Source organism: Phaseolus vulgaris, chromosome 10 (assembly GCF_000499845.2).
Source record: "Phaseolus vulgaris cultivar G19833 chromosome 10, P. vulgaris v2.0, whole genome shotgun sequence".
NCBI classification, from domain to species: domain Eukaryota; kingdom Viridiplantae; phylum Streptophyta; class Magnoliopsida; order Fabales; family Fabaceae; genus Phaseolus; species Phaseolus vulgaris.
In genome coordinates, this window is record NC_023750.2 from 23,222,035 (window position 1) to 23,366,213 (window position 144,179).

General features: G+C 36.6%; 5 protein-coding genes across 6 annotated transcripts in view; 1 reads left to right on the forward strand and 4 right to left on the reverse strand.

Moving 5' to 3' along the window:
• LOC137817166 (uncharacterized) overlaps positions 1-1,356 on the reverse strand; it is a 3,051-nt gene extending 1,695 nt beyond the window's left edge. The window contains exon 1 of the mRNA XM_068620418.1: positions 1-1,356. This exon is cut by the window's left edge and continues 1,695 nt beyond it. Coding sequence (XP_068476519.1) covers positions 1-1,356 — 1,356 coding nt within the window.
• A 47,219-nt stretch (positions 1,357-48,575) lies between these two features.
• LOC137819676 (exocyst complex component SEC6) lies at positions 48,576-86,479 on the reverse strand. 2 transcript variants are annotated; one of them, XM_068623595.1, is made up of 27 exons: positions 86,150-86,383; positions 85,906-86,039; positions 83,902-83,940; positions 76,657-76,773; positions 75,375-75,463; positions 75,153-75,243; positions 74,665-74,754; positions 74,453-74,532; positions 72,913-73,005; positions 71,453-71,479; positions 71,148-71,255; positions 66,609-66,747; positions 66,455-66,499; positions 65,370-65,425; positions 63,173-63,281; positions 60,018-60,158; positions 59,731-59,910; positions 59,401-59,484; positions 59,217-59,303; positions 53,473-53,517; positions 51,800-51,878; positions 51,066-51,135; positions 50,068-50,155; positions 49,864-49,953; positions 49,623-49,739; positions 49,366-49,428; positions 48,576-48,945 (listed from the first exon to the last, which is right to left on the reverse strand). In XM_068623595.1, exons 4-27 carry the CDS (start codon positions 76,735-76,737, stop codon positions 48,814-48,816), a joined length of 2,184 nt encoding a protein of 727 aa, XP_068479696.1. In that variant the 5' UTR covers positions 76,738-76,773; positions 83,902-83,940; positions 85,906-86,039; positions 86,150-86,383; the 3' UTR covers positions 48,576-48,813. The 2 variants fall into 2 exon arrangements, with proteins under 2 accessions (XP_068479696.1, XP_068479695.1); XM_068623594.1 differs by lacking the exon at positions 76,657-76,773 and having other exon boundaries at positions 86,150-86,479.
• A 14,456-nt stretch (positions 86,480-100,935) lies between these two features.
• LOC137817173 (MDIS1-interacting receptor like kinase 2-like) lies at positions 100,936-103,741 on the reverse strand. The gene is made up of 2 exons (XM_068620424.1): positions 101,875-103,741; positions 100,936-101,319 (listed from the first exon to the last, which is right to left on the reverse strand). The coding sequence occupies exons 1-2, from the start codon at positions 103,739-103,741 to the stop codon at positions 100,943-100,945; spliced, it is 2,244 nt and encodes a 747-aa protein (XP_068476525.1). The 3' UTR covers positions 100,936-100,942.
• Positions 103,742-105,561: 1,820 nt separating this feature from the next.
• On the reverse strand, positions 105,562-107,862 carry LOC137819216 (small ribosomal subunit protein uS15-like). Its single transcript, XM_068622995.1, has 5 exons — positions 107,657-107,862; positions 107,447-107,519; positions 106,631-106,769; positions 106,362-106,548; positions 105,562-105,770 (listed from the first exon to the last, which is right to left on the reverse strand). The coding sequence occupies exons 1-5, from the start codon at positions 107,677-107,679 to the stop codon at positions 105,737-105,739; spliced, it is 456 nt and encodes a 151-aa protein (XP_068479096.1). The 5' UTR covers positions 107,680-107,862; the 3' UTR covers positions 105,562-105,736.
• A 34,468-nt stretch (positions 107,863-142,330) lies between these two features.
• On the forward strand, positions 142,331-143,728 carry LOC137817185 (uncharacterized). The gene has a single exon (XM_068620433.1). The coding sequence runs from the start codon at positions 142,331-142,333 to the stop codon at positions 143,726-143,728; it is 1,398 nt and encodes a 465-aa protein (XP_068476534.1).
• Positions 143,729-144,179: the final 451 nt, after the last annotated feature.

Consider the following 144,179-nt stretch of genomic DNA (forward strand, 5'->3'; position numbering starts at 1 on the left):
TGCCTCCATTGGAACCACATCACACAAGACATTGTCATTATATTGTCCTATGGATAGGTTCACCTCCACTTGTTTACTCACTGTCATCTCTCCATCTTCACTAAGCCATTGAAGCTTGTATGGACTTGGGTGCGGTTTTGTCTCCAAATTCAATTTGGTAACTAGTCTTGAGCTAGCTACATTGGTGCAACTTCCTCCATCAACTATGAGTGAACATATTTTCCTTTGAATGGAACATCTAGTATGGAAAATATTTTCCCTTTGGGTTTGGTCCAAAGCTTGCATTTTGCTTCCTAAAAGCCTTCGAATCATCAACAAATCACCCTCCAATGCATCCAACTCCACCTCTATATCCTCCTTCTCTTCTTCACTTGAAGGTTCATTGTCTATTTGTGTCTTTGATAAACTGATCATATTCTTTTTTGTTGGACATACTGAAGCATAATGTCCTCTTCCCAAGCATTTGAAACATTTTACCTCACTTGTTTGCCTTTTAGGTGGTGAGTTACTATATCTATGAGGTGACTTCCCACTTGAAGATGTGACTGAACTTGAGGGAACTCCTTTATCCTTCATCGCCTTATCCTTCCAATTCAAATTTTTTTTATTGTTAGAACTCCTCATGATTCCCTTCCTCTTGAGTTGTTGTTCTACTTGGTTAGCCTTGTGCAACAACTCTTTCATGTCAACATACTCTTGCAGCTTCACAACATCCCTAATATCACAATTCAATCCATTCAAAAATCTTGCCATGATTGCTTCATTTTCTTCATTCTTTCCTGCTCTAATCATGGTCACCTCCATCTCTTTAAAATACTCTTCCACACTTTTATTTCCTTGAGTCATTCTCTGGAGTTTGAGTTGCAACTCCCTATTGTAGCTTGCTGGAATATATCTCTTCCTCATAATCCTTTTCATTTCTGTCCAAGTGTTCACCATGGGTTCCTCATATCTAATTCTCTCCCTTTGGTATTTATTCCACCAAGTTAAGGCATAATGTGAAAATTCAGCTGTTGCCAACTTCATCTTCTGCTCCTCATTATACTCATTGCAAGAAAACACATGCTCCACTTTAATTTCCCACTCCAAGTAAGCATCAGGATCACTTTTCCCATTGAATGTGGGAATATTTAATTTTTTTCCATCAATTCTCATAGTTCTTTGTTCTCCATCATTTTCTCTTCTCCTCCTCCTATCTCCTCCTCTATTTTCTGGATTTACTTGTTGTGCTTGCTCCATTTGATCCAACCTCTCATGGAGTCCATCACTTTGTTGTTTCATTATCCTTTCCAAGTGTTGTGTTAAGGCTTGCATCTGTAGTTGAGACAGTCCACTATCTGATGGTTCCCCTGCCATGCTCAAGTAAACAGATTACAAATAACAATAAGTTTGGGCCTCACACCACTTTCTCACGTGTTTACACTCAACACTCGTGTTTCACACAATAAGGCTTTTTTTCTAATGATCACACTGCTTTTTACCACTCTTTCTCTACTTAAGGTTCTTACAAGAATCAAGCAATCAATAATCCAGAATCACTTTCAAAAGTAGCAATCAGAATCAATTAAAAATAATAGTAAAGAACAAAATAGTGAAGAACAATTTCACTATTAAAAAACAAGCAAGACAATTAAAAAAACACCAAGCAAAAACAATATATAGAGAAAATAAAATATGTAGACAGGACACTTTTAGAACTTTTAACAAACACCAAGTATGCACTGAATAAGAACTATTTTTTTTTTCTGTTTTCCTCTTGTTTTTTTTTTTCTATTTCTGTTTTCCTTTTCTTCTTCCTTTTTTTTTCTTCTCTTCTTTTCTTTTTTTTCTATTTCTTCTTTTTTTTCTTTATGTTTCTGCTTTTTTTTTTAAAAAAAATAACAAAATAAAAAAATGAACAGTACCGTGAACAGTGTCATGAAAAGTACCGTGAACAGTGTCGTGAACAGTAATGAGGGGGGAAAAAAATTTCAGGATGCACAATTATATTATGACTCAAACCTTTGCTCTGAATACCAACTGATATGAATCCAAATAGACATGACAATAAATTTGGGAATTTAGGGTTACGGAACGGAATAAATTCAAAACAGTAACAATAAAAACCTGGATAAAGGAAGGCGCCACAAACAAAGTTTGATAAGCCTAAGGATGATCGCCACAAGAATTAGTGGATTCTTGATAAGATCGCAAGATACAGGGAAAAACCCTAGCAGAGAAACACTCTCTAAAATTATCAAAATATTCGTTCCCCTATTCTGAGTTCCAACCGTGTATAAATTAAAAAATGTCTTTTCTTGTTTGTAAGTGTACCGCCCTGGTGGTCGGGTGCGATGACGTGGCATCCTGCTACAGTATAGGCGTGTTGACAAGGCGCCAGGTTGGCAGTTGGGAAGGAAGTCGGGAGGCACGTGTAGTCGCTGATTGTTAAGTTGGCGTGTTCTGATCTTCAGCTTACCAGAATAGGCGATCGCCAGGTTGGGGATGAAGTCGCCAGACGCAGACTCAGGCGACCAGGCAGTCGGAGATCGCCAGAACAAGCACATCGCCGAAGATGAAGGAGAAGCAGATTATGAAGGCGGCCGGCGAGACCACAGGGAAGGTATATGAAGACCCTAACTCGCCAGTTTCAGTAGAGATCGCACTCCTGAGTTAGCTATGCACTGGGCAGTACCATGCATAGGTAACTTAGCCAAAATGAGAGTAGAAGCAGCGCCAAGTCAGTGAGCCTCCAGATGATGGCACGTGTACAGTTGGATACGAGCCACGTGTCCAAGTCTGTAACTGCCAGGAGAGAGAAAACCACCAGGTATATAAGAGTTCCTAACAGATTTTCTAAGGTACGCACGTTCAGTTCATACACTTTACGCTTGCGAGTGACAGAGCTGTTTGTGAGAGAGATTTGCACGGTTCCAGTTCTTAGTATTTGGTGATACCGTCACTGACTTGAGCGTCGGAGTGCGATCGGCCGCAGCGGCGCCGTATCGTTTCTTTGCAGGTTCTTGAGATAGATCCCGAGGAGGAACGGAGGTGAGGAGCGGCGCGCACGTCGATCCTTTGACGAGGCATTCTCCAGCGCTCCGGTCAACAGGCAGGATCATCAGGCGCCCACCGTGGGGTCCATGTAAAACGTGCTCCCATCCACAGCGTGAGTTCGTGGAAGTTTTCGAGGTTTTCTGCGCGGTTGTGTGCTGGTGCAACCGTCGTGTACAGTTTCTTTGAGTTTCGTTTGGTGAGTTCGTGTTTTGTGCCGTTTATTTGTCTTTCAATCGGTGGAGTGAGGTTTTTGGTTGCTTGCGCGCAATCTGTCTGGTGGAAGTTCGAGTTCTTCGGTGGTTTTTTGCGAAGGTTTGCAGTGTTCTTGAGTTCTTGCGCAGTTTCTTGAGTTTTCTCCGATCGCTGATTCGATCGTGGTTGAGGTGTTATTTGCTGTATTTCTGTGGTTCGCTGAAGTTAATGAGAAAGATGAGAAGCAATCGTTCCAGTCCCGTGGCTCCCGTCGCAGCTGAAGGCGACGCCGCCATGACCATGGCGCAAATGGCAGAAATGATGCGCTCGTTGCAGGCCACTGTAGAAGCCTCGCGCGTCGAGCAGGCAAGGATACACGAAGACCTGGTCGCCTCTCGCGCCAGGAACGAGGAGCTCAGCAAGGTAGCTGAGGAGCTGCGTCGAGCTCTTCAGGAGCAGCAGGTTCGTTCTTCTGCTGAAGAGGTGGCACCGTCGACGCCGCCACGTGTTTTCCCAATGCCTTTCATTCAGGCGATTACCGACACGCCAATTCCCACGAGCGTGGTTCCGGTTAAAGCTGTTTTTACTGGCGTGGAGGATCCAGAGGCTCATCTGACCACGTTCCACACACAGATGATGCTGTCAGGAGGGTCGGACGCCATCTACTGTAAGATGTTCGTGAGCACGCTCCAGGGAACGGCGATGGAGTGGTTTGTGAGCCTGCCTAATGGCCACATAACTAATTTTCAACAATTCTCGAAAATCTTTGTCGAGCAGTATATTGTGAACAAGGCACCGCCCAGGGTGTCCTATGATCTGTTTGATATAAGGCAGTACCATGGGGAGTCCCTCAGAGACTACCTCAATCGCTTCGGAGCGCAGATGGTCAGATTGCCGGCCAAGGATGAAGAAATGCTGGTCTATGCCTTCAAGAAGGGCGTGCAGCCAGGGCCATTCTGCGAAGCCTTGATCAGGGCTCATCCAGCGACGTTTGCTGAAGTCAGGCGACTTGCGGTGGCTCACATCGCCGACGAGAGTGAAGTCGCCGAGAAGAGAGGCAGCGTGGCTCCCGCCAGGCCACGCGCCCAGACCAGGATCCAGCCACAGAGGGTGCTGGAAACGGCAGCGGCGGCCAGAAAAGACCAAAGGACTCGCTATCCTTACGATAGGAGAAATAAGGGAAGAAGCCAAGCGCGTCAACCGCCAGCACGCCAACAACCAGCACGCCGGGAATACAATCGCCCGCCTAAGCACAAATTCGTCATGGGACTAGCGGACCTGATCGCTATCCCTAACATATCTGCTAGGTTGAAGGCGCCCGAGAAGGTGGGCGACAAGGTGCTGGGGTCAAAGCCGGACGTTTGGTGCGAGTTTCACCAGTGCTTTGGCCACAACCTGGACTCGTGTTTGTCTTTAGGATACCAGCTCGACGATCTGGTTAAGAGCGGGTTCCTAAACGACTATCTGCTGGACAGAAGGACCGGAGGAGCGTCGAGTTCCCAGCCGCCAGGTGGAGAAGCCCAGCAACACGAGATGCCTATCCATGGGGAGATCCACACCATTGCAGGGGGTTTCTCAGGTGGTGGATGCACCGCATCGCAGAGGAAAAAGTACGCGCGATCGGTGATGTCAGTGGACATGTTTGAAGATCACTCGCCGGAAGTGGACATTACGTTCACCAAGCAGGATCTTCGGGACGTTGTGCCTCATGAAAACGATCCCATTGTTATTTCGTTGATCACGGCGGGGAGGAAGGTCCACCGAGTTCTGGTGGACCAAGGAAGTTCGGCAGACGTGATGTTCTGGCCGACTTTCACGCAGCTGGAATTGCCCCTTGACCAGCTAAGGCCCTATGGAGGGTGCTTGTATGGGTTCGCTGGCGACCAGGTGGAGGTCAGGGGGTACATTGAGCTGAGAACCACGTTTACCGATGAGGCTGGGTCGAGGACGGAGAAAATCAAGTACCTCATCGTAAACGCCCCTTCAGCATATAACATCCTGCTGGGAAGGCCCACTCTTAACAGGATAGTCGCAATTCCATCGACTCGGCACATGAAGGTGAAGCTGCCGTCCATGGAAGGGGTGGTGATCACGATAAAGTCTGATCAGAAGGAAGCGAAAAAGTGCTATGAAAATAGCCTGAAAAATAAAAGATCAGTGAGCTATGTTACAACCACCCCACCTCCCGGTGTGAAGCCCAGACCGCTGGTAATGGAGGAGGCCGCCGGAAGGGACGTAGAGATGGTAGATGCTGAGCTGGGGGAGAGGAATGCTGGCCTGGAAGAAGAAGAGGCGCGGAATCGCCCGGAGGAAGCAAGGGAACTCGGAATCGCTAAGGCGGTGATCGCCAGAGAATCGAGGCCCAAACCCGTCGAGCAGTGGCTCGAGAAGGAGATCGGGGGGAAAGTTTTCAAGCTTGGAAGATCTCTGGAGGTCGATCTCCAGGACCAGATCGCCAAGGTGATTGAACGGCATCTGGACGCGTTTGCCTGGTCCGCTTCGGACATGCCCGGGATCGATCTCGACTTCTTGTGCCATCATCTGGCGATGGACAACATGGTGAGACCGGTGCGGCAAAGAAGGAGGAAATTTAATGAAGAGAGGAGGCAGGCGATCAAGGACGAGACCCAGAAACTCCTCGCTGCAGGCCACATCAGGGAAGTCCAGTACCCTGAGTGGTTGGCAAATGTCGTGCTGGTGAAGAAGAGCAACGGGAAATGGCGCATGTGCGTCGATTTCACCGATCTGAATAAGGCTTGCCCAAAGGATTCGTATCCTTTACCAAGCATTGATGCCCTAGTTGATAGTGCTGCAGGGTGCAAGCTGCTGAGTTTCCTAGATGCCTTCTCGGGCTATAATCAGATCAAGATGCATCCCATGGATGAAGAGAAAACAGCCTTCATGACGGAGAGGTCGTGCTACTGCTATAAGGTGATGCCGTTTGGGCTGAAGAACGCGGGGGCCACGTACCAGAGGCTGATGGACCGAGTACTTGCACCAATGCTGGGAAGGAACGTGCAAGCTTACGTCGATGACATGGTCGTGACCTCGCAGGAGAAAAGCAAGCACGTTGCAGACTTGGAAGAATTGTTCACGACGATCGCCAAGTTCAAGTTGAAGCTCAACCCGGAGAAATGCATTTTCGGCGTGGAGGCTGGAAAATTTTTGGGTTTTCTCTTGACTGAAAGAGGAATAGAAGCCAACCCGGACAAGTGTGCCGCCATTTTGGCGATGAGAAGCCCGGCTACAGTGAAAGAAGTCCAGCAGCTGACAGGTCGGATGGCAGCCCTATCTCGCTTCGTGTCAGCGAGCGGAGAAAAGGGACATCCCTATTTCCAATGTCTGCGGCGCAATAACAAGTTCGCTTGGACGAAAGAATGCGAGGAAGCTTTCGTCAAGCTGAAGGAATATCTGGCGAGCCCGCCGGTTCTGTGCAAACCACTGGCGGGAATCCCTCTCAGGTTGTATTTTGCTGTGACTGAGAGGGCGGTGAGTGCGGTGCTCGCCCAGGACCAAGATCAGGCTCAGAAGCCTATCTATTTTGTGAGCAAGGTGTTGCAGGGCCCAGAAACGAGATATCAGGCCCTGGAGAAGGCTGCGCTGGCTGTGGTGTTTTCGGCGAGGAGGTTGCGCCACTACTTCCACAGCTTCACAATACTGGTGATGACTGACCTACCCATCCAGAAGGTCTTAAAGAAACCTGACGTTGCAGGAAGAATGGTGAAGTGGGCAGTGGAGTTGTCAGAATTCGACATTAAATATGAGCCCCGAGGCCCGATCAAGGGGCAAATCTTTGCAGATTTCGTAGTCGAGCTCTCATCGGAGGCGACGCGGGTGGAAGGAGATGACTTCCGTTGGGTACTCTCGGTGGATGGATCATCGAACCAGCAGGGTAGCGGTGCTGGAGTAATATTGGAAGGACCCAACGGCGTGCTGATCGAACAATCGTTGAGATTCGCCTTCAAAGCCAGCAACAATCAAGCAGAGTATGAGGCGCTGATCGCCGGGATTCTGCTGGCCAAGGAAATGGGAGCCAGGGTGCTGATGGCTAAGAGTGACTCGCTGCTAGTCACAGGGCAAGTAACAGGCGAGTTCCAGGCTAAAGATCCACAAATGGCGGCTTACTTGGCGTATGTGCAGGAGTTGAAGAGTTCCTTTGCCTCTTTTGAAGTGGTCCATGTGCCCCGAGAACAGAATGCCCGAGCTGACTTGCTTGCTAAGCTCGCCAGTTCAGGCAAGGGGGGTAGGCAGAGGACGGTGATTCAAGAAACTCTAAAGACGCCGAGGGCATTTGTAGCAGATCACCTGGTCCTTCAGATAAGCAAGTCGACGGAGAGAGCAGCGAGAAGCCATAAGTCTTTGACGCAAGAAACTCTAAGATCGCCGAGAGTTAGAGCAGGTCGAGGAGAGAAGGTGGACGTGATGCAGGTCTGCGCCACCCATGAGCCAGACACTTGGATAACACAGTACAAGCGGTGCTTGGCAGATGGTCTCCTCCCGCTGGATCCAACAGAAGCTAGGAAGGTAAAGAAAAATTCCAGCAAATATACACTGATTGATGGCGATCTGTACAGGTTTGGGTTCACTCACCCACTCCTGGAATGTATACACGGCGAGAAGTGCACGAGAATTATGGCAGAGCTCCACGAAGGAATATGTGGAAGTCACGTCGGGGGTCGAGCTCTGGCCGCGAGGACTCTCCGTGCAGGCTGCTATTGGCCATCCATGAGAGAAGATTGCAAGAAGTATGCCCAATGCTGTAAACAGTGCCAGCAGCACGCCGATTGGCATAAGGCACCTCCCGAGGAGTTGAAGTCGATCTATAGCCCTTGGCCGTTTCATACTTGGGGGATCGACATCCTGGGACCTTTTCCACTGGCGATCAGGCAGATGAAGTACTTGGTAGTGGCGATTGAGTACTTCACCAAGTGGATTGAAGCAGAACCAGTGGCCCAGATCACTGCACACAAGATCGAAGGCTTTGTATGGAAGAACATCGTGTGCCGGTTTGGAGTGCCTAAGCGCCTGGTGTCAGATAATGGGACTCAGTTTGCAAGCCACCTGTTGAAAAAGCTTTGTGAAGGGGTTGGAATTCAGCAAGTATTTGCATCCGTCGAGCACCCTCAGACGAATGGCCAGGTGGAATCAGCTAATCGGGTGTTGCTGAGAGGTTTGAAGAGAAGGCTCGAGAAAGCCAAGGGAAGTTGGGCTGAGGAGGTACCCCGTATAGTTTGGGCGTACCACACCACCGAGCAGTCAGGAACCCATGAGACCCCGTTTAGCTTGGTCTATGGGTGTGATGCCATGATTCCAGTCAAGATCCATGAGAGCTCGCCGAGATTCCAGAACTTTGTAGAGGAAGACTCGAACGAAGAGAGAAGGCTGAACCTGGATCTGCTGGACGAAGTCAGGGAGGAGGCAAGGCTGAAGGCTGAGGCGGTGAAGAGAAGGGTCGAGCGAAGGTACAACTCAAAGGTGATGCCAAGGCAGTTTAGAGAAGGCGATCTGGTGATGAGGAAGGCCCACCAGTACGAGATGGAGAATAAACTATCACCCAAGTGGACTGGACCGTTCAGAATAACCGAGGCACTCGGGAACGGAGCCTATCGCCTGGAGACACTGGAAGGGGGGGCGATCCCTCGTACCTGGAACGCCACACACCTGAAGTTGTACTATAGTTAAGAGCTTTGTAAGTAAAGACGAACACAAATATCACATTACAATGTCTCTGTTAAAACAGTTTCAAGGGGGCACTCTTTTTTCCCTAAGGAGGGTTTTTAATGAGGCCACCCAATAAAAGAAGAGTTTTCGAAGTATAAGGTGTTTTCAGATTGCATGTGTTATTTCCAAAAGTAAAGTTTCGAAGAAAGACCTTGTCATTCGTACATGATTTAAGGCACGAAAAGATATGTCGCGTGTTTTCTAAAGTTTTAAAGTCCTCATCGTTTTTCGGCGATTAGAGGCACCAGTTAAGTTTTAAAGTCCTCATCGTTTTTCGGCGATTAGAGGCACCAGTTAAGTTTCTAAGTCCTCATCGTTTATCGGCGATCGGAGGCACCAGATGAAAGACCTCCTCGCCGTCGAGCGAGTGCAGGCGAGAAAGGGGAAAAGTCCTTCGTGTTTCTGGGAGCGAGAAGATGTAACTCCCGGGGCAACGTAGAGGCAAGTTAAAGACCTCCTCGCCGTCGTGCGGGCGCAGGCGAGAAAGGTCCTCAGTGCATCCAGGGGGGAGGAGATGTACACCCTGGGCAAGTTGAGGCACCGGATAAAGTCCTTATCGCCGTTGTGCGAACTAAGGCCCATCAAAGACCTCCTCGCCGTCGAGCGAGTGCAGGCGTGAGAAAGAAAAGGTCCTCAGTGCATCCAGGGGGGAGGAGATGTACACCCTGGGCAAGTTGAGGCACCAGACAAAGTCCTTCTCGCCGTTGAGCGAGTTCAGGCGAGTTAAAAGACCTTCTCGCTTGTGTGCGAGTATAGGCAAGATAAAATCCTTCTCGTCTTGAACGAGTTCAGGTATGGCGAAGAGGGTGGAAGAAGCTTGAAAGGTGGCTAAGGTAGGTTCGAAGAGAACGCCTAGCCAGCCAGTCTCTAGCTCTGAAGTTCAGGGAGGTAAAGGAAGATCCCAAAGGGCATTTCTGCCTCACATAAAGAAATGACTGCCAAAGCATGAGGCTGGAAAAAGCTGGTGTTACCAAGAGGTTTTGGCGATCGGGAAAAGTTCAAACGACAGTGAGAAGGTTGAAAGACTTGTTTGATAAAGCGGGTCAAGTGGGACGTTGTTTGAACCGATAATTGGGTTACAGTTCGTTGCTTGGATACTTCTCTTATGATCAGGTTAGTGCCTCGAGGGTACAAGTTGTTTAAAGCGATCGTTGCTTAAGTTTGAATCGGCTCGAAGCAGTTACGCCAAAGGTCATGTTTGCAAAATCGCTAAGTTAAACGCAGCAGAGTTAGACATACAAAGAAGGTAAAAGCGCTCAAAAGAAGTCAGAAGAAAGAATATCCAAGTTTCGCTATTGAAATGAGTAACTGTTCAAAACACATGTGCAAGAGTTTTTACAAGGTAAATACAGGTGAATTTATAAAGAAGCAGATGGGGTGGAAATGGTTGAGCCTTCGGCGGGAACGACCTTTCCATCTACTACTTCATTGTTTAATGACACCATGCTGAGGTCGAGATCAGGGAATAGGCATGCGAATTGCTCCCGAGCGGCTTCGAATCCAGCAGTCAGAATCTGAGCAGAATTTAGCTTAAGTTCTTCAAATTGTCCTTGAAGCTCTTCAACCTGTTTCTTGAGCTCCTCGTTCTGCTGTCCCAGCTCTTCAGCTTGTTTCTTGAGCTCCTTGTTCTGCTGCCCCTGCTCTTCAATCTGTTTTTGGAGTTGTTTGTTAGTCTCTTGAGCATGGAGAAGGTCGTCAGTAACCTTCTTGGATTCTGTTCGAGCTTGGGTCAACTCGGCAGCCGTCTTCTCTTTTTCCTTGTTCGCCTCGGTGAGATCAGCCATGGCGTCATCCCTTGCTTTTTCTACTTGCCCAAGCAGCTTCTCGCGGTCGATTGACCTTTGCTCCAGTTTTTTGTACCTTATCGGCATTAGCTTGAATGTGAGCCTCCAGGTCGCTCGCCTTGGTGCGCAGAGGCACGATTCTGCTTTCAAGTTCAACTTTTTCTTGGGCAAGTTCATGGACTTTGCAGCGAAGGTCAGCAGCTTCCTTGCGCGCAAGCCTAAGCTCGGTGCTTAGGGCATCCTCTACTCGGGAATGTTCCATTTCCGCGAGCGTCAGGCTGAATGCCACCTTCTCTACCTCAACCTTCATTGTGCTGTTTTCGGTCTTGAGGTGGTAGACATCGTCTTGGAGCCGCCTGGTGGAGCTCTCCACAGCCCTCGTTATGATCGATGGGATATCCTCTGCTATGGTTTTGAGTTTGGCGGTCAGAGGTTCCCACATCCTTGTAACCTCGAGGGAAAGGTTCGCGGCTTGGAGAGGCGCCAGGGGGGCTTGTTGAGGGTTCTCGTCGCCACCTTCCTTAGCAACATTTTCAGTGGTTGTTTCCTGGCGTGGCGACGCAATCGGGGACTCGGTGATTAGGATTGGAGAGGTGTGAGCGACCTCATCCCCGATTGGAACGATTCCTGCAGCTGAAGTGTTGGAAGGAGGGCCCCCTCCTGCTGATATATGTGGTGTGGAGGCGCTCGGGGGGTCCTCCAAGAAATTTGGCTCTGGGGCCTCAGTTGCAGGTGGCGCAGTGGCCAATGGAACTGCTTGGACTGGTGGTGAAGGGGCTTGTGGTGCTGGTGATGAGGGAGGAGGAGCGGGTGTTGATGGTGGTGTTGAAGCTGGAAGAGGGGGCGGGGCAGGTGGAGAAGATGGTGCCACCCTCTTCCTTTTCGTGACAAGGCCATCCTCTGTGACCTCGTCGTCCTTTTCCTCATCCTCTTGGACAACTTGGGGGGCTTTTCGCTTTGGCCTCTTAAGGACCAGTTTCTTTCGTTGGGTGGGCTCCTTAGGCGGTGACCGCCCATGGATGATGGCCTTCTCGACCGCCGAGTTGGGAACCGTCTGGGAACCGGTCGCCAACCCGTGGTTGCGGGCGAGCGCCTTTAAGTCGGCGAGCATGTTCTTACCCATCATGGTGTCTGCATGAAATGGAGATGCATAAGTTAGCTCAAAGGAGAAAGGGGTAAGTGTACAAGACAATGAGACAGCAAAAACAGGTATATGCAGAAAAGATAAAACCAAAGTCTTGTGTGTGTCACACAAGACGCCCAGAAACAATATCAGAAGCAATGTCAAGACAAAAGTGTAGCGTCCTAACCTATTTGGAATTCCAACTGGTCCTCAAAGAACTCGAAGGAAATCAGGGTGGGGGTCAAGAACGTTATGTGGGCATCTGCCACCCTCTTCCAGAACAGGCAAAGGTCTCGATCCAGAGCTCCCATGCTATCAGGACTTCTGGGCCTCCTGAAGCAGCTCTTGGACTCCTTTTTCCCCTTGTCCACCCAGTACAAGGGGAAACCGTCGAGAAGGGAAGTGTCTTTGTCATTCGCGCGAACCTGGATGAACTTCCCCTTCCAATCCTTGTACGACTGCTGGAAGATGGTGAAAATGGATCTCCCAGCAATGGCATTCAGGCTGACCCACAGGCGATCTCCTGGGTGTTTGGCCTCAAACAGGAATAAAAACACGTCCACTGACGCGGGCAACCCCAGGTGGGCGCACGTTATCTCGAAAGCTCGAACAAACGCCCAGCTGTTGGGGTGAAGCTGGGCGGCAGCGATGTTGAGCTCGGTTAAGAGTTCCCTCTCAAATCGAGTAAGAGGGAACCTGAGTTTGACCTTCTTGAAGAAAGTGGTGTAGACGAAACAGAAGGGCCCGTCGGCGCTCACTTTATCATCGGCGCACACTGGCAGAGAGGCGGGGCAAGGCAGCACCATCATTCTCTCATCGTGCTCCTTGTGGAACGATTGGTGGGCCTCGTCCCCGTTGGTCAATCGTAGAACCGCTCCCGCAGTGTTCACCGACGAGGTTTCCTTTAAGAGGGTTGGGTTAGCCCATGGGTATAATGTCTTGAAGTCTGGCGGTGGGATGGGGGCTCCTCCAGCGTTTGGTGGAGTCGCCTGGGCCAGAGCGGTTTGGGAAGACGCAGGCCTCACAGCCTGCGAAGAGGGAGCACCACGAACTTGCGTTGAGTCGTGTGCTTGTGAAGGAGGGTTTCGCGCTGATGGAGGGGGGTTCGGGGTGATCTTCGTGCGAGTCATGATAGCAACTGCAAACGAAGAAGGAAGAAAAAAAATAATCAGGAGGGTTACAAAGGTTGACTCGATCATGAAAGGAAGGTGAAAGACGAACGAATGTGAGTTCGTTGCGACGATCGACAAAGCCCTAAGTTACGCAGAAGGTGAAATGGAAAAACAGCCCACAGCGTATGCACCAGGCAGTTACAGGATGATGCAAATCGGTGAAAATGCAAGGAAACCCAGCAGATGAAGGAAAGTAGTTACCTTTCGATGATCGGGAGAACGTTGAAGGGAGGTGGTGATCTAGAGCGTCGAGGAACGTCGAGAGTTTTCGCAGAAGGAAATGAGAGCGTATGCAAGTGTGAAGAAAGTGATGGAACAGTAGGAGCGTAAGGGGTTTAAGGGTTTTTCGAAATAAGTTTGGAAGCGCTAACGGCAGATGAAGAGAGCCGTTGATGAAGCCACGTGTCGAGCGATCGCTGAAGGGTTTGGTGGAGCGTCAGAGCAGCAGAAAGTACTATCGCTTGGAATTCTGCGTCCATGCCACGTAGACCGGTGTTGACGAAGGCTTTTTCAGTCTTTTCGCTAGACAAGTCTTCGCTTAAGACTGGGGGGCTTGTGTACCGCCCTGGTGGTCGGGTGCGATGACGTGGCATCCTGCTACAGTATAGGCGTGTTGACAAGGCGCCAGGTTGGCAGTTGGGAAGGAAGTCGGGAGGCACGTGTAGTCGCCGATTGTTAAGTTGGCGTGTTCTGATCTTCAGCTTACCAGAATAGGCGATCGCCAGGTTGGGGATGAAGTCGCCAGACGCAGACTCAGGCGACCAGGCAGTCGGAGATCGCCAGAACAAGCACATCGCCGAAGATGAAGGAGAAGCAGATTATGAAGGCGGCCGGCGAGACCACAGGGAAGGTATATGAAGACCCTAACTCGCCAGTTTCAGTAGAGATCGCACTCCTGAGTTAGCTATGCACTGGGCAGTACCATGCATAGGTAACTTAGCCAAAATGAGAGTAGAAGCAGCGCCAAGTCAGTGAGCCTCCAGATGATGGCACGTGTACAGTTGGATACGAGCCACGTGTCCAAGTCTGTAACTGCCAGGAGAGAGAAAACCACCAGGTATATAAGAGTTCCTAACAGATTTTCTAAGGTACGCACGTTCAGTTCATACACTTTACGCTTGCGAGTGACAGAGCTGTTTGTGAGAGAGATTTGCACGGTTCCAGTTCTTAGTATTTGGTGATACCGTCACTGACTTGAACGTCGGAGTGCGATCGGCCGCAGCGGCGCCGTATCGTTTCTTTGCAGGTTCTTGAGATAGATCCCGAGGAGGAACGGAGGTGAGGAGCGGCGCGCACGTCGATCCTTTGACGAGGCATTCTCCAGCGCTCCGGTCAACAGGCAGGATCAGTAAGAAAATAAGACAATACTACAATCCTTATATTACAAGAATGATCATTTGTCCCAGTGGTTAGGTTGATACTCTGTACTTGGTCTTGAGTTCAAATCCTAACTCCAAATAAAATAATATTATTTTATTTTAATATTCTAATCTTGTTGTCCGTGGCCCTTGGGCTTGGATGTCCGCATCATTCCCTCCTTCTTGAGAAAGACCTTGGAGGATGTCCGCATCACTTTGATTGGCTGAAAAGCCAAAAGCTAGACAATGTGAGGAAACTTCTCAAGGACCAGCTGCTGAGAAGGGAAACATATACCATGACTGCTGTAGCTGGCCTGAAATATGTTGGTCTAAGGATCAACAAGGGAAATCTTGGAGTAGTGGATGATTTTAACAAAGTCCAATACTACAAGAGTTGCTTGAAGAATCAACAAGCCCAAGTGAGAACTTGTTCGGTTGGAGGCTTGAAGTTGGATGAAAGGGTGCTTCCTTTTATTGTAACTTGGATTCTTACTCCAAGGGGGAGCAACCATTCTGTCTTAACAGAAGAAGACCTTGTATACATCTACTGCACCATGAAGAAGATCAAGATCAACTGGATCCATATCATCAAAGAGCACATGCAAAAATCCATGAGGTTAAGTGACTATCACTATCCCTATGCTATTTTAATCTCTTAATTCTTGCTCTATTTTGAAGTGAATCTTGAAGATGAGACCTCTGAGTTGGTTAAGTCAACACAAGAAATGAACAATGGCTCTCTAAGCAAGATGGGATTCACCAAAATAAATGGAAAATGGGTAAGCAAATATGGTGATCATGGTGGTTCATCAAGTGCTGCAGCTGCTGATTTTGATGAAGAAGATCAAGCTGCTGACATGGATATTCACCATGAAGAACAACCTGCAACCAATTTTGGTGTTGGAACCAGTGCAGGAGATCAAGGGGATAAAATGCCTTCTATGTCTTCTTTTGAAAGATACATGGTGAATAGGCTTGATGGCTTCCAAGAATCAAAGAAATCTCCATGATTTGTGTGTAAGCAACTTCCAGAGTATAGACAACAGATTCAACAGCATGGATACTCGGTTTATGACCTTGGATGAACATTGAAGTTGTTCAGAATCAGATCTTTGAATTTCAGTATGGCAAGGATGATTAAAGGAAAAACAACCGGTTGAATGCTCGAAACAACCGATTGTTTTTGCTCTGTATCAGTTTAAGTGCTTTTGTTTTTTAATTTTTGTATAATCTGGAACAATTGCCTCTTTATCTCTTCTTATTATCTATTTGTGAAGACAAATAGGGTGAGATTTTATGCTGTGTTGTTTTTTATTTTCTGTAAACTCTATGTTTTGTTTAAGTGAACTTTAATTCTGCTGATATGTTGGTATTCTAACTGTTGATATGTTGTTTTTGTTGTACTGCTCTAACCTTCTATTAGAGATACTGGGCTTTGCTTAAAAATTTGTTTTGCAGGAACTGCTTCAGATTCAATCAAGTCCAACACAAGCAACCAGGGATTTGTCTTCATCAAATAGGGGGAGATTGTTGAATCAAGTGTGTTCAAGCTTTGAAGAATCTAAATCCTTTGAGTTTGATGGAAGGCTGGATGTGCTTGTTGTTGCTGAGGTGCTTTAGAATAGGATCTAGGGTAGATATTCTATGTAAATCCACTCTTGATTGAATCCAAAGCTTAAGCATTTTTAAACCTTTTGAATTGAAAGTGTTTTTCAAACTAAATGAAAAACAACCTGTTGTTTTGTCGAAACAACCGATTGTTTTACTCTTAGGTGTTTTGAGAAAGGTTGAAAATTGTTTTTAGTGGTTGACTTGTTGTCAAACCAAAATAACCGATTGATTCACACATTCAACTGATTGTTTGTTTTCAAATCATAATAGAAAATTGTCTTGTGTATTGACTGAGCTTTAAATGATTTTGTAACTGAATGCGCTCCTGTTTTAAATGCTTTGACCATTCTTTGAAAACTATAAAGAGTTTGTTCATCTTTTGTAACAAACAAGAACTGAGATTTAATCAATAGAAAAACATGTTTGAGTTTTTCACTGATTTTGCTTTCAAGAGTTAAAGATTGCTTTGAGCTTGCTTTGATCAAGAGAGAGTGGAATAGGATTTCATTTGTATTGATTTCAGATCATTCTGTAACAAGTGTAATCCTTCTGTACTTTGTGTAAACTCTGGTGTGATTGGCCAAGAAGTGTTGTGTGCTCTTGAGGTTGTCAAGATCAACATTCTTGGTGTTGTATGTGCTGAGCCAAAGGAAGTGTGTTTCTTGAGGGGATCAAGGTCATTTCTTTGGTGGTGTGTGTAAGTAATCTAGGTTTGGTTACTTAGTGGATTCCCCAGTGGTTTCGGGGAAGACTGGATGTAGCTCTTGGTTTAAGAGTGAACCAGTATAAACTGTGTGTGCAATCTCTCTCTCCCTTATGTTGGGTTTAATAGTGCCAAAGTTCAAGAGGGGGGGTGAATTGACCTTTTAAAACCTTCTCGCAGAAACAGTGTTTATCACAGTTTACAGAAAATAAATCGATTTATTTGAATTTGAACAGATTTATTTTGGCACTGTTGTGTTTGAAAAACGTTTATACAGTCAAGTAAATCACAAGATTATGCAGATCAATATTCCAGATACACACACACTGATATAATGATGAAGAACAGTGAATCACATAACAGCAAGCTTCAATTTTAAGCAATTGATTAAGGTTCAATTAATAGCTTTGAAAATTACTTGAGTAACCTATCACAATCAATTTGTTCCAGTGGCTTTTAACAAATTTTGTATGTTCTTATCATAATCAAACAACTTTTCCAAAAATTAAGAACAGTATGAACCGAGCCCAGAAAGAACAAATTTATTATTGATTGAACAGATTTATTTCTTTGTTGTTTTAACAGTTATGCAGAAATTTAAGTGCAGAGATTAAGAGAGAATGAACACAAGGCAGTTATACTGGTTCACTCAACTGAGCTACATCCTGTCTTCACTTAAACCAAGGTGAAATTCACTAAATCACAATACAAACAAACACAATTCCCACTGTTCTTGAAACCTACAAGAACTTAGGTACTCTTGTTGAAAAAAACCTATTTCAGCTCACACACACTCTGATGGCATTTCATGTGTTCTTCTTGAATCAAAGTAGTAAAAGGGATGCGGAAGCAATGGGTGAGTGAAACAAAGCCCTCCTAGGAGTTGTGTTGGCTTTGAAGGTGCATGAGGAGTGTGATGTTTGAGTGGTTCGGCCAGCTCAAGGGAGAAAGGTGAAAGGATTGAAGTTTATAGCCTAGATTTCTAGGAGAAGTAAAGCTAGTGCACAAAATGGGTAGCATAACAATACTCAATTAAACTTGAAAAATACAATGAGATAGCCTTCCTATTTATAGGCCATCTTGGACGTAAAAGGTAAGCTACTTTCTAATGAAAAGAAAACAAAAATTAAATGTAAAACCTAAGCCATGTGCCATGTTCAATGACCGGCCACACAAACCTAGTTTCTAGAATGTTTCCTTCACAAAGTGCTTTCTACACTATCCTATCTACTAAGTACCCCTAATGGGCCTTTATGCAACAAAGCCTTCTCTTCCCAAACCGTATCTTGGCTCATGTGTGTGTGAAGCTAGACGGGCTAGGACTCTTCATAGATGCTCCTTATGTAGCCATGGCTAGACGCTCCCTTGTGAAGCTAGACGCTCCATTTGGAAGACTAGACGCTCCTTTGAGAGGCTAGACGCTCCTTTGTGAAACTAGACGGTCTTAGTCTTTTGGCTTTCATAGTGTGGTGAGCTTGGGCCCTCTTCCACCATCCCCTCCCTCTTGAAAAGGATTTGTCCTCAAATCCAATGCTTTTGCTTAGGGGAATGGTTGTGGCTAGATGGTGTCCATCATCTCCTCCTTCATTTGAGAAGATCTATCCTCAGATCTTCAGGCTTGATCTCGGATAGCAACATCTTGTTTCTTCAAAGCTTGTCCTCCTGGATCAAACGTCCACCTATAGAAATAATCAAATAAAGCATAGGTGTTAGTTTGCAAATTAATTTTACTAGGTTGCCATTGTTGTTTGTCTTTTGGTGTTGGCAACCTTGGACAAGATTTCTCTTTTAAGGGTTGTGTGTGGCCTCTAATCATCTTTTGTATTTTAAAATGGTCATTTGTGGTTACCTTCTCTTGAGGCATAAATCCTATAGGAGATGGTAACAACTTAAAAGAAGAAGGGTGATTGAGCACACACATAACTTTAAAAGTAGAAGTAGTTTTGTGAACTACTTGATGGTATGTTTGCTCATCTCTAAAATTGTGTGTGCACTTCATGATTATTCTAGGCATAATAGAAAGAGCTATATTTTCAAAAATATTTTGACCATGCGTTTGAGGATGATAAGCATTTAAAGTGTGCAACTTAGTTGCAAGTTTTCCAAAGGAAATCCTCAAATCATGGTTTGCGAAAGTTGGAGCTCTATTCAATACTATGCTTGAAAATAAAACCATGAAGATGTATCACTTCTCTAGAGAAGAGTTTATCCATAACCATGAAGATTGAATTAAAACCTTTTGTTGTCCTAGGGAGTTTTAAAATGAAATTTGTATCTTTCCAAGGATCATTTGCAAAAGGTGAAGGAGTATAGAGTTCATGAGACTTTACTTTAGGTGTAGTTTGAAAACATGAGTTGTACTTAAAGTAATGTCTTTGAACCTCTTTTCTCATGGGTGACAAAAGTTTTCCTTTTAAAAGCTCTAGCGTTTGATCAACTTTCTTTTGTCCCATGAGTTCTCCTTCTTGATCTATGCAAGCTTCTTGTAAGGACTTTTCTTTTGTGCTCATGCTTGCAAGTGTTCCTTTACAAAAGGAAAGGCTAGGTTGTTCAACAAGAAGCATGTTTGTAAAGGTATTTTCAATATGCTTGACTTGTTGAATGACCTTGTGGGAAGGAACACTATTCTCCCACGCCTTTTGTTTCCCAAAATTTTTTTCTTTTTCTATTTTTTCTTCATCCCTTTTGTGTTTCATTTGTATTTGGTCTTTTACCACTTGGGAATGTGATAAAGGGCTAAGTACAAATCTTTTGTGCTTGTGGATGAAAGAAATCTCGTTAGTTAGACCATTGTGCGAGGTTTTCTTATCAAATTGCCATGGTCTACCTAATAAGATGTGGCAAGCTTCCATAGGTACTACATCACATAAAACATTGTCTTTGTAGTTACCTATAGAAAACTCGATTTCCACTTGTTTGTCTACACGTAGTTCTCCATCCTCATTGATCCATTGTAAATTGTACGGTTTTGGATGAGGAACTACTTGTAGTTTTAATTTTTCAATCAATCTAGTGCTACAGCAATTGCAGCATGACCCACCATCCACAATAAGAGAGCATATATTTTCTAAAATATTGCATCTAGTATGAAAAATGTTCTCTCGTTGTGTCTCGGTGGATGCACTAGGTTGATTGTGGAGGATTCTTTGAATCATCAATAAGTCCCCCTCCAAAGGATTTATCCTTTCTCCTTCCCCTTTTTCTTGAGTACTAGGTTCATCCTCACCACTTGTGTACTCATCTTTTCCTTTTAAAAACAAAACCCTTTGGTTTGGACATTGTGCTTGCACATGCCCTCTTCCAAAACATTTAAAACACTTGGTGTCCCTAGCACGGATGTATGGGGTGGAGGCATCTTTCACTAAGGGTTTGGTAGTTTCTTTGGATTCGTCTCTAGGTGTACTACCCTCCCTTTTAAAGTCTTTCTTGGGATAAGAGTTGGAGTAAGAACCCACCCTTAGATTTGAAGTTTTGCGCAAATTTTGTTGTTCAACTTTAATGCAAAGTTGAACCAAATCATTCAAGTCTTAGTAGGGTAATAGTTCTACTCGATCCCTTATCTCAAGGTTGAGCCCACTTAGAAACCTAGATATGGTGGTGGTTTCTTCCTCTCTAATGGATGCTCTCATCATGTAGAGCTCCATTTTCTGCCTATACTCTTCCACACTTAAGTTCTTTTGTTGGAGTCTTTGGAGCTTGTCCATCAACTCCCTATGGTAGTAGGAAGGTATGTGGCGACGTCTTAGGGCTCCCCTAAGGTCATTCCAATATTCTATGGAAGGCTCCCTATGAAGACGTCGGTCTATCTCTAGAGAGGTCCACCAATACATGGCATTGCTTTGGAAACTAAGGGTTGCTAAGGGTACCTTCCTCTCTTCACTCACCCTATGGCAAGCAAAGAGTTGCTCTACTTTCATCTCCCAATCTAGGTAGGCCTCTACGTCTTCCTTACCATAGAAATGGGGTAGGTCTACCCTTACTTCCTTTGGGCTCTCTTGCTCCCTTTGTCTAGTTCTTCTAAGGGGTGGTTGATAGTAATCATTAATTCTAAGGCTTCCCTCCCCTAGAGTTGCAATACTTTGTGATGCATGAGTATTTGTTTTTTTTATTTTTGAGATTTTTGGGATTTCTCTTCTTGAGCTCTAGCCAACTCATTAATTTTGTTTTCATTCTCCAATTGTCTAAAGGAAATTAATTGTACCGCTTGGGATACCTCTTTTAAAAGGGTTTTCAAAGATTTTACTTCACTTTCCATAGACTTTGGAGAATAAGGAGAAGAAGACATGGCTAGAACTTTGTGTAGTTAGATGTTTTACTTTGAGAAAGTTTAGGAAAGCTAGAGAAGGTAGTTTTCCAGGTAAGGGAGGTGAGTCACAATGGACTACTTAAGTACCAAGCCTTTTCCTTGCCAAAAACTTTCCTCCAATGACTTCACACAAAATTTTCTCTTAGTAAAACACTTAGAACACAAGAAGTTGAGAAATCAAAAAGCAAGAAAACTATGTAAGCTAGATATGCAGCAAAGCTAGTCGGTATAGCACAAAATTAAACAATACTAAGCATGCAAAACGTTTCTACCAAAACAAAAGAATAACAAGTTCAAACAAGCAACAAATTCTAAGCAAGATTACTATGCTATTCGGCCCTAGGTGAGGCTTCTTGGACACTTTGAGCCCTTGAAGACACACTCACCGTCTAAAACGTAATTTAAAAGAGGTAATTAACAATAAACCAAGTTGTAAAGGAGATAAGAAAACCCCCTTTGTTGTTCCTCTTTTTGGCTAGTGCACTTTCTTTGTTGTCTTGATTGTTGATCTTCTAGGTGTTTGTAGTGTTTGTTTCAAGAAAGCTTGTTTCGCCTTAGCTTTGACTCCTCCTTAGAAAGTTGGCTTTAATTCTCCAATTTCCAGCACCTATTCACAAGGGCTTAACCTTAAACCAAGTCAATTTCCATGCACATAAGCACCAAGAGAGAATTAAATTCCAGCACCCAAAATGAGAGGTCAAGAAACAAAAGCAAGAAACAAATTTAATTGAAAGAAAACAGTACCACCAAAAGGATGTATAATATGACAACTTAGAAAGAGATTCAAGAAATTAAAGCAAACAATTAAAGGTACTCAATAAAAGTTGGCACACAAAAAGAATTCCTAAAGAAAAGCACTAGATTAGATGACCAAATAAAAAAAAAAACAGCACCACTGAAAAATGTTGTGGGCCAGAAAACGTGATTGTTCCCCAATTTATGCTGAGCTGTAATTGTAAAATTTGTTTCTGAAATTTGGATGCAAGAAAATTCAGGATCTTATCTAAATTTTGGCTTTGGAATCACCTAAAACGCATGCACCATTTTTTTTAAATAATTTTTGCAAATTTGGTGTGCAGTTAGGCCAGCTGGAACGCTCAAGATTCGCACTCTGATTTTGTGAGATTTATCATTTTTTTCTGTTGCTTCTTTTGACCTCATTCTTTTTTTGTCCTTTCTATAACACCTTAAACTTGCACTTTCCAGAAATTCAGAATTTTCCTATGGGTGGAAAAATTTTTGTAAACAAAACAGCCCAGAACAGAGAGGTGTTACAGGGGAAATCTGGAAAACTGGAAGAACACAGCAAGATAACCAAAATTAACACAATGGAAATGTGAGAATGGAAATTGTGTATGAACTAAGACACAATTATGAACTCAAACTAAAAATAAAAAGCACCAAAGGATCAAAATAACAGCAGATTAAAGCAATATAAAGAGACCCAAAACAAGAAACAATCAAGCCAAAAAAAATAGGACTACTAAGAATTGATGACAATATGGATGAACATGACTTGACAAAACATGTATAGATTCAGAAAATTAAAGACTCAAAGCATAATATGAAGCAAAAATAATGAAAGCAATAAAGACTCAAAGCCTAAAACAAAATAGCAACACAAAGGTGTATGGAATCCTATCACAAATTGCACAAGAACTTGTTCAAGATCAAATGAACAAGAGTGCTTAGGTTGGATCTTCCACAAAGCACACCAAGAACAATTTAAAATATAAAAACAGCAAGACAAGTAAGGAATTGAAATGACAAAGATGAAATAAAGAAGAACTGAAATTAAAAGACCAAGCTACTCATCTTGAAGAACCAAAAGCTCATGATACCAAATGATGGCATTTCATGTGTTCTTCTTGAATCAAAGTAGTAAAAGGGATGCAGAAGCAATGGGTGAGTGAAACAAAGCCCTCCTAGGAGTTGTGTTGGCTTTGAAGGTGCATGAGGAGTGTGATGTTTGAGTGGTTCGGCCAGCTCAAGGGAGAAAGGTGAAAGGATTGAAGTTTATAGCCTAGATTTCTAGGAGAAGTAAAGCTAGTGCACAAAATGGGCAGCATAACAATACTCAATTAAACTTGAAAAATACAATGAGATAGCCTTCCTATTTATAGGCCATCTTGGACGTAAAAGGTAAGCTACTTTCTAATGAAAAGAAAACAAAAATTAAATGTAAAACCTAAGCCATGTGCCATGTGCAATGACCGGCCACACAAACCTAGTTTCTAGAATGTTTCCTTCACAAAGTGCTTTCTACACTATCCTATCTACTAAGTACCCCTAATGGGCCTTTATGCAACAAAGCCTTCTCTTCCCAAACCGTATCTTGGCTCATGTGTGTGTGAAGCTAGACGGGCTAGGACTCTTCATAGATGCTCCTTATGTAGCCATGGCTAGACGCTCCCTTGTGAAGCTAGACGCTCCATTTGGAAGACTAGACGCTCCTTTGAGAGGCTAGACGCTCCTTTGTGAAACTAGACGGTCTTAGTCTTTTGGCTTTCATAGTGTGGTGAGCTTGGGCCCTCTTCCATCACACTCTTCAAGAAAACCTATCAAGAAGAGTGTTCAACCAAACTATTACAAGAAATGAAAAGTCAAACGACTACACCTGATTGAGGATACAAAGATCTGCCTTAAACCAGTAGGCAAGATTGCTAGAACAGTAGCAGCACCTCACACCAAGCTTTTGGAACCAAACCAAGAACAAGCACTTTGTGATTTTCGAAATCTTTGAAGAACAAATGCTAATTCTTTGTAAACTCTTAATTCTCTGCTTTAAAACTTGTTTTTACAAATGTATGAACGATGTTTAAACTCAGAAACAAGTTTTCATTTTATAGAAAACCAACTTATAACAGACTTTTGAAAAACAGTTCAAGTTGTTATAAAATGAACAGATTTATTTTCAAAAACAGTTAGAGAATTTGTTATGTGAGGAGACTTAGTCAGCCATTCTGGTGCAGGGACAAAACTAAAAACCGTTTAAGATAGCCATGACACCAGAGTCAAAAAGTATCTATTCATTTACAGATGAACAGATTTATTTTTCAAAACGAAAACAGAGAAAGTTTAACTATTTAAAACTCAGTCGTTTTGAAAGGTAGAAGACTTAGTCAAAATACTTGATGCAAAAAATCTAATTTTCACAAGACTTAGCCAAGGCACAAGTTTAAAAATGAATCTGTTTATTTAGAAAAGAACAGATTTATTTTTATGCAGTAAACGTGTTTTTTGTAAAACATGTGAAAAATAGTTTAAGAAATCTTATGCTTGTTCTTATCACATGGCCAGGGTAGGAGGTGAGTTACTCAGCAAAAAGCTCACTCTTAAACAACCTCAAAACACTACCTAAGACACACTTAAAGCAAAAGGAAATATACATGAATTGTACATAAAAGTCTTCATCAAACATATATCTTGAAGGGGCAGCAGCCATCTTCAACAATCTCCCCCTGTTTGATGAAGACAAATCCCCATAGCTCTATTGCTTTAAGAACCTGCACTGCACCAAAATTAAACCAGAAAAACAGAAGCATTGCATAACAAGTGAAATGGTTTAAAGGTGCAGATTTTAACTCCCTGTTTTAGCTAGCTTCACCTAGCATGGTGAGCTATTTTTCTCCCCCTTTGGATTCATCAAACAGCATGTAATCATAGGGAAAAAAACCAGAAGCATAACCATAATAGTCCAAAAGATAAATTCATCCTTACAAACTTTTAAACTAATAAAGAAAGCATGAAAAACAAGAGACTACTGATCCTTGTAGTATAACTCTGCAAGTTGTGCCTGTACCCCTTCAATCTGATCATCAAGGTGCTGAAACCTTGCTTGAGTAGTCTCAAAGTAAGCCCTTTGTTCTGCAGTCATTACATCAAGGCGATACAACACTTGCCTTTCAAACATGGACATTGGTTCTCCTCGGTATTCTGGAGCTTGATAGGCAACTATGGCATTTGCAGCAACTTCCTCATGCATAGATTGGGTAGCAGGTGAGTCATCCTCCATAGGAACAGCTTCATCCTCATCCTCATCCTCATCCTCATTGTGGAGGTTTGATGCTTCATGTTCTGTTTGAGGGTCTTTTCCTTTAAGAACCACCCACTTGTCCTCAATTTTGTGAAACCCCATTTTGGTGAGAGTTGAATTATCAATCTCACTTACATCCTTGATAGGGTCGTTTCTCTCATTTGTAACATCAACACCAAAGTAATCAATCAATTTGGAAACAAGAATAGCATAGGGAAAGCGGTAATCAGCCAACCTTTTTTATTTGAGCATGTGTTCATTGATAATGAAAACCCAATTTACCTTAATCTGGTTCATGATGCAATATAGAAGAATTAGATCCTCTTCATGTAAAACAGCATGGTTTGTACCTCTTGGGATAAGTTGCCATGCTATGATGTAGGCAACAAGGCGTGGAGTGAGGTTCAAATGCCCTGCATGGAACCTGCTTATACTTTCTGTAGGATTCCTCATACAACTTTTATAGTATTGCAGCTTGTTGAATTCTTGAATTCCACTAGTGTTTCCCTTTCCTACTTTCAGTCCAGCATACTTTATTCCAGCCACAGAATTCCACACCTCACTTGTGATCTTCATCTTGATTCCTTTCACATAAGAGACAACATTCTTTCCATCCAATGTGAGGTTAGTGTAAAACACCTTAACCAAGTCAGGATATACATTACCCATTAATTCCAGCAGCTTTTTCAGTTTCTGGTGCTTCAACACAGCCCTTGTTTCTTCCAATTTTTCAGATTTCAGCCAGTTGAAATCCAGCACCTTGGGTATATTAATCTGCTTTCTGCTTGTCTCGTGAATGTAGGCATTGATTGTTTCTTCATTTCCAGTGAACCAACCTTCTAGCACACCTTGAAAGGTGGTTTGCTTGCCCTTATTTTTCTGTTTCTTGGAAGAAGAAGCCATGGTTGAACCAGAATTTTTCTCTTGTTTCAAATGGTGAAAACAGAAAATGGGTAGCCAATGTGGGTAGCAGATATTCACACAGGTTTATGTAGAAATGAATAGGTTGATATGGCAGTTATGAGTGGATATGCATGAAGATTTTATGCTCTGAATTTGTGCAGAGAATCTTTGAAAATATGCAACAAATATTTAGGGTCACGATGCGTAGAACTCATACCTTCATTGAGCACCCAAACCATCAAATCGGTTACATAACCATGACCAAAACCGTCAAAGGTACAGAGGTTAATGCCCACTAGGTCAGTCAAGCAGTCAAAGATCAGAATTTCTCTTTCCTAGTCATCAATGCATATCAGTACAGAAAATAAACACATTCAATTACGAATAAACAGATTTAATTTTTCACTGCTAGGCACAATTGACATTTATAACTCCCAATTCATTAAGCAGAAAATTAAACCTATCTTTAGCTAATGGTTTTGTGAACAAATCAGCAAGTTGTAAATCAGTACCAATGAACTTAATCTCACATGTTCCATTAGATATGTGTTCCCTTAGAAAATGATGCCTAATTTCAATGTGTTTGGTTCTTGAATGCATGACAGGATTTTTGGTTAAGTTGATAGCACTTGTATTATCACACAGCAGAGGTATATGGTTAAGTAAGATACCAAAATCATTCAATTGCTGTCTTAGCCATATGGTTTGAGCACAGCAACTCCCTGCTGCAATGTATTCTGCTTCAGCCGTGGAGAGAGCTACACAAGCTTGATCCAAGCAAATGACAGGTTCCACTTGTGCTCTTCCTATCAATTTTGCACCCTGCAAAATCTGAATCAGAATATCCAGTTAAGCTTAATGAGATGTTACCTGGATACCACAAGCCAACTTCTTTAGTTCCTTGCAAATACTTCAAAATCCTTTTGGCAGCATTGTAGTGTGATTCTTTAGGAGCAGATTGAAACCTTGCACACATGCACACTGCAAACATTATGTCAGGCCTGCTGGCAGTGAGATACAGTAGTGATCCTATGAGTCCTCTGTATTTGGTTTCATCAACAGCAATTTCAGCTTCATCATGATCCATGTGACAGCTTGTTGAGAAGGGTGTGCTGATTGGTTTACACTTGTCCATTTCAAATTTCTTCAGCAGATCCTTGCAATACTTAGCTTGATTTAAGAAAATGCCATCCTTGAGTTGTTTGACCTGCAAGCCTAGAAAATAGTTCAACTCACCCATCATTGACATTTCAAACTCACTCTTCATGACTTTCACGAAAGCTTCACACAATTCTCCATTGTTTGATCCAAAAATGATGTCATCCACATATACTTGTACTAGAATTGAGTCATCTCCTTTCTTCTTAATGAACAAGGTCTTATCTGATGTGCCTCTGTCATAGCCTTGAGAGGTGAGAAAATCACTTAGCCTCTCATACCATTGCCTAGGAGCTTGCTTGAGTCCATAGAGAGCCGTTTTGAGTTTGAACACGTATTCTGGATGCTGATGGTCTTCAAAACCTGGTGGTTGTGAAACAAATACCTCTTCATTTATATAACCATTCAAGAAGGCACTCTTCACATCCATTTGAAATAGCTTGAACCCTTTGATGCAGGAGAAGGCAAGTAGCAATCTAACAGCTTCTAACCGAGCCACTGGTGCATATGTCTCATCATAGTCTATCCCTTCTTCTTGATTGTACCCTTTAGCTACTAGTCTAGCCTTGTTTCTGGTGATCACTCCATGCTCATCCATCTTGTTTCTAAATACCCATTTTGTCCCAATTATATTCATCTCAGGTATTCTAGGAACAAGAGTCCAGACCTCATTAAGAGCAAATTGATTCAGTTCCTCTTGCATGGCTAAAATCCAGTTGCTGTCCTTGAGAGCTTCGTTCAGATTCTTGGGTTCAACTTGAGATACAAAGGCCATTGCTTCACAGAAATTGTTCAAGGATTTTCTAGTTGACACTCCTTTCTCAATGTTCCCAATGACATTATCAAGGGTTAAGTCTCTTGGGGTTTTCCACTCTTTTGGCAAACCTGCAGCTGTAGTAGATTCTTGTATAGCATGTGTATCAGCAGTATCAAAATGAATCGATTCATTTTGATTTAAAACAGATTTAAATTCATTACTGTCAAGGTCATCAGCAGCAGTTTTAGATATGATATGATCAGTTTCATAAAAAACAACATGCATTGATTCTTCTACTGTGAGCAACCTTTTATTGAAGACTCTATATGCATGACCATTCAAAGCATAACCAATGTGCACACCTTCATCAGATTTAGCATCAAACTTACCAAGATTTTCTTTGCCATTATTCAATACAAAGCATTTACACCCAAATACCCTAAGGTGGCTCACACTAGGTTTTCTGCCCTTATACAATTCATATGGGGTTTTCTTAAGAATTGGTCTTATTAAGGTCCTATTTAACACATAAGCTGCAGTATAGACTGCATCAGCCCAAAAATACTTAGGAAGCTTAGATTCATTTAACATAGTTCTAGCTAGTTCCTCTAATGATCTGTTTTTCCTTTCAACTACACCATTTTGTTGGGGTGTCCTAGGGGCTGAAAAGGTGTGTGATATCCCATGCTTCTCACAGAACCTCTCAAATCTAGCATTTTGAAACTCTCCCCCATGATCACTTCGAATTGATTTAATGCAGCAACCATTTTCATTTTGCAGAATCTTTGCTAATTTCTTAAAGGCAATGTAAGCATCATGTTTATGTGCAAGAAATAAAGTCCATGTAAATCTAGAGTAATCATCCACAACAACTAAGGCATACAAATTTCCAGCCAAGCTAGCAACTCTAGATGGTCCAAATAAGTCCATATGTAACACATCCAATGGATTTTTTGTAGAGACAATATCCTTTAACTTGAAAGAGGATTTGATTTGTTTACCTTTCACACAAGCATCACAAAGCCTGTTGTCCTGAAATTTAATGTTAGGTAAACCAGAAACTAAATCTTTAGATTTCAGTTTATTCAAGTGATTTGTGTGTATGTGAGCTAACCTCCTGTGCCACAGCCAAGACTCATCACTTCTAGACAGCAAACACTCATTTGAAGAGTTAGTTTCCATGATATTCAGCAGATATATGTTATTCACTCTCTTACCAGTAAACAGTACCTTACTAGATGAATTACTTGAGATTGTGCAGCCTTTTGACTCAAAGTTCACCTTGTATCCTTTGTCACAAAGCTGACTTATGCTGAGAAGACTATGCTTGAGTCCTTCTACATAAAGCACATTCTCAATGGTTGTTGAGTTCCCTGTTCCAACAGTGCCTCTGCCCAAATTCCTCCCTCGGTTATTATCACCATAGGTTACATGTCCTTCTGCTTTGAGCTTCAAGCTAGTAAATTTTGTAAGATCTCCAGTCATATGCTTGGAGCAACCACTATCCAAGTACCATTGATTCTTCTTATTGTTCATCTGCAAAACAGAGTAAAAATGATACAAATGGTACCCTTTTCAGTATAGGGTCTAGCACAGATTAAAACATTCTCTTTGGTAGCCATTTTGCTAAGTTCTTAGGAACAAGATGCTTTCTAGCAATGCAAGACCTAGATGTATGACCAGATTTCATGCAGTAAAAACAGGTTACATGAGATGCCTTTTTTCCACTGTTAAAAGCTGAAAAACTTGATTTTGCTGGAACAAAAAAACTTGAAAGCTTTTTGACATTGGTTACATTTCCAGGGGTATAACCAAGACCATTCTTATTGAAAACAGCATTCTGTGAGCCAAGGAGAGACTCAAGGTTTTCTCTTCCCTTGGTGAAATTGGAAAGGGTTTTCAGCAAATACTCCACTTGTTTTTCCAATTTTTTGCAGTTTTCACAGGTTTTAATAGAGGCATGCAAGCATGTTAGTTCAAGGCTTACCAAATCTGTCTTGGCTTTATGCAATTCTTCCTCAAGTGTTTTTACTTTAGGTGCAAGCATAATATTTACCTTTTGCAGCTTATTGCATATTACAGCTAGCCTATTTGCTTCATCATGTGTTTCCTTGAAAGCAGCAAGCAAATGATCATAGTTATCAGAATCCACAGAGAAATCACTTACCGAATCAGAGATTGACTCCTCATCCTTCATCATGAAGCACAGATTGTTTTCCTCATTCTCAGTTGAAGAGCTGCTGGTTGAAGATACTTCATTTTCTTCCCATGAGATGTAAGCTCTTCTTCCCTTGTTCCTTTCAATTCTCTTGCTGGCAGATTTGTCCTTTCCTTGATTATCTGGACAATCTGTTTTGATGTGCCCTGTTTTGCCACAACCAAAGCAAGTATATTTAGAGGAATTTGAATCATTGGGTTTAGTATACCTTATTTTCTGCTGGTTCCTATCTCTGCTTTTCTTCCTCAGGAATTTGCTGAATCTTTTTGTAAGAAGACTGATTGTGTCATCATCTTCAGCATCTTCTTTTTCCTCCTTGATCTCACTCTGTTCAGTTGCTTTCAGTGCAAGACCTTTGGGTTTTCTCTCTGTTGTTTCCTGCTCTTTGAGTCTCTTGAGCTCTAGCTCATGCTCAATTAGCTTTCCAAAGAGTGCAGCAGTTCCCAGCTTTGACAGATCACGGCTTTCAGATATGGCAGTCACCTTTGGTTGCCAGCTTCTGTCGAGGCACTTCAATATCTTTATGTTGAGTTCCTCTCTGTCAAATTCTTTTTCCCAAACCAGTGAGGTGATTCGCAATATGAGTGAACCTTTTCTGCACATCAGCAATGCTCTCCTCGGGTTGCATTCTAAACAGTTCATATTCTTGGATGAGAGAATGTTTTCTTGACCTCTTCACATCTTCAGTACCCTCATGAGTGACTTCTAAGACTTCCCACATCTCCTTAGCTGACTTACATTGGGATATCCTGAAGAACTCATCCATTGTTAATGCAGAGGTTATGATGTTCTTGGACACAAGATCATGTTGAGCCTTCCTCCTTTCGGTCTCATTCCATTCAGATCTTGGCTTTACCACTTCTTCATCCTTGACAACCTGCATTGGCACATAAGGTCCATGGACCACACCTTCCCAAATTAATGCATCAATAGATTCCATGAAAATTCTCATTCTAACTTTCCAAAATGCATAATTCATTCCATTGAACATAGGTGGTCTATTAACAGCAGATCCTTCAGCAAAAAGCACATTAAACTCATACATTATTACAAACAAACTTGATTAAAATACAAGTCCTAGCTCTTGATACCAATTGTTGGGTTTAATAGTGCCAAAGTTCAAGAGGGGGGGTGAATTGACCTTTTAAAACCTTCTCGCAGAAACAGTGTTTATCACAATTTACAGAAAATAAATCGATTTATTTGAATTTGAACAGATTTATTTTGGCACTGTTGTGTTTGAAAAACGTTTATACAGTCAAGTTAATCACAAGATTATGCAGATCAATTTTCCAGATACACACACACTGATATAATGATGAAGAACAGTGAATCACATAACAGCAAGCTTCAATTTTAAGCAATTGATTAAGGTTCAATTAATAACTTTGACAATTACTTGAGTAACCTATCACAATCAATCTGTTCCAGTGGCTTTTAACAAATTTTATATGTTCTTATCAGAATCAAACAACTTTTCCAAAAATTAAGAACAGTATGAACCGAGCCCAGAAAGAACAGATTTATTATTGATTGAACAGATTTATTTCTTTGCTGTTTTAACAGTTATGCAGAAATTTAAGTGCAGAGATTAAGAGAGAATGAACACAAGGCGGTTATACTGGTTCACTCAACTAAGCTACATCCAGTCTTCACCTAAACCAAGGTGAAATTCACTAAATCACAATACAAACAAACATAATTCCCACTGTTCTTGAAACCTACAAGAACTTAGGTACTCTTGCTGAAAAAAACCTATTTCAGCTCACACACACTCTTCAAGAAAACCTATCAAGAAGAGTGTTCAACCAAACTATTACAAGAAATGAAAACTCAAACGACTACACCTGATTGAGGATACAAAGATCTGCCTTAAACCAGTAGGCAAGATTTCTAGAACAGTAGCAGCACCTCACACCAAGCTTTTGGAACCAAACCAAGAACAAGCACTTTGTGATTTTCGAAATCTTAGAAGAACAAATGCTAATTCTTTGTAAACTCTTAATTCTCTGCTGTAAAACTTGTTTTTACAAATGTATGAACGATGTTTAAACTCAGAAACAAGTTTTCATTTTATAGAAAACCAACTTATAACAGACTTTTGAAAAACAGTTAAAGCTGTTATAAAATGAACAGATTTATTTTCAAAAACAGTTAGTGAATTTGTTATGTGAGGAGACTTAGTCAGCCATTCAGGTGCAGGGACAAAACTGAAAACCGTTTAAGATAGCCATGACACCAGAGTCAAAAAGTATCTATTCATTTACAGATGAACATATTTATTTTTCAAAACGAAAACAGAGAAAGTTTAACTATTTAAAACTCAGTCGTTTTGAAAGGTAGAAGACTTAGTCAAAATACTTGATGCACAAAATCTAATTTTCACAAGACTTAACCAAGGCATCAGTTTAAAAATGAATCTGTTTATTTAGAAAAGAACAGATTTATTTTTATGCAGTAAACGTGTTTTTTGTAAAACATGTGAAAAACAGTTTAAGAAATCTTATGCTTGTTCTTATCACATGGCCAGGGTAGGAGGTGAGTTACTCAGCAAAAAGCTCACTCTTAAACAACCTCAAAACACTACCTAAGACACACTTAAAGCAAAAGGAAATATACATGAATTGTACATAGAAGTCTTCATCAAACAGATGTCTTGAAGGGGCAGCAGCCATCTTCAACACCTTAAACTCTTTAATTTCAGTTTGTATATTTTTAACTGGTATAAACAACCGATTGTTTTTCTGGTGCTGTGCTAAATTTTTTTTTTGTTTTTGACAAACTGAATTTTGAATCAAGTTTTCTCAAAGGAATTTCATTCTAGACTAAAAAGTTTGTGAAAACCCTCTTTAAATCATTCACCCCCCCCCTTTAGTTTAAAGCCATACATTCTAACACAGACCACCAATACATAGCTAATCCCTAAAAGCTAAGTGTAGTTAGGGATACTTTTCTCTCTTCTTCCACATGGTGACAAGCAAAAATTTGTTCCACCTTCATCTCCCAATCCAAAATTTCATCTATATCATTTCTACCATGAAAAGAAGGAAGGTCTACCCTGGTTTCTATTTGGAAATTTCCATATCGAAGCCTATGGCGATGTCTTTTATGTGTTTCCTCATTATGATCAGAGTTACTATCAGATTATTCATGATGATCATAATTTCTTCTACGCCTATGCCTTTCTTCCTCACACCCTTTTCCCGTGTTTTGATTGAGAACTAATTGTCCAAACATTTCTCTCAACTCATCCATTTTTTTATCTGTATTTGTTATTAAAATTTTGTTCTAAAAAACCTAACATCTTAATTCCATCCACAATCATCTTCTGTGTTTTGATTACTACCTTAAACACTAGATGCATGATTATGATCACTCATTTTGAAATTAAAAGGAAATTATTTTCACAAAAAATTTATTTCAAATGTGATAAAAATATTTTCACAGATAGGTTTTAGAGTTGGTAAAGTTTAAATCAAGGTCAACAAGTCAAACTGTCTCCAAGTTCACTCCCAGGAAAGAGAGGTGAGTCACTAGGATTACTTAAGTACCAAGTCTTCCCTTAGCCATAGCTTACCTCGGATAGTTTTAACTATGTTTTTCCTTAAAAGAAACTTCAAAACAAATTTTCCCTAAATGTGATGTATGCAAGGTGTCCTAGTCATCAAAGGAAGATTAACTACAAACGGAGAGCAAACACCTAGGTATCACGGAGAATTAAAAAAATAAAGGAAAGCAAGAAATTAAACAAGAAGGAATTAAATGCAAGAAAATAAAAAAGGGAAGACAAAAAAGTAAACTAGACGTGTCCTATGTGAAAGTGCAAGTGACACTTGAAACCCCTTGACACACTGTCACTACTAATGAACGAATTTAGCTATTACAATGTCTTAATGGGATTGCCTTGAGAGCATTTTCCCAAACACAAAGAAAGCAAGAAAATTAAAGAGACACAAAAAGAACTAAAATGGTTTTGTGATACATTGCCAAAAAAAACATTTTTTTTATGAATTTTTTTTCTTCAAGTTGTCAAATTTTTCTTCTCTTTATATGAACTTTATTCTTATCTTCAGTTGCTGCCCTCTCCAAATAATCACTAGTTTTAGACTTTAGCTATAAATCATCAAGTAAAAATTAGCTTCACAACTTCAAAATCAAACTTTCACTCAATATGAATTTCACCTTATGAGGCCAAAGTAAAAAATCAAGAAAAGCTCAAATAAAATTGCTAAACTCAAATGGATTAATTTGACAACTTCAAGGAGTATTTGAAGACACAAATAAACAATTAAAGCTAACAAAAACAATGATCACTCAAATAGGAAACCTAAGAATAGTACAAGAATAGATTTCAAAAGAAAAATTCTAGAATGAAACAGATATTGAAACTTCTAAAATTCGTGAAACTTCATCCAGAAACATTTTGTGTATGAAATTTTTATGTGAGAATAACAACACAATATTTGATCCAACAAAGCAAATTTTAGGTCAAACAGATGTGTATTCTGAGAGAAATAAATCAAACACTACAAAAACCAATATTCAGAGATTGAAACTGTTTTTCATCACTAGCAGAGATGATTCAATAATTTACTGGGGAAATATTATAATGAATTTAAATCTCAAACTTTTATCCCAACTCCACAACACATCAAAAAACCCAAGGAATAAGGTGCAGTAAATTTTATACTGAGAAACACCACACTGAAACTATTTTTTCTGGGCTGAAAATATCCTTACTTTTACTATTTATAACTTTTTATATATATTTTATTTTTGGGCGTTCTGTTTTAACTGGATACCAACAACATCTCAATAGGGGTCAGTGAATTTTTTCAAATTTTTTTTCCAAAATAAAAACCCACAATAAATTCTCACAACAAAGAAAAAATTTCACAAAAATTGAAAAAGAATAAACCTAAGGGATTTGAAAAACAAAATTGAAACTAAGACATAATAGAAACCTAACTCTAATGAACTTGTTAATGATCGATATTCATTGTGAAAACAAGAAAAAAAAATCAAAGAAAGGACTACTCGATTTTATGACATATATAAAAACAACATGATTTTAGACAACTAGAAATAGATCATAAAATAAAAATGAAACTCATAAACTATTTTTACCAAAAGAAAATGAAAGAAAACTCAACAAAATTCAAAAGCACACAAAATAAACTCAAAAAGAACTCCTAAACACTAATATAGATGGTTCAAGAAAGAACAAGTTATTTGAACAAATCAAATCAAACCAACAACAACAACAAAATGGTAGAACTAAAACAAAAACAGAATCAAGACATGAAAAACAACATGTAAACAATATGAAAAAATGAAGAACAAAATTTGTGAGAACTTATCTCTTGAAGAACCGTGAACATGATGGTCTGATATCCAAATGATGCAATCTTAGCTTGCATTGCTATGAGTCTTTTATTTTGTATTTTGGGATGCGGAATTTGGAAGGATTGGGTGGCTAAAATGAGTGAAAGAAATTGTGAAGTATTGGTGTATGGAGAATGATGATGAAGCTTAAGAGAGGTTAGGCCAACTCCTAATAAGATTCAAGCAAAACACTAATAGAAGTGCAAACTTGAGAGTGAGAATTTGAAGACAAAAGAGCTAGCAACTTGGGCAGTTTATTATTATCAATTCAAATCTCATTTACAAGGGGACTAACAGTTGTATTTATAGTACTTAGGGGCAGCCAAGGTGCAAGTTTTAACCATAAAATCTCTTTAGATGGTCTAGAGTTGCATTAGGTCCAAGGAGGCCCAATTGTAACTCTAGCTAGACTATTTTTTTCTATTTACACCCTACTCTAATTGGCCCAATACATGGCCCATGAAAATTGGCCTAAAACATGGTCCAAGATAATGGTCTAAATACAAGCCAAAAATAAAGCCTATACTACTTTATACAAATTTATAAGACTAGAAAATTTGGAAGAAAAGTTAATAATTAATTCTTCATAAAAATAGAGTTTTCTGAACTCCTTATTCTTCTTCCATTCTTCTAGCCATGGCCCTAGTTAAAAGTCCAATATGTGTCCTTCCGGATTGCCCTCCAATATGTGTCCTTCTCGGTCAAGAATGTTTAGAAATTTGTATGGAAAAGTATTGTATGTTGATTTAGAGTCCTTCACACTATCATCACCAATAATGGTATGCAGTTCATTGACAAAGGTCTTCAATCCTTTTACGAGGACCTCGGCATAAAATTCATAACAAGTTCGGTCGAGCACCGCCAAACTAACAGACAGGGCGAGACAGTGAAGAAGGTTATCCTTAACGAGTTAAAGAAGCGACTCGCACGGCAAAGGAAAGGTGGATCGAAGAGTTGGTAGAAGTGTTATGGGCATACCGTTGCACACCACAAACATCAACTCAAGAAACACCTTATAGCCTGACCTATGGCACTGAAGTCATGATTTCGGTCGAGGTAGGTGAGCCTACCCTCAAAAGACAACTCTTTGATCAAGAAAGTCTATCGGTCATACTTAACCTACTAAATGAGCTTCGAGACAAAGAGCAAGATCCGAGAAACCCGCATGCAAACTTCGAGCAACCAAGCGATACAACACAAAATTCCGATCGAGAAGCTTTTAAAAAGGAGACCTCGTTTGGAGGATGAAAATGATGGCAATTTTCGTCCAACTGGGAGGGCCCCTTCCGGGACCGAGATGTAGCAGCTAAGGGGGCATACCACCTAGAGTGGTTATCAGGGAAAATTGTACCGAGGACGTGCAATGTCATGCACCTTTTTATTATAGTTAAAAATCAATAAACATGTACATTTTTTCCTCATTTGACTGTTTTCTCTCTAAAGAGGGTTTTCGATAAGAAAGATTTTAACGAGGCATGTTTCTTTAATCATGCGTATTAGCATATAAATTCCTGCACTTTGCATAACTCGGTTCGGTCAAGGACGTAACCTTAATTGGTATACCCTATTGATACCTAAAGACCCAGTCTGGTCAAGGACATAACCTTAATTTGTATACCCTACTAATACCTAAAAACCCGATTCATTCAAGGACGTAAGCTTAATTGGTACACCCTGCCGATACCTTAAAGACTCGATTCGGTTAAGGAAGTAGCCTTAACCAGCATACCCCGTTAATACCTAAAAGACATGGTTCGGTCAAGGACGTGGCCTTAACAGGCATACCCTGCCGATACTTTAAATACATGGTTCGGTCAAGAAAGTAGTCTTAATCGGCACACCCTGTCAATACCTTAAATACTTGGTTCGATCAAAGAAGTAGCCTTAATCGACATATGTTGTCGATACCTTAAAGACTCGGTTTGATCAAGGAAGTAGCCTTAATCAGTATACTATGTTGATACCTTAAAGACTATTTAAACAACCACGCATAACCTCATTGGTCATACCGGTCGAGACCAAAACAAGTGATAACTTAGCAACATTATTAGGATTCAAGATTACGCTGACCGATTAATTGTCAGTTTTTATAACTTATATTATGAGATATAAAAGAAGAACAACTAATTCATTGACAAAGCAAAAGGAGAAGGCCACACCCCGACCTCAGAGGAAGAAAAGAAACAGCCACACTCCGGCCCGAGAAACAAAAAGTTAAAGACTAAGTGTAATGGTCTTCGTCTTCAACGTCCTCAGCAGAGGACCTCCGTGTTGCATTTCTTAAAGCCTGCAACTCGTCAAAGGGCACCAGTCGACCCTGATAGATGTCCATATTAACGTAGAAAGAACTGAATGATGACGTCCCATTAGGTAGGCCTGTCTGACGGCTTGATTAAAGCTTTGGCCCAACATCACCAAGGTGCATCCATAGTCTTGTCGAGCTCAACCTCAATTGTCGCCTTCTCAGTCCGCAGCATCGAGTTTTCCACGTTGGATTTCTCCAAAGCCTTCTTCATCCTGGCCACCTCGACCACCTTCTCCCTCTCCCACCTCTCCGTCTCGACCACCCTCAACTAGGCTATCTCGAGCTCAGCCGCAACCTTGGTCATCTTCCCCTCGAAGGTCAAGACCGCCTCCAAGAAAGACTTTAGTGAGCTGGAGGTCTGGGCAGCTCATGTTCAAGCTGCGAGCTCTCCTCAACCTTGTGGCCTCAGGCATCAGCACCCAACCGAGTCATGATGAGACTCCGACATAACATCTCAATGTCGCCCTAGAGTAGGTCCTCCTCAGGAATAGTAGTGAGAAGCTCCTCAGTAGTAGAAGGCAAACCAACCTGGACGCCCCTTGAGAATTGTATATCACCCCCTAGAAGAGATAGGAGGCCATCGAAGTATAGGGGCAGAGACGGCAATAGCAGAAGGGCCGACAGTGTCGCCGACCGGTGAAAAAGAGCCCAAGTTAATTGGAGAAGGAGGTCACGGAGGAGTCGTGATGCTGCCCGGAGATCGGGTGGTAGTCACGATGTTGCTCGCATCCTTTCCCCTCTTTTTACTCCTGCCGATAGCGGTTGAGGGACCAGCACCAGAGGCCGAGGGGTTGTCAGCCGCAACCGTCTTGAGGTTGCCCCTGCCTCGGCCCATCTCGAGAGCCCTCGCACGGAAGGTAGCAATTAGGGAACTTCTTTGCTCATTATATCTGCATCAAGAAAAGAAAGCACGTAAGCCAAAAACCAGAAGACCGACCGAGACAAAAGACAATGCCAACATACTTGAAAGGTCGTCCATCGTTGAGACAACTTGTAAACGGCTAACAACTTTCGTGTAAGGAGCCTTCGAGGGAGATTATCAAAAAGAGAATAAATCTCTTGCCCCTCGGCACTCGGAGCCGAACAGGTCTCCATTCCTTAAACCGAGTAGGATTCCTAGTCCAGTACATAGGAAACCTAGACTGACTAGCTTCATCAAAAAAGAACCTCGTGTCCTCGGGCTCAATAAGAATCTTGAAGAATTTACGTTTGAAATTTTTATATGAGGTGGTGAAAGGGCTAAAAAGAATATTACCCGACCGACTGATAAGGGAATGGCAACTAATGGGTTCTATCGAGTGAGAGGTATAGTAGCTTAGAAAAGTAGAAGGAGTTGGAGACAAACAAAACACATTGCATATGAGATGGAAGGTTTGAAAGGAAGCACAGGTATTTGGGTGGAACTAAGAGGGGGCCACATTAAGCTCCCGAAGGACGTCCATCGTAAAATTATCAAAAGGAAGGATAACGTATAAATCAGAAAAAAGACAAAAGTACAAGAAAAGGATGGGACCCACTGAAGAGACCAACCCACACATATGGTATCGATCCGTCGGCAATGGTCAACGGCTAGAATACCATCGCTGGCATCCGACTTCAAAATAGGATACTTCCCCAAGAAAGAAGAAATGGAAGTCCCATTCAAAAAGACAGAAGTAAACTCAGTCACCTTAGGGTCTACCCAGTCAAGCCCCAAAACGGGGGATGACTGTTCAGGGGGACCCGACCGGTCGGTAGCACCTTCTGGATCACCCCCTTGACGACATTCTCCAGAGGGGGCAATATCTGAATTGCCCCGATCAACAAGGGCTCAATCGTGGAGGAGCCGAGAGAAGAAGATGAGGACAAGGAGAAGAGGAAGAAGAAGATGAAAAAGAAGGCAGGGAGGAAATGACTAATCTTTCGGGACGTAAGGTAAGCAACACATCAAGACAATTGAGGGTTTTGGATGTCAGAGCAAGTAAGAGCAGGAATTTAACACTGTAAGGAACCACTATTTATAGTCTTTAAAGGGCTCAAAAGATGAAACGTCACTTTCATTAATGCATGTCACGTCACGCGTTCGACACCGTCAACATCACGTCAAACCTTGGGAAGTCCAACCATCACAATGATCTCGGACAAAGACTCTTCAAATTAACCAGACAAGTGTACTGGTAGGGTCCGTACAACCGAGTCTGACCTTATGACTCAACACCCGGTCCAAGCCGACCAACACCACAAAGACCATTGCACCTAAGCAAGATTAGGCTAATCAACGTTCAAGAGCTAGGTAATGATGGAGGAGGGCCAAGCACATCCCACCATGAAAGCCAAGACCCAAAGCTAGACCATGATGAGCGTCTAGACTCAAGGAAGGAGCGTCTAGGACGTGAAGAGGGGAGGCTACACATGGAGCATCTAGGGGGAGGCCTAGACCATCGAGGCCCAACTACAAGATCAATGGCTAAGCACATTCACGCCCAATTGAATGAAGCCACGAATGGAAGAGAGAAAGCCTTGTACATGTTACATGGAGGCCCATTAGGGGTGCTTAGTAATTAGAGTAGTGTAGAAAGCATAATTGAGTGAACATTCTAGAATCTCTTTTGTTTTGGCCGGTCATGAGCACATGTGCCATGTGCTTGGTGATTTGCATTTCATTTGGCTTTCATTTCATTAGATATTAGCTTAGCTTCTACGGCCATTTAGCTTATAAATAGGAAGGCCTACACCTTGTATTTCCAAGTTTATTGTGAGTATAGTTATGCTGCCATTTTGTGCCAAGCTTTGCTTCTCCCTAGAACTCTAGGCTCTAAACTTCACATCCTTCACCTCTCCTTGGGCTGGCCGAACCTCCCAATATTCATACTACCATGCACCTTCAAGATCAACATCACTCTTAGGAGGATCTTGCACACACACATCCATAGCTTCCGCACCATCTCTTACATGATTCAAGAAGACCTTCATGAAATTTGCCATCATTTGGTATCATGAGCTTGGGTTCTTCAAGATGAGTTGCTTTTGGTCTTTTCATTTCTAGTTCTTCTTTATTTCATGTTGTTCATCTTATTTCCATAATTTTCTTGCTGTTTTTTGCATTTTAATTTGTTTTGGTGTGCTATTTGGAAGATCCAACCAGTGCACTTTTGTTCAATTGATCTTGAACAATTTCTTGTGCAAATTGTGATAGGATTCCATACACCTTTGAGTTGCTGTTTTCTTTTAGGCTTTTGAGTCTTTATTGCACTTTTAATTTGGTTCATATTATGCTTTTGAGTCTTTAATTTCTGAATCCATATATGTTTTGTCAAGTCATGTTCATCCACAATGTCAACAATTCTTAGTAGTCCTTTATTTGGCTTGATTGTTTCTTGATTTTGGGTATCTTTAATTGCTTTGAATCTGCTGTTCTTTGATCTTTTGGTGCCTTTTTAATTTTAGTTTGAGTTCCTATTTGTGTTTAGATCCTACACAAATTCTATTTCACAAATTCCATTGTGTTTAAATTTTGGTATCTTGCTGTTTTTTGTTTCCAGTTTCCAGAATCCCTTGTTTCACATTTTCTGTGCTGGCTGTTTTGTTCCAGAAAAATATTTTCACTCATAGGAAAATTTTGATGCTCTGGAATATGCAAGTTTGAAGTGTTATAGAAAGGAAAAAAAAAATTAGTTCAAAAGAATCAACAGAAAAAAAATGATAAATCATTTAAAATCAGTGTGCAAATCTGAGGCGCTACAGCTGGCGTAACTGAACACCAAAATTGCAAAATTTATTAAAAAAAATTGGTGCATGCGTTTTGAGTGATTCCAAAGCCAGATTTTAGCTAAGATCTTGAATATCTTGCATATCAAACTTCAGAATCATATCTTAAGAACACAGCTCAGCATAAATTGGGGAAAAACACGTTTCTGGCCCACAACATTTTCCAGTGGTGCTGTTTTTTTAATTTGGTCATCTAATTCTAGTGCTATTCTTAGGATTCTTTTGTGTGCCTACCTTTATTTTGGTACCTTTTATTTGCTTTCTTAATATTTCTTGGACCTCTTTCTAGTTGTCATAATCTAACTCCTTTTGGTGGTACTGTTTTATTCAATTAAATTGTTTCTTGCTTTTGTTCTTTGACCTCTAATTTGGTGCTGGAATTTATTTCTCCTTTGGTGCTTAATTGAATGGAAACTTGACTTGGGTAAGGTCTAGTCTTTTGATAGGTGCTGGAATTGGAGAATTAAAACCTTCATTCTAAGGGGAAACAAAGCCAAGGCCGAAACAAGCTTTCTTGAAAACACTACAAACACTTGGAGGAGGGCCAACAAGCAAAGACAACAAGGAAGTGCATTTAGCAAAAAGAGGATCAACAAAGGGAGTTTTCTTAATTTCCTTGCAACTTAATTTGTGTTAATTACCTCTTAATTACGATTTAGACGGTGAGTGTGTCTTCAAGGGCTCAAAGTGTCCAAGAAGCCTCACCTAGGGCCGACTAGTATAGAATTCTTAATTAGCAATTGTTAATTGTTTGTAATTGTCTTTTCTTTTGCTTAGTTAGTGACGCTTTGCATGATTATTTTGTTAAGTTTGTGATAAACCGTCTAGCTTTGTTGATTAGTTAGCATACATTGTTTTCTTGCATTGAAAAAAAAGTTTTGATTTCTCAACTTAATTGTGTTCTAAGTAGTTTACTAAGAGGAAGTTTTGTGTGAAGACATTGAGGGATAGTTTTTGGCTAAGGCAAAGGCTTGGTACTTAAGTAGTCCTTTGTGACTCACCTCCCTTACCTGGAAAACTACCTTCTTTGACTTTCCTAAATTTCCTTAAGGTAAAACACTTATATACACAAAAACTTTAGTCTATTGAAAGTGAAGTCAAATCTATAAAATCTCTTTTAAAAGAAGTTTCACAAGCTGTACAAATGATTTCTTTTAGACAATTGGAGAATGAGAATAAAATCAATGAATTGGCTAAAGCCCAAGAGGAGAAATCCCAAAAATCACAAAAATCAAAGAAAACTCATACTCATGCATCTAGGAGTAATGAGTCTCTAGGGGAGGGAAGCCTTAGAATTAATGACTATTACCAACCACCCCCTAGAAGGAATAGGCAAAGGGAGCAAGAGGGGCCAAGGGAAACTAGAGTAGACCTACCTCATTTTCATGGTAAGGAAAATGTAGAAATCTATCTAGATTGGGAGATGAAGGTAGAACAACTCTTTGCTTGCCATAGGGTAAGTGAGGAACGTAAGGTACCCTTAGCCGCCCTTAGCTTCCAAGGGAACGCCATGTATTGGTGGACCTCTCTCGAAAGAGAAAGGCGTCTTCATAGGGAACCTCCCATTACATATTGGAATGACCTTAGGGGAGCCCTAAGACGCCGACACATACCTTCCTACTACCATAGGGAGTTGATGGACAAGCTCCAAAGACTCCAACAAAAAAACATGAGTGTGGAAGAGTATAGACAAAAAATGGAGCTCTACATGATGAGAGCATCCATTAGAGAAGAGGAGGATACCACAATAGCTAGGTTCCTTAGTGGCCTATCACTTGAGATAAGAGATAGAGTGGAGCTCTTACCTTACCAAGACTTGAATGACTTGGTTCAACTTTGCATTAAAGTTGAACAACAAATCTTACGCAAAATGTCAAGTCAAAAGGTGAGCCCTTACTCTAACTTTTATCCCAAGAAAGAGTTTAGAAGGGAGGGTAGTACATCAAAAGAAAAACCAAAAGAACCTACCAAACCTTTTACCAAAGAAACCTCCACCCCACCCATCCGAGCTAGAGATGTTAAGTGTTTCAAGTGCTATGGTAGAGGGCATGTGCAAGCACAATGTCCAAACCAAAGGACTTTGTTTCTTAAAGGTGTAGATGAATACACTAGTGGCGAGGATGAGCCTAGTGAGAGAGAGGAGGGGGGAGAGGATGAGAGGGTAGCTCCACTAGAGGGAGAATTGCTTATGACTAGGAGAACCCTCAACAATCACCCTAGCACATCCATTGAAACACAAAGATAGAACATATTTCATACAAGATGCAATGTTTTAGAAAACATATGCTCTCTCATTGTGGATAGTGGATCTAGTTGCAATTGTTGTAGTGCTAGGATGGTGGAGAAGCTTAGCTACAAGTAGTTCCTCGCCCAAAACCTTATAAACTTCAATGGCTTAATGAAAATGGGGAACTACATGTAGACAAGCAAGTGGAAATCAAGTTTTTCATAGGGAACTACAAAGATAAGGTTTTATGTGATGTAGTACCTATGGAAGCTTGTCATATCTTATTAGGGAGACCATGGCAATTTGATAAGAAAACCTTGCATGATGGTCTCACTAACGAGATTTCCTTCACCCACAAGTATAAAAAGTTTGTAGTTAGTCCTTTACCACATTCTCAAGTGGTAAAAGACCAAATACAAATGAAGCAAAAGAGGATGAGGAAAACAAAAAAAAAGAGCGCTAGAAAAAGAGAAAATCCTTAAGGATAGGAAGGCGTGGGAGAATAGTGTTCCTTCCCACAAGGTTGGTCAACAAGAAAAGCCTCTTGAAAACGTTTTTGAAAATTTGCTTCTTGTTGAACAACCAAGCCTTATCTTTTGTAAAGGAGCACTTACATGCACTGCCACAAGTAGTGAACTTATGAATTTACCTCCTCAAATAGAAAACCTTTAAGTGAATTTGAAGATCTATTCTCTAATGAGGGTCCCATTGGGCTTCCTCCCCTTAGAGGTACAAAACATCAAATTGACTTCATTCCGGGGGCAAGCCTACCAAATAGGCCTGCTTATAGAACCAACCCCGAGGAGACAAAGGAGATAGAATCACAAGTTCAAGACTTGTTGGAGAAGGGTTGGGTTCAAAAGAGCCTAAGCCCTTGTGTTGTACCTGTCTTGTTGGTGCCCAAAAAGGATGGAAAATGGCGCATGTGTTGTGATTGTCGAGCAATCAACAACATCACCATCAAGTATAGGCATCCAATCCCAAGGCTTGACGATATGCTTGATGAATTACATGGGTCAACTCTATTCTCCAAAATTGACCTTAAAAGTGGATATCACCAAATTCGAATCAAGGAGGGTGATGAGTGGAAAACCGCTTTTAAGACCAAATTTGGATTATATGAGTTGTTGGTGATGCCCTTTGGGCTTACTAATGCCCCAAGTACATTCATGAGGCTTATGAATCACACCTTGAGAGATTGTATAGGTAAATATGTAGTAGTTTATTTTGATGATATCTTAGTGTATAGTAAATCCCTAGAAGACCATCTAAGTCACCTTAGGGAAGTTCTTCTAGTGCTTAGGAAAAATATTCTTTTTGCAAATAGGGATAGTGTACCTTTTGTGTAGATAGTGTAGTTTTCTTAGGTTTCATAGTAAACAAAAAGGGGGTGCATGTAGATCCCGAGAAAATCAAAGCCATTCGCGAGTGGCCCACTCCACAAAATGTAAGTGATGTAAGAAGTTTTCATGGGTTAGCTAGCTTCTATAGAAGGTTTGTGCCTAATTTTTCTAGTCTAGCTTCTCCTTTGAGTGAACTTGTTAAAAAAGATGTTGCATTTTGTTGGAATGAAAAGCATGAGCAAGCCTTCCAAAGGCTAAAAGCTCAACTCACCAATGCACCAATTCTATCTCTCCCAAATTTTTCCAAAACTTTTGAGATAGAGTGTGATGCATCGGGGGTAGGCATAGGTGCGGTATTGTTGCAAGGCGGACACCCCATTGCTTATTTTAGTGAAAAACTCCATGGTGCCACCCTCAACTACCCCACCTATGACAAAGAGCTCTATGCTCTTGTGCGAGCCCTAAAGACTTGGGAACACTACCTTGTGTTCAAAGAATTTGTCATCCATAGTGATCACGAGTCTTTAAAATATTTGAAGGGCCAACACAAGCTCAACAAGAGACATGCTAAATGGATGAAATTTCTTGAACAATTTCCTTATGTAATCAAATACAAGAAAGGAAGCACCAATATAGTGGCCGATGCTCTTTCAAGACAGCATACACTCTTTTCAAAATTGGGTGCCCAAATTCTTGGATTTGACCACATAAGAGAGCTTTACCAAGAAGATCAAGAACTCTCATCCATCTATGCCCAATGTCTACATAGAGCGCAAGGAGGTTACTATGTGTCCGAGGGATATCTTTTTAAAGAGGGAAAACTTTGCATTTCCCAAGAACACATAGGAAACTCCTTGTCAAAGAATCACATGAGGGGGGACTCATGGGCCATTTTGGAGTTGATAAGACTCTAGACCTTTTAAAAGCAAAATTTTGTTGGCCACACATGAGGAAAGATGTCCAAAGACATTGTTCTAGATGCATCTCATGTTTAAAAGCAAAGTCTAGAACAATGCCTCATGGACTCTACACCCCTTTGCCGATTGCAAATGCTCCTTGGGAAGACATTAGCATGGATTTCATTTTAGGACTTCCTAGGACTGCAAGAGGCCATGACTCTATCTTTGTGGTAGTGGACCGTTTTAGCAAAATGTCCCATTTTATTCCATGCCACAAGGTAGATGATGCTCAAAATATTTCTAGACTTTTCTTTAGAGAAGTGGTGAGACTTCATGGCCTCCCTAGGAGTATAGTATCCGATAGAGATCCCAAGTTTATCAGTCACTTTTGGAAAACTCTTTGGGGCAAACTTGGAACAAGACTACAATTTTCAACTTCTTGTCATCCTCAAACGGATGGTCAAACCAAAGTAGTCAATAGATCTCTTGGGACTATGCTTAGGGCTATCATGAAGGGCAACCATAAATCTTGGGATGAGTATCTTCCACACATTGAATTTGCTTACAATCGAGTAGTTCACAAGACTACTAATGCTTCTCCTTTTGAAGTAGTATATGGTTTTAATCCTCTCACATCCATGGATTTGATACCTCTTCCTAATCCACAAGATTTTGTGCATAAGGAAGGAGTAATCAAAGCCGACTTTGTAAAGAAAATGCATGAGAAGATTAAACTCCAAATACAACAACAAAATGAGAAGTACACAAAATAGAACAATAAAGGGAAGAAAGAAATATTTTTTTAGGAAGGAGACTTAGTTTGGCTTCACCTTCGCAAAGATAGATTTCCAACTCAAAGGAAGTCCAAACTAAGTCCCCGAGGTGATGGACCCTTTCAAGTCCTCAAGCGATTCAATAACAATGCATATAAATTGGACCTACCTCTTGAATATGGAGTTCATGACACTTTTAATGTAATTGATCTTTCTCCATTTGTAGGTACCAATGACGATGACGAGCTGGATTTGAGGACAAATCCTTTCCAAGGGGGAGGGGATGATGGAGGAGGGCCAAGCACATCCCACCATGAAAGCCAAGACCCAAAGCTAGACCATGATGAGCGTCTAGACTCAAGGAAGGAGCGTCTAGGACGTGAAGAGGGGAGGCTACACATGGAGCGTCTAGGGGGAGGCCTAGACCGTCTAGGCCCAATTACAAGATCAATGGCCAAGCACATTCACGCCTAATTGAATGAAACCACGGATGGAAGAGAGAAAGCCTTGTACATGTTACATGGAGGCCCATTAGGGGTGCTTAGTAATTAGAGTAGTGTAGAAAGCATAATTGAGTGAACATTCTAGAATCTCTTTTGTTTTGGCCGGTCATGAGCACATGTGCCATGTGCTAGGTGATTTGCATTTCATTTGGCTTTCATTTCATTAGATATTAGCTTAGCTTCTACGGCCATTTAGCTTATAAATAGGAAAGCCTACACCTTGTATTTCCAAGTTTATTGTGAGTAAAGTTATGCTGCCATTTTGTGCCAAGCTTTGCTTCTCCCTAGAACTCTAGGCTCTAAACTTCACATCCTTCACCTCTCCTTGGGCTAGCCGAACCTCCCAATATTCATACATACCATGCACCTTCAAGATCAACATCACTCTTAAGAGGATCTTGCACACACACATCCATAGCTTCCGCACCATCTCTTACATGATTCAAGAAGACCTTCATGAAATTTGCCATCATGTAATACACTTCTAAACATGATCCAACTCTATAATCTGATCCAATAAGAAAATGTCCATAATAACTATATAAAAAGGTACAAAATCCAAGAACTAGGTACATCATTATATAATGCTTAGAGTACCAAGTGTCGAATACTCAATTCTAACTTTAGCATCGGAATGCCTTTTTGCAGGTACCATCCAAGTCTGAATTTTGCAGAGACCGAGAGGCAAATTTAGAGGAAGAGAGAAAAAAACTTGATTGGAGAGGAATAGAATTAATGACCAACCGAATGAGAAGGTAGAGGAACAACTTGAATCGTTCTTAGTTCCAACCCTGTTCGAGAACGCTTCCAAATTCCACAATCCACAAGGTTTTTTTATGTAAAATATAAAAAAAAAAAAAATCAATTTGTGTCGAAGACATTCATGCTTTACAAAATGTGTGGAAACTTTTTTATAAAAATAACTTTTATATTGTAAAAAATAACTTCCTAATTACACAATCCAAAAGTTTTTTTTCCATACAAAAATAACTTTTTGATTGTATAATCTAAAACATTTCTTCATGAAAAAAATACTTTTTTAGTTATACAATTCAAAAATTTTATTCCAAAAAATACTTCCAAATTGCACAATCATAATGGGGATTTCCATATTTATATAGAGGTACTAAAAAGTATGTGGATACAAAAAGAGGTGCAAAACGAAAGTAGGTGAGTGCAAAAGAAAATCCCATCGGGGTTGTTGTAAAGGCATTTCATTGCAATAACACATTATCATGCAATAATCATAATTTGATTTCTCATTTTTAATCTAAATTTTATAACTTCAGAAATGAAAAAATAAAACTAAACCACAAGACAACTAAAATGTTACAGTTTATAAAAAATAAGTAAAATATTCCAGGATCACATTCAAACCCTAACGTAGTTTGCATGGGCAAACAAGATTGCAAGGGTGGGTATCATGAAGTAACTACAAATAATGAATTTTACAAAACTTGTCTATTGACAGCATAAAATTTGGGATTTATGAACAAGGAACAAATAATTTAACAGACAAAACAGCTCTATGAATAACTCAATGGAATCGTACTTCAAGTGAGCTTACGCCATAGTCCTCCCTTGGATGCTGTTAAGCACTTCACTCGCCGGAAAACGAAACCAACCTTTGGAGGTCTTCCGTCAACAAGTGAATTTTCATATATCTCTTTGCAGTCTTGAATCACCTTTTCAACAAAAGTAACATATGTCAATTTACAAAATCAATCATTTCTCCACCCTTCATGAGATCATTTTACTTTATGAAACTTCGATTAATCTGTTTTGGACTCTTAGAAGTTGGAACTAACTGATTCCCCATAAAGATTCTCATATAAATTGAGTCCACTAAGTTGTGGCTAGATTTTACCACACATAGATCCACTAGAATTTAAAGTTCAGACCATGTTAAATTGATAATTTATAGGTTGGGGAATATCTTCAAAGAAGAAATATTCATGCATTAAAATCAGAACATACGAACTCCAGCCGTCAACTTGATTACAAAAGAACAAACAAAACCAAATAAATGCTCCACCTATGTACTTATCTTCGAACATATTTCTTGAGTTAAAATTAAAACAAAACAAACATAAAGTTTTATTTACCTCTTTGGCATCCTTCCGAGGAATGCCTTCTCGTAGATTAACAAGTTTCTCAACAACTTCAGGCTGAAACAGTAAAAAAATATATTATCCACCAGGATAACTCGGTAGAATTCTTCATTAGTTTTGAAATTCGAATCATATAAAGCTTTTAGAAGTTAATTTTCTAAGCAAAAGATAAATTATGTAATAACTTGAAGAACTGATACTTCCATTTGCAAATGCAAATATTGAAATTAGATTAGGCATCATGATTTTACCGGGCAGTCAGGTTGATGTTCAAGTATATTTGTATAGATGAGTGTGAAGGTATCCAGGCTCTCTGCTGAAGCAAGTTCCCTCAAGTCGCTAAGTACACTCACTCTATTTTCAACTTTCTAATCCACCATGAAGGAAATTAGAGTAAGAAACTTGGACTGGGTGTCAAGATAAACATATATGGAACTGGCACAATCTCCACGTTAGAGAGCAACAGTAACAAAAGTTGTAAAAGGAACTCACAGAAACACTGATATGTTCCCTAAAGAAATCCATGATAACCTCCTCATCTAGCCTCATCCGTTCAATAGTTTCTTCCTTAATGTAATTTTTCTGCAATTAAAATATAAATGAGACAATCAAGTCAAATAAATACATAGCTGTTAAAGAAAATCTGCACAATTTTAGTACATAAAAAATCAACAATTGTTTTATTGACAACAGAACCTGTGTTAAAAGATGATCAACATAAACAATCACTGTTTCTTCCAGGCAGGCTTCAACAAATCTCCTAAAAGACCGTTCTTCAATATACCTTGAATATATGGGTAGTTGAAACTTAGTTTTACTCATAAATGAAATATTTAACAATCAAAGTTCAAAGTTCAAAAATATGCAATAGAAGACAGTCGCACTAGCAACTTTATAAACCAACTTCAGATCTTATACACTGAAAATTTATAGCTAATCTGGTATGAATAATTTAAGAACATTGGAATAAGATGTGACAATAAAAAAGAGTAAACAGTTAAAACGAGAGAATAATAAAAACAAGTATTGCCACCAAAAATAATCCCAAAAAAGGAAACTAAATTCCATCAGATGGGAGAATTTAGTATAAGACTTGTCTTTGGCTCTTCTATTCAGAAGTCTTTGTTTTGGCATAAGGCTTGTCTACACTATGGAATATATTTAAATGTGAATTTTACTTTCATTTTTATTGTGTTAACAAACACATGAAAGAGCGTGCAGCACCCTAGTCTAAAACAAGAAGACCTTTTATTGTAAGTGAGAATAGAAAAGCTTGACCCGCAACTGTATTTGGATAATCAAGATTAAACTTACTTAAAGATTACATGAGAACTTAAAAAATGCACATCACTTTGTTCTAATCCAAATCATTCATATAAATCAAATGGTCAACACTTGGTGCTTGTGTCTATTACTCTGAAAATAAATACACCCTCACTTGGGTGCACACGTGTCGTGGTGAGGATTTTCCATCTCATGCTACTATAATATTTTTACATTTCTATCTCCCATGTACAATAAAGGATCAACGTGTTAGACAACCCTGCTAAACCTTAGAAGTTTAGCAGTCTATAAAAACCGCATGTGGATCCTTACTGAAAATATTACTGTTTCTACACAGATACCAGAGACAGTGCCATGGCAGATACGGAAAATTAAACAAGGTAAAATTATAGACAAGACAATATACTCACATTTTTACATCGCCAAAATAATCACCAAATGTTGCAACCAAGTACTCAGTAACCTGCCCCTCACTCCATTCTGATAAATGCAAAGAAATGAACACTAAAGTATTGCACTAAACAAGGTGCTAAAGCATTCAATTGATGATATATAAAAGAAAACATAGTAAATTTAACAATGAGGATATTGTAAAGGATGATTGATAATTGCAGAAAATGTGATGTATATTTTCTGATTTGGGAAAAATACAGAAGAGGTAGAAATAGAATATAAGGGAATAAACCTGTACACTAATCTATCCCTGAAAATCAGGGAAATAATTCTCCCTGTAAGGAAATAAAATTGATCTTATCCACATTAAATCCTATTATAGGCTATACAAATCAGAATTGGATGATTCTGATTGATACGTGCTGATCTCCAATAGATTCTGATTGATATGCAGTGATCTCCAACAATAATAGTACATAAATCCAAATATGCAACTAATTAGCAGCAAGTATCAAGTAAAAGAATTTTAAACTGGTATTATCACAAGCTTTAAACACTTAACAATAATTTGCAACTTATTATATCTTGAAGTTAAAGACAATGTGCATTTCCTATTTAACTATATGAATTTATTGTAGGAGAGTATACAATTCCAAAAACAGGAATACTGCTAAAAGAGAAAAAATCCCTGGTAAAAGCTATAAGCATAAACCAGAAAGACCCAGCTAGTTAATTGTAAAAATTATTTTACCTTTCTGGTATAGCTTCACCAGTAACTCCTGGACACCAGGATCTTCAAATATCACACTGACAGTTTGATGCACAGCTTCCTATCACCAAGAAGAAATTCAATGTATCGGAAGTCAAATTTCTTCCAAGCAAAACATATTCATAAAAATTGCAATTGCAGTGAACTTGTGTCTGATTTTAATATGAAAGTATGTAGTGTAAACTAGCAGAAAAATGAAAAGTGATATGTAAAATTTAGAAATAAAATGTCTGATTTTTCACTTCACGGCTTCAAATCCTAAAAGCAAGCTCTCCTCTTGGAGGCATAAGGTTGTGTACATTTACTCTAATGAAACCCCACTAGTTCAGAGACTCATGCACTGAGTTGCCCCCTTTTATTACGAACCTTTGTCACATTCATTTTCCTCTATGTTAGTTGGTTTTTCCTGTTTTTCTCTTATGTTTAGGAAAAATCATTATTGTTGCTCTTTGTAATCCTTTATCTTAATTAATTTCCCATTTTATCAGATAATAACTATTATAATTATAGAAATAAGGAGTAGATCATATATAATCAGGAATATCTACGTACATTTTATCAGGAACTTTTTTTATTAATTACTGTATCATATCTTTGTTGTTAGAGGATAACAAATCTCCTCTATTTAGTGTATTAATTCTTTTTTCCTAATATAAATTAAACACTTGTGCTGTCTCAGAAACACATAATTTCAACTTAATGTTTCTATCTTCCCTATGGTTTTATAATAATAATCAAAATAATAACCAAATAAATAACCAGTACCCAAATGCACTACAGATCATTGGTCCACGGCATTTTTCACAAACTTAGCATACAGATATTTACAAACTGTAATTACAAGATAAAAAGATTTAAACAAAATACTTGATGAAAAGATTATGGCATATATATAGAATTATCCATATCTGTCATACACAACTCTTGATCATTTCTAAACAACTACACAAATTTGTCATGCACTTGGATAAACTTAAAATTCTGCAACTAAAATTTGTCATGTGGCTTCTATTTTTGTTTTTGTAAGCATGGTCATTGTAGATTAATGGAATCTCCCAAACATACATACAAGGGAATGATTTTTTTCTCAATTGAATTTTTTTTCATATCGCTGTCCTTTGTTTTTGCTCCAATATCAACTGTTAGGGAAGATTCTTTATCCTCCAAACTTCTAGTAATTTCATCTCTTCATCATAATGCAATGATTTATCAAATCATAATTTTTAATATATGCGCAAATGGATGTGATCTACAATAAACCGATGATCAATTCTGTATGTGATTAAGAATCCTCAACTACAAGAATAATGACAAAACTACAACCAATTTAAAACCTTGGTTTATATCATTTTGAATTTCACAAAAATGAGGCACAACTGGTTTCTAATCCACAATCATGCGATCTCATGATTTGTATCACATTGAAATATCTGATATTATTAAAATAATAAGTGTCAAAAAAACTGATACATATAAATATATGCTATAGAGAAAATTTCAGAAAATTCCATGAAGAATAAATGCTTGTAGAAGTCAAAGAAGATGAATGTCAATTAAATGCATCAATATTTCACTGAATAATTTCTTTACAAAAACAACACTCACACACACACGAGAGAAGTATTAGAATAAAAAAATTGTACACTCTTCCATACCTTAGCTACGTCAAGAAAACCCTTACAGGTATCTTCAAAATTAACCTGTAGTGAAACAGAAACACAAATACATAAAGTCAAGAAAATGATTGGGTAATTAATCATAAGTACGACAATCAGGTGAGTTTTAGACAATTTTGAAACAACCCAAAATTTTTGGAACAGAACAGGAAACTGATGGGTTAAGGGAATTTTCATCTTTGGGAATTTTCATCTTTGTGATACCCAAGAGGAAGACAAGCAAACAACATCAATCTAGAATTCTTAAACAGCTAAGTTAGTTGGGCTAACCAGTACCAGTTCTACTACAGGTAATTAACTAAACTAGGTATGCAAAAACATCACTACAAAGATTGCAACCCCAACTAGGTTGACACTCCTAACTATATCAATCATTTGCACAATACCTCAAATTTATTGAAAAAATAAAGAAAATAAAATAAATACAAACCAAGTGGTGGGTCTCCAGTCTCCAAAACAAGGCAATCGCCATTTGTATAACAAGAGTAGAGAAGGAGGACGGACGAAGGTTATTGTTTTTGTTGCATAATCAGGAGAATTATGTTATAATTAAGTGCAGATTCTATTTTATATTTATTAGGACAGATTTGTTAGTGATTTGATTTTATTTGATTTGTACAGCTTTAAACACTCATTATTTCTGGCTTTCATTGCCTATTATTTCTTTCTTTAATTAGGTTGTAAAACAGTCTATAAATAGAGACTGTAATCACATTTGTAAGATATCTCAGAAATATATTTCATCTATTTCTTTCCACTTGGTATCAGAGCTCCTGATCTAGGAGACTCTGCTTCCGCAATTTTTTTTTAGCCTTCATTGCTGTAATCATTTTCCTTGATAGCCTTCATTGCTGTAATCATTTTCCTTGACAGCCTTCATTGCTGCAATTTTTTTTTTGGACAGCCTTCATTGCTGCAACTTTCTATTTTCCTTATCCTTTCTTCATTCACCACCACCACCACCACCTTGCACCATTGACCGTTACTGCCACCGCCATTGACCACCCCCGACCACCACCACTGACCACCACTGCCGTCGCTTGCCGGAAACTGCCACTGCTCGCCGGAAACCGCCACCGGAAAATTTTTCCGGCGGATTTCTTTTTTTTGTGTGTGAACAGGATCAAATTTTGCCAATCTGAAAAACTCAGTTGGTTTTGAACTCTCATGGACTCCCTTAGTAAGCCATCTAGCTATTATTCCTTTACTATGAGTGGTAAGAGTTCTAGTTTTTTATCCTTTAATGCTTCTAGTACTGAAAATATCTGGATTATAGACTCTGGTGCTACTGATCATATGACACCTCATTCCTCTTCTTTTTCATCCTACACTACTTTATCCAGTAAGCCATATATTACTGTTGCTAATGGTTCCACTACCCCCATTAATGGTCGTGGTAACATTCACCTTCAACCTTCATTTCCTTTAAAAAATGTGTTTCATGTTCCCAAACTATCCAATAACCTCTTGTCTATTCAAAAGATTACCCAAGATTTAAATTGTGCAGTGGTATTTTTCCCTTCCCATTGTGTTTTTCAGGATCTTGCCACAGGGAAGACTATTGGAATTGCTAAAGAGCAGGGCGGGTTATATTATTTACAGCATGAAGAAAGTAAAAAGGGTGCTAGACTACAGGCACACACTTCTAATCTTCAGCAAGGTCGTGAATCTTGGTCATCCTCTCAGATATGGCTTCAACACAGACGTCTTGGTCATCCTCCATTTAGTACCCTAAAGTCCTTATTTCCTGTTTTATTTACAAAAGTGTCTGCTGAGTCATTTCATTGTGATGTTTGTCAGTTTGCTAAACACCATAGGACAACTTTTCCTCCCAATGGTAATAAAAGTTCTAAACCTTTTGATCTTATTCATTCAGATGTATGGGGACCTTCACCTATTCCTAATATCTGGGGTGCAAAATGGTTTGTTTCATTTATTGATGATTGTACTCGGGTTACTTGGATATTCCTCATGAAAGATAAGTCTGAAGTTTTTCACTTGTTTGTAAAGTTTTACAGAATGATTCAAACACAATTTGAAAGTCCAATTAAGAGATTGCGTTCTGATAATGGAAGAGAATATGTGAACCAAAACCTTTCCAAGTTCCTTGAGGAAAATGGAGTTGTTCATGAATTAACCTGTGTGGACACTCCTCAACAAAATGGGGTTGCTGAAAGGAAAAATCGTCATCTCCTTGAGGTTACTCGAGCTTTACTTTTCCAAACATCTGTTCCTAGATCTTACTGGGGGGAAGCAGTCCTGACTGCCGCTTATTTGATTAATAGATTACCCTCTCGGGTTCTAGAGGGTGTTACTCCTATTCAGGTTATGACCACATTGTATCCTTCTATTCCCATGTTGAATAGTCTTCAGAATCGTGTCTTTGGTTGTCCTGCTTTTGTCCATGTTCATAGTCCTTATCGGGGTAAGTTAGATCCTCGCGCCATCAAATGTGTCTTCATCGGTTATGCCCCCAACAAAAAGGGGTACAAATGTTATCATCCTCAAAGTCGTAAAGTTTATATTTCCAAAGATGTCACCTTCCATGAAACAGAGTCTTTCTTTCCTAGTTCTCAGCTTCAGGGGGAGAGTATTCAAGAAGTTGAGGACCTTGAGTTGCCACCTTTTCCTTTGTTGCAAGATTTCGTTCTTAGGGAGGATGACAAAGACCCTGCACCAACATCATTACCAGAGAAGAATAATGAAGACAAATATTTTGGAAAACAATATCAGCGAAGGCAACAAGAACCCGTCCTGGTCGAACAGCAACTACAATTGTCTGAACCGGAGGTAAGAACTCATACCAGTGAGACTCTTGAGGACACCTTAAATAATGGTTTTGAACCTAACCTAAATGATTTACCTATTGCCTTGAGAAAAGAAAAAAGATCTTGTGCCAAATATCCTATATCCCAATTTGTGTCTACAGAAAAACTTTCTATGCAGCATCAGAGTTTTCTTTCAGCTATTGATTCTATCAAAATCCCTACATCGGTACAAGAAGCCTTAAAAGATGAGAACTGGATTCGAGCCATGAATGAAGAAATGAGCGCGTTAGAAAGGAATGAGACTTGGGAGATTGTAGAGAGACCAAAAGATAAGAAAGCAGTGGGTTGTAGGTGGATATACACAGTTAAGTATAAGTCTGATGGCACACTGGATCGGTATAAAGCAAGGTTGGTTGCAAAAGGGTACACTCAAACCTATGGGATCGATTATGAGGAGACTTTTGCTCCAGTGGCAAAAATGAATACCGTCAGGATTATTCTCTCCCTGGCAGCACACTTTGGTTGGGCAATGCATCAATTTGATGTTAAAAATGCCTTCTTGCATGGAAGCTTGGAGGAAGAAGTATACATGGAGATTCCACCTGGTTATGGTATTGTTAATGAAGGGAATAAGGCGTGCAGACTTAAGAAGGCCCTATATGGTCTTAAACAATCACCTCGTGCTTGGTTTGGAAGGTTTACTCAAGCTATGGTATCTCTGGGGTACCGACAAAGCCAAGGTGACCATACTCTATTTATAAAACATTCTCAGAATGGTAAACTCACTCTACTTTTGGTCTATGTAGATGATATGATTATTACAGGTGATGATTGAAAAACAAAATTTGAGGGAGAGACTAGCGGCTCAATTTGAAATGAAGGATCTTGGGAAGCTGAAGTACTTCCTTGGGATAGAGGTTGCTTACTCGAGACAGGGCATCTTTATTCCTCAAAGGAAATACATCCTTGATCTTCTCAAAGAGATTGGTAAGTTGGGTTGTAAGCCCACTGGAGTGCCAATAGAGCAAAATCATAGGATTGGGAATGATGAGGAAAACCCAAAAGTGGAGAAGACACAATATCAAAGACTTGTGGGAAAACTCATTTATCTTTCACACACTAGGCCAGATATAGCCTATGCAGTTAGTGTGGTTAGTCAATTTATGCATGATCCAAGAGAAAGACACTTGCAGGCAGTAGATAAAATTATTCAGTACTTAAAAGCCTCTCCAGGAAAAGGATTGCTATTCAAAAAGGGGGAAAACTTATCCATGAAATTATATACTGATGCTGACTATGTAGGATCGATTGTTGATAGGAGATCCACCACAGGCTACTGCATGTTCTTGGGTGGAAATCTGGTGACATGGAGGAGCAAGAAGCAAAATGTAGTTGCAAGATCAAGTGCAGAGGCAGAATTTAGAGCCATGGCTCAAGGGGTGTGTGAACTATTATGGATGAAGATCATACTTGATGACCTAAAAATAAAATATGAAGCTCCTATGGGTTTGGCATGTGATAATAAGTCCGCTATCAGTATTGCACACAATCCGGTTCAACATGATCGAACAAAGCACGTAGAGATAGACCGACACTTTATTAAAGAGAAGTTGGATGATGGTCTTATAGCCACTGAGTACATCCCTTCAAGACTCCAATTGGCAGATATGTTTACTAAGGGACTTCCCACAAAACAATTCGAAGATCTTACTTGCAAGTTGGGAATGATAGATATACATTCACCAACTTGAGGGGGAGTGTTGCATAATCAGGAGAATTATGTTATAATTAAGTGCAGATTCTATTTTATATTTATTAGGACAGATTTGTTAGTGATTTGATTTTATTTGATTTGTACAACTTTAAACACTCATTATTTTTGGCTTTCATTGCCTATTATTTCTTTCTTTAATTAGGTTGTAAAACAGTCTATAAATAGAGATTGTAATCACATTTGTAAGATATCTCAGAAATATATTTCATCTATTTCTTTCCACTGTTTTCAATGTGGCCAACAATTTTGGGCATTCCATGGGCGTATTGAAAGGAAGTTAAGAGTGCTTATGTTGGAGGAGGATGAAGGAGAATCAAAAGAAGAAATATTAGAAAAGGTTGAATTATGGAACCAAAGTTAAATGTTGATCAGGAAGGCACAGTTTCCTTTAAAAACAAAGATGCTACTGTACTAGGAGGTATTATAGGAAGTTTCTTATAAGGCAATTATTAAAGTAATAATTCTGAAATAGTAACCGAGTAGATGATGTGAATGATGAAGTTGTGCAAGACATGGATCAGCAGGTGGGCTAACTAAGGGGAAAACTAGTTATGCAAGCTTAACACACAAGAAACAGAAACAACTATGGAGATAGTTATACAAGCTTAGCCGGTGGTATGCTAATAGGAGAACAGGATATGATGGGGAACAGCTAGCCATTTTTGTGGTGGTTTTGGAAGAAAAATCGTTTTGTCTTAGGAACCTAGGATCTGGGTTTTCCATTTGGAAGAACTTGGACTCATCAAGAATAATATCTTCCTTACACTATTTTGTTCTATATCAATTATTTAAATGGTTTAAAAAAAAATCGGATAACGATGATTTGGCTGCGAGAGGGAGGCTATGCACATTGGTGAGTCACTACCAACTATCCAAGTCATCCAATGCAGCAAGGACTCAAAACATAGAATCCTGAACTTGAGAGCCGATTCTTGAGAAATACGTCATATTTCTGTTACAATTTTGTTAATAATTCAGTGCAGTGTTGTTATGTTCTTTTTTGAGAATGACAAATTGATAAGAAAGAAAACCTCCTCATTCACAACATGCATCAAAGAAAGAATATACATGATCTTTCCCGACAAAATTTAAAGAACTTTAGTTCCCAAAGACTATGTCAATAACCAACAGTTGCAAGTTAATGAAATTAGGAAAAACAACAAAATCCCAGAAGTTCAAACCTGTTCAGCATAAATCTGTGGAAGGGCTTCTATGGTGCTATTACTTAGCTCCATTGCAAGGTCATAGCAACGCAAATTGTTGTTAATCTAAATAAAATGTTGTATTGAATGTCATTTTATAAAATAAATAAAAAATCCTACGCTGAAACAATAAGCCAACACTTGCAAAAAAAATTACACTAACCATAGCGCATAAAGGTTCCAGACCAATTTCAGAAGCTGGCTCTTCAAGTCTCTTCTTTTCAGCTGCTTGAAAATCAATCATTACCTGTAAAAACACATAGTATAACCTAGGATACAAAGCTACTAATATAAGCAGTAAGCACTACATAATATCTTTGAGGACAAGTTCATAGATTTCTGGTGATATCCTCCCAATGATGATATGTTGCACTCAAGTCTCAAATACTAAGTTTCCTCCAGTTTTCCTTTATTTACCTAGAGTTTAGTTTTCAAACAGATAAATGTATAATAAGCATCAGTTACGCTACATCCATATCTTATCTGATATTACCTGAATGGTTGCCAGGGCAATTCTGTATAACATGAGATCAGTGCTATTATCCCGAACAATTTGCACTTGCTCACCAAGTATCCTGAAGAGATCAACAGCAGCAGGAGTATATAACTTCCCATCTTCAGTTTTCTTTGGGGGCTGAGTTCTATCTGCCTCTAAAATATTCAAGTACCATTTCTGAAAATATTAAGAATAAAGCTTAGTCCTTTTGTATGATAAAGAAATTACCCAAGAAACATCTTAGATTACTAAAGCTAAAAAATAAGCAAGATAGTTAGGATTACCCTAGTTGTAGCTTGCATTCTCTCAACATAGGAGTTCATTAGAGGATCCATTGAACCACTCTCAGAACACACTTGGGCTAGAGACTCATCAACTCCAAGCCCAATCAGATTATCTTGATATTCAACCACCCAACCAGTTACCTGTTTCGTAAAAAAAATGTAAGCATATGTATTTTTTTCCCATAAAACATTCAGAGCAATAGAGTATACTTATATATGTATATTGCTGAGTCAGCACATAGTCAGTGTTAGTTAACCAACAATCAGTCTGTTATGCTAGTTGGAATTAATTGGATTATCCAGTTGTCATTCTATTATGACAGCTGGAATTGATTGGGGTTAGGTCTACCTCGTAGCCCAAGCTATTTCTCTATATAAATAACTGAGCTCAATGCTCTCTGTGTGTAATCAATTCATTTTACAATTTAACAAAATTTCACTTTCCTTTTTCACAGTTTCTCTGACTTATTTAAGGTAATCTGAACTTTCAAAGCCCTATCATGGCTACTGATCCTTTTCTCACTCAACCTCTGAATCCAGATCCACTTGTGCTGTACCACCAGATCAGCTTTCTCGGGCAAATTCCAGACAGTACTCCAATCAGTTATGCCTATCATATTACAGAGAAACATGACTAACAATCTTCTTGTATGGAGACAATAGGTTGAACCTGTTCTCAATGCATGTTGCCTTCACCAATTTGTTGTTAGTCCTCAGATCCCTCCACAATTCCTTTATCAAGCAGATTCTGATGTGAATGTTGAAAATCCAGCACTTCTTTGGGAACATCAAGGACCAACAGTTTTTGTGTTGGCTTCAAACTCCACTCTCTGGAGCTGTTCTTTTTTCAGGTCATTTGGTTGTGTCCACTCATGGCAACTATGTGAGGAAATACATAATCATTTTCAGGAAAGACTAAAGCTAAAACTCGTACATCACAATACAAGGCGATAACCCTATTGCTCAATTCTTTTATGTGAATAAAAGCTATTGTTGATTTGACACTTTTAATTGGTGAATCAATTTCTTCTCAAGAACAGCTTGATAAAATTCTTGAGGGCTGTCCTATGAATATGAATCTCTGGTCACTCTGATCAATAGTAAATCAGATATGTTCAACTTTTAAGAGATTGAGTCGATACAGTTAGCTCAAGTGCCTTGAGAAAAACAAGGAAAGCAATAAATATCACATTGACTCTGAATCTCACTTAGACACCTTCAACTCCAGAAACACCTTCAATTTACATAGAACAACACCTCTAATCAATCTTTCCAACCATATGTTACCAACAGTGGAGGACGACGCTCTTATAATTTTCACGGTTGTCATTGTGGCTTCTCTGGTAAAGAGGAGGGCATGACAACAAATCAAAAAGTTTATTATCAGGTTGGTGACGAGTATGTGTTATCATCGTTTTAATCCTGCGTACATTCCAGAATTATTAGAATGTGTGGATCAATATCAGAATTTCTATTAAGAACCTCTTCTCAATTTGTTGCCTACGTGATGTTGCTCTTCAAAATGTTCAATACACCATACCACAGGAACCGATACAAAGTTATCTTCAGGCTTATTTAGCCAATTGAGTACCTCCTAAGCTGTCTAAGAACTAGTATGTGGACTTGGGAGCCACTCATTACATTACTGTGAATCATCAAAACATGGTTAATAAAGTTCCTAAAACTGGCAATGAACATGAATGCCTAGGGCATGGTCGAGGTTTGCCTACTCCCCATTTAATGTCTCATTAAACCTCAAGTTGATAATCAGTTCACCTTCAAGGTGTTATGGGTCAAGATGGTCTCTACGCTTTTCCTCATCTTACTCAGCCCTTCTCCAAATTTTCTCCCACTTTTGTTCATGGCTCTTCTGTGTCTAAAATACATGCTACTAATGTAAATAACACAAATTCCAATGAACTTTTCTTTTGAATAAATACCTAGGTCATCCAAATTCTATTGTCTCATGTAATGTTTCAGTAACGAATAAAACCTTGTAGGAATTTTGTGTTGCATGTTGTATGAGAAAATCTCACTGACTCCCCTCTTCTCCTTATACAACAATTTATTTTGCTCCACTTGAATTATTTTCTAGTTACTTCTCCAGGCTTGCACATGTGCCTTCTTCTGTGGATACTACCAGCATATCACCTTTGTAGATGACTTTAGCCATTAGAGTTGGATTTACTTTATCAAATAGAAATTTAAAACACGCACTATGTTCAAACAATTCAAATCTTTAGTTGCAGTGCAATTTAATAGGCAAATTAAAAGTCATCAAACAGATTGGTAGGTGAATTCGGGCCATTTACCCAATATCTAAATGAACTTGCCATGAGTCATACACTCCTATCGTATGTCCTACACATTACCTAAATGGTGTGGTTCAAGTGTTAGTGTTACCAAATTGTAGAAATAGATCTCACTCTTTTATCAAAAACCTCCAAGCCTCTACCCTATTGGCATCATGTGTTTCACACAACAGTATACCTTACTAATGGACTACCCTGTATTTCTCAAAACCACTCTACCTTATCAAGTCATTCTTCAAAGGCCTCCAGATTATAAGTTAATCAAAGTTTTTGGTTGTGCATGTTTTCCACATATATGAAGCATTGACTACTCAGAAACGTGTTGGACCGGATCAATTTTTGGGAGCACATGTCTCTGATTTTTGTTGAAGAGCTTAGCTAAGTCAGAGAAGCAACACAAGCAAAAAGAATAAGGAGAAGAAATTTGCCACTGCCACTGCCACCACCAACATGGTGTTCAAAGCTGCCACTGCAACTTCCACGAAGAAGCTCTCTAATTACTATTACATCCAGGAAGATCTGCAAGCAACAGTGTTTTCACCGTTCTATCATGCTCCACACTCTAAGATTCTCCTCTCAATTTGACTATTACCACAAGATTACCTCTCCAGAATCTTCTTTTTTTCTCTTTTCCCTAGTGACATACAGTTCATTTAATGTTAATAATAATATCACATAACAACGTAGTGTTTAATACAGATGAATTGGAAGGATAGTAACTTATTTTACCCATATGCCACAAACTTGGAAAGTTTAAGGCTGGCTCTCCTTTATCTAGGACAAATATGACATTCTAAGCAAGTGACAACATGTTATGCATAAATAACAACTCCAGAAAAATACCTTTAATATCTCAATGTTCGTTAATTCATTTGCCCTGTCGCTAAGCAATCTTAGCATCTGAATAAACCTCTCAGTGTAAAGATTTACCATCAGTTGGAATATTTCATATCTGCCAGGATTAAAAAATGAATTAGAACAGATGAAACATGTACATAAAGAAACCTGATGTAAATAGCAGATTATTAGAATAAAAAAATATTCTCAATATTTCCATAGTAATTAGGAAAAAATATCTTCAGTTCAGATTCTTTAGATTCTTCCTATTTATTTCAGCATATTTTTTATTTCCTTTTTAAGTTTTTGGTTACTACAAATAGAGATGATGAGAATGTAATTTGTGTGATTGATATCAATAAAATAATTCTTTACTTTTCAAGTTGGTATTAGAGAGCCCTGTTTCCATTGCCTTGTTAACCACCGTCACCACCACTTTTCGCCATCATCGTTGAGTTTAGTGGTGGGAGAAAAAGGTGTGTCCCACTTGCTGCCACCACAAACAGGGTCATCGGGACCTCTTGAGCACCAAGGGGTGGTGTCTAATTTGAATCTGATTTGGTTCCATTGCCAAACATGGTTCTTTATTTTGTTACAGATCAAAGTGATAAAGGTTACATTGCCAAACAGCTCTTAAATGTGTATTTATTGGTTATCCTCCTAAGAAAAAAGGGTACAAACGTTATTATCCTAAGAGCCATCATGTTTATATCACTATGGATGTCACCTTTCATGAAACAACCCTCTACCAATGGTTTTGTTTGACAGTGCTAGATTAAGTTCTTCAAAGAGAAAAAGAAAAAACCAATGCATCATTTGAAGAACTTGTTATGATATAGTATAGTAATAAGGAATGTGAGGGCTTTAGGCTCAACCAATTAGTTAGTCATTGTGCATGCATCCAATATAAAGGGTACAAGAATTGAACAGTTCAAGTATTAAATATGGTTAGATTAGAATAGAACATGTTAATATCTGTAAGATAGACATTACAGCATATGTATTAATGATTGATCCCCTTTGTACTCTAACACGTAATAAAAAAGTAAACAGGTGCCTCTAAGAGCAACTCCAATGGGAGTTTCCCTTCCCATTCACCCAGTAAAGAGAAATCCAGTCCATAATATTTGTCATTGGAGAGTAACTTTGTGGGACCCATTTAAGTTTTCGGTTTCTCATTCTCTACACAAAAACTGTTTCTTATCTGCATATTGCGGGCCCTTAATATAATACTGTTTTTAAATATTAAAATATTTAACTTTAGGACAAAAGCTTTCCATTTTTATATGCAGGGAAGTGTCACAATTTTGGCACACATTTTTTGTTGGTGTCTCGGAATTTTTTGGCATGAGTTGGCTCACAGTTTTTTTCATTTATTGTAATTTATATTTTCTTAGAGAGACTGGAAAAGAGAAATTTTATTAATTGTCGAACAACACAATGAAATGAATATGACAAGTAGTTATAGTATTTGCACCGTTCAGCAGTTGCACTACTGTAGGAACCTACGTGCTACAGTTTAGCACTGAAATATTACAATGAACAGTTGTACACTAACATACAAGCAAATATCTGGACAGCTCGACAGCGGTATTCTAACAATTCTTACTAACATATTTTTACTTCCATGTATAAATTAGAAAGGAACGTTCAACTTTGCATGTACTTTAAAAGCTGTTATTAATTTTAATTTGTATAACATTTTATGTATATTAAATTTTAAAATTAATTTACATTTAATTAAAATGTGTTGTATTTTTTATTATTTAATAATAAAAATTAAATATTAAATTTACATGTGTATAATTAATGATTTGATTGTATTAATGACTGATTCCCTCTGCACTTCAGTATGTTATTATGGATAATACACACACCTGTAGCTCAGACACAACATTAGTTATCCTTGGACCCATTCTAAGTAACTAGTAAAACATTTTGTACTCCATGTCTCACATTTTCTGTTTTTCCTTTCTTTTCCTATCACATTTTAAAATACTCTTATATTCCACAAAAACCTACTCACCAGAAACACTAATTTGAATTTTTTTTAAACTTTTGATAACATAAAAAGCACATGCCATACATAAACAGGGAGAAATTATAGAACATCAAAAATCTTAAAATGACAGCTTTAATTAGCAGAAAGTTGGTCCAAAAGCTGTGAAGATTGAAAAGGTAGTATATTCAATGTAGAGCAAACCTTGGAGGAAAGCAGGGGGCTACGTAGTCATAGACATCTCCAAGCTCTTCCCCAATCTATATGCCACTCAAGAAAAAGGGTTCCATCAGTAATAGAGAATAATACTGGATCTCACGTACAGAAAGCTGCAAATGATATGATCTTTTGAATAATTACATAACAATTGTACTGTAAATGAGAGATCACCAAAAATATAGAATTCCTTCATAGCATACACCTGTTGGTATAACTGACTTTGGTGCGTCAAAATAATTGACAGAAGGAGTGGGGAAGAGGGTGAGTGAGAAAATTTATTATTAAAATAAAACTATACAATATAATTTTCAACCTAATAATATATCAACTTATACAAATATGAATATAATAAGTGAAACAAGATCCTCGCATTGCACTTGCATGACTAACAGCTTTAAAATAGTTAAGGAGTATACACGACATTTAAAATTTTAAGTGTGGAGAAGATACATCATTTAAAATGGGATATATGGAAGCCCTTCCTCATTCATTTCCAATTAAAATATAAGAAAGTTTACTCAAATGATAGTTTATATATAACTCTTAACAATATGGTTTCATAAAGAATGGTCATTACATTTTGGTAAACTGTTATAATGCTGTCCTTCCAGAACGGAATCCATTCTTTACAGGTGAAGCCAAGTCTCAATCCCAATTGTCCAATCTTTACCAAGCATAAACTTTAAAATACAATGACTAGCTAAAAGTTAGTTATGCAAGTCCATCAAATACCTAACTCAATCACATTGAGATATGAGCATTAATCGATAGTTTTAAATTACTTAATTGATTACAGCTAATTGTTTCTACCACCTAAACAGGATATCCTATCATAAATATCTAATATATTCCAACACTTTTCAAGTAAATGTGTATGCATCATTATGCTAAGCTTATCAAATATATTGTTGAGCCAGGTATCCAAAGGCCTAATTTAAATTGTCCCGAGGTTGATCATTAGAGTATACAAATGTTTTTGCAATCTGCCTAACAGAAAGTTATAAATGTTAATATGTTATAAATGCTTTTACAAGTAAAAAAATCAGAAGCTAAAAATTAGTCAAACATACCACTCGTGCTTCCTCTAAAGCTGCTTTCAAGTCCTCAAACACAAACTGATTCATAAACGAGATTAACAGTGAGTTACATAAAGAGTAGCAAATTTACATTCATAATATTATATTTGTAGCAGGAGAGGGAACATATAGAACAGTAAGATCAAACCTCACTGAGAAGCTTGTTAAACCGTCCTTCTACAGTCATCCTTATTTGCTCATAGCATTTATCCTTGTAGCCTTTCCCCTGAACCTTAAGTTTTTGCTGTGTTAAATTTTTTGAAGAACCCATTGTGCTTGTCGATTTTCTGTAATTAAGTCTCATGGTAAAACATGGGAATAAACAAGAAAGTTCTAAATTGCGTACTAAATCTAGAAAAGTTTTCTCAATATGTTTTATGTGACATTCCAAGAAAGCCGAGAATATTAGAAAAATATAAAATTTAATAAACGTAATCATAAAAATTAAATAAAATTACTGAGTCGTTTATATCAAGAACAATGAACACATTAAAAAGCATTTTAGGCAAATAGTTCAATTCTAAAATAGTTCAATTTAAAAAGTTGAAATTAAAGAAAGAAATAGTGAATCTTCCCATACCTCAACAGGGGAAAAAAGAATAAATACATAAATAAATCAATGAAGTCTCTTCTCAACATGTAACATGTACCAATTTCCTTTTAAAATAAAATATTTTTCTAATAGAGTGTGGGTAAAATTTAAATTACCAGGAAAATAAAGCATTGAAGTAAAAGCTAGAACCCATTATAATGCAATGGGGAGAAATTATGCAACCAACTAAACGTCAAAGACAGACAAGCAATGTCTGGAACAAAAATGAGCTAAGGCAAAGACTCAATGATGAAAAATGTAAAGAGAAAAGAAAACAACATTGTACCAATACAAAAGACCACCCTACCCAACTAAGAACACAGTAACAAAAATAAGAAAAAAGGGAGTCATGGAAAATGAGCAACTAAAAGAGAACCAGAGAAAAAGAAGGGAGGAGAAATTGAAGTGTTAAAAATGGTGATTTTGACCAAATTGATGAATAAGATGAACTAGATATTAAGAACATCAGAATTACATAGCCAGTTACAACTGATTAAATAAACAGAAAATAAAATTAAAAAAAAATATCTCTAAAAACCATGAATTAGATGTACAAACTCAAATCAAAATCTAGTAAGCACCACCAATACTCCAAAATGACTCTTGAACCAACACCAGCCATGTATCCAGTCAGGTATTCTAAGATACAACCCATACATTTAAAGTATTTTTTTAACTTTTTTATAACAACGTGTGTAGGATACCAAGTGGTTAAATAAAGGCTTAAACACATGTGCAGTTTTGGTCATTATAAAATTTAAATTTCAGATTTGGTCTTCTAGTTTTCCAAAATTAAGCAATTTTGATCCACGGTTAATATATCATCAAATCACAGAAAATGTTAAATGTATCTGTTAGAATAATATGTATTAAAGTTTGTTGCTAAACCTTACCATTAATATCTTAAGTGGATAACTAATTGACACAACACTATTATCACTTACAAACATGTAGCAATGGCTAAATTTTGGAAAACAAAAAAGGACTAAATTGGACAAAATGACTAAATTTTGGAAAACTAAAAAGGACTAAATTTGCGATAAAAAAAATTATATGGACCAAAATTACACATTTTATTGAAGTCTTTACTTTATGTTGGTATATGTATCCTTTAATTTATGATTTCAATAATTTAAATTTTATTAATTTAACAGTGTTAAGAATCTTGAACATACGTTAGAACCCTATTAATATTATATTAGTTTTATATTTATGTTCTTAACCTAAAATAAGATAACTGAATATGTTATAATTATGTTTCCTCCCCCATATATTCAATAGCTCTGTTGTAGTCTATAAACACAGAAGATTAATCATATTTCTCTCAACTCAACATGGTATCAAGATCCTAATGAGAATGGAACCCTAATCCGTGTTTTCCTTGTCTTTTCATAGTTGTAAAAATTTTCAGAAACATTTTTTTTATTTAGGCTTATATTTTTCCTACCATGTTTCATTGTTCATAGTTGTTGAAAACTTTCCAATGATCTTTTTCCAACTGGCATTGCCTTGTCGTGCAATGACCAAAGCTACCGCATCCTTTGAGCATTTTTTATCTCTAGGAGTTGTCATGTCCTCTAAATAATTTTGCTTTGCAATAGCTATTAGGCCCTCTAAGAATTGTTTGCTATCTAAAAACCACCATGTTCTCTAAGCATCTTTTTCCACTCTCCAGTGATCACCATATCCTTTGAGCATTTTTGCATTAGGCAATTGTCTTGCCCTTTGACCACCTTTCTCACTAGTAGCCACTACGCTCTCCAAGTAGTTGTTGCTCTCCAACAATTGTTGTGCCCTCCAAACATTATTTTTGCTCTTGGTAGTCATCATGTCCTCTAAGAATTTTTGCTATTCGGAAACCATTGTGCCATCTGACCATTTTTGCTCCACAAGCTATTTTTGCACTCCCGCAATGCCCTTCAAACATTTGTTATTTTTGCTCTCCGACAACCATTGCTCGCCCTTTGTTGGTAACCATTGCACTGTCAGCCTTAGCCAATTGTCGCCACATGCCACCAACTCCTTGGTACATCATCTTCAAACACATGCACCAAACCAATGTGTGATACTTTGTCATAAGTTACTTTGTCAGCTTCAACAATCAACTACCTAACATGTTCACTATGTCTGTCAAGAGATCTTGTGTAGAAGACGTTTGTAACAAGCTTGACTCATGTACATATGCTTTAGCTTGAAGGAGAGTATTAAGGATATGATTTGAAAAGATGAAGCATACTGAAGTTAATTGTCACTTTGTTAGAGAGAAAGTCAAGTCCCAAGAAATATATACTACCGTTGTGGTTAACTTTCCACTACCACCGTTGTCGTTAACTTTCCAACCAACAACCCCACCATTAAGTTATACTCAGATCTTCAAGTTAGACTATGGTGACACTTTCTCTCTGGTCGCCAAGATGGATTTTGTCAAATTATTCGTAGTCATGATTGCTCTTTGACGTTGGCCCCTCTATCAATTGGATGTCAAAAATGTCTTCCTACATAGTGATTTGTTGGAGGAAATTTATATGGATCAATCTCCTGGTTTTCTTGTTCAAGGAGAGTCTTGCAACTAGGTATGTTGTCTCCACAAATCTTTATATATTAAAGAGTCTCTCAAGACATGGATTGGTAGATTCAATGTGGCAGTCCAACAGTTTGGTATGACTCATAGAGAGGTTGACCATTTTGTGTTTTGTTGTAATTCAATTGTAGGGTGTATCTATCTAGTAGTGTACATTGATAACATTGTTCTTATAGGTAGCGATCTCCATGGCATTTTACAAATAAAAAAAAACACATTTATTGTCAAAAGACCTTGGCAAACTTAGATACTTCTTGGGAATTGAGGTAGCATAATCCAAAAGTGAATTGTAATATCTTAGAGAAAATACACATTGGTATTTTAGAGGAGACTGAACCAATGCAATCCATGCCCTTTGACACACCTATGATCCTAAAACTAAACTTTTATCATGTTAGAGAGAGTCACTTTCTGATCCTAAGAGGTACAGGAGACTAATTGGGGAACTGAACCTCATAGTCACTCATCTTGAGATCTCCTTTGCGGTAAGTCATTTCTTAATTCTCTATGTGGAAGACAATGGAATGCAATCATTCATATTCTAAAGTACATAAGAGGATCCCAAAGAAAATGTTTGTTATGGACACAATAATCATACTCAGATAGCCAAGTCCTCCCAGAGATAGGAGATCCACTTCCGAATATTGTGCCTTATAGGTGACAACTTGACTTCTGGGAAAAGCACGAAGAGGAATGTAGTAACAAGAACTAAGGAAGAAGTAGTGTACAGAACTATGGCTTCACCCACTTACGAGCTTATTTGGCTCAAATGGAGAGACTACACAAATGACACATTTGTGATAACCAAATTGCCCTTCATATTACCTCAATTCCAGCATTCCAGAACAGAACTAAACATATTGAGATAGAATGTCCCTTCATTCGTGAAAGTATTTCATATGGATACATTACTACTTAGTTTGTTAACTCCAATGATCACGGCAAATGTCTTCACCAAATCATCGTGGGGTCCTAGAACTAATTATATTTGTAACATGTTTGGTGCATATAATTTATATACACCAGCTTGAGGGGGGAGTGTTAGATGTATTTTAATAAATGGGTCAGGGGGATCTCTATGTAATGCAATGTACATGATATGATATACATATACATATATATATATAATATCTTATTTTGTTATGTTGGAGATTCACAAGGATTCCATCATATGACTCTATCACTTGTCTATACAAATGAAATGATCTTTAATATCTAATAGTCTCGAAATTCTTTCATTGAACAAAAGAAAGATACATAGAGGATAAAAATATTCTGGTGCAAAAGAAACAAGAAAAGAAATCAAACACATCATTTTTAGAAAATTGAATGCATTCCTATATTGTTTAGATGATCTCCCAAAACGGTAAGGTATACAAAGTAAATGCAGTTAAAATATCAAGAAATCATATAACAAGGTGGCTGCAAGGATTGCTGTTTCCTTTGATATAGATTTTCAAGATCACACAACTGATCTGACATAATAGAAATTAATTCAAAATATTACAACATACATGCCGCTCTTACGAGGATTTGCAACTGGTGCAGTGTCACCATCCCCTTCAGCCTCTGCTGCTTCTTCTGCAATCTGTTGATCAAGTATCTCTTGCATTTCGACAACCCTGGAGTGTTGAGAACAAAGGGAAAATAAGATTACATTATTTTTAGAAAGACTAAAATTATCTACAAGCTGATTAGAATTTCCCATCATCCAACCTGTCATTTAGAACTTCCAATCATCCAACCTACTATCTAAAAATGATGAAGGTAATAAATTGACTGGGGAAAAAATAATTGCAATTGACTATCAACAACATACCGTAAAGCTCGAACTAAAGTCTGTGGGCTGCAAAGGAAAAGAAATAATAATTAAAAAAGAGTGTTGCAGATCATACAACAATCAAAAGCATATACTTTATGTTTAACAGCACAACAAATCCAACCATGCAAGGTAAATGGAATATAGAATGTAGCCACCAGATTTTCATTCCTATATTTTGAATTTCTTACCAAGCACAAACAACTGCTCTAACATCTATCCTGCTAAAGAGTATATCAAACAACTAGAGTGGGTTTAGACCAGCATTCCAAGTACATTCAAAAATAGTCATTGACAATGCTTGGACACCAGCATTCTAACTCTGGGTCCACAGAAATGAATTAGGTTTTCAGAACTTATAAGCCAAGGCATTGCTTCTGACTTCACGAATTTTCCCACTTTGGACCTTATTTTGTAATTATAAATATCATCTCTCCAGTCACAAACATATGTTGACATTAGTGTGATTTTGTAACTAAAAGATATTAATAAGAATATTCTTGAAATAATATATTTGAGAAATTAAAATTAAAATAATATTCATTTATCAACAAAATATACTTTGAATATTATATGCATCTCTATAATATATTCTAAAAATGACTATAAATAGTTTCTTAACTGTTTAATAACTATTATATTAGTTTTTCAAAAGTTATGCCACCACCGTGATGAATAGAGTGGTATTTTAAGTTTTTAATGAATTAATTTGAAATAATTAAATTTTGAGAAACTAATTTGGTGATCAAACTTTTAAGAGACTAATATAAGGAAATTTTAAGCAAAACTAGTTTAGCAACAAGATTTTAGAAAGAATAATGTAATGATTGTAATTTTAGAAAATTAACTTGAAAGTTTGTTACAAAAATGATGTTATATTTTTCTTAAAAAAATAATTGAAAGCTAATAAATATTTTAAAGATTTTTTAATAGGCATCTTGAAAATGCTTCTTGACTTGTAGGGCTTTAAGCACTTTATTTCTCTGGCTTTTAGTGCAATCTACTTTATATTTTGCTTAGGTATTATGAGTTCTTATTATTAATGATGATAGTGTATAAAGAGTGAGTAAATTTTCTTTTTCTGGGCATTTACATATATAGCCTTAATGATTTAAAATATAAAAAATAGTGGTCATCCCACTAACTGCTATCTCACTGTCCCACTTTTGAGATCGACAGATTCATGCTGCTACAAAGATAAAAAATTTATTTTAATATATTTTATAGCAAAATCTGACACTTCATGATAGCAGACAAGAAGACCGGTATCACCAAGCCTAAAAATTATAATAGTAAGTAATTAAACAAACAAATGAATCAAATCTGCAAACTAAACTCAATGCAAAATGTAGTAGTTTCAAATATCACAGGTAGCACCAAGTAGAAGTTAAGAGGGATAGCTTCATCCAAACAATAGACCATGTTATTTGATATGCTAATATTCAAAACAGTGCACAAACCTTTCTTTAGAAAGTTTATAAAAATTGGAAACATGTCCCCATAGCGTTTTCTCAAAGGTCTCCCAGGTTCGATCTACATCTTCAAAATATTCTCTGAGATATACACAAGATGTGGAAAAACAGATACTTAGCCTTACAATTATAAAAAGAATTATCAAAACAGAATCATTATCACATCTCAAAATATAAGTAGTCATCTTTCAAATACGTACACTCAAGTTCTAAAAGCATGCAAAACATGTCATGTTCACAATGCAAGCATTTAACCCTTGATTTTCATGAGTTTGTGTATAACAAAACTAGTTAAATCACCAAATTTGATGATTAAGGGCCATTAAAAGGCTCAACTCAACCAATAAAATACATAATGACTTTAGCTACAAGTGGTTTGGTATCTCAAATCAATGATTCAGTGACCCCTACAAGCCCAGCATAAAACAAATTAACTGAAGAAACATGCAGAAAAAGTAGTCTAGTAGATACCTTTATGCACATAGGAAGGGATGACTAATGCAACAAAAGAAACAGAAATTTGACCTATTGATGATAAACTAGATTTTACAGTTTCATAAAAATAACTTTAAAGACTGCACTGCCTTTGCAGTTCAATGAAATGGCATGTCCCCGTAATTGTCTCCAGCATTTTTTAATAGCTATATTTGTATTTGATCAAGATTTATCAACAGTTGTTCTTGGTGCCAAACCAATACGGTAATTTTTAGCAAATCTCACATGGTTAATTCATTCTTACCACATTATATTTTATCATGTGAAGGAAACTCAGTTGGGTTTAAAATCTATTAAGTAGTATTGATATGAACTTGACAATGTAAAGCATATATAAATATGATGCACAAGGTACAAAAGGATGTGCCAAGTTCCAGAAGATAAAAACATTAAGAGATAATCTTCTCAGATAACCTTCTTTTAATAGAATATAAAAAACATCCAGGCTGTAGAATACTCTTTTAAGAACTTCTTAATGCAACATAGTGCATAAACAACACCCCGCCTACATGTTTCTAAATTCCCTCCTACACCATTAATGACCATAGGAATAACAGAGTCTGCATCAGAGGAGCCAGAAAGAACTTCTGATGATGAAGGAGATTTGGATCATACATATAACGGAGCACAAAATATAACACCTATTTTTTTCATTAAGAAAGTCAAATAGATCCTATTATGTGATGATTAATTACTTCATTCAGTTTTTTCAAAACACGAAATTTTCCGACTTTGTTAAGAGAAAACTCAACACTCCAGTACTACAAAATAAAATATTCATAACAGTCACTACCAAAGTCTCTGATTAAAATAAGCCACAAATTAGATGAAAAAAGTATCAATTTAAAGATTGAAATGACCACAATAAGATAATTTAAATGTGCACCACTGACTATGAAAATAAATGGATCATTACATAACAATGAGGGCTTATGCAGATTGAAATTCTCATTCCAAAATCTGTAGCAGCCCCCTCCAGGATTCTTGCTCACCCAGACCATGAATGTGACAGTGCACTAAAAAAGACACACACCTTAGCCTTCCAACCTCTTCCTTGTGAGATGCCGCAGCTGCCAATGCAAACCTTCGCTTTCCATCCAATGCTGTTAACCTCTGCAAAATCCATAAAGTTATAGAGATAAAATTGAAAATAAAGTTTCAAATGCACTTCTTCAGATTTGGAAAAACAATATGCCATTTTATAATAAAACCAATATCTTACACTATGAGTAAGCCCAGCAATACCTCGTAAGTGTTGACAATTTCTTTGTCATCACTCAAAGAATCCCGAGCTTCTGATGCCTCAACAGAGATAGACATCATACCTTCAACATCCTATTAGAAGACCAAGAAATCAGCTAAAATCATAAAGACAGGATATGCACATACTAGTACAGGTGTACAACTGGGTTCCAGCCATTTAATTTAAATGGGGACTACAATCATCAGTTTGTATCAACCATTCTAAAAATGAAAAATTAACTAAACTAAAAATGTTTGATACAATGAAGGCAGCATTTGAGGGAATAACCTCAATACATAACTGCATCTGCTAATTTAACAGTGATTATGCATGGTATAAAGTGAGAGAAACCCATTTTCTGAAAGTTGTAGATAACAATCTCAATACTTCTGCCGAAAACTGGGAGAGGGAAAGCTCTAAGTAACAAACTCTTAACTATGAACCAGTAGAATGAGTATTGGACAATTAGCCCTTTAATCTAGAAAAGCACCTTCAAGGTTGTGTTTAAGTTATTTCTTGCATTGCTAAGTAACTTTATCTGATCATGGTTGTCAATTAATGTTTGGCATTCCTGACATAACCTGATACAACAAGAAATCAGAAAATCACAGTAAGTTCCAAGTGAAAAATATTGGTGGTAAGCTTACTCAAGACCAAACAACCACCCTCTAATTGATGAAAACAGTTTCAGTCTGTATCATTTCTAACATACTTCTCAATAGAGACAAAGTTTTCACGAAGCTCCTTTATTGTCTTTTCGGACAAGGATAGTGATTTTAGTCCTGCCTGTGACTGCTCAACCTGCAGTAATATTTTGGGAAAAGCACATGAAGTTATGAGATTCAGTACCTCAGTTAAGTCAATATCAAGAGCAACAGCATCTTCAAGGAAATACATGTTTATTGTACTAGACAAAATAATGACAAAGCATCAATTGAGATCTCAATTAAATTTCAGTTTCCCAGTTCTGAAATAATTTTCAGTCATGGTGTAAGGAAGTAGTAAGCCTGAAAACTATGTTTAGTGGAGTTTGGCAAGGAGGAAGGGGATGGCAATAGAATTATAAAAACCATTTTTTTTCTCTGAACCTCTTATTCAGTCAAGAGCTTCTGAAGTTAATCTGTGATGGTCTCAAGCTAACATATAGTGAAGGCAAAAATATGCCTTTTTCTTTTACCTGCACCTATTTATTATCTTCATTAGTTCTTTTAACACACCCATTAATTAACATACAAAAAGAAAAAACATCTGAAAACCTGATTCTGGCATCAAAACATAACCTTCTTCATTGAGGCATTTGTATCTATCCCAACCACCTTCATTGCAGACAACCTGTCCTCTGCCCCTTCATTCCCAAACCGACACAGCTTTCCAGCAACTTTACCACCTATGCTACCCTACTAGCATAAGAACTCAACAGCACTAGTACTAGCAGACTCGTTCACCCCTACTCTCTTTGTTCACTATGTTGTTGAGGCAGTCAATTAACCCGGCCAATTGAGGACATTCCTGCTCATAGCAAAGTTGAAGTGGAGCATTTAAGAAGCCTTGTGGATTCTCTAATTAAGTCACGTAATACTTTCTCTCTTAACAATTCTAAGCTCTTATCCTTAATGTTTCTAGACTTTCTAGTACTCTACCTGAAGATCACAACCCATCCTTCATGTTTTCTGACTGCTCTACCTTGCCTTATCTAGCAAACAATACATTACTATTGCCAATAGGTCCTATAACTCACTTTCCAGAAGTGATAACATTTTCCTCCATCCTTCAATACCATTAAATAATGTGTTGCATTGCATGCACCCCATCTCTCCAAAAGTCTTATTTCTATACAAAATCTCTCTCAAGACTTGAAGTGTACAGTGACGTTTTTTTCCTTTTCATTGTGTCTTTCATGATCTTATCAAAAGAAAAACAATTGCAATTGCTAAGGTACAGAGCAGGTTACACTATCGGCAAATGAGAGCAAGTGATGAAGGGTAGTGCCATACAAAATGTGTCACAGTCTTGCCTCCAAACAAGTTGAAAGTCTGCAACATCTCAAACTTGGCTTCAATGAGCAACTTGGACATCCTTCATTAACTGCTCCTAGGTCCACATCTCCTTTCCTATTTACATAAGAGTCTGTTGAGTTGTTTCAATGTGATATTTGTCAATTTGCAAAACATCATTGTGCATCTTTTCCTTGTAGTAGTAAAAAAATTTGTTGAGCCATTTGATCATGTCCATTCAGATGTGTAGCAACCTGTTTCGGTTTCTAATAAATCTAGAATTATTTCTTTGTATGACATGGAAATTTCTAATTTATAATGAAGAATAAATTGAGGTTGAGCAACTTCTTCAAAATTTCATAAGGTTCAAACTCAGTTTGGCAAATCAATAAAACAATTGCACTCCAAAATGGGAGAGAATAGGGGAATCAAAGTTTATTTTAATTGTAGGTAGTTATGACAGAACTAACTACTTGAGCCAAACTAGTGACAGTTGTTGAACTAACTCACAGGACAAATCTAATAACAAAGAGATAGCTGAGATAGGTAATAAGTGTGTTGATTACTTCATTGATCATACCTTTTTAAGATCTTATTTCCACTTAAAATGATTATTCCTCATTTTTTTGTGAATTATGATTGTAATATATCCATATCGCTTAGGATTACAATTAGAGGGGATACCCCTAATTTATCCATATTTTTTGTTGAGAATTAGAAGCTTGGAGCCATAGTTAAAGGAAGTCAAAAAGACTCTCTAAGTGAACATATAACTTACTCAGCAAGTGGCACATGAAGTAAAGAGAAACCAATTGAAGTCACTCAGTGACAATATAGGTCGTTGAGCAAGAAGCCTCATAAAGTACAAAATTTGTAATGTCATTTTCGCTCAGCAAGACATCATGTCTTTGACCAAAAGTTCACTTTATGGACTAAAAACAAAAAGGAAGATTTGGCCACGAGAGAGACACTTTTTATCATTTAGAGAAACATTAGAGACTTCCACCTTCAAGCTTCACAATTCTTGTTCATTTTTTGTGCTCCAAATGTCTTGGAGTAGCTAAAATCCCATTCATCGGAGTTGAATGTAATAAATATTGACTTTATGCAGTTTCCTTTATATTTCAATTCTTTTCTTAACTCTTGTGCTCTTCCTTTATGCTTCATGTACATAGCTTGATCATCTATGCTTTGTTATGTTTCATTGCATTGGAAAATATTTTGGAAGTTGTAGACCTAGGGTTGAACAACAAAGGAATTTCATATAAGACATAGTATTTAATATCTTGGTCATTCTTACAGCCCTTGTTCTTCATGCAAATCTTTTGTGAAAATAACTAAGAGATTAGAATTTCTACACTAAGATTTAGGCTCTTTTCACTAAAGAATTAGGTTTGGGTAAAATAATCATGTGAATGGAAGAGTTATGTTGGAAGTAATTTTGAAAGTTTGGAAATACTAGCGTCAAGTTCATGAAATTCAACCCAACAATATCTTCATATTGTTTTCATTGGTTTTTATATACTTGCAAAGTCTTTTAGAAAAATTATAAAATCTTATTTAGTTAGTTATTCTGATTGCAGGATAGTAGTTAATCTTGTTGCTTAAAATATTGATTTAAAGTTCTTAAGTCTTACTAAATATCCAAATTGCCCCACTAGTACAAATCCATTTGGAGACGACTTGATTTATCAATATACTACTTCAATTGGTACCCTTGCCAAAAGTTAATAATAAGTTGATCTAAATACATCATTCACAAGGAATAATAGATATTCATTTACCAGTTTAAATGGGGGAGTGTTGTAACAAGTGTGTTGCATAATCAGGAGAATTATGTTATAATTAAGTGCATATTCCATTTTATATTTATTAGGACAGATTTGTTAGTGATTTGATTTGTACAGCTTTAAACACCCATTATTTCTTGCTTTCATTACCTATTATTTCTTTCCTTAATTAGGTTGTAAAACAGTCTATAAATAGAGACTGTAATCACATTTGTAAGAGATCTCATAAATATATTTCATCTATTTCTTTCCACTTGGTATCAGAGCTCCTTATCTAGGAGACTCTGCTTCCGCAATTTTTTTTTAGCCTTCATTGCTGTAATCATTTTCCTTGACAGCCTTCATTGTTGTAATCATTTTCCTTGGCAGCCTTCATTGCTGCAATTATTTTTTTTTTTTGGACAGCCTTCATTGATGCAACTTTCTATTTTCCTTATCCTTTCTCCATTGACCACCATCACCACCTTGCACCATTGACCGTTACTGTCACCGCCATTGACCACCGCCGACCACCACCACCGACCACCACTGCCGTCGCTCGCCGGAAACTGCACCGCTCGCCGGAACTGCCACTGCTCGCCGGAAACCGCGCCAGCCGCCGGAAACTACCACCCGAAAATTTTTCCGACCGAATTTTTTTTGTGTGTGAACAGGATCAAATTTTGCCAATCTGAAAAACTCAGTTGGTTTTGAACTCTCATGGACTCCCTTAGTAAGCCATCTAGATATTGTTCCTTTACTATGAGTGGTAAGAGTTCTAGTTTTTTATCCTTTAATGCTTCTTGTACGGAAAATATCTGGATTATAGACTCTGGTGCTACTGATCATATGACACCTCATTCCTCTTCTTTTTCATCCTACACTACTTTATCCGGTAAGCCATATATTACTGTTGCTAATGGTTCCACTACCCCCATTAATGGTCGTGGTAACATTCACCTTCAACCTTCATTTCCTTTAAAAAATGTGCTTCATGTTCCCAAACTATCCAATAACCTCTTGTCTATTCAAAAGATTACCCAAGATTTAAATTGTGTAGTGGTATTTTTCCCTTCCCATTGTGTTTTTCAGGATCTTGCCACGGGGAAGACTATTGGAATTGCTAAAGAGCAGGGCGGGTTATATTATTTACAGCATGAAGAAAGTAAAAAGTGTGCTAGACTACAGGCACACACTTCTAATCTTCAGCAAGGTCGTGAATCTTCGTCATCCTCTCAGATATGGCTTCAACACAGACGTCTTGGTCATCCTCCATTTAGTACCCTAAAGTCCTTATTTCCTGTTTTATTTACAAAAGTGTCTGCTGAGTCATTTCATTGTGATGTTTGTCAGTTTGCTAAACACCATAGGACAACTTTTCCTCCCAATGGTAATAAAAGTTCTAAACCTTTTGATCTTATTCATTCAGATGTATGGGGACCTTCACCTATTCCTAATATCTCGGGTGCAAAATGGTTTGTTTCATTTATTGAAGATTGTACTCGGGTTACTTGGATATTCCTCATGAAAGATAAGTCTGAAGTTTTTCACTTGTTTGTAAAGTTTTACAGAATGATTCAAACACAATTTGAAAGTCCAATTAAGAGATTGCATTCTGATAATAGAAGAGAATATGTGAACCAAAACCTTTCCAAGTTCCTTGAGGAAAATGGAGTTGTTCATGAATTAACATGTGTAGACACTCCTCAACAAAATGGGGTTGCTGAAAGGAAAAATCGTCATCTCCTTGAGGTTACTCGAGCTTTACTATTCCAAACATCTGTTCCTAGATCTTACTGGGGGGAAGCAATCCTGACTGCCACTTATTTGATTAATAGATTACCCTCTCGGGTTCTAGAGGGTGTTACTCCTATTCAGGTTATGACCACATTCTATCCTTTTATTCCCATGTTGAATAGTCTTCAGAATCGTGTCTTTGGTTGTCCTGCTTTTGTCCATGTTCATAGTCCTTATCGGGGTAAGTTAGATCCTCGCGCCATCAAATGTGTCTTCATCGGTTATGCCCCCAACAAAAAGGGGTACAAATGTTATCATCCTCAAAGTCGTAAAGTTTATATTTCCAAAGATGTCACCTTCCATGAAACAGAGTCTTTCTTTCCTAGTTCTCAGCTTCAGGGGGAGAGTATTCAAGAAGCTGAGGACCTTGAGTTGCCACCTTTTCCTTTGTTGCAGGATTTCGTTCTTAGGGAGGATGACAAAGACCCTGCACCAACATCATTACAAGACAAGAATAATGAAGACAAATATTTTGGAAAACAATATCAGCGAAGGCAACAAGAACCCGTCCTGGTCGAATAGCAAATTCAATTGTCTAAACCGGAGGTAAGAACTCATACCAGTGAGACTCTTGAGGACACCTTAAATACTGCTTTTGAACCTAACCTAAATTATTTACCTATTGCCTTGAGAAAAGAAAAAAGATCTTGTGTCAAATATCCTATATCCCAATTTGTGTCTACAGAAAAACTTTCTATGCAGCACCAGAGTTTTCTTTCAGCTATTGATTCTATCAAAATCCCTACATCGGTACAAGAAGCCTTAAAAGATGAGAACTGGATTCGAGCCATGAATGAAGAAATGAGCGCGTTAGAAAGGAATGAGACTTGGGAGATTGTAGAGAGACCAAAAGATAAGAAAGTAGTGGGTTGTAGGTGGATATACACAGTTAAGTATAAGTCTAATGGCACACTGGATCGGTATAAAGCAAGGTTGGTTGCAAAAGGGTACACTCAAACCTATGGGATCGATTATGAGGAGACTTTTGCTCTAGTGGCAAAAATGAATACTGTCAGGATTATTCTCTCCCTGGCAGCACACTTTGGTTGGGCAATGCATCAATTTGATGTTAAAAATGCCTTCTTGCATGGAAGCTTGGAGGAAGAAGTATACATGGAGATTCCACCTGGTTATGGTATTGTTAATGAAGGGAATAAGGCGTGCAGACTTAAGAAGGCCCTATATGGTCTTAAACAATCACCTCGTGCTTGGTTTGGAAGGTTTACTCAAGCTATGGTATCTTTGGGGTACCGACAAAGCCAAGGTGACCATACTATGTTTATAAAACATTCTCAGAATGGTAAACTCACTCTACTTTTGGTCTATGTAGATGATATGATTATTACAGGTGATGATGAGATTGAAAAACAAAATTCGAGGGAGAGACTAGCTGCTCAATTTGAAATGAAGGATCTTGGGAAGCTGAAGTACTTCCTTGGGATAGAGGTTGCTTACTCGAGACAGGGCATCTTTATTTCTCAAAGGAAATACATCCTTGATCTTCTCAAAGAGATTGGTAAGTTGGGTTGTAAGCCCACTGGAGTGCCAATAGAGCAAAATCATAGGATTGGGAATGATGAGGAAAACCCAAAAGTGGAGAAGACACAATATCAAAGACTTGTGGGAAAACTCATTTATCTTTCACACACTAGGCCAGATATAGCCTATGCAGTTAGTGTGGTTAGTCAATTTATGCATGATCCAAGAGAAAGACACTTGCAGGCAGTAGATAAAATTATTCAGTACTTAAAAGCCTCTCTAGGAAAAGGATTGCTATTCAAAAAGGGGGAAAACTTATCCATGAAAGTATATACTGATGCTGACTATGCAGGATCGATTGTTGATAGGAGATCCACCACAGGCTACTGCATGTTCTTGGGTGGAAATCTGGTGACATGGAGGAGCAAGAAGCAAAATGTAGTTGCAAGATCAAGTGCAGAGGCAGAATTTAGAGCCATGGCTCAAGGGGTGTGTGAACTCTTATGGATGAAGATCATACTTGATGACCTAAAAATAAAATATGAAGCTCCTATGGGTTTGGCGTGTGATAATAAGTCCTCTATCAGTATTGCACACAATCCGGTTCAACATGATCGAACAAAGCACGTAGAGATAGACCGACACTTTATTAAAGAGAAGTTGGATGATGGTCTTATAGCCACTGAGTACATCCCTTCAAGACTCCAATTGGCAGATATGTTTACTAAGGGACTTCCCACAAAACAATTTGAAGATCTTACTTGCAAGTTGGGAATGATAGATATACATTCACCAACTTGAGGGGGAGTGTTGCATAATCAGGAGAATTATGTTATAATTAAGTGCATATTCCATTTTATATTTATTAGGACAGATTTGTTAGTGATTTGATTTGTACAGCTTTAAACACCCATTATTTCTTGCTTTCATTACCTATTATTTATTTCCTTAATTAGGTTGTAAAACAGTCTATAAATAGAGACTGTAATCACATTTGTAAGAGATCTCAGAAATATATTTCATCTATTTCTTTCCACTAAGTGCAACTCATTCTCCATATGTTTATTTCTTCTTTCCTTTCTTTGTACATAATTACTTTGACTACTTCCATATTTGCACAGATTAGTCAAGATTTACTTATTTGGTGCAATAGGGTTTGATGTTATGCCCACAAATCCAGCATAGGATTTTATACCAAGGCTGTACAATAGAGGCTTGTTGTAAACTGAAAATCAAAAAATAATATTTCAAATGCTTTTCCATACATTTCAAGTGTTTATATTTACATGCTAATATCTCCCAGCAGCATTGTAATTATCAAATATATGTTATAATTGTAGCAACTTCCTCGTCACATGTTTTGATTACTGTCATAGATTGTTCTTTCACATCAAAATCAACCTCATAAAACCAATTGTATGTGGTGAGGGTTGACCACTACTTATACATTCTATTCAGGCCCTATCTCTAGCTAATGTACTTATACACTGTCATATAATGTAATTAACAATATATGTTATAATTGTAGCAACTTCCTCATCACATGTTTTGATTACATTCATAGAACGTACTTTCAAGTCCAAATCAACCTCAGAAGACCAAATTTGTGAAGTGAGGGTTGTCCTTTATTCTATTCAGGCTCTATCTCAAGTAAATGTGGGAGATGGATTTTTCATAGTACAGCCCCTCACACTCAACTACATGGATACACACTCAACTACATGGATAATATGATGGGTAACCCTTTCTAATGGATCTAGGATAAACTTTGATACCATCTTAGAATGTAGGTTTATGGCTAACTCAATGTAACAAAACTAGCTTGGAAGTTGAGAGCTGTCCCCCACTTACATACTTTTTTCAGTCTCTATCTCAAGCCAGATATGGAACTTGGGTTTTTACCCAGTAAGCTGTAATATAAAAATCTCAATCAAAAACTCTACAGAACAAGTTGGAAACAAAAGGCTTTTCCCACTAATTGGAGTTGGTCAAAGGGATCAAACAACATTGTTCTCTCAAAAACTTATCAGAAAACAAAAGAAGCTAACCCAAACACATTTACCGAGCACGCAGTTTATGACATTGTATGGGGTAAAAGAAACAGTAGTTCAAAGGTTTGCAACTACTAAAAGGTTTCTTTTTTAATAACCTGCATCTAACCTGTTGATATCTAGTTAATTAATAAAGAAGAAAAAAATACCTGTTCAGCAACCATTGTACTAAGTTGTGCATCATTGGCCTGAAAAATAATGCAAAATATACACACTTAGAATTGGTAGCTCCTTAAATTCTGAATAAAAGCTGCAGTACTAACAAATGATGGAGACAGCATACATGATCTAATAACTGTAAATGTTGTTTCAAACAAGACATGATTACAAATAGGCAATATGCTATACATAGGCCGTTGTTATAAAACTCAAACTGGTAATTAACTCGGAAAAGGTACAAAGTTTGAGGAAATGCACCACAGTGAGCCATTAATCAAACAATATAAAATTACACATATTTAAATATTTAATGAAGACCAAAAAAATCTAAAACACAACATTGTCATAATACTTGAAATCTAAATCAATTTAGAACTAAACAAAAGCTATGTCTCAATCATTTAAAAATAAATCTTAAAAAAGGCAGACGAATACTCAAGGCTCCCTCTTAGTGGGACTTGAAGGAGTATATGAGGGAAAAAAAGCTTGAGAGATCTTAAGTTAGATCTCTCTACTAATTCAGATTCATACATATAGATTAGTAGCTTACAACAAAAGCTTACGGAAAGACAGAAAAACATAATAGAGTTTACCCCTAGGAGTCTAGGATACAGATAGATACAACATAAAATAGCTTTTGATCAGAAAATCTATGAATATCAGACATGCCTCTGTAATGGCGAGTCCCTGTGTCAAACATGTATCGAACACTAACACTCATACAACGCATATTGGACACTGTTGAAGTTTCCGATTTAAAAATGATTTTTTTGGGCCTATGATACACCTCCAATACAATGTTACTCATACAACGCATATTGGACACTGTTGAAGTTTCCGATTTAAAAATGATTTTTTTGGGCCTATGATACACCTCCAATACAATGTTAGTGAGGACAGACACGGTGTAAGTTAGAAACTCAAAAACTAATTGCAAGTTTATATTATAATTATAGAAATATATATGTAGCAGATCCTGTATAATCAGGAATTTTTAGATTATATATGTATTATTAGGAACATTTTTATTCTTTGAATTTGTTAATTTGTCCTTAGATGAAGCTTGGTTAGAGTGTTTTTTTCAATGATGATGATCAAGAAGGGAGTGAAATGTCTATGAATTAGATCATCTTTTCACTTTTTGGACATTAGATAAATGGATTAATTCATTTTTGTATTAGGTAACAATTGTTCATATTGTTATATTTGACTAACTTTTTTATAGATGATTTTGAATCTACAAATCTTCATTGTCTTCAAATGTTTATATATATATAATAGAAAAAAAAATCAGAGAAAAAAAATTCTGACATTATCACTTCTAAAGTTTTTGATAACTTAACCAAATTAATTTTTTATTTCATTCAAGAAAAACATAAAGATAGACAGAAGTTCAAAACGATCTTTCATCAATAAACTCAAACCATCCTACCCATCTTTTTTTTTCTCTCTCTCACCTTCCACTCCATTGAAGGGCAGAAGAGTACTATTTTGTGGTGAGTACGGGGTGGTAGTAACCCCCAAGACATACCCATAAATAAAATAAAAAAAAGATGTCCGCTGCTAAAAATTTAATTGCATAGCATCCTCCACTTGAAGTTTACGAGACTCAAGTTCCTACCAATCAAGTGCAAAGTGATTCATCTTCAAACAATCAACAACTACAGCAAAGTCTAAATATCTATTCTATAAAGTTATTCAGATTTCAAAGCACAGGTTAACGTACAATCCATAAATTCCCTTCATAGTATCTCAAGTGTCACATCCTAAACAGTTAAAACCGACCCTATAGCAACCAAATCAAAATCCAGAGAAAGAAATTAAAAAAAATAATAATAATAATAAAATAGAAGTTCCAAGTAGCTCAAACCGAAGCTCGAGAATCACACAACCTAAATAACAAATTCAAACACACACAGCAACAGCAATAGCAGCCAAAAAAATAAAAACAAATATCATACAATAAACTGAATCAAATCGAATAGAACTGAAACCTGTTGGCGCGAAATGTAATCAGCCTTGATGGATGAGATCGATTGAAGCATCTCTGGCAGAGGCAACAGCTTCGCGACTTCGCGAACCGCTGCCTCCTTCGCTTCCACACCGAGATCCTCAGCCATCATCGTGCCTGCAGAAAAAGGAAGAAGAAAAATGAACTCAACGCTAGAATGATGCACATATTTCTGAGTTAAATGAACAAATTCGCCGGTGATTTCCCGAATCGCGTGAGAAATTGACCTGATTTTGGAAAACTGAACACGGATCACGTCGGAGTGCTCGAGATTGCGGTGTTGACGAGGTGCGAATTCAAGAAAGAGAAAGTTCTAGAGAGAGAGAACGCGCGCGCTTGAACGAGCTTCCATAACGAAATGGGAATTGGAAATTGGTTGAGACCACGGAGTGAAGGAAAACAAGTGAGAAGAAGGTTTATGAATCGGAAATTGAATGAGAATTGAAACCACTAATTTTGGTGGAATATTATTTGTTTCAGATTATTTATTTTTTAAAATTAAAAAACATGATGGTAAAGTTTGCGGAAAGTGTTTATTATTGACAGAAGGGCTGTGGAAAAGTTAGTGACGGATGGTCACGTGAGATATATCTAATTTTCGAATAAGTATATAATTATATTTATCTGATCATGTTTACCCATGAAAGTAGTTATATGCTGAATTATTTTAAAAAAATATATATAATAGTTTTATATACATTACGAATTCTCACTTTAGTTTCTATATTATTTTTAATTGTTAATTTTTGTATTCTTAATTTGTAGTGCTTAATTTAATTTATCCTGAATGTGCACGGTTTAAGAGACTAATTCTTATGAACTCTATCCCTTTTTAATTTCTAAAATCATCTTTCGTTTGAAAATAAAACAATATATTTTGAAAAACCAAATCTGGAATAGATTGTTGTGTTCAAAAAATTAAATTTTAAAAAAATTGAAAAAATAAATTTTAGAAAAAAAATACACTTTCAGAAAGAAATTTAAAAAACAAAACTAAAATATATTTCAAAAAATAATTCTGGAATTTAGAAAAATATTTCAAAAATTCAAATCTAAAAACGTATGATAATTCTATAATATATTTTGAGTTGTTATTTTTCTCATTTCACATAAATGTTGGACGCAAGTCATAATTACTCAGGTTGAAGAAGTGATTAACGGTTTAAGATATACCTTCAAAAATCTTTCAGATTAAATAAATTATTTATTTTTGTTATGTAAGTTTTACAATATCACTTAAATTTAAATACTCTATACAAAATTTTATTTTCTATACAACATTTTCTTCATATTGAAGTCGTTAATTAAAATAAGTTCTTAAATTTATGTTATAAGATAATCTTTTATACAAGAGTTTAAAGTCTTATTTTATTTGAGATGATTATATATAAGTTTTACTTTAATAAAATATTCTAAATACTGAAAAAATATTCTTTTAGTCTTTAAGATTCAAATTTTAAAATAATTCTCATGTTCTTTCTAATTTTTCTTTCTCTCAATTTTAAAATTGGTCGATTTTTCATCTTATTGAAGGGAAACCAGTGAAATATATAATAATAAATAAAATAACAAATACAAGTATATTCCACGGGTCAATTACTAGTTTTAAACATTTTATATCAATACTTAAAACATAATTTCTAATAATACTTTTCACCAATAATTTCTAACGAGTATATTTTTTTAAAATAGTGTCGTTCATAAAATATAATTATTTGAGCAATACCTCATTTATTCCGATAGTAAATTTCACAAAGAATTACATATAGATGTCTTATTCATTTAAAGAATTAAAGTAGGTCTAACAAAATTCAACATGTGCAAGGATCCACATGCTAACAAAGAATTAAAAGAAGAAACAATTATATACAAAAGATAGAGTTACTCTAAAAGAATCACTCACCGTTAATATTTTTAAATCTAATAGATCTAATGAGTAATTAATATTAACTATTAAATTTCAAAAAGAAGAATGATGGGATGATGGAGTTACTTAATAAATAATTTCCCCTTTCCACAACTTGCATTATAAATTGGTTGTATGTGGTAAAAAATTATGCAAAATTACTTGTCTTTCTTCTCCATTTCTCCATGACCTATAAACTTGTTTTCTTTTTTGTTAGTTATAATTCATTCTTGCAAGATTGGTTTAAACTTAAAGTTTACTTCGTGATATATTATCAGAGTTTATCCTAAAGAGAGTAAGTTGGGTTCATTTGGGACAAATGCTTCCTACACCCAATATTTTTAATCTGCACCCAACATAAAAAGCAGGAATTGAAAATAATATATCTTGGAAAAATATATCCGAAAGAGGTTATTTAGTTTCGGAAATAAAAATCTGGAAACAAAAATCAAAATTCTATTCCGGACAAAAAAAATCCAGAATTGAAAATAATACATTCTGGAAAAGGAGATCCAGAAGAGAGATTATTATGTTTCAGAAACAAAAATGAAAAACCCATTTCGGATAAGAAAATCCGTAATACAAAAACTTCGTTCAAGAAAAAAAAATTCAGAACACATGTTCCAAAAAAGGGAGTCTGGAAGATATTTTTATATGCACCTCATTTTTTTAAGGACATTTTCATCTTTTCCGTTGGAATCGGGTGCAGTGATGTTGTGCAAGAAGCAATTGCCTTCATTAGATCATCCATTATTGGGTCGTTATTGGACTATCCATTATATAGTCACACACGAATTGGTAGGTCTTGACGTGAAAGGGTGTTATCGACTAGAAATAAAGACATTTCATAGTATATATGATGGAAGAGGCCCAAGCCCATGATAGAAAAAGCCCAAGCCCAAGCCCAAATACAAGTTCAAGCCTCAACTCAAGCCCAACAAATAGAAGATATGGGCAAACTAAGCATCATTGGATGTCTTTCTTTTGTAATTACTTTTGAGTATTTTTTTTAGTAGAACATAAAGGGAGGTGTAGATATAAATATAAGAGGTGCAAATGTATAAAGCTAAGTCACACCTTCCATGTGACACAAAAGAAGGTATAGGTATAGATTTAGGAGGTGCCAAAAATAGAAACCAAGTCACACTTCCCTTGTGACTAGGAATTGGCTCCAAATTCAAATGCTTCTCATTTGAATTTCCCTCCACTTTCTTTTTAATTTCCAGCCCCCTAAACACTATAAATAAGAGGGCTTGGCTCATGTATTTGCAAGATTATTGTGAGTAAAGTTATGCTGCCAACATTGTGTCATGCTTTGCTTCTACCTAGTTTCTAGGCTCTAATCTTCATCTTCCTCACTTACCATAGGGCTGGCCGAACCTCCCTACTTCCATACACATCATGCACCTTCAAGATCACCATAGCTCCTAGGAGGATCTTGCACATCTCAATCCATGGCTTCCACACCATTTTTCACATGATTCCGAGAAGAGCTCCATGAAATTTGCCATCATTTGGTATCATGAGCATAGGTTCTTCAAAGATGAGTAGTTCTTGGTCTTTTCATTTTGAGTTCTTCTTTATTTCATGTTGTTCATCTTGTTTCCATAATTGTCTTGCTGTTTTTTTAATTTTTACTTTGTTTTGGTGTGCTATTTGGAAGATCCAATCGGTGAACTTTGTTCAATTGACCTTGAACAATCCTTGTGCAATTTGTGATAGGATTCCATACACCTTGAGTTGCTGTTTTTTATTTTAGGTATTTGAGTCTTTATTGCACTTTTATTTGGTTCATTTTATGCTCCTCGAGTCTTTTAATTTCTGAATCCATATATGTTTTGTCAAGTCATGTTCATCCACAATGTCATCAATTCATAGTAGTCCTTTGTTTGGCTTGATTGTTTCTTGATTTTGGGTATTTTTTTGCTTACTTTTAAACTGCTGTGATATTGATCTTTTGGTGCCTTTTATTTTTAGTTTGAGTTCATATTTGTGTTTAGATCCTACACAAATTCTATTTCACAAACTCCATTGTGTTTAAATTTTGGTCTCTTGTTGTTTTTGTTTCCAGTTTTTTCCAGAATCCCCTGTTTTACATTCTCTGTGCTGGCTGTTTTGTTCGAGAAAATTATTTTCACTCATAAGAAATTTTTGATTCTCTGGAATATGCAAGATTAGGCTGTTACAGAAAAGACAAAAAAAGAATCAGCTCAAAAGAGTCAATAGAAAAAAAATGATAAATATTTTAAAATCAGTGTGCAAATCTGGGCGCTACAGTTGGCGTAACTGAACACTGAAATTGAAAAAATTATTAAAAACAAATGGCTCATGCGTTTGGAGTGATTCCAAAGCCAGATTTTAGTTAAGATCTTGAATATCTTGCATATCAATTTTCAGAGGCAATTTCCAAAAGGGCAGCTCAGCATAAATTGGGGAAAAACACGTTCTCTGGCCCACAACAATTTTCCAGTGGTGCTGTTTTTTATTTTGTAATCTAATTCTAGTGTTATTCTTAGGATTCTTTTTGTGTGCCTACCTTTATTTGAGTACCTTTATTTGCTTGTCTAATATTCTTGGAACTCTTTCTAGTTGTCACAATCTAACTCCATTTGTGTGATACTGTTTTCTTCAATTAAATTGTTTCTTGCTTTTATTCTTTAACCTCTAAAATTTGGTGTTGGAATTTAATCTCTTTTGGTGCTTAATTGAGTGGTACTGTTTTACACATCCATGGCTTCCGCACCATCTTTCACATGATTCTAAAAAGAGCTTCATGAATTTGCCATCAAGAGGGTAGCACATCAAGAGAAAAACCAAAAGAAACTACCAAACCCTTAGCGAAAGAAACCTCCACCCCACCCATCCGAGCTAGAGATGTTAAGTGCTTTAAGTGCTATGGTAGAGGGCATGTGCAAGCACAATGCCCAAACCAAAGGACTTTGTTTTTAAAGGGTGTAGATGAATACACTAGTGGCGAGGATGAGCCTAGTGAGAGAGAGGAAGGGGTAGCTCCATTAGAGGGAGAGTTGCTAATGATTAGGAGAACCCTCAACAATCACCCTAGCACATCCATGGAAACACAAAGGGAGAACATATTTCATACAAGATGCAATGTTTTAGAAAATATATGTTCCCTCATTGTGGATAGTGGATCTAGTTGTAATTGTTGTAGCACTAGATTGATTGAGAATGGGGAACTAAGTGTAGATATGTTCCAATAATGGTTGATAAGCTTAATCTACAAGTAGTTCCTCACCCAAAACCTTACAAACTACAATGGATTAATGAAAATGGGGAACTAAGTGTAGATAAGCAAGTGGAAATCAAGTTTTCCATAGGGAACTACAAAGACAAAGTTTTATGTGATGTAGTGCCTATGGAAGCTTGCCACATCTTATTAGGGAGACCATGGCAATTTGACAAGAAAACCTTGGATGATGGTCTCACTAACGAGATTTCCTTCACCCACAAGCATAAGAAATTTGTACTTAGTCCTTTACCACACTCTCAAGTGGTGAAAGACCAAATACAAATGAAACATAAGAGGGATGAGGAAAACAAAAAAAAAGAGTGCTAGAAAAAGAGAAAATCCTTAGGGATAGAAAGGCGTGGGAGAAGAGTGTTCCTTCCCACAAGGTTGCTCAACAAGAAAAACCTTTTGAAAATGTTTTGGAAAATTTGCTTCTTGTTGAACAACCAAGCCTAGTCTTTTGTAAAGGAACACTTACATGCACTGCCACAAGTAATGAACTCATGAGTATACCTCCTCAAATAGAAAAACTTTTAAGTGAATTTGAAGATATATTATCTAATGAGGGACCCATTGGACTCCCTCCCATTAGAGGTATAGAACATCAAATTGACTTCATTCCGGGGGCAAGCCTACCAAATAGGCCCGCTTATAGAACAAATCTCGAGGAAACCAAGGAGATAGAGTCACAAGTTCAAGACTTGTTGGAGAAGGGTTGGGTTCAAAAAAGCCTAAGCCCTTGTGTTGTACCTGTCTTGTTGGTACCCAAAAAGGATGGAAAATGGCGCATGTGTTGTGATTGTTGAGCAATCAACAACATCACCATCAAGTATAGGCATCCAATCCCAAGGCTTGATGACATGCTTGATGAACTACATGGGTCAACCATATTCTCTAAAATTGACCTTAAAAGTGGATATCACCAAATTAGAATCAAAGAGGGTGATGAGTGGAAAACCACTTTTAAGACCAAGTTTGGATTATATGAGTGGTTGGTGATGCCCTTTGGGCTCACTAATGCCCCTAGTACATTCATGAGGCTCATGAATCACACATTGAGAGATTGCATAGGAAAATATGTAGTAGTTTATTTTGATGATATCTTAGAGTATAGCAAGACCCTAAAAGACCATCTAAGACACCTTAGGGAAGTTCTTCTAGTGCTTAGGAAAAATAGTCTTTTTGCCAATAGGGATAAGTGCACCTTTAGTGTAGATAGTGTAGTTTTCTTAGGTTTCATAGTTAACCAAAAGGGGGTGCATGTTGACCCCGAGAAAATCAAAGCCATCCGAGAGTGGCCCACTCCACAAAATGTAAGTGATGTAAGGAGTTTTCATGGGTTAGCTAGCTTCTATAGAAGGTTTGTGCCTAATTTTTCAAGCCTAGCTTCTCCTTTGAATGAACTTGTAAAAAAAGATGTTGCATTTTGTTGGAATGATAAGCATGAGCAAGCCTTCCAAAGGCTAAAAGCTCAACTCACCAATGCACCAATTCTATCTCTTCCAAATTTTTCCAAAACTTTTGAGATAGAATGTGATGCATCGGGAGTAGGCATAGGTGCGGTATTGTTGCAAGGTGGACACCCCATTGCATATTTTCGTGAAAAACTCCATGGTGCCACCCTCAACTATCCCACCTATGACAAAGAGCTTTATGCTCTTGTGCGAGCCCTAAAGACTTGGGAACACTACCTTGTGTCCAAAGAATTTGTCATCCATAGTGATCACGAGTCTTTAAAATATTTAAAGGGCCAACACTAGCTCAATAAGAGACATGCTAAATGGATGGAGTTTCTTGAACAATTTTCTTATGTAATCAAATACAAGAAAGGAAGCACCAATATAGTGGCTGATGCTCTTTCAAGGTGGCATACACTCTTTTCAAAATTGGGTGCCCAAATTCTTGGATTTGATCACATAAGAGAGCTTTACCAAGAGGATCAAGAACTCTCATCCATCTATGCCCAATGTCAACATAGAGCACAAGGAGGTTACTATGTGGCCGAGGGATATCTTTTTAAAGAAGGAAAATTGTGCATTCCCCAAGGCACACATAGGAAACTCCTTGTCAAGGAATCACATGAGGGGGGACTCATGGGCCATTTTGGAGTTGATAAGACTCTAGACCTTTTGAAAGAAAATTTTTGTTGGCCACACATGAGAAAAGATGTCCAAAGACATTGTTCTAGATGCATATCATGTTTAAAAGCAAAGTCTAGAACAATGTCTCATGGACTCTACACTCCTTTGCCGATTGCAAATGCTCCTTGGGAAGACATTAGCATGGATTTCATTTTAGGACTCCCTAGGACTGCAAGAGGCCATGATTCTATCTTTGTGGTAGTGGACCGTTTTAGCAAAATGTCCCATTTTATTCCTTGCCACAAAGTAGATGATGCTCAAAATATTTCTAGACTCTTCTTTAGAGAAGTGGTGAGACTTCATGGTCTCCCTAGAAGTATAGTATCCGATAGAGATCCCAAGTTCATAAGCCACTTTTGGAAAACTCTTTGGGGCAAACTTGGAACAAGACTACAATTTTCAACTTCTTGTCATCCTCAAACGGATGGCCAAACTGAAGTAGTCAACCGATCTCTTGGGACTATGCTTAGGGCTATCATGAAGGGAAAACATAAACCTTGGGATGAGTATCTTCCCCACATTGAGTTTGCTTACAATCGAGTAGTCCACAAGACTACTAATGCTTCTCCTTTTGAAGTAGTATATGGATTTAATCCTCTCACACCTATGGATTTGTTACCTCTTCCTAATCCACAAGAATTTGTGCATAAGGAAGGAGTAATCAAAGCCGATTTTGTGAAGAAAATGCATGAGAAGATTAAAATCCAAATACAACAACAAAATGAGAAGTACACAAAATACAACAATAAAGGGAAGAAAGAAATAATTTTTGAGGAAGGAGACTTAGTTTGGCTTCACCTTCGCAAAGATCGATTTCCCACTCAAAGGAAGTCCAAACTAAGTCCCCGAGGTGATGGACCCTTTCAAATCCTCAAGAGAGTCAATAACAATGCATACAAATTGGACCTACCTCTTGAATATGGAGTGCATGATACTTTTAATGTAATTGATCTTTCTCCATTTGTAGGTACCAATGACGACGAGGACGAGCTGGATTTGAGGACAAATCCTTTCCAAGGGGGAGGGGATGATGGAGGAGGGCCAAGCTCACCACACCATGGAAGACAAGATCCAAGCCTAGACCGTCTAGAGCCATGTGGGGAGCGTCTAGACTCAAGTATGGAGCGTCTAGCACAAGATGAGGGGCGGCTACAAAAGGAGCGTCTAGGAGGAAGCCTAGACCGTCTAGGACCTATCACTAGGTCCATGGCCAAGCATCTCCACGCACAATTGGGTCAAGCAACGGATGGGAGGGAGAAGAACTTGTACATGCTACATGGAGGCCTATTAAGGGTGGCTTAGTAGTTAGTGTAGTGTTAGAAAGCATAAACTTGTCTCCTTTTGTTTTTAACCTAGCTAGCTCACGTTTTCTAGAAGATTCTCACTAGGAACGGCCATGTGCTCCATGTGCCATGTGCCTCCACATTTCCATTTCATTTTGCTTGCATTTCATCTTCACTTAGCTTAGCATTTACGGCCTCCTTAGCCTATAAAAGGAGAAGCCCATCACTTGTATTTTGAAGATTAATGAGAGTAATGTTATGTTGCCCATATTATGCCATACATTGTCTTTGCCTAGTTTCTAGGTCCTAATCTTCTCTTCACCATCTACCAAGAGGGCTGGCCGAACCTCCCTTTTTCCATACACTTCATGCACCTTCAAGGTCACCACAACTCCTAGGAGGACCTTGCCCACTTTCACCATAGCTTCCGCACCATTTTCACAAACATCCAAGAAGAGCTCCATGAGAATTCCTTTAGGAGATGGTAACAAATTCAAAAGGGCAAGAGGACTATGTTCACATACAACTTCAAATGGAGAATTATGAGTAATCTTGTGGACTACTCCATTGTATGCATGCTCAAAAGGAAAATGATTCTTATCCCAAGAATTGTGGGTGTTCCTCATGATTTCGTGAAGCATAGAAGAAAGAGCTATGTTTTCAAATTTTGGAGCTCTATCCATCACTATTTTTGAAGATAAATCATGGAGGCTTGTCACTTTTCTTAGGAAGAGTTTATCCACATCCATGAAGAAGGAATCAAAACCTTTTGTTGTCCTAGGAAGCTCTAATATGAAATGTGTTTCTTCCCAAGGATCATTTACAAAAGGTGAAGGAGTATAGAGTTCTTGAGACTTTGCCTTAGGTGTAGTTTGAAAACAAGAATTGTACCTAAAGTAATGTCTTTGAACCTCTTTTCTCATGGGTGACAAAAGTTTTCCTTTTAAAAGCTCTAGAGTTTTATCAACTCTAATTTGGCCCATGAGTTCTCCTTCATGTAGACTTTTTCTCTCATGTGTAAAGATAGTCTCGTTGGTACAACCATTGTTTATGAAAATTTGTACACTTTGCAATGGTTGTCTCAATAAGACATGACAATTTGCTCTAGCCACTACTTCACACAAAACTTTGTTTTTGTAGATGCTTATAGATAACTTGACATTCTCTTGGGATATCCTAGCACATTTGAGAAATAGTCTTTATCTATGCAAGCTTCTTTTAAAGACTCTTCTTTTTTGCTTATGCTTGCAAGTGTTCCTTTACAAGAGGGAAGGCTAGGTTGTTCAACAAGAAGCATGTTTTCAAGGGTATTTTCAATGTGCTTGTCTTGTTGAATGACCTTGTGGGAAGGAACACTCTTCTCCCATGCCTTTTGTTTCCCAAAAGTTTTCTCTTTTTCTATTTTCTCTTCATCCCTTTTATGTTTCATTTGTATTTGGTCTTTTACCACTTGGGAATGTGGTAAAGGGCTAAGTACAAACTTTTTGTGCTTGTGGATGAAGGAAATCTCGTTAGTTAGACCATCATGCAAGGTTTTCTTATCAAATTGCCATGGTCTACCTAATAAGATGTGGCAAGCTTCCATAGGTACTACGTCACATAAAACTTTGTCTTTGTAGTTACCTACAGAAAACTTGATTTCCACTTGTTTGTCTACACGTAGTTCTCCATTCTCATTGATCCATTGTAAATTGTAAGGTTTTGGATGAGGAACTACTTGTAGATTTAGTTTCTCAATCAATCTAGTGCTACAGCAATTGCAGCATGATCCACCATCCACAATAAGAGAGCATATATTTTCTAAAACATTGCATCTAGTATGAAAAACGTTCTCTCGTTGTGTCTCGATGGATGCACTAGGTTGATTGTGGAGGATTCTTTGAATCATCAATAAGTCCCCCTCCAAAAGATTTATCCTCTCTCCTTCCCCCTTTTCTTGTGTACTAGGTTCATCCTCACCACTAGTGTACTCATCTTTTCCTTTTAAGAACAAAACCCCCTTTTAAGAACATCTTTAAAAATTTCTTAGATATAAAGGCAGAAAGCTCAATTTTAAGTGAAGAATTAACACATTACTAGTTGATATATGACTTGGTGTGATGCTTGAGTTTATAGTATTTGAGCTCGTGGTTGGTTATTTTCTACATTAGAGTGTTTAATAGTGGCATTTTATTCGAGCTCTCAAAGTGACAAACAAATACAATTCTCAAGTGATTGTATCAGATAATACTCATTTTCAAGTAGTTGTCACACATTTTTTGAGTAGTTTCTAATTATTTTTTTAAGAGTTGTCACTCATTTCAAATAGTTACAATTTTAGTGATTGCATTTTTTTTTTACCTCTTTTTAAGTAGTTGTTACTCATTCTCTAGTAGTTGTCACTCATTTTTGAGTGATTGTATCACATAACTCATTTTTTTAGTAGTAATTGTTACTTATATTTTTTAGTAATTTTATCACATAACTCTTTTCAAGTACTAACCATTCATTTTTAAGTTGTAACTTTGATAATGTTTTTTATATAAAGAATTGTTGAAGGCACTAGGTTGAGCCATAAATGTTCAAGGTACAAGGCTGCTAAAGATTCTCAATTTGTGAAGCCATGTTAGAGGTGATTAAGGCGTGAAACCAAACTAAAAATGTTCTAGACATGTATTTGAACCAAAAATGTTGTATGCTTAAGACATGGAGTCATGTCAAAGATTCTTAAGATGTATAGCCAAGTTAAAGATACTCAAGTCGTAGAGCTTAACTAAGAGCATTTAAAGTGAAGTCATACTAAAAATGTTTAAGGTGTGGATTCAAGTTAGAGATGTTCTCATACTTGTAAATAAAGAAATTGTTCAAAGGTTGACAAATAAAGATCAAATGTCCAATGATAAGTAAATTGATAAGTTGTTAGATATAAGTCATTCTTAATCAAATGGTGTGTAAATTTTGCATTTTTTCTTTTAAATAAAGGAAATACAAATACAGGGCAGCATAAATTTGTAATATACTCATATGAATTGGTTCAATCATTTTTTTATACTCAAATCGTGATTAAACTTGAATATTCAAAATTAGTTAGCCATATTTTATAATTTTTATCATCGGTAAATATTATATGTAATAGGTACATATAAACACCAACATATGAAATAATCTAAATTTCTTCCTTAGATTAAGTTTAATATAAAAGAGATTTGTGACTTGTGTATTTAATTTTTTACAATTTTTTTGTCCTACTCGACTTCTTTCGAAGATAACTTATGTGTGATTGCATCCACATAAGTGTTGGAGAAGAGAAAATTACACCAAATGTTTGATCATAGGGTGTGGCTTCGTCCATAGGGTTGTGGATGGCACAATCAGATAGAAAATTGCACTAAAAGTTCAACCACATGAGTGGCATTAAGTTCATGTTAATGTGGGAGACACATTCTTCGACGGTTTCACCAAAGGTTCAACCATTAAGGTGTGTTTGTGTCTACATAGACATAGGAGACACACTCATAAAAAATTGTACCAGGGGATAGACCATAAGGGTATGATTGAGTCCACATCGGTGTGAAAGAAGCGTAAAAAGTTCAGCTACACGAGTGTGATTGCATCCACATGAGTGTAAAAAAAAGCGTTTATACACAAAATTACACTTGATGTTCAACCACAGGGGGTGTAACTACATCTATATGATGTGAAAACACACTCATGTAGAGAATTGTACTAGAGGTTTGATCACAAATATATGGTTACATTCATATGAATGTGAGAAGAGTGATCATGTAAAAAACACTCTTCTAGTTAATATGAAGTTTTGTCTTGATAAATGATTTAGATGAGGGTGAAAGCTCTTTTATTGTGTTGTTGAAAAATGTTCTTCTAGTTAATATAAATTTAATCTTTACCAATGATTTAGAAGTGAGTAAATATATTTTTATTCATGTGGTTGAAAAATGTTTTATTAAGGTCTCATCTTAGGTGGTAAATGTTATTACCAAAATTTGATTATCTCTAGTCGAATACTTAATGAGGTGGAGCCTTTTTTTAGGCCAAATTTGACATCCCTTTGAGGATTAATCTCTTTATGTGAGACATGAGTGAGCAATAATTAAAGTGTAAATTAATGTGAGTTCAAATGATAGTCATCACTTTAAAATAAAGTATATAAGCAATCATAACACAATTTTCTCTTGGAAGAGTTGTTATGATCAATATTAATAGAGATAAGAACCAAGATAATTGAGTGATTAAACTTTTTTATACTATTAACAATTGATTTGTTAATAAAAATAATTTATATAATCTTTAAATTATATATTGAATAAGAGTAGTTACAACGAGTTAGTTTTTACTCATCTTCATAGAGAATGTAATGTGTATAAGAACTTTCAGGATCAACTTTCCTTTTAAAGAAATAAAATTATCCAATTTAATTTTCAAAGTCAAATTATTTATGCAGTTGCTATCTAAAACCAAAAAAAACACTTACAAATTTAAATTTAAGGGTTTAAGATTTAGGGTTTAAGTATATAATTTATATAAAATATTCAAAAAAAAAATAACTTAAAGAAGATAAGATGTACCGGTATGGGCGAGACCGACGCTTGGTCACCCTGACCGATACCGCTTGACTCCCCGAGACCTGGTCTACTTGACCGAGACCAAGGGGACCTGGCCGAGACCCGATAGATTCGGCCGAGGCGACCGATACCCAAGAGGTTTGGCCGAGACCATACAACCTTGGCCGAGACAAGTGGAATCATCATGGCCGGCCTGACCGGCCGACTCATACTACCGTTAACGCTCAAACTAAGGTAAGTGAAACTAATCCATCATTAAGAATTAGATAATACGATCCTAAGCAAGATCCACTCCGATAAACGGGCCCAACAAGGTAGGTCCATTAGAATAATATAAATAGCACACATTCCAAGGAGAAAGGTAAGTCATTTATTATTGTTCACCTACCAGAATACCATCACCCGCTTTATTGACTTGAGCGTCGGAGTGCCTTCACAGGTACCCCCACCATCTGGTGTTCATCCAAGACCGAGTGTCGAAGGAGAAGCAGGAGGGCGAGAAGAACCCTAGTTCATCACCCAACAACCTGACCGACCGAAGAAAGGAGAAAAAGACTTCAATAGTTCTCTAGGTGACATCTCCCTAATAGGAACATAAGATAAAGACAAATATAAATGTAATATTAAAGGACCTCAAAGAAAAAAAAATAGTGTTATATTAGTATTTCAATTTGAAACTAGATTTTAAAGAAGAATTTAAAAAAAGAAATAATGTTGTAATACTTTTTATGTTTAATGATTAAGGACTACTTTATAGAAGTTAACTAGTTTTAAGACTTATGTTTCAAAATATTTTCTTCAAAAAAATATAAATTATTTTTATATGTAGTGGAGGCAAGGTCTGAAACACTTATAAAGGAGTTAACTATTCACATATGACATCAGAGAATAAATGCAATCAATTTGATTTTTTTTTTCACACAGTAACCTTAATTTCACAAGTAATTAAAACTATAGTAAAAAATGTTTTTGGTTTCTTTAAGAAAAGTTTTGTTTTAGTCCCTCTAACATTCTTTTGTATTTTTTTTATTCTTTTAATTTGAAATGTATAACTTTTAGTAAATGATTATTTATCAAGGGAAAAAAAGTCATTTAGAAAACGCTTGGAATATTAAAATAATATATTTCAAAATTGAGAAAATAAAAACAGAAAAAAAATGATATACTATTTTCCCTTTATTGTGAAATGTGTTTAGTTCCACATTTTTGTGGAGTGATACTGCTGAAGCTGAATTTATTAAGTAACTTTAACATGATTTTCTATGTAAATTATATCTTGAGATACATTTGGTGAAAAAAAAAATTATGTTAAAGAATCATGTTTGAATCATTTAAATATTTTTAAACGCAGTGTTAGTTAAACTTTCCAAGAATTTCTAATTATTTATTACATTATATTATCTAACAAGGATAAAATATTTTTTTTATCAAAAAATTTTCCACTATAAATCTTCCCCTCTCCCTAAGCTTTTAATACACAAATAAATATATAAATAAACATGATTAAATAGTCCTTTTTGTTTTTATAATTTTTTTCAATTTTATTCCATTATTTTCAAAGTTCTTAATTTGTTTTTTTAAATAGAAAATGAGTCTCTAATCTTAAATTTATAATAATATTATTACATTACAATAAAATGGTATATGACATGAATAACTTAATTAAAATTATAATTATAACGTTATAAATTCTGATAAAACAAATCATATTGACTTTTTTTTAAATAATGAAAAAAAGAAATTGAAATAACTCAAAATAATAAGATAAAACTTAAAAAAACAAAATTACTATGAAACAAAAAATATCCTTATAAGTAGAAAAAGAAGATTAATGAGTTTCATAATACCATCACATCGTAAAGAATCATGAGAGTTATTCTAACTTCTACCAATTATATGTACTTTTTGTTTCATGAGTTGGTGGAGGGAAATGCCATCAAAATGCCAAAGAAAAGGTGGCTTGGAAACTAAAAGCTCATTAGCTATTTCCTGCATTGATGGTCTGGATTTTGGGTGGGGACTCAAACATGCCAATGCTAATGTTACAACCAGCACAATATCTTGCATATCTTTTCTAAAATATGGCAGTGGAATACGTGTGTCCAATATATCTTTCAGCTTTTTGTTCTGAATGGCTGGTTCTGATAAAGAAGAAATCAATTCAGCAGGATGTCTACCCATCATTGTTTCCAAAACCACTACTCCAAAGCTATACACATCACATTTGGTGGTCACACTCAAGGTGTAAGCCAATTCTACATGTACCAAACAAACATTGTAAGTTCTTATTTTGGAAAAAAGGTTATCAAATCAAGATTTGCATTACTGTTTTTTTAATTATGAATCATAGGACTCAGATACACTGAAAAATTACTTCAAATATGTGAAGTGCAAGTGATTTAAACCAGAAATAGAGTTTAGGGTTTAGGGAGAATCAGGTTGGATTATTGTTAGAAGTATGTTAAGAGAGTGTTCTTCTCTCTCGGAGGAGTCTTAGACTCTGGTTCTTTTCCTTGCTTATAGAATCATTGAGCTCACTGAGTTCTCCAATTACTAACACATTATAGTCTCTGATATTCCTTTTTCTATCAGAATGAGTGATAAATAAAGATGGAATAATTAAATACAATAAGTTTACAAGTGTTTTTTCAAATTAGTTTTTAAAATTTAACCTCACATGACTTTTTTTAAGTGAAAAAGTTTGAACATTAATAATATAAAATTACACATATTCATACAAAGTTATTTAAAATTCATGATATGAATAAAGAGATTGAATTTATGGTTCTATAACCATTGTAAAACTTTACCTGGAGCAACATATCCATAAGTACCAGCAGGAAGAGTCTGATTTGATGAATGAAAATCAAGAAGTCTTGCTGTACCAAAGTCTGAGATGAAAGCCTGTAACTCTGAGTTTAACAAAATGTTGTTGCTGCTTATGTCTCGATGAACAATGGATGTGGTACAATCATGGTGCATGTGAGCCAAGCCATAGGCTATCTCTTTTACAACATTTATTCTCTTGCTCCAATTCAGCTCTTGAGCTTCCACATCATAAGACAAGTTACAAAATAAGCTTCCTCTTTCCATATACTCATACACCAAGAACATACACTTATTATGCAAACAGAAGCCATAAAGCTTAATGATGTTACGATGCCGAATTTCTGTCAAGATCTTGGTCTCATTGCAAAAGCTCTTGTAAGAGGATGGATTTTCTGATTCTGCTTTGTGAAGCTTTTTCAGTGCAACAATTTTGCCACTGGGGAGTTGTGCTTTGTACACACTTCCATAAGCACCTGTTCCTATGCAGTACTTTATATCAAAGTCTTCTGTGGCCTTAATTATGTCTTCAAATGCAATCTTACCATCATAGTTCCAAATTGAAAGCATGTCTCCATTCTTTCTTCTTTGGTCTTTTCCAAACTCATTATGGAGGGGACAGAAAACATGAATTCCCCAACAGACAATAACCATTGAAAAAACCATGCCACTGAAGGTAGAGAAGACAAGTATCATTACTAGAGAAATATCAGCATTAGAAATATCAACGTCCAAAGAGCACGAATATTTCATATCCTTATTACCAATTAAAGAGTCTTTTGGAAAACCACAGAAAATGTGATCTGAAACATTAAAGGAATTGTATGACAAATTAAGGTGAGGAACAGAATGAAGGCCCTCAGGTATGTTGCCTGTGAGGTCATTATAACTAAGGTCTAGATATGAAATATTTCCTACTTGAGAAGGAATGCTCCCGTTTAAAGAGTTGTGGCTTAACTGCAGATACCACCAACAATGGTTCAAAACATCATCTGGGATAGGTCCCTCGAGATGGTTGTTGGAAATATCTAAACTTCCAAGTCTTAGGATTTTCCCAATCCCAGGTGGAATGGAACCAGTTATTTGATTCCAAGATAGTTGAACACTAGTTAGTTGTGTCAGTGCAGATATCCCCTCTGGTATAACACCAAAAATCTTATTATGAGAAAGATCCAAAACTTTGAGATGGTCCAAGTGCTCTAAAGTAGAAGGGATTGAGCCATTTAGTGAGTTATTTGAAAGAGTTAACTGCTCCAAACCTCTTAAATTCCCTAGTTCTGAAGGAATGTGGCCTTTAAGTTGGTTTGAGTCAAGGGAGAGTAGGGTCAAATTCTTCAATTGGCCCAAAGTAGAAGGGATCACACCTGTAAGAAAATTGTTAGAAATATTAAGTGTCTGAAGTGGAGTGAGACTTGAAAGAGAACTAGGCATCTCACCTTGAAGACAATTAGAGGACAGATCAAGATGAACAAGCTTTTTAAGAGAACTTATTTCTGAAGGAATATTTCCTTTGAGTCCAGATCCACTAAGATCTAGACGGATTAAATCAGGGAATGCAGCCACATTGAAATACTGAATATGAGCTTCATTTGAAGGAATATAGAAATACTGTTTAGTTGAAATCTCTATAACACTTTGAGCTGCATTGCACACAATACCATTCCAATTACAATATTCTGAGATATTTCTACCTCCCCATCTACTCTGAAGCAAAGCTTCTAGTTCCTCATTAGTGGATGAGGAATTGGAAGTTGCTATAATGTTAGCACTAACACCTTGTAGGAACAAGGCATAAAAGAAGGTAACAAATACAAGATTCACCAATAGTGAACTGCTATATGAGTTTTCCATGCTTAACTCAAATTTGAATGACTTAATTTCTAATGAGAAACTTGATTATAATGCTACTGGCCCTTGGACTAGTTATATGTGTAACACTAGCCTAAGCAATGTCCAAATGTGGAAATTAAGGATTTCATTTTGAACTTTCCTTGCAATTTTCAGTAACATATGAGGACAACGGACATTTAAAGATAGGGTTGACTTTTCAAATTATGGTTGATGATAGAATGAGACATGTAAGGTGACCACAAATAATAAGTGTCACCTAGGACTTAGAAATTCTTCTTAAGAACATCGGAAAAAAATAGAAAAAGAAAAATAAAATTAACTAATCAATTTTTAAATTAAAATTAACTTAATTATGAGTTAAACGTAACATTTTAGATAAACTAATAAAAAACAAATTAAATTGTATAAAAGATACCTTTAATTTATAATTATTTGAGAACATAATGATGTCTATATGTACATTTTATAAAATAAAAAATGATAATTTTAACTTAAAAAATTGATTTTTTTTTCTTAAAGTGTTTACTAAAAATTTTCCATGGTACATAGGAATTTGAATAACTTGTTGAACGCAATGATAATGCTCTTAGTCCCAGATCTATGAACATATGATACAAAGCTGTTGAATGAAACTAAGTCTAAAGACGTGCAAAACACTACTGCACAGTGGAATTCTAAGATTATTGGTTGAAGAGGGTTCACGGTACATATTGAAGAATGTATCACAGAATTCATAACTCTGCTGATATCCCATGCAAAAGTAAAGGTCAAAGAAACCAAATATTGGTTCAAGTTGTCACTATTGAGTTGACAATCAAGTATAAACTTTATAGCTCCTTGGAAATATCATGTTCAATTCTGATCTATAAACAAAAGTTAAGAGAGTAGATTTTACAATAGTACTGCACACTTTTCATACTTTATTATACTATCATTTTCTTTTGTTTTAAAAGACACTCAGAAACTAATTACTATCAATATGTACTCCAAATTATAATATTTAAAATGCATCTGGGATTTCCTTAAGATTATACTACTATTTTCTGTAATTTTAAAAATGAATATTGAAAAAGTAGAATTTAAATGACTATTTTTATATTGGTAATTCAAAATATTTACAAAATAAATAAAAAAACCGCAAAAAGACACAGCAGTGGAGGAGACCAGAAAACTATAACCCAAAATAATCTTTTCCTCCACATAACACTAAAAAATACAAAAGAACTGCAAAATCTTTCCAAAATAAATAAAGAAGCACCTAGAAAAGTTGAATGGAATTCCAGGGTTTTATTTTTTAATGAAGGACAAAAAAATACTAATGAAGGACAAAATGTATTTAAAAATTATTATAGGGTGCTGCAGGAAGAAGGAGCCCAAAGTGTTAGAATTTTCATGACTTTTTAGTGTTTGATTCCATTTTTCATTACTCGATGCTGGCTTTCAATTTTTCAACTGTGAAATGAAGTTTACAATCTAATTATAAGAACATAAAAAAATATTAATACCAGCTAAAATACAATCATTAATGACTTCAAAAATAACAAATGATATGAGCAGGAAATAAACTAGTTTTGAGTCTATACACTATTTTAGAGGAAAAACTATTTGTATCTTCAACCAATCTAGTTCAATTAATTTATATTAAAGGTAGAAAATTATCGATACTTGAAAACAGAAACCATTGTGTAATGTCTTTCTTACACTACATTTTAACAGTTAATTCTTTTAATTGGATGATCAACAATGAAAGATTATTAGATCACGGTTGTACTATCTTAGTGAATGTCTACTAACATCAATCCCATACGCAACTTACGACGTAGAAACAAAAACGGCATTTCGTTAATCAATAATAAAAACAAAATCCATAGTCAAAACTACCACTGGATAAGTGTTTTAACATGAAATGAAAACTCGAAAATCACAAAGAAATAAATTTGTTTATCAAAAAGTACATAGATGGAAGAATTCTATCATATCTTAAAACATTTCACTCTAAGCCACAAGGGTGCTGGCAGTTGTAGATTCACTGCAATTAAGATAAAGGAAGCAAGTATTAGAAATAACAAGGGGAGAGCAAAAATAACTTAACATAGCTACACCTAAAAGCAAGAAAATAAGATATTAAATCATAGAATCAAGGTGAAACACAACAATCCGTAATTGATGACAGTTCTACAGAGACAAGTACAAATTATGGCAGAAAAAATGTTAATTAAAGCAATGATGTTTCAGACGCAAATACAGTGTTCAAACTACCAGGAAGATTCGTTCAAGAATTTAGAGACAACAATCCTTCTAAACAATTCAAGTCGCCATGCATTCAAAACATTCTACAGATAAAATAATTAACAAATTATTTGTTATAGACTTATTTAGAAACACATAGCAAATAGGGTTGGTCAACAAAGAAAAACTGCAATCAACAATATCATTCATTAAAATTAAACATTTTGACAAAAAGTAAAGGAATAATATGCATGGTAGGATTGGAAGTTTTATTGATTAAGTGGACCTTCCCTTGTGTCTAATTATACAAAAAGACTAAAATTAGATCATAAATCAACTATTGTCAAACCCAAAAGCTTGTAACTACAGATTATAGAAGTTGAGGACTTACTATTTCCACACAGGTGGAAGCTTCTTGGTCTTCTTGTAGTAACGGGCAAGGCGGTGAATCCTACTCTCAACCAAAATTAACCTGAATTTAGAATCCTTGTCCTTCCTATTCCTCTCCAAGTGCTTTCTAATGGAGACAGCCTTTTTGATCAGGTGATACAAATCTTCAGGAATTTCAGGAGCAAGACCTAAAAATGACAATGAAATTCTTATTGTAAAATTCCAAATGCTACACAATATCATAACCGTCAATGATGGAAACGGTCATACCATGGGCTTTCAATATACGGAGAATCTTGTTTCCAGTGACACTCTTCACCTGAGCAATTCCATGAGAGTCACGAAGAATAACACCAATTTGAGATGGAGTGAGACCTTTCTTGGCAAACTTGCAGATGTTCTCATCGACCTACGAAATTCAAAATATCAAAAACAAAAGCCACAGAACTCATAACCTAACCCACATTATGATTATCACAGCAACAGACATTCAAAATTACACCAATAAGAACTCTGTAACCATATTAACAAGGGTATTAAAAAAATAGCAGACTAACACCTAAATGATTATGAAGAAGGTTTTAAAAAACAATACACAACCGCAATTAAAGTTGGAGTGTTACAGAAACCCTTGACAAAGTCAAAACAGCGATGTTGATTGCAGCAATATTATTTCAAAATTTCCCAAAAGAAAAATGTTACACCAATGTTGTACAAATTTTTGCATTAAAAGTCTTAACAGTGTTTCAAAATAACAAGGTTTCAAAATTTTGTTTCGCAAAATTTTCCAATGACACAGATCACAACAAAACTGCAACCACATCGACAAACTATGAACTTGCACATGCCAAATGCTTGATCTAAAATTACTGCATAGTTTTCCAATTAAAAAAGTAGAATCTTTAAACCTAATTGTATGCATACATGATGAAGTAAAATACACAATAATAATCCACACATTACAAAAACACAAAAAAAAACATTTTTTTCGCTAACAGTTTTCAAGAATCTAAGAAGAAGGATAGCATTAAAACAAATTCGGGCAGAAGAACAAGAAAGAAAGCAAAAGGGGTGTCCATTACTTACATCCTGAGCCGAAATCTTCAACCAGCTAGGTGGTGTCCTCTTGTATGGGAGAGCTGAACTGGAGATACCCTTACTGAAAACAAAAACATTCAACGAATCAACGAATCAACACATTACGACGACAACAACAACAACATTAGACAGAAGGAAAATGAAAATAACTGTTTTCTCCCGATTCTCTAACGTGAAAACGTTAGCATGGGAACATACCCGCGACTGTGCATACGCCCCATGGTGACCGCGTTTGAAGAAGGACGACACTCTCTCTCTGTCTCTCTTTCTGCTGCGCCTGCACCGAACAATAAGAAGGAAGGAGGAGAAACCCTGAGAATATGAAGGTATTGAAAACTAGGGTAAACCTCATTGGACCGGGCCGTCGTTCATTTGGGCTCCGCCCATTTGTTTTACTTTGTCGTGGGTTTTGCATTGAGCCCAAATTAAGGCTTTATTCAGCAAAGTTCAATTTAGGGATAATTAAATGGAAATAATTCATACAAAGAACGGTTCACTTATTTTTTACATAATTATTTTTTGCGAAATTTAAAAAAAAAATGAATTATTTCACAACTTTTAAATATTAATTTATCAATTATTTTAACGGAGTGTTTATAAACTGACAATATAATAAAACAATAATTACACTGTCTTTTAATAATAAATTATTATGTAAAATGAGTATATTGATTTTCATAATAATTATCTTTGAAATTTGTCTTACCTTTATTTTATTTTAAAGAGAGAAAATACACACACAAAATAATTTTTTTTGCTTAATTTTTTGCTATATTTTTAACTTTTGCTCTTGTTCTTATAATTTTTTTAACAAGACCCTTAAGACCGACGTCACTGACTCACATTGATTTAAAACGCTTTGGACCATGAACAGCTGGACCAAAGTCCACTACTGTAACTTCTCCAATGTTTTTTTTTTACAATTTCTTCCTCAACCTCCATAGTTTTCATGCACCTTTATAAATCTTTAATTTCCAAAACTACCCTTCCACAAAAGGTACAAAGTTTATTTTTTTCTCATTTTCCAATTATATAATCCGTAAACATAAATAAATTCTAAAATTCGAAATACAAAATTGTAATCCAAATTTTAAAGCTTTGAATTTTTTTTTTATTTGAAAATACATTTCGAACTTGTATTTCGAAATTTAGAATTCAAAATATATTTTTTGGGTTTGAAAATATATTTCAAACTCTAAAATTTTGAATACAAAAATTATAGGTAAAAATGTCATTTTACATCTTTTATAGAGGTACATGAAGAAAGCATAGAGATGCAGGAATAAATTATCATGTTTTTTTTTAAATGTATTTTGAACATGTCCTGGTTAGATACACACCATTATTGTACCTCAGATTATTTATAAGAATTATAAGAATGAGTTTCTTTTTATTACAATATCATAGTTTAAAATACTCGACTAGGTAGAAGATAGACATTCTTTGTTCAATCAATATGTAGAATATATGAATGAAGTGTGACTGCATAAAATGCTTTGAATGAACCATAATCTTCTTAAATTTTGTCAAGATTGGATGAAATCTCAACACTTATTAGTATTTATATTTAATAACTATAGTATAAAGAAATATAGCGAAACATTAATGAATGGTTCTCCAACTTTTTCAATTTCAATTGGAGAGGTTCCTTGATCGTTTTGAAAACGTTTCCCCAATGTAAGTTGTCTGATATTTGACCCGAGAACATTACATATAAAAAAAATACTAATAGCAAACTTTCTGACTAAATTTCATGTCATCTAAATGATCCACATATATTTCATCTATTGAGTTATGTTAGAAAGTATACATTATAAAATGATCCACATATCATTTTAATTTTGAATGTCATTTATAGCATACTAGTTACTAGGAAACAAAATGTGAATTTGAGAAGTCTATTGTGAGACTATTTAGAGGCATTATACTCTCCATTTGAAAATGCAGTGAAATAAAAATATATTATTTGTTCGCATTCTACACTCTTAAGTAAAAAGATTTGCGTCATGACTAGAAGTTATATCTGTTGACCTAACGGTAAGCGCTAAATCAAACAATTGGTATCTGAGTCAAGGTCAAGCAATTTTTTAGGGGAAAATATTTGCAAGTTACATCAATTGCCTTGTGGTGTAGGACAAGTGGTCGTAATTAAAATCAAGAGTTCAAGTCTAGACAATTATTAAAGACAAAATTGTTACATTATGCATCAATTGTCTCATGAAGTAAGTTAGGTGGGTTAAGTTTCAAATGAACCATGACACTTTAGTTGTTGCGCTATTAAGTAGAAAAAGTCGTTCCCTAACTTTTAAGTTATAGTTTTTAGCTTAAATATAAGTTATAGATTTTAACCTAATGGTAAATGTTCGATCCAACAAGACCATCTATAGAGAGATCTAATTGTAAATTTTTCAATTGTGTCGAAGTAATTCTTTAAAGGATAGTGCATATTTCATGTCCACTTTAGATCATGTGAACCTTATAATAAAATAACTTTATTAGCTTGGATAGACTTTGTGTTCTTAGATCGAAGAGGCGTTGTGTGCTTGCTACTAAACTTAGAAGAAGTTTAGTGAATATCCTCGAGAGACGTTGATGGAAGAGGGCCAAGCACAACTTCACAAGAAAGACAAAAGCCAAGACATGAGCATCCAAAGCCAAACCAAGAGCGTCTAGGGCTAAGGGAGGAGCGTCTAGGCCAAAGGGGAGGAGCGTCTAGCTCAAGGTGGAGAGCGTCTAGGCCAATGAAAGGAGCGTCTAGGACCAAATTGCTAAGCCCATGGCCAAGCGAATCCATGCAGATTTGTTTATGCTACATGAAGGCCCATTAGGGGTAGCTTAGTATTAGTTGTGGTGTAAATAGCATAAAGTTGATTCCATGAGACTTGACCTAGATTTGCTAAAGATTTGGTCACTTTCTAGAAGGATTCTCCACATGGCCATGTGCTCCATGTGATGTAAATTTGAATTTCATTTTGATTAGCATTAGGGTTGCATTATGGTCCTCTTTAGCCTATAAAAAGAGGAGCCTACACCTTGTATTTTCAAGTTTATTGTGAGTAAAGTTATGCTGCCATTTTGTGCCAAGCTTTGCTTCTCCCTAGAACTCTAGGCTCTAAACTTCACATCCTTCACCTCTCCTTGGGCTGGCCGAACCTCCCAATATTCATACACCTCATGCACCTTCAAGATCAACACCACTCTTAGGAGGATCTTGCACACACACATCCATAGTTTCTGCACCATATCTTACATGATTCAAGAAGACCTTCATGAAATTTGCCATCATTTGGTATCATGAGCTTGGGTTCTTCAAGATGAGTTGCTTTTGGTCTTTTCATTTCTAGTTCTTCTTTATTTCATGTTGTTCATCTTATTTCCATAATTGTCTTACTGTTTTTTGCATTTTAATTTGTTTTGGTGTGCTATTTGGAAGATCCAACCGAAACACTTTTGTTCAATTGATCTTGAACAATTTCTTGTGCAATTTGTGATAGGATTTCATACACCTTTGAGTTGTTGTTTTCTTTTAGGCTTTTGAGTCTTTATTGCTTTCTTATTTGGTTCATATTATGATTTTGAGTCTTTAATTTATGAATCCATATATGTTTTGTCAAGTCATGTTCATCCACAATGTCAACAATTCTTAGTAGTCCTTTATTTGACTTGATTGTTTCTTGATTTTGGGTATCTTTAATTGCTTTGAATCTGCTATTCATTTGATCTTTTGGTGCCTTTTTAATTTTAGTTTGAGTTCCTATTTGTGTTTAGATCCTACACAAATTCTATTTCACAATTCCATTGTGTTTAAATTTTGGTATCTTGCTGTTTTTGTTTCCAGTTTCCAGAATCCCCTGTTTCAAATTTTCTGTGCTGGCTGTTTTGTTCCAGAAAAATATTTTCACTCATAGGAAAATTTTGATTCTCTGGAATATGCAAGTTTGAAGTGTTATAGAAAGGAAAAAAAAAGAATTAGTCCAAAAGAATCAACAAAAAAAATGATAAATCTTTTAAAATCAGTGTGCAAATCTGAGGCGCTACAGCTGGCGTAGCTGAACACAAAAATTGCAAAATTTATTCAAAAAATTGGTGCATGCGTTTTGAGTGATTCCAAAGCCAGATTTTAGCTAAGATCTTGAATATCTTTCATATCAAATTTCAGAATCATATCTTAAAAACACAGGTCAGCATAAATTGGGGGAAAACACGTTTCTGGCCCACAACATTTTCCAGTGGTGCTGTTTTTTTATTTGGTCATCTAATTCTAGTGTCATTCTTAGGATTCTTTTGTGTGCCTACCTTTATTTTGGTACCTTTTATTTGCTTGCTTAATATTTCTTGGACCTCTTTCTAGTTGTCATAATCTAACTCCTTTTGGTGGTACTGTTTTATTCAATTAAATTGTTTCTTGCTTTTGTTCTTTGACCTCTAATTTGGTGCTGGAATTTATTTCTCCTTTGGTGCTTAATTGAATGGAAACTTGACTTGGGTAAGGTCTAGTCTTTTGATAGGTGCTGGAATTGGAGAATTAAAACCTTCATTCTAAGGGGAAACAAAGCCAAGGCCGAAACAAGCTTTCTTGAAAAACACTACAAACACTTGGAGGGCCAACAAGCAAAGACAACAAGGAAGTGCATTTAGCAAAAAGAGGATCAACAAAGGGAGTTTTCTTAATTTCCTTGCAACTTAATTTGTGTTAATTACCTCTAAATTACGATTTAGACGGTGAGTGTGTCTTCAAGGGCTCAAAGTGTCCAAGAAGCCTCACCTAGGGCCGACTAGTATAGAATTCTTAATTAGCAATTGTTAATTGTTTGTAATTGCCTTTTCTTTTGCTTAGTTAGTGACGCTTTGCATGATTATTTTGTTAAGTTTGTGATAAACCGCCTAGCTTTGTTGATTAGTTAGCATACATTGTTTTCTTGCATTGAAAAAAAAAAGTTTTGATTTCTCAACTTAATTGTGTTCTTAGTAGTTTACTAAGAGGAAGTTTTGTGTGAAGACATTGAGGGATAGTTTTTGGCTAAGGCAAAGGCTTGGTACTTAAGTAGTCCTTTGTGACTCACCTCCCTTACCTGGAAAACTACCTTCTTTGACTTTCCTAAATTTCCTCAAGGTAAAACACTTATATACACAAAAACTTTAGCCATGTCTTCTCCTCCTCACTCTCCAAAGTCTATTGAAAGTGAAGTCAAATCTATAAAATCTCTTTTAAAAGAAGTTTCACAAGCTGTACAAATGATTTCCTTTAGACAATTGGAGAATGAAAATAAAATCAATGAATTGGCTAAAGCCCAAGAGGAGAAATCCCAAAAAAAAAAAAAAACTCATACTCATGCATCCCATTTTAAAAGTAATGAGTTTCTAGGGGAGGGAAGCCTTAGAATCAATGACTATTACCAACCACCCCCTAGAAGAACTAGACAAAGGGAGCAAGAGAGCCCAAGGGAAGTAAGGGTAGACCTACCCCATTTCTATGGCAAGGAAGATGTAGAGACCTACCTAGATTGGGAGATGAAAGTCGAGCAACTCTTTGCTTGCCATGGGGTGAGTGAAGAGAGGAAGGTACCCTTTGCAACCCTTCGTTTCCAAAGCAATGCCATGTATTGGTGGACCTCTCTAGAGAGAGACCGACGTCTTCATAGGGAGCCTCCCATAGAATATTGGAATGACCTTAGGGGAGCCCTAAGACGTCGCCACATACCTTCCTACTACCATAGGGAGTTGATGGACAAGCTCCAAAGACTCCAACAAAAGAACTTAAGTGTGGAAGAGTATAGGCAGAAAATGGAGCTCTACATGATGAGAGCATCCATTAGGGAGGAAGAAACCACCACCATATCTAGGTTTCTAAGTGGGCTCAACCTTGAGATAAGAGATAGAGTAGAACTATTAGCCTACCAAGACTTGAATGATTTGGTTCAACTTTGCATTAAAGTTGAACAACAAAATTTGCGCAAAACTTCAAGTCAAAGGGTGGGTTCTTACTCCAACTCTTATCCCAAGAAAGACTTTAAAAGGGAGGGTAGTACACCTAGAGACGAATCCAAAGAAACTACCAAACCCTTAGTGAAAGATGCCTCCACCCCATACATCCGTGCTAGGGACACCAAGTGTTTTAAATGTTTTGGAAGAGGGCATGTGCAAGCGCAATGTCCAAACCAAAGGGTTTTGTTTTTAAAGGGAAAAGATGAGTACACAAGTGGTGAGGATGAACCTAGTACACAAGAAAAGGGGGAAGGAGAGAGAATAAATCCTTTGGAGGGGGACTTATTGATGATTCAAAGAATCCTCCACAATCAACCTAGTGCATCCATCGAGACACAACGAGAGAACATTTTTCATACTAGATGCAATATTTTAGAAAATATATGCTCTCTTATTGTGGATGGTGGATCATGCTGCAATTGCTGTAGCACTAGATTGATTGAAAAACTAAAACTACAAGTAGTTCCTCATCCAAAACCGTACAATTTACAATGGATCAATGAGGATGGAGAACTACGTGTAGACAAACAAGTGGAAATCGAGTTTTCTATAGGTAACTACAAAGACAATGTTTTATGTGATGTAGTACCTATGGAAGCTTGCCACATCTTATTAGGTAAACCATGGCAATTTGATAAGAAAACCTCGCATAATGGTCTAACTAACGAGATTTCTTTCATCCACAAGCACAAAAAGTTTGTACTTAGCCCTTTACCACATTCCCAAGTGGTAAAAGACCAAATACAAATGAAACACAAAAGGGATGAAGAAAAAATAGAAAAAGAGAAAAATTTTGGGAAACAAAAGGCGTGGGAGAATAGTGTTCCTTCCCACAAGGTCATTCAACAAGTCAAGCACATTGAAAATACCTTTACAAACATGCTTCTTGTTGAACAACCTAGCCTTTCCTATTGTAAAGGAACACTTGCAAGCATGAGCACAAAAGAAGAGTCTTTAAAAGAAGCTTGCATAGAACAAGACTATTTCTCAAATGTGTTAAGATATCCCCAAAAGAATGACAAGTTATCTATAAGCACCTACCAATTTTTGTATGAAGTAGTGCCTAGAACAACTTGTCATGTCTTATTGAGACAACCATTGCAAAATGTACAAATTTTCATAAACAATGGTTGTACCAATGAGACTCTCTTTGCACATAAGAGAAAAAGTCTACAAGAAGGAGAACTCATGGGACAAATGAGAGTTGATGAAACTCTAGAGCTTTTAAGAGGAAAACTTTTGTCACCCATGAGAAAAGAAGTTCAAAGACATTACTTTAGGTATAACTCTTGTTTTCAAACTACACCTAAAGCAAAGTCCCAAGAACTCTATACTCCTTCACCTTTTGTAAAAGATCCTTGGGAAGACACGCATTTCAAATTAGAGCTTCCTAGGACGACAAAAGGTCTTGTTTCATTCTTCATGGATGTGGATAAACTCATCCTAAGAAACGTGACAAGCTTCCATGATTTATTCTCAAATGATAGAGCTTCAAAATTTGCAAACATAGCTCTTCCTTCTATGCTTCACGAAATCATGAAAGACACTCACAAATCTTGGGATAAGAATTCTTTTCCTTATAAGCATGCATACAATGGAGTAGTCCACAAGATTACTCATATTTCTCCATTTGAAATTGTATGTGCCCAATGTCCTCTCGCCTTTTTAAAGTTGTTACCATTTCTTAAAGGGATTATGCCTAAGGGAAAAGTAACTACTTTTGGAAATTTTAGAAAATATAAGAGGATTAGAGGGCACCTACAACCCTCAAAAGGGAGGTATTGTGAGAAGTTGGCCAAAACAAGAGAAAAACAAAAATGGCAACTTCACACAACTATTTGTTCTCCAAAGACTCACCCTAACTCCTTTGCTTTGTTTCAAGATTCACATAGATTGACGTTTGATCCTGGAGGACAAGCTTTGGCGAAGCAAGAGGCTGCTATCCGAGATCAAGTCTGTAGATCTGAGGATAGATCTTCTCAAGAAGGAGGAGATGATGGACACCATCCAGCCACACTCATCCCCCTAGTTGAAGAAAAAGCTTTGGATTTGAGGACAAATCCTTTTCAAGAGGGAGGGGATGATGGAAGAGGGCCAAGCACAACTTCACAAGAAAGACAAAAGCCAAGACATGAGCATCCAAAGCCAAACCAAGAGCGTCTAGGCCAAAGGGGAGGAGCGTCTAGCTCAAGGTGGAGAGCGTCTAGGCCAATGAAAGGAGCGTCTAGGACCAAATTGCTAAGCCCATGGCCAAGCGAATCCATGCAGATTTGTTTATGCTACATGGAGGCCCATTAGGGGTAGCTTAGTATTAGTTGTGGTGTAAATAGCATAAAGTTGATTCCATGAGACTTGACCTAGATTTGCTAAAGATTTGGTCACTTTCTAGAAGGATTCTCCACATGGCCATGTGCTCCATGTGATGTAAATTTGAATTTCATTTTGATTAGCATTAGGGTTGCATTATGGTCCTCTTTAGCCTATAAAAAGAGGAGCCTACACCTTGTATTTTCAAGTTTATTGTGAGTAAAGTTATGTTGCCATTTTGTGCCAAACTTTGCTTCTCCCTAGAACTCTAGGCTCTAAACTTCACATCCTTCACCTCTCCTTGGGCTGGGCGAACCTCCCAATATTCATACACCTCATGCACCTTCAAGATCAACACCACTCTTAGGAGGATCTTGCACACACACATCCATAGCTTCCACACCATATCTTACATGATTCAAGAAGACCTTCATGAAATTTGCCATTAGACGTTGTCTACTTTACCTAGAGAAGCAGATAGTCGTGACTAACTTTATATCAGAGGGAGGGGGTGAATTGTTTAAAATAGGTTTTTGAAAACTTTTTCAGGTTTAATGAAATTCTTTGTATAAATCCAGAACAGGAATCAAGTTAGCCAAGAACTCAAGCAGTTATACAACAATACACAGAAAAACAGTCAGTTGTTTCTTCGAAACAATCGGTTGTTTATATCAGTTAAGCTTAAAACAAAAATTAAATGAGTTCAGGGTAAGAGAGAATCACACAAACAGTTTATACTGGTTCACTCTTAAGCCAAGAGCTACATCCAGTCCCTAGAAATCATTTAGAAATCATTTAAGCCAAGAGCCAACAGTTTAATGAAGGAGCGTATTCAGTTAGAAATCATTTAAAACAGATTCACCATTCAAAACAGAATTCTGTTAGGATTTTTAAAAAAACAATCGGTTGAAATCACGAAACAACCGATTGTTTTGGTTTGACAGTTAAGTCAACCAAACCAAATCAGTTTTCAACCTTTTCAAAACTCCTAAGAGTAAAATAACCGGTTGATTCGACAAAACAACTGGTTGTTTTTCACTTAGTTGGAAAAACACTTGATTTCAAAAAGGTTTTAATTCACAATAGTTTTAGATTCAACAAAGGAGTGGATCACACTTTAATCTACCCAAATCCCACCCAAACACAACAACAACACCAGCCTTTCATCAAACACCTTGAATTTGAATTTTTCAAAGCACTTGATCACTTTTGATCAACATACTCGTTGTAAGCTAGAATGAACAATAATATTACTTGTAACTTACTTTGAATAGGAAACACATTGCTAATTAGTTTTATAGAATTGGACATAGCCTTATTTAGGTGAACTAGTATAAATTTTGTATTATTAATAAGCCTTTCTTATTTGGACATTAATATTTATACAATTATTATATGACTCACTTGGACCTAATAGGCCCATTAAAAAAAAGGTTTCAAAATGTTTTTAAATATCTATTTTAAACCCACCTTTTAGAACTAATATATAACAATAAAATTTTGATATGAATGAAATATTTGTGCATGTCCCTCCATATCTCCTCACTAGAGTTATTGTTCTCCAACAATTTTATTCCCTAGCTTACCTAACACATGTTTCACTTAGTCTTAGCCTTTTGCTCTATATAGATAAACTCATCTTCACTTAACTATTTGAATCCTTCTCTCTTAATTTTTTTTTTACCTTCTTTATTGAATCTTGGTAGGATTGATTTTGATATTTTCAATCCTAATATTTTCCAACTACTTCTTCAACCTCCTTCACACTTTTTACCCCTATGAATTTGACCAAACCAATTATATTCCTCACTTATTTTTTTTTGACAAACACTTTGCATACTTCTATATCTCTAAAACACTTTCTACAAGTTAAATTTGTCAAAGTTCACAAGGAATCTTACAAAGAAGAATATTTGAATATCTACATTTTTGTTCTCTCTCTTTACTCCCACTATCTCAATACTCCTTTTTCTTTAATGCTCTCTTTACATAATCATACTTTTCCTTTATAAATAAATTTTCAATCACTTTTTACCTCTAAATTCTTAATATATGTAATCATTCACTTAATATTATAATTAAAATTACATATAATCTAAAAAAAATATAAAATTCGATAATTTGTTATCTATCACAATTTTAAAGACTACTATTTAAATTTTGATTATGTAAAATATTATATATTATTAAATTATTCTAAAGTTAGACAATCATATGCATACACAATATACTAAAAATGATTGTTTTAAATAAAATAAATATACATGATTTTATAGGATACAAAATTCACTTTTAATTTGCAAATGAAGAAGGATAAAGCAGCAATTATGATCATTTTCATATTTTTAATTATGAATAATGAATACAAATAACTCAGAATCATCAATGCATAAAAGCTATTAAAATAAAATGTTATTTTATTATTACTGTTTATGTACCCAACTTCAAGGGTGGGTTAAGGAAATCTTTTTACCTTTTATATATATATATATATATATATATATATATATATATATATATATATATATATATATATATCACAATAAGCACATTAGTGTAGGTTGAATACATTGTTTTCTCTATCTTATTTATTTAAGTAATTTTTAACATTATATTTAGATTAGGAATTTCATAATTTTAAGATATTAAAATATTAAAATTTTAATTAATCTCATTTTAAATTATTTTATTTTCCAATTGTTCTATTTGGATAAATTTATTAAATTTTAATTTTTTTTGATAAAATATTCTAATTACCGCCAAATGCAATAAAAAATAAAAAATACACATTAAACCATTATTAATAATTAAAAAATATGAAAATATTAATAATTTTTTTATCCAACTTGATTAATGTTATTTTTAGTAAAAGTTACTTAATAATTTTTTTTGTTAACTTTTCAATCATTGTCGACTAAAAGCTTTTTCATATAACATTAGTCAAACTATTTCTACTTAACGTTGGTTTATTATTTTTCTCTGCCAATGTTAAGAAAAAAAATCTTAATAAATTATTGTCAAAGGATATTACTGACGTCATCGATAAAAATATTACTACAAATTTAATAACGGAGACATTAATAAAAAAATTAGTTCACATTCGCGAAGAATAGTTTGTTTGATATTAGTTGACAAAATTCTAAGTTTACATGAACTAAAAAGGTAGTTTTTCTAAGATCTATTATTAAGGATGATCGAAAAATGACTTTAATTTATATTGTCCAAAATATAATTGAAAATAATCTTAGTTGACATAGAAAAATGTGTATGTGTTTAACATCACTTGAAAAACGTTGGTAATGTACGCCAAGCAAACTCTAACTAATGTTGCTTGAGAAATTACTATAACCTAACAATAACATAAATGTCAATTAAAAAAAGTAAACATCAACTTTAGTTTGAAAGAAATCTTAGACTAGTAAAACATGTTGAGACTATGACACATAAATCTTGATAAGTCAATTCTATTTTGATCTTAATTAAATTAATAACACTTCTATCAAAATCGAGTTGAGAAGACAATAAACATAAATTAAAAAATATAAAAAAAGTTAATATTCTTAATTTTTTAGGTAAAATTTGAAATGTTTTAACTTTAATAAATCAAAATACTTTTAAAATTTTAAAATAATTTCAATATATTTTTCAAAAATTTACATTATTTTATTATAGAAATTTTCAAATTTTTCTATAAAATTAAACTAGTTTCAGGTCAATGGATGAATGCTTCTAAAAGTTTGTTCTTTATCCTTGATGATTCTATTACATTCAATGGGAGAATTAAAAGTGTTATTGGTTGCAATAGTGGATCTATTTCTTTCAAATACCTTGGTGTTCCCACTTTTGTAGGTGCTCCCAAGTTTAGATATCTCCAATCATTAGTTGATAAGATGAAATCTAAGTTGACTTTGTTAGAATAGATGACTTAAACAAGAGGGAGAAGGTGAATTGTTTGTCAAAGATTTTTCGCAAAACTTGATTAAGAATGAACCTTTATCAAACAAACATAGATAAGTTGACAAGATAAGTTTTAAGTGCCAAAATTAATTCTAAGAAAATTACAAATAAAGTTCCTATGCTAATTTTGACAAGAAATTAAAGTCTACTCTACACTAGAGTTTATGGCATTCGAACATGTAAAAGAACGTCTTCTTGGATCCTCTTGGCCATAACTCTATGGTTGGCCCAAATCTACCTTTTGGTGGGCTTGCATGTGGGCTTGTGCTTGTGCCTCTTCCATCATCCCCTCCCTCTTGAAAAGGATTTGTCCTCAAATCCATTGCTTGTTCTTCTTCATGGCTAGGGGAATGGATGAATGCTTCTAAAAGTTTGTTCTTTATCCTTGATGATTCTATTACATTCAATGGGAGAATTAAAAGTGTTATTGGTTGCAATAGTGGATCTATTTCTTTCAAATACCTTGGTGTTCCCACTTTTGTAGGTGCTCCCAAGTTTAGATATCTCCAATCATTAGTTGATAAGGTGAAATCTAAGTTGACTTTGTCAGAATAGATGACTTAAACAAATAAAGTTCCTATGCTAATTTTGACAAGAAATTAAAGTCTACTCTACACTAGAGTTTATGGCATTCGAACATGTAAAAGAACGTCTTCTTGGATCCTCTTGGCCATAACTCTATGGTTGGCCCAAATCTACCTTTTGGTGGGCTTGCATGTGGGCTTGTGCTTGTGCCTCTTCCATCATCCCCTCCCTCTTGAAAAGGATTTGTCCTCAAATCCATTGCTTCTTCTTCTTCATGGCTAGGGGAATGGATGTGGCTGGATGGTGTCCATCATCTCCTTCTCCTTGAGAAGATCTATCCTCAGATCTAGAGATTTGATCTCGGATAGCAGCCTCTTACTTCTTCAACTATGCTTGCCCTCCCGGATCAAACGTCCACCTAGGGGAATTATGAAATAAAGCAAATGAGTTAGTTGAAGCAGTTATATACAAATCAATTTTATGAAGTTGCCATTTTTGTTTTTCTTTTGTTTTTGGCAACTTTTTACAATATTTCTCTTTTGATGGTTGCATGTGTTCTCTAATCCTCTCATGCTTTGTAAAATTTTCAATAGTGGTTACTTGTTCCTTAGGCATAATTCCTTTAGGAAGTGGTAACAACGCAAAAAGAGAAAGAGGACTATGTTCACATACAACTTCAAATGTAGAAATATTAGTAGTCTTGTGGACTACTCTATTGTATGCATGCTCAATAGAAAAAGGATACTCATCCCAAGAATTGTGGTTGTCTTTCATGATTTCTCTAGGCATAGTAACAAGAGCTATGTTTTCAATTTTATTTTGACCATTCTTTTGAGGATGATAAGAATTTGAAAAGGACAACTTAGTTGCAAGTTTTTCCAAGAGAATCCTCAAATGATGGTTTTCAAATTTTGGAGCTCTATCCAACACTAAGTTTGAAGAGAAATCATGAAGACTTGTCACTTCTTTAAGGAAGAGTTTATCCATGTCCATGAAAATGGAATCAAAACCTTTTGTTGTCCTAGGAAGATCTAATATGAAATTTAGGCTTATGTCTTCCCAAGGATCATTTGCAAAAGGTGAAGGAGTATAGAGTTCATGAGACATCGCCTTAGATGTATTTTTAAAACACGGAATGTATCTAGGGTAATGTCTTTGAACATCTTTTCTCATGGGTGACAATAATTTTCCTTTTAAAAGCTCTAGAGTTTTATCAACTCTAATTTGACCCATGAGTTCTCCTTCATGAAGAATTTCTCTTTTATGTGTGAAGGTAGTCTCGTTGATACAACCTTTGTTCATGGAAATTTCAATTCGTTGCAAAGGTTGTCTCAATAAGACATGACAAGTTTCTTTAGGCACTACTTCACATAAAAAATTGTCTTTGTAGATGCCTATAGATGACTTGACCTTCACTTGGTGATATCTTCGCATGTATGTAAAATAATCTACTATATTTTTATCTATGCAAGCTTCTTTTAAAGACTCTTCTTTTTTGCTTAGGCTTGCAAGTGTTCCTTTACAAAAGGTAAGGCTTTGAGGTTGTTCAACAAGACACATATTTTCAAAGGTATTTTTAGATCTTTTGTCTTGTTGAATGACCTTGTGGGAAGGAACACTCTTCTCCCACGCCTTTTGTTCCTCAAGGATCTTCTCATGCTTTTCTTTTTCTTTTTCTTTTTCTTTAGCTTCCCTTTCGACTTCCTCTCTTTTCTTTTTTATTTTTCTTTCCTTTCTTTCTTTATGGGAAGCAAACAATTTTTCTACCCTCATTTCCCAATCTAGGCAAGCTTCTATATTTTCTTTTCCATGGGAATGGGGTTGGTCTACCCTAACCTCTCTTGGGTTTTCTTGTTCTTTTCTATCTCTTCTATGTCTTCTAGGGGGTGCTTGATAATAATCATTTATTCTAAGGCTTCCCTCCCCAAAAGAATCATGATCTTTAGAGATAGATGCATGAGAAGGTAATTTTTTTTAAATGTGAGACTTCTCATCCTTTGCTTTAGTCAATACATTAAGTTTAGTCTCACTCTCCAATTGTCTATATGCAATTGATTGCACAGTTTGTGAAACTTCTTTCAAAAGAGTTTTTAAAGATTTTAATTCACTTCCAATAGACTTTGTAGAATGAGAAGAAGAAGACATGACTAAAACTTTGTGTATACAAGTATTTTACCTTGAGAAAATTTAGGGAAGTCAAAGAAGGTAGTCTTCCAGGTAAGGGAGGTGAGTCACAGTGGACTACTTAAGTACCAAGCCTTGCCTTAGCCAAAGACTATCCCTTAATGCTTCACACAAAACTTTCTCTTAGTAAATCACTTAAAACACAATTAAGTTGGAGAAATCAAAATTTTGATGCAAGAAAGCAATGCAACTAGCTAATTAACCAAGCAAGACATATTAACAAAGCTTATACAAGACAACACAAATGAAAAACGTAGCTAATTAAGCAAGGAAAGCAATTAAAGACAATTTACAATTTGCTAATTAAAAACTCTACACTAGTCGGCCCTAGGTGAGGCTTCTTGGACACTTTGAGCCCTTGAAGACACACTCACCGTCTAAGTACGTAATTAAGAAGTAATTAACACAAACTAAGTTGCAAAGAAATTAAGAAAACTCCCTTTGTTGATCCTCTTTTTGCTATTGGCACTTCCTTGGTTGTCTTTGCTTGTTGGGCCTTCCAAGTGTTTGTGGTGTTTTGGGAAAGTGTTTGATTCTGCCTTTGTCCTTGTTCCCCTTAGAATGAAGGTCCTAATTCTCCAATTCCAGCACCTATCAAGAAGACTAGACCTTACCCAAGTCAAATTTCCACTTAATCAAGCACCAAAAGAGAATAAATTCCAGCACCAAATTTAGAGGTCAAAGAATAAAAGCAAGAAACAAATTAATTGAAGAAAACAGTACCACACAAATGGAGTTAGATTGTGACAACTAGAAAGAGGTCCAAGAAATATTAACCAAGCAAATAAAAGGTACCAAAATAAAGGTAGGCACACAAAAGAATCCTAAGAATGACACTAGAATTAGATGACCAAATAAAAAAAACAGCACCATTGGAAAATGTTGTGGGCCAGAAACGTGTTTTTCCCCAATTTATGCTGAGCTGTGTTTTTAAGATATGATTCTGAAATTTGATATGCAAGATATTCAAGATCTTAGCTAAAATCTGACTTTGGAATCACTCAAAACGCATGCACCAATTTGTTTTAATAAATTTTGCAATTTTGGTCTTTAGTTACGCCAGCTGTAGCGCCTCAGATTTGCACACTGATTTTAAAAGATTTATCATTTTTTTTCTGTTGATTATTTTGGACTAATTATTTTTTTGTCCTTTCTATAACACTTCAAACTTGCATATTCCAGAGAATCAAAATTTTCCTATGAGTGAAAATATTTTTCTGGATCAAAACAGCCAGCACAGAAAATTTGAAACAGGGGATTCTGGAAACTGGAAACAAAAAAACAGCAAGATACCAAAATTTAAACACAATGGAATTTGTGAAATAGAATTGTATAGGATCTAAACACAATATGAACTCAAACTAAAATTAAAAAGGCACCAAAAGATCAAAGAACAGCAGATTCAAAGCAATTAAAGATACCCAAAATCAAGAAACAATCAAGCCAAATAAAGGACTACTAAGAATTGTTGACATTGTGGATGAACATGACTTGACAAAACATATAAGATTCAGAAATTAAAGACTCAAAAGCATAATATGAACCAAATAAGAAAGCAATAAAGACTCAAAAGCCTAAAAGAAAACAACAACTCAAAGGTGTATGGAATCCTATCACAAATTGCACAAGAAATTGTTCAAGATCAATTGAACAAAAGTGCTTCGGTTGGATCTTCCAAAAAGCACACCAAAACAAATTAAAATGCAAAAAATAGCAAGACAATTATGGAAATAAGATAAACAACATGAAATAAAGAAGAACTAGAAATGAAAAGACCAAAAGCAACTCATCTTGAAGAACCCAAGCTCTGATACCAAATGATGGCAAATTTCATGAACGTCTTCTTGAATCATGTAAGATATGGTACGGAAGCTATGTATGAGTGTGTGCAAGATCCTCCTAAGAGTGGTGTTGATCTTGAAGGTGCATGATGTGTATGATCAATGGGAGGTTCGGCCAGCCCAAGGAAGGGTGAAGGATGTGAAGTTTAGAGCCTAGAGTTCTAGGGAGAAGCAAAGCTTCGCACAAAATGGCAGCATAACTTTACTCACAATAAACTTGAAAATACAAGGTGTAGGCTCCTCCTTTTATAGGCTAAGGAGGACCACAATGCAACCCTAATGCTAGCCAAATGAAATGTAAATGTGAAGCACATGGGTGCACATGGCACATGGGTGCACAAATGAGCACATGGGGAGGGGTGTGTCTAGTTTTTATGCTCACCCCCTCCATGGGCTTTCTAGACCGGCCTTGGTAAATTTAGAGGTTTTTTTAGAAACTCTAAGTTTACCTAGGTTGGTGTTTTAGGTGCCAAAATTAATTCTAAGAAAATTACAAATAAAGTTCCTATGCTAATTTTGACAAGAAATTAAAGTCTACTCTACACTAGAGTTTATGGCATTCGAACATGTAAAAGAACGTCTTCTTGGATCCTCTTGGCCATAACTCTATGGTTGGCCCAAATCTACCTTTTGGTGGGCTTGCATGTGGGCTTGTGCTTGGGCCTCTTCCATCATAAGTACTTAAGGAAAACAGTCAAACAATGATACATAAACTGTTACAAAATTTTAACCGATTGAAATTGTGTTTTAATCGGTTGTTTATACCACCAACAGAAACAGAATTAACACAAACAATTATAAGGAGTTAGAGAAAAAGAGATTTACATAACAAGTTTATACTGGTTCACACTACACCATTTTTTACTTTAGGCCACGCTGACACGTCAACGGTTAAAAAAGTGTTGCCTAAAGTAGTTATAGACAACAATTTTTTTATTGTTGCCCATGTAGTAATATTTATTTATCACTTACTCAAAATAGTTGGGAAAAAAGTTGCCTATTCATTTTAAGTAACAATTATAAAATGTAGACTAACATTAAAATATTACAAATACTTTAGGCAACGTTTTTCAAAATGTAGGTGTTTTAAATAATATTTTAAAACATGTTTTTTAACTTGTAGTTGCTTTAAATAATATTTAAACTATATTTATTAAGTGTTAATTTTAATATTTCATATAATATTCATTTCTCACTAATTTCCACACACTATTCCAAAATTTTTAAAGAGATTCCAAAACTTTCTTTTATCACTAATTTCCACACCTTTACTTCCAAAACTTGTAGTGTGTGTTTGTATTGGGGAGTGGATGTGTGAGGATGTGAGAAGAAAGTGTGGAGAAAGTGAGGTTGTTTGAATTGAGATATGTTAGAGTGAATGTGTGAGGAAAATTTATGAGAGTTTTTGAGTAATATGATGGTTGGGAGGGAGTGTTTTTTTTTAAATTGTTAAATGTTACTTTACAAATTTATCATTGCCTATTAAATTTTTTTAATAATGAAATGAGTTATTTTTTTTTAAAAATAAACAACTTTCACATATTTCGTACATTTAAAAATTAAAATTAGAAAATAAATATATATTAAATATAAATAGATATAATTTAAAAATTATAATTAGAAAAAAATGTATTCAACAAATTAAATAAAAATAAAACTTCAAATAATTTCTTAAAATATTAAACATGCATTATAAAATTAGAAAATAAATCAGATCTTATATAAATAAAAGATAATATTTTTTATTATTAAAAACCATATAGTAATAAAAAATAAAAAAAATACTAAAAAAATATAACGTAATTAACAATAGAAAATAATTTCATAAAAAACTATTATCAAATAAATTACAAACTCATAAACATAATAATTATAAAAAAATATATTAATATAAACGCAATAACAAATTAAATAAAAATAGAACTTCAAATAATTTTTCAAAATATTAAATATATACTATAAAATTAGAAAAAAAATACATCTTATATAAATAAAAAAATGTTATTTTTTAATATTAAAAACCATTGTAGATGAATGAGGGTAAATTCGGAAATAGTACATGCTGATGTGGTTTTTCCTCTACATCTCTTCATTTTGAGGCGAGAGGATATTTACTCTTCATAGGTATATCTTCTCCTCTTCTTCCCTGCAAAATCCTGGATCCAAACCATTGATATCCTCTCACTTTTTTCCTTGTGAACAGTACATCCATGGAAGCAAATAGAGCCTTAAACAAATTTAAAAAAAATAAAAATTATTAGCAGCCTTTTTTTTTATCTAAATGCTCCCAACTTAATTTCAGAAACCCCACCCCACGTTCCCAACTTCTTAACATCTCATAAACCCTAAGTTCCCAACCCTATGTTCAAATACTTCAAAACCTTTGAAATATGAAAATACATCAAATCTTTGAAATCTAAAAAATGTTTACTCTTGCTCGTGGTTCTTCTTCCAATTTACGCGTACCCATGCTCATGCTCGGTAGTTGTGGCTCCTTACAATTTGTTTTTCCTTTGATTTTGTTCTTCTATAGTTCTTCTCAAAAATGAGGTTAGGGTTCTCTTGTAATTTATATTCCATCTTCCTGCACTCTGCTCCTCAATGAGTTGTGGTATGTAATTCCACATTGTGTATTGTTGTCATGTTTCAGGTAGTGGGAGTTTTGGAGTTAGAGGTGTAAGAGAGGTGGAGACCTACTTCAGCAAGCTCATATCTCTTATGATGCATAAGATATTATTAAAGTAAGAGTTCCAAGATTTGGAAGTGGGAAATAAAAATCTGCGTGAGTTGGATGTCCTCTTATTCATGGGTGGGTGGTATTTTTAGAGACTATCATGGTAACTTTCCTGAAGACTTTCTTTTAAAACTTTTATTTTTCTCGAATAAACTCTTAGTGCAAATATATTGTTATCATTGCTCTTAAAAGTGGAAAAAAAAAGTTGAAAATTTTTGTCGTTTAGGTAAACCTGCACACTCAAAATTTTACTTGTAAAAAAGTTGTTGGAATAATTTTTAATTATATTTAAAGTTTAATTTTAATAATACAGAGTATATATGTAATGAAACTAATTTTTATACAAAACATTTCTCTTATCACTACAAAATCAATTTCAATAACTTACACACTTCTTTACTTTAAACTTCTTATTCACATCAGTGATGTAAAAATTTAATTTTGATTAAAAATAATATTAATTAGCTGGGCTAAAGTATATTGACCACATACTCTAGTTTTTTTTTCATTATTATAATAACTTTTCTTAAGGAAATGCTTAATATAAGAGGGGTTTATGCATATAATGTATTTAAAGTTTGAGAGGGTATACATGTAATTAATATTTTTTTTTAAAATTGAAGTAAATACATCCGGGAGAGATAAAAATTCTAAAGTTTTTTTTTATAGTTATCTATCCTCCATAAAATAACAACTAATAAAGATTATACACTTTAGTAATTTTTTTATTTTGAAAAATATGTTTAGTGCATTCTATTTTGACCTCTTGTTTTATTACAGAAAAATGAGAAATGGTGTTTATTATGTAGAAACAACACAAATATTGATATCCATTAATAATAATAAAAAACAATGAGTATTGCTATAATAAATACAGAGATTTGTATTTATTGCAATTATAATTTATATAATTGTTACTATATAAAAGCTAATTTTATTAAATTAGTATATATATAATTTGTTCCTTGAAAAGAAATGACACTCGGAAATAAATATGTTCTCTCACAGTCTTAAATCTATTTTTTTTATCATATAATTCTTTTAAATCATCTTTAGAAAATTAACTTTATTTTAATACAATAAAAATAAGACCAGCCTTATGAGATTATATAATATGTGACAACCGCATTTAAGGTCCCACCATTAAACTATTATAAAATAAAATGATACTTTTGAAAAATTTTAAGAGGGACAAAATAAATATAATTGCATGGAGAGTACACATTTACTATTACAGTTCACATGTTATGCTTTTTTCTTTCTGCTGATGACACGGTCACATATGAAGAAATTCTTACTCCATATTGTAAAAAACCCCGTCGTTATAGGATATATCCTTTCTTTATTTACTATTTCTAATTTGATTTCTTATAAGAAAACTATCATGATTTCTTAAAAAAAATATTAGCATTTATTTCCTCGTTTGCTTAAATATTTACATATATTTATATTTTTTATATTTTTTTACCGTTTCAATTTTTTTATATTATTTTTAACATTATAAATTGTGATGTGATACACATAAATTTTGTTTATATTTTACATTAAAGGTGATGGAGAAAGAGTGGACAAACTTTCCAAGGTTTAGAGAGTATATAGATGGTCTTTAGTCATTTTTAAATTTTGCTTACACTAGAGGAAGACCTTAAGGATGTGAGATTTTATGTCCATGCGCTGATTGTAGAAACTATGTTTGTGCAAGAAGACATGTGGTCTATGATCATTTAATAGCTACGGGCTTTCTAAAAGGATATAATGTTTGGATTCACCATGGAAAAGAAATACCTTCAACTACCAAAAGTGATTATGATATGATAGATAATGAAGATTCACAAGATGATATTTATGGCTTATTGTATAACACACATAGAAATGTGGTAGAAGGAAAATGAGGCAAAGAGGGTTCTAACGATGAAGCTAGAAAATTCTACCATTTGATTAATGATGCAAATCAAAAACTTTACCCTGGGTGTAAAAACTTCTCCACTTTATCTTTCATCATTCGACTGTATTTATTGAAATGTCTTCATGGTTGGAGCAATTCCTACTGATCTCCTACAATTACTAAAAGAGGTTATGCCTAACTCAAAAGGGTATGTTATTGAAGTGAACTCCCTAACTCAAAAGGTTGAGGGTTTAAAAGCAATTGTGAAATTCGTGCTTAAGCAACAAAACCCAGATTTGAATGAGGGGGATATAGAACATATGATGTCACGGGTTTTAAGGAAAGAAAATAGTGTAGTTGCTCCAGATTCATCTACTTCCACTCATGATCCTTATTTGGACTAGGTATAGACATATAATTTTCATTCAATTTGTATTTATCTTATTTTATTTATAAACTTGATAATATTTTAAAAAGTTTGTACATTTTGTTTAATTGTTTCAGGATGGACGTCAAGATAATACTGCTACTGGACTTGAGAAAGATTTTTGATTGATTGAAGAAATGTAGAAATTTTGAGAGATTTCCTAACTCTAATTAGTTGTAATGATTACAACTTCTACTATTTTGGTATACAATGGAAAATGCAACTTGCACATTTGAAATATTTTGGTATACAATGAAATTACATTTTAAAGTAGTTTGAAAATGTTGCATATTGCGTAATTTTATAAATTAAGATGTATTTCATAATTTTTCACGTTAAAAAAGTGTTGTCCAAAAATACTTAACACATGTACACAAATATTGTCTAAAAAGACAAACAAGTAAATAAGCGTGCCTAAAATCGTTGCCCATTTTATCAACATGCAACACTGAAAATGCGTTGCCTATTCTATCAATATGCAACATTGAAAATGTGTTGCCTAAAAGACAAACAACATGTAAATAAGTGTTGCTAAAAAGACTGACAACATGTAAATAAGCGTTGTCTTTACAATTGACAACATGTAAATAAGCGTTTCCTTTACAATTGACAACATTTAAAAAAACATTGCCTAAACAATAGGCAACACTAAAAATGCGTTGCCTACACATTATGAGAAAAAGCGTTGCCTAAACCTAAGCCCACGGTTGCATATTCCACGCTTGAAAAAGCGTTGCCTAAAGTTAAGGAAACACTTTTCCTACTTTAGGCAACGCTTTTTAGGTGTTGTCTAAGGTCAAAAATGGTGTAGTGTCACTTGACCTTGAGCTACATTCAGTTCTCAGAACAACCTCTGAGTTCCACTAGTAATCAAATCTAGATTACACAAACACATCACAAAGAGGTGACCTTGAAAACCACAAGATCCACTCACCATCTTTGCAACACTACACACCTCAAATCAGAACACCCTCTGACTTTGCAGGATTTCAAAAACTTACAGTTGTAATGAAAGAAAAATTACAAGAACTTAGAAAGGGATAGAAAACACCTGAGATTATACAAAATAGGAAGCCCTATGATCAAATCTTGTACCAGTGCAAAGCTTTAACAACAATCTTGCAAAACCTTTGAAAACTTCTTTCAAAAACAAATCTCAATCTCTATTTAAAACTTTGTAAAACTTGTTATTTTGTTTTGAAAGAAAGGCTATATTTATAGCACTTGAAATCTAGCTGTTTAAGGCAGCATTACAGAGCTAAAACGGTTTTGATCACATTCAAAACAATTAAAACATGTTTTCAAAAAACTGTTATGAAAACACACATTTAACTGGTTGAAACCACGATTTAATCAATTGAATGGGTTAGGTAGTTACATAACTAATTCAAAAAACAGTTTCAAAACCTTTAAGCCAGCTAAGTGACAAACAACCGATTATATCGATAAATCACCAGTTGTTTTCCCTTTGCTTGGAAAAACACTTTGTTTCTTTAAAACAAATTGGTTAAGCTTTATGCAAGGATTAAGAACTGATCTAAACCCAAACAAAAAGCAACATAACTTCAAGCTTTAACTTGGATTTGAAACATCAAAGCTCCTATGCTCAACAATCTCCCCCTATTTGACGGAGACAAATCCTTGGGATATTTTTTGGAATGTTCTAGTTTAGAATTTGTACAACCTACATTCATGAGCAAACATAGAAACCCATGATAATCTATTCCAATCAAATGAGCAGCAGAAACCATTTCTCACTAGGTGATTTCCAAAGAGGAACATCAACCAAATCAGATGAGAAACCAACAAACTTACACAAGTGCAAACACATATAAACAATTAGTTATTTCACAGGAATAACCGGTTGAAATTTTGTATAAGAGTTTTCAACAGTTTTAAAAACTTCAAATTTAAACCAATTAAACAATTTATAGCAACAATGTTCAAAGCAGTAATAAAAGCAGTTAATAAGAACATTACAAAACTAACTTCTCCCCCTATTTGTCTCATCAAATAGACAAAAGGAAGGATTTAAAACACTTAAGATAGAGCATGCATATCAATTATTCCCAACTCATTCCTTAGGGAAAAGAACTTGTCCTTGGATAAGGGCTTTGTGAAGATGTCTACAAGCTAACTTTCTGTGGAAACAAACTAAATCTCACAATCTCCATTGCTAACATGGTTACGAATGAAGTGATGCCTAAACTCAATATGCTTGGTCCTAGAATGTTGAACCTGATTCTTTATCAAATTAATGGCACTTGTGTTGCCACACAACAAAGGAACCTTACTTATCTTTAATCCAAAGTCTTCAAGCTGTTGTTTGATCCATAGGATTTGTGCACAACATTTTTCTGCAGCTATATATTCAACTTCAGCCGTTGACAAAGCTACACACACTTGCTTTTTACTATGCCATGATATGAGACTTGATCGAAGCAGATGGCATGTTCCACTTGTGCTCTTCCTATCTAGTTTACAACCTGCAAAATCAAAGTCGGAGTATCCTACTAGAAGTATAAGAGAGTAAGAAGGATACCATAAGCCCACATATGTTATGCCTTTGAGATACTTTAGGATCTTTTGGCAGCTTTGAGATGAGATTCCTTAGGACATGATTGAAATCTTGCACTGAGGCAAACAACAAACATAATATCAGGTCTATTTGCAGTAAGGTAAAGTAAAGAACCTATTAACCCCCTGTATTTAGTTTGATCAACTTCTGGTCCAGCTTCATCCATACTTAAGTAGCAATTTGCTGACGTAGGAGTTGTTGCAACTTTACAACTTTCCATTTCAAACTTTTTAAGTATTTCATTGCAATACTTGGTTTGACACACAAAGATGCCTTCTTTGGATTGCTTAATTTGTAGTCCAAGGAAGAAGGAAAGTTTCCCCATCATAGACATATCGAATTCTCCCTACATAGCTTGAACACAATCTTCACACAATTTCTCATTTGATGATCCAAATATAATGTCATCCACATATATTTAAACAAAAATTACAGCAGAATTAGATTTCTTAATGAAAAGAGTTTTATCAATCTTCCCTCTTTCATATTGATGAGATAGAAGAAAACAACTTAGCCTTTCATACCATTGTCTTGGAGCTTGCTTAAGACCATACAAGGCTTTCTTCAACTTGTACACATGATTGAGAAATTGGTGATCTTCAAATCCAGGTGGTTGTGAGACATATATCTCTTCATTCACAAATCCATTTAGGAAAGTGCTCTTCACATCCATCTGAAAAAGTTTAAACCCATTCATGCAAGCAAAATCTAATAAAAGTCTTACTGCTTCTAACCTTGCTACCGGTGTGAAGGTTTCATCATAATCAATCCCTTCTTCTTGGTTAACCTTTGACAATAAGCCTTGCCTTGTTCCTTGTGATAACACCTGATTCATCTAACTTGTTCCTGAAAACCCATTTCGTACCTATGACATTCATTTGAGTTGTTTTAGGGACAAGGGACCACACATCATTTCTTACAAACTGGTTAAGATCCTCATGCATAACTGTTGTCCAGTGTTCATCTTTAAGTGCATCATTGATTGACTTAGGTTCAATCTTGGAAACAAAAGTTGTATGGTTGCAGTAGTTTTCCACATTCCTCCTAGTAGACACACCCTTGTTGATCTGTCCAATGATGTTATCAACAAATAGATCTTTGGGAATCCTCCATTCTTTTGGGAGATCACTCTATTGCAGATTTTCAATCGGTTGTTTCGCAGAATCAACCGGTTGAATTTTTGTACTGTTTTCCAAATTCTTCAAGAATATGTTCTGTGCATCTTCTTCATTGTTGTCTTTTGCTAAAACTTGCTCAAATTTGTTAGTTTCATAAAAAAACAACATGCTTGGATTCTTCAACAATCATAAGCTTTTTATTGTATACTATATATGCATGGCTAGATAGAGAATAACCAAGGAAAATACCTTTGTCAGCCTTAGCATCAAACTTACCCAGATTTTCCTTACAATTGTTTAGGATGTAGCACCTGCATCCAAAGACTTTTAGGTGGCCTATACGTGGCTTCCTTCCATTCAGCAGCTCATATGGAGTCTTCTTTAAGATTGACCTAATGAGTACACGATTCATCACGTAACAAGCTGTCCTAACCGCATCAACCCAAAAACACTTAGGCAGGGATGATTCATTCAGAATTGTCCTTGCTAACTCTTCAAGTGACCTATTCTTTCTCTCCACCATTCCATTTTGTTGGGGTGTTCTTGGTGCTGAGAAATTGTGAAAGATCCCTAGCTTATTGCAGAAGTTGCTGAATTTCTCATTCTGAAATTCACCACCATGGTCACTCCTAATTGCTCCAATGTTGTTGCAACATGTGTTATGCAACCTTTTTGAATTCAGGGTAGGCTTCCTTCTTTGAGTATAGGAAAATGGTCTAAGTAAACCTGGAAAAGTCATCTACAACCACAAGAGCATACAAATGTCCTCCAAGACTCATAGTCCTAGAAGGGCCAAAAAGATCCATGTGCAAGAGCTCAAGAGGTTTTGAAGTTGAAACAAAGTTTTTCAATTTAAAAGATTTTCTTGTTTGTTTCCCCTTTTGGCAAGCCTCACACACATGCTCCTTCTCGAACTTGAGTTTGGGTAAGCCAAGTACAAGTTCACTTGAAATCAGTTTATTCAAATGATGCATGTGTATGTGTGCAATTCTTCTATGCCAAAGCCATGATTCCTCATGCTTTGTTAGAAGACAATCGATTGAAGTGGAGTTAGAAATATCAAGCAAATAGACATTGTTTGATCTCTTACCAACAAGAAGAACTTCCTTTGAGTTTGGCAGCCTAATCTCACATGAATTTGTTCTGAAGGTGACTTGGTAGCCTCTGTCACAAAGCTGACGGATGCTAAGTAGGTTGTGCTTAAGTCCTTCTACATAGAGCACATCATGGATTAGAAAAATGTTTTCATTGCCTATGGTACCTTTGCCAAGGATTTTTTCCTTGTTGTTGTCTCCATAGGTCACATGCCATTCCTGTTTGAGAGTGATGCTAACAAATTTGGATGCATCTCCAGTCATATGCTTGGAGCAGCTACTATCTAAATACCACAAAGGTTGTTTTCTCACTAAGCAATCTTGCAAAATTCAAAACCAGGTGGCAAGATCTGGTCCCCTTACAAACTTGGGTCCATGGATGTTAATTTGATTCCAAGGAACCTTAGGATTCTTAGGAACCCATTTTAAGATACCTTTTGGAACAAAAAAATTTCTAATCTTATAGAATCTAACAGAGTGGCCCTTTCTCATACAGTAGAAACAACAAATAACTGGTTGTTTCGACTTTTTAACCGATTGATTTTTTATGATGGTTTGAACATCCACTATTTTTGCTTTGTGGGTTAAAACCCAAACCAGATTTCCCAAAAGCACACTTTGAGATTCTAAAACATTCTCGATATTTGATTTGCCTTTTGCAATTGTATCAATAGTTTTCACAAGATATAAAACCTTCTTTTGAAGGGATTCACAATTTTTACAAAAGCTTGACTCAATTTGCAAGAGGAGTTTTGATAAATCAGTTCAAGATTTTTAAAATCAGCATTTGAGTTGTTCAAATCATTTTCCAGAACTTTGACTTTCTCTTTCAAACAATTGTATTCACTTTTCAACCGGTTATTTGAAAGGTTAATCTTTTAACTTCTTCATGAGCTTCTTGGAAAACATCAAGAAGTTGGAAATAACTTTCACATTTATTGGAAGAAGATGTACTTACTTGGTTTGATCCAGATTCTTCTTTTTCCATAAGGCATACCTCTATCTCGGTTTCTGAAGAAGATGAATCAGTAGAAGACTCTTCCTTGTCTAGTCAAGCACTCCTTGGGTTCTTGTGATATTTCTCAAGAGTATTCCACATTTCTTTGGCTGAGATACATTCTGAAACTTTGAGCAATTCATCAGAATCAAGGACAGAGACAATTACATTCTTATTTATACAATCAAGATGGTCTCTTTCATTTTTAGATGATGTAGAGTTGTTGATGAGAATCAAATAAAGGAGGCTTTTATTAATGGAGGAAGAGGACATCCACCCTCACATTTGAAGTTCTTCCTTCTAGTCTTCTCAAAATTAAAAGAAGACATAAAATAAAGATGAGGCCCAAGCCCAAAGCCCAAGCCCAAGCCCAAGAAGGCCAAAGCCCAAAGAGCCCAAGTCCATCCCATGAGGGGCAAGGCCAAGCTTTGAAATACTCTTGTATAGTTTTAGGAGGTGTGGTTATTAAATAAAGGTGTGTGAAAATGTAAAATAAAGTCACATTGTCCATGTGACTTAGGAGAGTGGTGTAGGTGTAGTTTTTGGGAGGTGTCATAGTAGAAAAAGGTCACACCTCCCATGTGACTTGTTTTTGGTGGGAATTTCAAATGAGTTTATTTGAAATTTCCCACCTATTTTTGAGCACCTTAGGCTATAAATAGAGGTGCTTCCTTTGTAAAATTCAGATTTGAATTTTATCTAAAGAAACTATACTCAAAATTGGAGTGAGCATTTGGAGAGCTTTGAGCTTCTTCTCTAGTCTTAACTTGAAGGACCATGGTTTCCTCAAGTGGCGGCTTCCACACTCATCTAGGAGCATCCATTCTTCTAGTGGCGTGATCATCCAACCATTCCTCCATCTTCATGAGCATTCTCTTCTCCTTCCTTTCTTCTTCTTCAATTTGTTCATGTTATCTTGTGTTTTGAGTTGTCTAGCTTTCGGTTTTTCTATTTTCAGCACCTATATTCTGTTTTGTTTTTAAATTCTGTTCGGCTCTTTTGTTTTAAGTTCAATTCTGTTCGGTTTCTTCTTTTCCTTCTCCTTTGTTGATTCAATTTGACAATATTTGGTTCATCCAAATGAGTTTGAGAATTGGTACTTGTTTTGGTGAGTTCTTGATTTTAGAACCATGATCCAACTTCTAAGAAAGTGCCTCTATATTTTCCAGCTCAAGGTGATTCCTCAAAGTGTCAAGAATCTTGTTCTAAGTGGCTATTGGAATCACATCATGTGGTATCATGAGTCTTAGGTTCATTCTTGTTTAATTGTTGAGTTGTGTGCACTTTAATTTCAAGAGCTCTTTAATTTCTTGCAATTTAAGTTTCTGTTTTAGAATTTTATTTGAGTATTCTTGCTGTTTTTTTTTCTTTTGCTCCAAGTGTTTGAGGAAAGGTTTATGGCACTCATAATTCTTATGAGTATGGTTGCTCTTTTGGAATGGCATTATCCTTCCTAGAGTTTGCCTTAAGCTTCCTTTCACTTGTTACAATTTGTGTTGTGTCTTTTAATTTTTGAATCATGTCAAGTTTTGTCTTAGTCATGTTATTCCATATATGTCATTACTTCTAGTAGTACTTTTATTGTTTTGATTGTTTCTTGCTTTGGTGTCATATAATTTTCTGAATTGATGTTGATCCTTTGTGCATTTTCTTTTTAGAATTGAGTTCATACTTGTATTCTAGACCTATACAAGTTCCAATACATCATTTTCTATTATGTCTTTGCTAGTTCATCATCCTGTTTTTTATTCCTATTAGGATTCCTCTGTTTCTGAAAAAAAGTGCTTACTGTTTTTCCTTATTGCAACTGATTTACGTACTGTAAAATTCTGAAATTCTGGATTTGAGATATTCAAAGTGTTAGAAAAGAATAGAAAAAAGAATCATTCAAAAATATGAAGTACACAAAAAATGATAAATAAAATAAAAAAAGTGTACATTCCTGCCGAAAAAAATACGGTAATCTGGCAGTGATTTTAAAAATTGTATTTCTCTCAATTGGCTTACTGTTTTTAATTGATTCCAGTGCCATTTTTGAGTTAACATCTTGAAGTTTCTGTGGTATAAATTTCATAATCCAGTTCGCTGTACAACGTTCCAGTTAAATCAGTGAATATCAAGCACAGTTTGCATTTTAAAAAAAAATAAATTCCAGTAGCTAATTTTTTGTTTTCTTCATCTACTCTAGTGCTTTTCCTTAAGTATTCTTTTGTGTGCCTACTTTTCTCATTGAGTTCTTTATTTTCTTGATTGTCTTTCATTCTTACTCTTTGAGTTTGTCTTACATATAGTATTCCTTTTGCAATTACCTTTCCTTGCTTATACCTTTTCTTGTGTGTCTTTATTGTTTCATTGGTTTTGTGGTGGTTGCTTTTGAGATTGGTGTGCTTGCTTTGACATATTTCATTTGAGGATTCCAAGGCCTCAAGATCAGATTGGTGCAAGAACATTATTTCTTTGAGAGTGATCTCTTTTTTCAGCCTCATTTCACTTCGGCAGTTTCATTGCCAAGCTCACTGTTTTTGCTAATTTTGTTTCTTAACTTGTTTGCTGTTTTTGTGTGTTTGCTGTTTTTTTATTTGCAAAATGGCTGGCTATTCAAGTGGTGCATCTTACAAACAGCATTCTCCTTCCAAAGCTTCAGTCCTTGGTGAAGAAGAACATAGAAGAAGGAGGCATCACCATCATTATCATGAAGAGAGCTATAACCGTGACCAAAGATATCACCATGTGTTCAACATTGCTTGTAAAAAAGTCCCTAGTTTTAATGGTGATAGTGATCCTAATGTGTATTTAGAATGGGAGACTAAGGTTGACCATTATTTTCATGTGTATAAGGTCCAAGATGACCAAAAACTTAGATTAGTTTCTTTATCCTTTTTGGGCTATGCCAAAGAATGGTGGCATAAAATTGTAATGGACATTATATATCGCAAGAAACCTCCCGTGGTTTCTTGGAATGCTTTGAAAGAGTGTATGCGCGCGAGGTTTGTTCCTCCTTCTAGGAAGGAACACTTGTTGAAGTTCCAAAGGCTTCCCCAAGGACATAGGATGGTAGATGAATACTTTAAAGATTTTGAAACAACTTTGACTAAAATGAATATGCATGCTAATGAAGAGTCAAAGATTAAATGGTTTGTACGTGGTTTGAAAAGAGATATTAGAGATTTTGTAGAATTAAAAGAATATTCTTCTTTAAAGAGCGTGTTTCGCAAAGCCATCAAGGTAGAATCATATCTTTTGAACAAAACTTTCAAAAATACTCATGATGATGATTTCTACAACTCTTCTAGGAAGGATGCAAACAAAATTTCTCCTTCCAATTTTTCCAAACAAACCATGTTTCCAAACAAAGTTTCTACTACAAATCTTTCTACTCCTAAGTCACCTACCAAAACTTCAAATATCAAATGTTTTAAATGTTTAGGTTTTGGGCACATAGCTCTTCATTGTCCACAAAAGAAAATCTTAAAGATAAACAAGGTCAAACAAGACTTAATTCACCCACCTACCACAAGTAAAAATGAAATAGACAAAGAAGGCCAAGTTGACATGGGTCTTATCCTTTCACCTCCAAGGTGTTTTCCTTCCTTATCTTTTTCATTACCCAAGGTTCCTATTTCACCACCATCTTGGTTAAAAAATGTTAGGGATGATTTGTTCATACCTCCTAATGGTTGTCACCATTTAAGAGGTCTTTTTCCAAAACATCACATCATTCCCAAACAAATTTTTCCAACTTGGTCGATTTATAGAACCTCCTTTTCTGAAATCCCATTATTTACAAATGCTAAGTCATGTTTACATTTTTCTTCCACTTTTAATTGTAAAACTAAACTGACTTTGTTATATGCAGGGATTCAGAATTCGTGGACGAATTCTCTCCAACTCGAGGAGTATGATGAGAATCAAATAAAGGAGGCTTTTATTAATGGAGGAAGAGGACATCCACCCTCACATTTGAAGTTCTTCCTTCTAGTCTTCTCAAAATTAAAAGAAGACATAAAATAAAGATGAGGCCCAAGCCCAAAGCCCAAGCCCAAGCCCAAGAAGGCCAAAGCCCAAAGAGCCCAAGTCCATCCCATGAGGGGCAAGGCCAAGCTTTGAAATACTCTTGTATAGTTTTAGGAGGTGTGGTTATTAAATAAAGGTGTGTGAAAATGTAAAATAAAGTCACATTGTCCATGTGACTTAGGAGAGTGGTGTAGGTGTAGTTTTTGGGAGGTGTCATAGTAGAAAAAGGTCACACCTCCCATGTGACTTGTTTTTGGTGGGAATTTCAAATGAGTTTATTTGAAATTTCCCACCTATTTTTCAGCACCTTAGGCTATAAATAGAGGTGCTTCCTTTGTAAAATTCAGATTTGAATTTTATCTAAAGAAACTATACTCAAAATTGGAGTGAGCATTTGGAGAGCTTTGAGCTTCTTCTCTAGTCTTATCTTGAAGGACCATGGTTTCCTCAAGTGGCGGCTTCCACACTCATCTAGGAGCATCCATTCTTCTAGTGGCGTGATCATCCAACCATTCCTCCATCTTCATGAGCATTCTCTTCTCCTTCCTTTCTTCTTCTTCAATTTGTTCATGTTATCTTGTGTTTTGAGTTGTCTAGCTTTCGGTTTTTCTATTTTCAGCACCTATATTCTGTTTTGTTTTTAAATTCTGTTCGGCTCTTTTGTTTTAAGTTCAATTCTGTTCGGTTTCTTCTTTTCCTTCTCCTTTGTTGATTCAATTTGACAATATTTGGTTCATCCAAATGAGTTTGAGAATTGGTACTTGTTTTGGTGAGTTCTTGATTTTAGAACCATGATCCAACTTCTAAGAAAGTGCCTCTATATGTTCCAGCTCAAGGTGATTCCTCAAAGTGTCAAGAATCTTGTTCTAAGTGGCTATTGGAATCACATCAGTTGTTTTCAGGCATATGCATGAAGGCATTGTTTGAGATAACATTCCAGATTTGCTTATCTAGCGACTCAATAAAGAACTTCATTCTTATACACCAAAGCTAATAATTTTTACCACAAAAAAGAGGTGGTTTATTCAAAGAAGCACCTTCCCCAAAACAAAACTTGCCAGCCATGTAAACACATTTTTTAGAAAAACAAAAACTTGAATATTTTCCAAGAACCTAGCTCTTGATGCCAATTGTTAGAATATATGACTTAAACAAGAGGGGGAGGGTGAATTGTTTGTCAAAGATTTTCGAAAAACTTGATTAAGAATGAACCTTTATCAAACAAACACAGATAAACACTTAAGGAAAGCAATCAAACAATGATACAAAAATTATTACAGAATTTTAACCGATTAAAATGCAGCAGAAACAGAATTAACATAAACAGTTATAAGGAGTTAGAGAAAGAGAGATTTACACAACAGGTTTATACCGATTCACTCAACCTTGAGTTACATCCAGTTCTTAGAACAACCTCTGAGTTCCACTAGTAATCAAGTTCAGATTACACAAACACACCACAAAGAGGTTACCTTGAAAACCACAAGACCCATTCACCTTCTTTGCAACACTACATACCTCAAGTCAGAACTCCCTCTGACTTTGCAGGATTTCAAACACTTACAGTTGTAATGAAATAATAATTACAAGAACTTTGAAAGGGATAGAAAACACCTGAGATTATACAAAACAAGAAGCCTTATGATCAGATCTTGTACTAGTGCAAAGCTTTAACAACAATCTTGCAAAACCTTTGAAAACTTCTTTAAAAAACAAATCTCAATCTCTATTTCAAACTCTAAAAAACTTGTTATTTTGTTTTGAAAGAAAGGCTATATTGAAATCTAGCCGTTTAAGGCAGCATTAAAGAGCTAAAACAGTTTTGATCACATTCAAAACAATTAAAATAGGTTTTGTACCGTCCCGTACCCGGACATTGACAAAGTCAAGGTCAAAGTCAGCGTCAAGGTCAAAGTCAACCTAAGGCGTCGCCTAGGTGAGGCGACGCCAAGTGCAGGCATCACCAAGGCGAGGCGTCGCCAAGAGGAAGCGTCGCCCAGATAAGACGTTGCCCAGAGAAGGCATCGCCAAGTCAAGGCGTCGCTAAGGTAGGGCGTCGCCAAGGTAAAATGTCACCAGAGCAAGGCATCCACAGTGTCGCTCCCCGATACCCATGGGTAGGAAAGACCATGGAGGGAGTGATGCCATGGGAAGGCCTCAAACCCCGATAACCCGGGGTAGCAATAAAGGGAAGAGAAAGGTGGCTTCAAGGCCATAGTACTAGCGCTAGTGGAGAGCAATCTGACTCGCGAAGTGCCCAGGTCACCCCAGAGAGGCCCTTGGGATAGATACGACTCATGAGGAGGGTCACGCCCAGGGTAGCCAGGTGCAGGGTACGAGAGGAAGGTAGATACGCTCTCAAAGCGAGTGACTAGATGTTTGGGGGGCATGAGCTGGCACCCAAAAAAGTCACCCCTCGCGCCAGATGCACTCCAAGGAAGGAGGACTCACACGACGAAATACCCCCAAGTTGGGTCGCGGTGCTGTGAGGCCCTCCACGTGTAATAGCAGCCAAGTCAGAACAGCAACATCCATTTGTCAGGTATAAGGTAATTAAAGCTATTTGAAGGTAATTAAAGGGTACGTTTAGAGTGTTTTAAGGTACTTTAAATGCTTCAGGCGGTTTAAACGTCTTAAAGGCGCTGAACGTTTCATAATTAAATGCGCTTTAAGACGCTTTAAATGCTAGAGGCGTTTAAATAGAACCTTGGATGTTGGAAACAGGGTTGGTTTGAACTTTTGGCAAATTTTCCCAGAATACACTCTAGTTGCTTGCTCGAGTCTTGAGGCTACGCACAAGGGACTAGAGAAAGGTTGTTTGCCAAAAGGAGAAAAGATACACAATACACAGTTTTGTTTACCACCTTCAGAGTGCCATTCACGGTGCTCCGACACGGAGGTGCAGAGTTTTTGGTGTTTCTTGCTAGCTGACTTGAGCATCGAAGTGCAAACGGCCGCTAGGGCGCCCTTTTGTCGTTCTTTGCAGGTATCCACAGGTAGCCAGAGGGAAGGTGTCCCTAGCTGACGGGCAAGGTTGCGCACAAAGACGTCTTAGGTCAACCAGCCGGAACATTTGGCGCCCACCGTGGGGCCGATTTAAAACATCAGTCCCACCGCAAGTTTCAGTCAATTTATCAGAGCTACCCTAACGACTGGAGAAGTTTAAGAGGAAAACAGTGAAGAATGAGGGGCACGAGACAAGGTTCCGCGCGCAGTAGGCGAGGAAATGTCCATGCAGCAGGTCATGAACATGATGCGGGGGCTGCAAGATGAAATGGCGGAATCAAGGGCGGAGCAAGAGCGTATGCAGGCGGATCTCGCGGCTTCCCATGTGAGAAACGATGAGCTCCATCGTATCAATGAAGAGTTGCGCCGTGGTTTGGGCGATAACCAAAGGCAACGTGACCAAAATGAGACCGAGCCTCTCACCCCACTAAGGGAGTTTTCCACACCCTTCTCGCAGGAGATTCTAGAAGCTGTGATCCCCAACACGTTCGCGGGACCCAAGGTGATCTTCACCGGGATGGAGGATCCTGAGGCGCACCTCACTGCTTTCCACACGCAGATGGTGCTAGTAAGCGGCTCCGATGTCGTGAGGTGCAAGCTCTTTATGAGCACCTTGACGGGGATGGCCATGGACTGGTTCATCATCCTTCCAAACGGCCATATCACCTCCTTCCAGCAGCTGTCGCGGTTGTTTAGGGAGCAATACTTAGCGAACAGGGCCCTGCCGCCAGTTTCGTATGACCTGTTTGATGTGAAACAATATCAAGGAGAGACCTTGAAGGAGTACATCAACCGTTTCGGGGCCCAGGTAGTAAAGGTTGGTACTACAGAAGAGCCCATGATCGTGTACGCCTTTAGAAAGGGCGTGTGTCCCGAACCCTTTTGCGAATCCATCATTCGTAATCGCCCCAGGACCTTCGCTGAAATAAGGCGTCGCGCGGTGGAGCATATCGCCTCTGAGGGAGAGGTGTGTGAGAAGCGCACCAGCGTCGTACCCTCACGCCCGAGAGCGCAGATGTGGGCTCAACCCGTCAGGGTCAACGAGACCACGACGGGGAGGAAGAAGCTAGATGGGAGACGCCCCTATGAGACAAGAAAACCCCAACCCAGGGGTCCAGCAGGTGGAAATCGCCCCGCCAGGGAAAGGGCCAGGCCAGCGAGGTACGACTTTGTGGTGGAATTGAAGGATCTGATTGCCGTGCCCAATATAGCTGAAAGGTTGAGGCGACCGGCGAAGACCGACAAGGTGTTAGGGCCTCGCAAGGACTCTTGGTGCGAGTTCCATGAAGCTTTCGGTCATCACATCAACAATTGCCTGTCGCTGGGATACCAGCTAGATGAGTTGGTGAGAAGCGGATTTTTGAAGGATTACATCGCAGAGCCCGCCACGACCGCGACCCTGCCGGCACCAGTGGAAGAACAAACGCACGAGATGCCTGTCCTTGGCGAAGTCCACACCATTGCTGGTGGCTTTTCCGGGGGAGGACCCACTACCTCCCAACGGAAGAAATATGCGAGGGGGGTCAATTCGATTGAAGAAAGAATATTCGAAGGCTTTGACGAAAGCCCAGCTATTAGGGTACAACTGGGATGGAGCAGCGTTAATCTCTGTCAGTAGTTCCCTCTCAAACCTGGTGAAGGGCAGACGCACGTCGATGCTTTTGAAGACCACCTGGTAGAAGTAGAAGAAGGGGACCCCGTCGTTGGCCCGTTCGTCTCCGCACACCGGCTCCCCTAAGATGCAAGGGAGCACGGTGATATCGTCATCATGCCTCTTCGCGAAGGCACGATGATCGTAGGTGCACGGATCCCCCATGTGTTCCCTTACGGCCCTGGTAGAGAGTAAGCTGGAGCACTCGTCGAGTCGCTCGTGCGAGGCCCATGCATAAAGGTCCTTGGGGTTAACCCTACGGGGAGGAGGATGGGTAGACATGTCGGCACAAAGTATCAGCGAAGGAGCTAAAAGATCGAAGGAGAATAACGCGTTAGGAATGCGGGAGAAAAACGCCAACTAGAAAGAACGCAGAAGGAACTCTTTGTATGGAAGAGGAGCGGTGCGAGGAGGGTGC

What these genes read in the sequence shown, in the direction of transcription:
- LOC137819676 (XM_068623594.1), bottom strand. Translation starts at nt 86,034, where the DNA reads ATGATGGCTGAGGATCTCGGTGTGGAAGCGAAGGAGGCAGCGGTTCGC. An exon ending in CACAGATTTATGCTGAACAG is followed by an intron (nt 53,518 to 59,216) that starts GTTTGAACTTCT and finishes GTTTCACTACAG; the next exon opens with GTTAATTTTGAAGATACCTG. An exon ending in GGGAACATATCAGTGTTTCT is followed by an intron (nt 49,740 to 49,863) that starts GTGAGTTCCTTT and finishes ATGGTGGATTAG; the next exon opens with AAAGTTGAAAATAGAGTGAG.
- LOC137817173 (XM_068620424.1), bottom strand. Translation starts at nt 103,741, where the DNA reads ATGGAAAACTCATATAGCAGTTCACTATTGGTGAATCTTGTATTTGTT. An exon ending in TTATGGATATGTTGCTCCAG is followed by an intron (nt 101,320 to 101,874) that starts GTAAAGTTTTAC and finishes TGGTACATGTAG; the next exon opens with AATTGGCTTACACCTTGAGT.
- LOC137819216 (XM_068622995.1), bottom strand. Translation starts at nt 107,679, where the DNA reads ATGGGGCGTATGCACAGTCGCGG. An exon ending in TGAAGATTTCGGCTCAGGAT is followed by an intron (nt 106,770 to 107,446) that starts GTAAGTAATGGA and finishes TGAATTTCGTAG; the next exon opens with GTCGATGAGAACATCTGCAA. An exon ending in CCGTATATTGAAAGCCCATG is followed by an intron (nt 106,549 to 106,630) that starts GTATGACCGTTT and finishes TGTCATTTTTAG; the next exon opens with GTCTTGCTCCTGAAATTCCT.
- LOC137817185 (XM_068620433.1), top strand. Translation starts at nt 142,331, where the DNA reads ATGTCCATGCAGCAGGTCATGAACATGATGCGGGGGCTGCAAGATGAA.